At 29.9% G+C, this 144,179-nt stretch overlaps 4 protein-coding genes, 1 long non-coding RNA gene and 1 other non-coding gene across 11 annotated transcripts; 4 read left to right on the top strand and 2 right to left on the bottom strand.

Moving 5' to 3' along the window:
- The first annotated feature begins 13,191 nt into the window (after positions 1 to 13,191).
- On the top strand, positions 13,192 to 13,764 carry LOC139426535 (uncharacterized). The gene has a single exon (XM_071185776.2). The coding sequence runs from the start codon at positions 13,192 to 13,194 to the stop codon at positions 13,762 to 13,764; it is 573 nt and encodes a 190-aa protein (XP_071041877.2).
- A 3,759-nt stretch (positions 13,765 to 17,523) lies between these two features.
- LOC122271811 (U4 spliceosomal RNA) lies at positions 17,524 to 17,668 on the bottom strand. The gene has a single exon (XR_006226611.2). It is a non-coding gene; the product is annotated as a U4 spliceosomal RNA (small nuclear RNA).
- Positions 17,669 to 17,968: 300 nt separating this feature from the next.
- On the top strand, positions 17,969 to 21,983 carry LOC147808925 (uncharacterized). The gene is made up of 3 exons (XR_015433684.1): positions 17,969 to 18,421; positions 19,774 to 19,833; positions 21,712 to 21,983. It is a non-coding gene; the product is annotated as an uncharacterized LOC147808925 (long non-coding RNA).
- Positions 21,984 to 46,525: 24,542 nt separating this feature from the next.
- LOC107444676 (protein turtle) lies at positions 46,526 to 85,491 on the bottom strand. Of its 2 annotated transcripts, none has more exons than XM_016058891.4 (18): positions 84,954 to 85,491; positions 82,565 to 82,645; positions 75,952 to 76,136; positions 74,685 to 75,020; positions 73,869 to 73,984; positions 72,520 to 72,673; positions 69,984 to 70,271; positions 68,337 to 68,621; positions 67,176 to 67,291; positions 66,470 to 66,623; positions 63,991 to 64,102; positions 63,446 to 63,624; positions 62,187 to 62,264; positions 61,030 to 61,209; positions 58,305 to 58,406; positions 56,987 to 57,127; positions 55,541 to 55,622; positions 46,526 to 49,900 (listed from the first exon to the last, which is right to left on the bottom strand). In XM_016058891.4, the coding sequence occupies exons 3-18, from the start codon at positions 76,028 to 76,030 to the stop codon at positions 48,376 to 48,378; spliced, it is 3,927 nt and encodes a 1,308-aa protein (XP_015914377.1). In that variant the 5' UTR covers positions 76,031 to 76,136; positions 82,565 to 82,645; positions 84,954 to 85,491; the 3' UTR covers positions 46,526 to 48,375. The 2 variants fall into 2 exon arrangements, with proteins under 2 accessions (XP_015914377.1, XP_042906616.1); XM_043050682.3 differs by lacking the exon at positions 84,954 to 85,491 and adding an exon at positions 84,496 to 84,549.
- Positions 85,492 to 86,562: 1,071 nt separating this feature from the next.
- Positions 86,563 to 107,748, top strand: LOC107444675 (uncharacterized). Of its 2 annotated transcripts, XM_016058888.4 has the most exons (6): positions 86,563 to 86,698; positions 87,369 to 87,458; positions 88,183 to 88,257; positions 97,519 to 97,651; positions 98,325 to 98,421; positions 100,393 to 107,748. In XM_016058888.4, exons 3-6 carry the CDS (start codon positions 88,217 to 88,219, stop codon positions 106,611 to 106,613), a joined length of 6,492 nt encoding a protein of 2,163 aa, XP_015914374.3. In that variant the 5' UTR covers positions 86,563 to 86,698; positions 87,369 to 87,458; positions 88,183 to 88,216; the 3' UTR covers positions 106,614 to 107,748. The 2 variants fall into 2 exon arrangements, with proteins under 2 accessions (XP_015914374.3, XP_015914376.3); XM_016058890.4 differs by lacking the exon at positions 87,369 to 87,458 and having other exon boundaries at positions 86,566 to 86,698.
- A 20,090-nt stretch (positions 107,749 to 127,838) lies between these two features.
- On the top strand, positions 127,839 to 141,173 carry LOC107444677 (selenoprotein S). Of its 4 annotated transcripts, none has more exons than XM_043050676.3 (6): positions 127,839 to 127,994; positions 131,785 to 131,857; positions 135,133 to 135,276; positions 135,619 to 135,725; positions 138,711 to 138,937; positions 140,794 to 141,173. In XM_043050676.3, the coding sequence occupies exons 2-5, from the start codon at positions 131,803 to 131,805 to the stop codon at positions 138,897 to 138,899; spliced, it is 495 nt and encodes a 164-aa protein (XP_042906610.2). In that variant the 5' UTR covers positions 127,839 to 127,994; positions 131,785 to 131,802; the 3' UTR covers positions 138,900 to 138,937; positions 140,794 to 141,173. The 4 variants fall into 4 exon arrangements, with proteins under 4 accessions (XP_042906610.2, XP_071041322.2, XP_087019823.1 ...); XM_071185221.2 differs by having other exon boundaries at positions 138,711 to 138,941; XM_087163696.1 differs by lacking the exon at positions 127,839 to 127,994 and adding an exon at positions 128,847 to 128,866.
- The last annotated feature ends 3,006 nt before the right edge of the window (positions 141,174 to 144,179 follow it).

Genomic DNA, 144,179 nt, shown 5'->3' with positions numbered 1-144,179 from the left:
TGATGCTCTTTTTCTCTAACACGAATTTGAAGCCATACCCATTCTCTTAAACTCGCATTTGTAGTGATGCCCATTTTTTCAAACACGAATTTGGAACTAAGCCCATTCTCTTAAAAACGCCCTTAGGGCTATATTCCTTTTTTTAAAAATTCGCATTTCAGGCTATCTCTGCTGTCTTAAACGCGTATTTGTGTAAAAATAAAAAAATTCGGTGACAAATTACTTTTTTGGTACTTTCCTTGCTTCCCCGAAATACTATGATAGAAGATGGAACATTTGATAATGAATAATTTTACCACTTCTTTTTTAAAGTCTGTGAGATTTAATAAACTTGGGTCTTAGTGAGACAGATCAAGACAGGTGTGCCGCAAAGCAGTATATTAGGTCCAGTTTTGTATCTAATATATACATACCTGCTATCTTTTACGCATTTGGCGTAAAACTTTATTTTTATATTTAAAGTGGTTGTAAATATATACTATTTTTTTCTTTTATAAAACGAAATTTTTAAATGATTTTCTGCACCACTATTCTTAAAAAAATTAAGCAGACATATTAATATGAGTTACTATCATGACAGGCAGCTTAAGCTTTTACTGATACAACGTATTTTTTTGCTTAAAATTGAAATTTTTATTCCATTTTAATACCACTGGGAAAAATCATAATGGAAGGGATTAAAAGTTGGCAGGTATGTAGTAATTTTCCAGTAAACCCCAAGAATAATAACTACCTAATTGCATTCTATGTGGACGACACGACAATAGCCATGCGTTCTATGAACCCAAACCAGTCTGTCGTTAATCTCAATAAACTTACGCCACCTATAGAAAATTAGTGCATTGAAAATAAAGTAGCTATAAACACCGATAAATCCAATCTAATGGTCATCAGAAGAAAAAAGAGATTTAAAAACATTAATAGCAATGTCACTCTATTCAATAACCAATTACAAATAAGGCTAATTACCTAGGCCTGTGCATAAATGATAAACTCACTTGGAACCTCCATATAGATAAAACAGTAAATAAAGTCTATGCTGCCTATAGCTGCATTAGACCACTACTGAACTCTAACTCAGCACTTCCACTTAACCTAAAGAGGCTACTGTATTTACAATGCATTAGACCGATACTGACATACGCCAGCCCTGCTTGGACGACCGGGTCACTGTTGTAGCAGGGCCTTACACCAACTTTAACCATCCGTTAATGTTATGTAAACATGTTAATAATTTATTAAATATGCGTATAGATTAAATGCAGATTTAAACTGACCATCGCCTCTGCAATTCACCGCCATTATCCACTTACAACGCCATTATTCCAGGTGCCGACGGGCATAATCACCGATAAAAATGTGAAGTGTCCGCTTCGCGGACAGGTGCACTGAAATAGAACTCAGTTCAAGTTCAAATGAGTCTTAGTATACAACGCCATCACTCCAGGTGCCCACGGGCACAACTACAGATGAAAGTGTGAAGTGTCCGCTTCACGGACAGGTTCTCTGTATACGAATTCAGTTCATAAGTCTTAGCACATCAGAATTAAATAAGAATCGAAGGCGTTACAAAATTGTTAAACTATTGGATTACTTTTAAAGTGATGTAAGTTTTGTGTAATGTAATTTTGGTGTTATTAATAGAGTTACTAATATTAAATAATTCAATAAGAATTGTAAATTTAATGATTTTGCATGAATACAAAGCGATTTCATCACATGAAGCATTAATCTAGTGTTACATTTTCAAACAGTTTTGATAAGAATATTTAAATTTGAAATGGCTGTAAAATATCTTTTAATAACGAGCAAAGTTTTTCTGTAAATTTAGCCACATTACCAGATTGAAGAGATTTGTAAATCATTGAATAAATTTCAAAAAAATCAATTTGCACATTCGCTTTAATAACACCCAACGCATTCACGAATTGCTCCAGATCTTCGGTGATGTTTAGAGCCTTAGCTTGTATTTCCAAATCAGAAACGGTTTTGTAGTACATAAAGTCATGCTTTTTCGCTGTTAGCTTTCGAATAAAAGTATCTAACAGAAGTAAGATACCATTAGTATCCAAGTTAGCAGTTGAATTAACTTTGAAGAAGTTGAAAGTCTTCTCAGTAGATTGAAAAGCTTGTATATTATTATTTCGATATTCTGAGAGATTTTGAGTAATGTTTTTCATCAGATTGAAGGTTTTCACATTATCTGTGGGTTGAATGTTTCGTTTATTATTTAGATATTCTGAGTGATTTTGAGTAATGCTTTTCATCCAAGTGAAAGCCTTTCTGCTATCAGTGGATTGGACGGCTTGTTTATTATTATTTCGATATTCAGAGAGAGTTTGAGTAATGTTTTTCATCTGATATGAGGTTTTCACGCTATCAGGAGATTGGATGATTCGTACATTCTTATTTCGATATTCTAATTTATTTTGATGGGCTCCATTCATCCGATTGAAGCTTGCATCAGATAACACAGAATTATAAACACTCGATTTTAATAATTTTTTAACACTATTTTTTAAATCTGATAGAATGTGACGTCTGACATGTCTTGATGAAACGCACGGATCTACTGTATCTTTTGAATCATCTTGATTGGTGGTTTTAGTTACGCAGTGTTTCGCTATGTTATCAATACCATTAACAATGATAGGAAGTATCTTTACTTCTTCTGAGCCCTCCATAAGAACTTTTAACATTTCTATTTTTCCTTGCTTCTCAAATATTTGATAGGGAGTCATGTCCCTAAATTCCTGATATTCTGGAGAATCCTTATTCAAGTAATAGTGGTACAAGTATCTAACAAGAGTGCTAAATGTGAATGAAAGAATTTTATTGTTATGAATTAAGAATTCTTCAGTTTTTGGGTTAACAATAATACGATCATGATTCATAAACTTCCTAATGATATCTGTATTGTAATTCTGTATCGCTATTTGTATCGGTAGCAGATTGTTGTGATCCACTGATCTGGAATCAGCTCCTTTGTTTAATAAATTAGTCAGTGTTTCGATTCTCTCTGCTTTTGTGGCAAGATGCAAAGGTGTTGATCCATCGTTTGATTTCGAATTTATATTAGCACCATTTCTAAGCAACAAAGAGGAGATAGTAGGTTCAGGTCTGAGGGCTGCAAGATGTAGAGGGGTAAAACCTTCAATAGTCTTAGCTTCAATGTTTGCTCTCCGATCAAGTAGTCCAGTGATAATGCTCAACTGTCCGGTTGCAACTGATATATGTAATGGCGTGATGTTTTCACTCGCAAAAATGTTGACATCTGTCCTTGCATCTTTCATTATTTCTGAAGCAGAAGTCTCTTTTCTAAAATATATAGATAAGTGCAAGGGAGACCATTTTTTATCCTGTGTCACAGCATTGACGTCAATTCCCTTTCTAGACATAAGGAACTCAATCATTTTCGTATTTTCAGCCATACAAGCAAAGTGAAGGGCAGTCAAACCGTTGTTATCTCCAGCATTTACATCCAGAGCTTGACTATCTTCCAGAACTTCAGCAACTTCTTGATCACTGTTCATAATAGCCAAATGAAAAGGAGTCAGGCCACTCTCAGATTTTGTATTAACATCAGTTTCCTTGCTTGACAACAGAGCTTCTAGAACTTTAGCACCACCTTGGATTACATAGTGCAAGGGAGTAAAACCTGACTTATCTTTAGCGTTGATCTGTAGATTTTCATTTGCCATTAATATCAAAACAGTTTTATCAAACCCATTTCGTGTTGCTATGTGTAATGGTGTCAAGTGATCTGTTTTAGTTTTTGCATTAATATCACCTCCATGTTGTACGAGCATTTGTATAAACTCCTTTTGACCTGCATCAGCAGCTAAATGCATCGGGGTAAAACCCTTTTTGTCCTTTACATTTAAGTTTATTGAACTATTATTCGACAAAATCCTCAAAGCTGCTTTATCATTACCACTTTTCGCTGCAGCATGCATTACACTTCTATCCGAATCGAACACTGCGTTGATATCAGCACCGTTTTCTATCAGTAAATTTATTTCTTTTAATGCTAATTTCTTATCAACCCTTCCAGCTGCGTTGTAAAGATCTCTATTTATATCCTTGAATAGTATCTGTAATTTACTCAAGACTCCTACTAGCTGAGGTTTATTGTCATTAAACTTTCTGAAGACAAGTCTCTTTCTTCTTTTAAGATCAATTGGAAATTTAAGCGTGGGATTTGCTTTACCTTGCACAAATACTGGCTCCGTCCATTCACTTAATTTTGAAAAAAGACCATTCTTTTCCAGTTGCACAGCGTACCTTACTTTGGCTCTGTCTTCCCAATCCCCGTGAGGTGTAGAAAGTGCGGAATCTTCAAACGATATTTGAGCAGCAGTTTTCGGCACGTCGCTGATGATAGGTAGCTTTATGCTTTTAATTTCTCTTTTAAGTTTACGTAAATTTCCCTCTCTATGTGATAATTCTTGATATAATTTACTTTCCAGATCTTTAACAAAGGCTTTGTCTTTAGCCTTGTTTAATGTTTCGATAGCTTTATCCAGAAAAGAATTATTAGAAGTTCCACCAGTTAGTGAAGTTTGGAAATCTTCAAATATGGATTTCAAAGTATCAAACTGCTTATTAAATTCTTCCATATCACCCTTTTGATAATTGTAATCAGCTAAATAAGAATGCTCTTTCAATAAGAAAAACATAATCGATACATATGTCTGTGCACCGTGAAATAAAGCATGCAATGCTGAGAATGCTTTAGAGTCATTAGCATTTTTGGGAATAGCATAGTCACTATCGATGATTTTATGTAAAGCAGAATGCAGGCTGTCTTCATTTGGAAGCCTAGTGTTTCTTAAATATGTGAGTACACTGTTTGGTTCTTGCAGTTTAAAAATGTATTGATCTTCAGGAAGACTACGCATTGCTCTCTTTTCATTCTCAAAATACTTTACGAAATTTTTGATTTTATTGATACTGTCTTTTAGTTCCTTATTTTCTATTGCATCCAATATTTTATCAAATCCCTCCCTCATCATGACTCTAGTTTGATCAACAATCAACATGGTTTTACTCACCAATCTGGAAACTTCTTCTAGCGCTTCCATGCTTTTGTCCAATTTTCTGTCAACTTCATTAAATCTTTCATCCATGATTTCTTTGATTTCGTCGAAATTTACGTCATCGCAGTCTAATGCTTGCGATGCAATGTCCATGCCAGCTTTGGCAACGTGGCTCACCATGGATATTCCCGCGGTGTAAACACCTGCAACTTCTCCGACTACTGGTATGTCGCTGACATCTGAAGCTAGATTTCCAACTAATTCTGTAGCTATGGAAGCGTATTCTAAAATTTGGCATTGCTGTTTTCTTTCTGCTATTTCGTTCAAATCTCGTTTCAGACGTGAATTTATTTCTGATTGATTAGTAATATTAGCTGTTGCTACGGCTGAGAGAAATTCGTTAACATGCATGGTAGATTGTCTCCTATGTAAAAACATTTTGTTAAGACTACGCTTAAAGACGATCTAAAAAGTAGAAAAAAATTCCTTTGAATTTATATATACATGCTCACAATAGTTGCAGAAGTTGAGTTGCAGCTGTTTCTAAAGAGGAATCTCAAAGAAGAATTGTATATTCTTCTTAAGATATAATATAATGAAAATTGTTTCTATGAGTTCCACCTGCCAATTAATGACACATGACAGAACAAAAGAAATGGGAATAGAATACTTTTTATCAAGCTCACATTTTACAGCAGACTTCTGTCATTTTTTTTAAGCTTGTGGAGGTTTGTTATTAGCTTTAGAGCAAAAATTATTGAGGATTGCAACATTAAAAAAATATGAAAAGTTTTAAGTCCGAAAAAAATATTTTAATCCAGTGTTATGAAATGGTGTCAAATTTTGTAGATTTATTTCACTATGTTTTATTTCTCCCAAGAAGAAAATATCATAGAAACCATGTGTAAATATTCATATTACATATGTTAAGATTTTTTAATCTAAATACAAACTTGCCAATAATAAAATTTATAAAGTTAATTAAACGCAATGATATTTGCCGAACATATTCGCGTTTATAAGCAATTAACCCAACGCATAACAGTTTCATACATAAACCAATTGGACGCTAGAGGACGTCCAAAACTTCCTCAGCTGGTCTCCATTTATTCAAATTTCAAAACCATTAGGGTATTGAACTGGCAACAAGATCTGGTGACGTACAAAAATGCATGGAGAAATATTTTGGAGTAGGCCAAGGCCCACCCCCGGCTTTTATGCTAACGATGATGATAACACTAGTCATTTTTTAAAACTTTTAGCGATGAAATTTTTTCAGCAACAGGAAGTAGTAGGACAAATTATACTTTAGATTTTTATTATTAATTTCTTAAATTCGATTCACACTGATTTTAATCACCACTATAAATAAAAAATTTAAACAATTATGTAAAACTCGGGAAACTTGCCACCGGATACCATTATCCAATAAAGTAACAAGTTTCGCAAGGCAGATACCATATAAAATACGCTTTACGCTTACATTAAAGCATTCTGAATACGATAATTCGCTGACGCAGAGTTGCCAATTGCAACACATTTGCAAAATATGTAACACAAGACTGTAGGCATTTAAAAACTGAAGCTCTCAGAATTTTTGCAATATTTTTTAAAGTCTCACCGTAAGAGAGTAGCAATAAAGTGGTGTTTCTCATGAAGATTTTAATCGTTTACATTTAGTGGTGTAGGAAATAACTTTAAATCAAATTTACAAAACAACAAATTATAACTTAAACTTAGATACTTCTAGTACATTCAAATTTTTCAAAAGTCAGCATCCTTGCTATCATTTGATATATTATGGCATGCATGAAAATAAGAACAATATGCTAACAGAATCATGTGAGATTAACCAAAATGCATTGTAAAAGAAATCACGTGAAATAATAATAAATAAAAAAAATTCTAGTCATCGACTGCTATTTCAAAAGTTATACGTTTTTAATTTATTTTTTATTTATTTGTAATTCGCTTTTGCATATTTCGCCATATCTCAGGAACTCATTTAATCCAATCGAATTTATTTTTCATCTTTGCCCTCATTTAAAAAATTATGATGTCCAAAAATAATTTAACACAAAAAATATTTGTTAATAATTATTCATTTATTTAAATTTTGTTATTTAACAGTCTAAAAACTTATAATCGCGTGCAAATTCTTACAAATTTTTAAAGAACGTACGTTTAAATAGTAAAATAGGAAATCTGAGAGCAATCTGTCGAATAGTTTCTGAGTTATAAATTTTTAAAAATGTAGTATATTAAAATTTTGATTAAATTAAAATAAAATAATGAATATTATTAGATCTTTTTTTTGGCGTGGGATTATTTTCCGATAAGCAAATTTTATAATAATGAGCAAAATATTTTTCAATTCCCTTTAAAAATTCTCGACTTACGGCGAACTACCCTAAGAGTAACTTCTGACAATTAACTGAGAGTGATCAGTGCTCTTGCGGAAATAAGTAACACGTTGAATGCCACGCTAATTTTACATGACTTGCTCGTCTGGCCACAAGGTAAATAAGTACGAACTAAATTTGCAAATATAGAATGATTTTGCTAGTTTTCAAAACATTTAGCATGATATATCTAGAAAAATTAGTGAATTATATATGCCTACAAATTGTTTAAAAATAGTGGTGGATTAAAATCTACTAAATTGAATTTATTAAACCAAGAATCACAATAATTAAGTAAATTTTCTGCAATTCCATAAAAGAGTGTAAATTTTTGTATATGTTATACGCTGTCAGCCAGCTGTTTTTCGCGGCCTATGTAAAAGGTCAGTGTCAGCAAGCAGTGGCAGACGCAGCCTAAATGTAATTTCAGTGTCAGCCACCGGTGGTTGACGCGGCCTAAATGGAAAGTCCAGTGTCAGCCACCGATGGCTGACGCGACGCTCAACGTGTTAAGTGATCTGTTTTTGAAGATGCTTAGAAAGCTAGGAGTACAAGTATCATTACGGATATTTTTCTTCCTGTAATACCAGAGTGAATTAGTAATGTTACGGAGTATTTAGTGATAGGCTCCTTGTAAGAGTTTAAGGTAGGGCTTTGCAGCCCCCCCCCCCTCGTAGGCTGGTGCTGCATAAGTAATTAGGGGGTGAGTAGCATCTTTTAAATAAGTATTCTGTTATTGATACCAAGTGGAGAGTTCTTTTTTAGTGTGGGATAGAATGCACATTTTCAGGCAATAAATTTGTTTTTGATGTTCTTAAAATGACACTTGAAAAGAAGGGCTTTATCCATAATGATACCTAGCACCATCTGAAAGAGATATCGTTGTCAATGATAACATCCATCTTGTAGCTCCTTTTTCTTGTGAATAGCACAGTCTAAGTTTTTTCGATATTGAGGGCAAGTTTCCAATTTTGGAAGTAGTCAATGATAATGAGGAGATGATAAATAATATTCCTGTTAATATCGCTGATATACTTGCTTTGAGTGGCAATGGCTGTATCGCCAGCGTAAAGTGCAGTCAGAATATGATATTCTTTTTTCTGGTGGAAAGCACCGTCTGTCCCGTTTAGGAATCGTTACCTTACCCCAGTGTTTCCCAAACTTATGACTTTTGTGTACCCCTTCTAAATTTTTCGTAACGATGTGTACCAGTAATAAAAAAAGGAATGTATTTTTTACTTTAAAAAAACTGCACAAAAGATGAAAATCACAACTGGTTGTTGACACGACCACTAATTTTTAAATGTTAACTCTTCAAAAAATAGCCAATAGAAAAATACTTAATCGTAAATTTTCCTGACTAGCTTTGTTTTTAAGTAAAATTGTTTGACATTTTCTCTTGTTGCAAGATATTTCGCATAAGAACGCATACCCCAGCTAAACTATTCCCGTACCCCTGGGGTCACGCGTACCACACTTTGGGAAACACTGCTTTACCCTATAATTAAACTAAAATAATTTTTAAAAAATACTGTTAATTAAATTTACATGTGAAGTAAGTCAATAGCCAAAGAATAAATATTTAGAAACACAACGTAATTCTACAGTTTGAGATAATAGTTGGGACAAATGCACAATACTGGTCATCTGGAAATAATAAACCGACAATTAACTGGCACCAGGCATGCTGGTCAAAAAAAATACATCATCTCTACTGTTGTGATGTCAGTCGACGTCATCTTCTGTCATCACTACGAGTCAACGACGACAGCCCGTAGTTTCTGAACAGCGGCGCTGCCTTACCTTTCCAGAGAGTATATAAACACGTTATTAATAGATGTTCATCGGCAAATCTTTGATACTTGCTGCTAGCATGTAGTTATGTTTTATTGTTAATTAAATATGTATTTTAAGTTATAATGTTTCTTACTTGGAATACAACACCAAGGATACGTACAATTCAACACGTGGCGACGAGAATGTGATTTATTCCACTGATCTTACTCCACTGAAAATGGAATCTTACTGCACGGCATGAAAAAGTTCAACTTTAATTGGATTTCTGTGAAGATGCAATTTCTTGAAGACTGCTGTCCATGAGTTGTTGATGTGATCCAATACCGGTATTATTTTATGCTTCCAGTAGGTGTTTTAAATGTTTAAATACGCTTTTTCTATTTGCGATATTTTCGTCTGGCTTCAGTTAAATTTTGCACTAAGATGGCGACGGTAGGCTCTATTCAGGAATTTGACACTTCAAATCCAAATTCATTCGAGTTATATGCGGATCAAATTACTTACTTTTTGGAGGCTAGTTCTATTGTAGATGATAATAAAAGGCGTGTGACTCTTTTAGCTGTTTATGGAATTAAAACTGTCTATAATTCGAACTTTAGTTTCGCCAAAGGAAGTTACAGAATTTAAATTTCAAGATTTAATTAGACTTCTAAAAGAACATTTTTGTCCTTAATCTTCAGAAATAATTCGACGTTTCAAGTTTCATAAAAGATTTCAATCAAAGTTAGAATCTGTGAATGCTTACATTGCAGATTCAGAAAGCTTGCCGAAGATTGTGGGAAACTTTGTCAGAACGATTACGAGATCAATTAGTCTGCGGTATTCGTGATGAAGAGGTTCAAAGAAGATTGTTGGCTGAATCCAAATTAACACTTGAAAATGCAATTTTTATTGCCGTAGCATCTGAGGTTGCCACTCTCAATCAAAGCATATTCATAAGCAAAATTCTTCTTATTCTGCGAATTCGGATGAGATTGATTTAATACGTGGTGGGAACAAAGGAAATAATTCGCGATTTAGTAAACAAAATTCTAATGCTTCAGGTAGTAGCAAATCGCAAATTCAAAATTCTAAAGTGAAGTGTGTTTCGGTTGCGGTGGTAAACATGAACGTTTAACGTGTAAATCAAAAATTCAATATGCCATTCGTGTGGTCTTAAAGGTCACATTGTAAAAGTTCGTCGGGGAAAAAATAAGTTTGAAAAACTGTGTGCAAATGAAATTGAAGTTCAACCCGAATATTTGAATCTTTTAAGTTCTCAATCTCCGTTTAAGAAAAACGTTATCGTTGAGGTTGATAAGGAAAAATTAGAAATAGAAATTGATTCATGTTCCTATTATTCGATTATTTCTTTGCAAACGTTGAATAAAGTTTTCCGCTCTAAGATACCCGTGATCGAAAAACTTTAATTAAACTGCGCGACTTTTCTAAAAATGGGATTTCACTAGCTGGCGTATATAAAGTTGAAGTAGTGCGTAACCTTTTCAAATCTAAGTTAGAATTGTTAATTTCAAATAATCACTGTACGAATATTTTGGGGTACTCTTGGTTTGAGCCTTTAGGTATTTCAATAACAGGAGTAAACGAAATTAGAACGGGAATTATCGAAAAAGTTCTTAAAAATTACGATGATATTTTTGATTACAAATTGGGTTCGTATACGGGTAATCCAGGATAGCTTCCTCTAAATTTGAGTATGGCGCCTGTTAGATGTAAAGCAAGAATGAGGCCCAATATTGAAGCTTCCCCAGCACAACTCCAAAGTGAAGGAGTTATTGAAGAAATTTCAAATACAAAATGGTCAACACCGGTTGTTCCAGTGATTAAACAGTCAGGTGAAGTACGTTTGTGCGGAGATTATAAAATCACGTTAAACAACGCAATGAGCGCACATCCTTATCCAATTCCCGCTGTAAATCATCTTCTGTCGAATCTTAAGGGAGGAGGTTATTATGCTAAGATAGATTTGGCTCAGGTATATTTACATACCTGCCAACTTTTACGCATTTGGCGAAAAATTTTATTTCTATATTTAAAGTGATAGTAAAATGTATGGTTTCTATATATTCCTTGCATTTATAAACTTAATTTATAATCTTTTTGATCCACCACTATTTTTTAAAAAATTAATCATAAAAAGAATAAGTAATACTGGTTTGGCAGTCCGCACAAGTTCGTTCAAAATACAGCGAATGTTTCGGCCTGAAATTGTAAATTAAATTCCATATTACTACCACTGGGGAAAATCATCCTACAAAGAAATAAAAGTTGGCAGGTATGTATTTACAATTACCGGTTGATGATGCTTCCGCTGAAGCTCAGACAATCATCACGCATAAAGGTGCGTATAAGGTAAAAAGGCTTCAATTCGGAATTAACGTAGCCCCAGGAATATTTCAAAATTTAATCGAAGATTTGTTTCGAAATTTAGAAGGGGTTGTTCCTTATTTTGATGATGTACTTGTCAGAGGAAGCTCGGAAGAAGAGTTAGTCGCTCACTTGGAACAAGTACTAGATCGTTTGAGAAAAGCGGGACTTAAGGCAAATGGAAACAAATGCCTATTTGGGGTACCGCAAGTAGATTTTTTGGGCTACCGTATCGATGCGAAGGGCCTCCACCCCTCCCAAGTAAAGTAGAAGCGATTTATGCTTTTCCGGTACCTAAAAATAAGGTCCAGTTAAAGGCGTTTCTGGGTTTAATAAACTTTTATAATAGTTTTCTAAAGCGCAAAGCTACTAAAGCTGAAGTTTTACACAGGCTTCTAGATAGGGATTCCGTGTGGAAATGGTCTGAAGTCCAGGATGAAGCTTTTAGATATTTAAAAGAATTGTTAAGCTCCAAAGCGGTTTTGGTTCCGTTCGATGAACAATTACCGATAGTTTGCGATGCATCTCCGTTTGGCGTAGGAGCTGTCTTAAGTCATGTTCTTGTCAATGGTTGTGAAGCACCAATAGCTTTCGAATCACGTACGCTCACGTCGACAGAAAGAAACTATGCGCAAATCGAGAAAGATGCGTTGGCAATTGTTTTATGTATAAAAAAATTTCATCATTTTGTTTATGGACATAAGTTCACTATCATAACTGATCATCAGCCTCTGCTAGAAATTTCTTCAAAAAATGAGCCTACTAAAGAAATTTTGTCTCCGCGTATGCTGAGATGGTCTCTAATACTTAATGTATATGATTATACTCTAATTCATAGACCAGGAAAAAATTCAAAATGCAGATTCTTTAAGTAGACTTCCAAAAGAGACTGATAAAAGTGAGGTTCCTGCTCCTTTAGAGGAGTTGTTTACCCAGGATTTACAAGATCCTCTACTTCAGGCAGCAGAGATTGCAAAATTAACATTGCGTGATCCAATTTTGTCATGAGTACTAAATTGGGTTTTGAGAGGATGGCCAAATGAAAAACCGGATAAAAAATTTCAGACTTTTTTCTCGAAACGTAACGAACTTTCTACCCATCGATATTGCTTATTATGGGGAAATAGAGTAACTATTGCAGTGTTTGGAAAATCACGTGTTCTCCAGGCTCTACATCTGGGGCATCCAGGGATGAAATCTCTCGCACGTTCATAAGTGTGGTGCCCAGGCATGGACTATGACATAGAAGTGCATGTTCAAAGATGTCAGGAATGTCAACAGACGCGTCATGCCCCTCCTAAAGCTCCAGTGCATCCTTGGGAGATTCCAGAGAAACCTTGGTCCCGTCTTCATATGGATTTTGCAGGTCCGTTCCAGGGACAAGAATTTCTCATCTTAGTAGATGCCATGTCAAAGTGGATAGAAGTACGTCATATGACTTCTCCGTCTGCTTCTGCTACAGTCGACGTCCTGCGAGAAATCATTGCTACCCATGGGATACCTGAAGTCATCGTTTCCGATAACGGAGGCAGTTTCGAGCATCGAAATACCAGACTTTCTAAGAGAGGAATCTCGTCAGAAGGGTTATGATCGCACCAAGACGTCCGTCCGGAAATGGTCAGGCTGAAAGAACAGCTGAGACCGTGAAAGATGCCCTAAGACGTATTGTGAGGGGAAATTGGAGGAAGCGTTTAGCCAAATTACTTCTTCAACAACATTGCACTCCTACCACAACAATAAGTGCTCGTCCTGCGGAACTGTTGATGAGGAGGAAGCTAAGGACCGTCTTAGATAGACTCCATCCAGATCTGACGACCGAGAGGAAGTTGAGACAGGAGCAAGATGCGTATAGAAAAAATGCCGATTCTCTTCCAAGATCGTTCAGTGCCGACGATCCAGTCTTTGTGAGAAACTATGGACAGGGTCCAAAGGGGTTTTCAGCAACGGTAATTAAACCCACTGGTCCAGTTTCCTACCAAGCTGTGACAACAGTAGGCGAGATAGTTAAACGTCATGTGGATCAAATGCGGAGGCGTATTCCTGATCCGTTGACTGTTCCGTCTGATCCTAGTGTAGCATCTCCACCAGCACCGAGTTATGCAACTGAAGTACCATCTTCCATTCCTTCTAGTGCGGATTCTCAGAGTGTAGTGGTTTAACCTACAATACCAAAACAAGAGTCTTCTATTCCAGTTCCATCACAGACTTCGAGAACTTTGAGGCCCAGACATACCATCGTTAGGCCAAGCAGGTTCAAAGACTTTGTTCTATCCTAGGGCAAAGGGGTGTTGTGATGTTAGCCAGCGTCACCTTCCGTCATCACTATGAGTCAACGACGACATCCTGTAGCTTCTGAACAGCGGCGCTGCCTTACCTTTCCAGAGAGTATATAAACACGTTATTAATAGATGTTCATCGGCTAATCTTTGTTGCTTGCTACTAGCATGTAGTTGTTATGTTTTATTGTTTATTAAATATATATTTTAAGTTATAATGTTTCTTACTTGGAATACAACACGAAGGATACGCACAAACGTACTTCACCTGACGGTTTAATCACTGGAACAACCGGTGTGACCATTTTGGGTTAGAAGTTTCCTCTGACAAGTACATCATCAAAATAAGGAACAACCCCTTCTAAATTTCGAAACAAATCTTCGATAAAATTTTGAAATATTCCTGGGGCTACGTGAATTCCAAATTGAAGCCTTTTTACCTTATAAGCACCTTTATGCGTGATGATTGTCTGAGCTTCAGCGGAAGCATCATCAACCGGTAATTGTAAATATGTCTGAGCCAAATCTATCTTAGCATAATAACCTCCTCCCTTAAGATTCGACAGAAGATGATTTACAGAAGGGAATTGGATAAGGATGTGCGCTCATTGCGTTGTTTAAAGTGATTTTATAATCTCCGCGCAAACATACTTCACCTGACGGTTTAATCACTGGAACAACCGATGTTGACCATTTTGGATTTGACATTTCTTCAGTAACTCCTTCACTTTGAAGTTTTGCTAGGGCAGCTTCAATTTTGGGCCTCATTGCCAAAGGCACGCCTCTTGCTTTACATTTAACAGGCGCCATATCCGAATTTATAGGAAGCGATACTGGATTACCCATATACGAACCCAATTTATTATCAAAAATATCATCGCATTTTTAAGAATTTTTTCGATAATTCTCGTTCTAATTTCGTTTACTCCTGTTATTGAAATACCTAAAGGTTCAAACCAAGAATACCCTAAAATATTCGTACAGTGATTATTTGAAATTAACAATTCTAACTTAGATTTGAAAAGGTTATGCACAACTTCAACTTTACTAACGCCAGCTAGCGAAATCCCATTTTTAGAAAAGTCGCGCAGTTTAATTAAAGTTTTTTCGATCACGGGGTTCTTAGAACGGAAAACTTTATTCAATGATTGCAAAGAAATAATCGAATAATAGGAGCCCGAATCAGTTTCCATCTCTAATTTTTCCTTATCAACCTCAATAATAACGCTTTTCTTAAACAGAGATTGAAAATCTAGAACATTCAAATATTCGGGTTGAACTTCAATTTCATTTGCATACTGTTTTTCAAATTTTTTTTTCCGACAAACTTTTACAATGTGACCCTTAAGATCACACGAATGGCATATTGCATTTCTGAATTTACAGGTTGAACGTTCATGTTTAAGACCGCAACCGAAACTCACTTTCTAACTACCAAGATCCACAATACGCAGCAATAAAGAATTTTGCTTTAGTATAAAAATTAAATAGTAGTATTTTTCTAATTAATAATAAAAATATTTAGATTAAATCTATAAAATAGTTTCAAAATTACGCGTGACACTATCAACGAAATGTTCATATCGACAAAATAACCCTGTCGATTAAATGACCCTGTCGAAGCAATAACATTGCCAACGATATGACACTGTCGGTGAAATGACCCTGTTGACGAAATGGCCTGTCGGTGAAAATACCTGTCGATGAGATGAACCAGACCCATATAGTAGGCTTTCTCTAATACCCTATCTAATCTAATATAATCTTCTGTAAGTGTCTTCTCTGTAATTGCTAGCTAAAATTTTTCGAAAAGCACCATAAATATGAAGTTCATTGGTTTTACCCTACCACTAGGAAAACACCTATTTGAAAAGTGTAAAACTAGGCAGGTACGCATACGATTTAAGAAACTGCGGAAACTAATAATTGGTGCACCGGAGTACCTGGCCAAAAAGGCCACCTCCGTAAATTATATGATTACAAACTGAATCAAAGGCCATTGATATTAAAATTATTTGGGTTAGTAAACTTAATGTTAGTAGTTAAATAATATTGTGGAAAAGAAGATAGAACAGGGATAACAGAGACAGGTAATAACATAAACAATGAAAAAAATTTTTTAATTATTTATTATAAATCATTATTTATTTTTTATTTAAAATTATTGACAAATAAGCAGTTAGTGATTAGCATTGTTAGTAGTTGAATTTGTAAATTGAATCAAAATGAGCCGCAATAATTCCGCGAAGGATTGGGCCAACCCAAGAAGGTGGAAAAGGGTAATGATGATAGAGGAGATGAGGAGCCAGTCAGGGGGATAGAAAAATCAGCAATACGACTCAAACGATGTCTTGGAGATTATTATAGTAATGGAGAATTGCCTTAGGCCGTCTCCTGCACTTAGAGTCATCTGGGTCGTAGTTAGAGGAAGGAAGACCAAATAAGTGGGTTGAAGTGTCCAGTGCTCTTAAGAAAATACTTAAGAGAACTATTTTTGTATAAGTCAAGAAGGCTAGGCGTACAGGTGTCATTACGGATATTTTTATTCCTGAAATACCAGGGTGAATTTGTGATATTGCGGAGGGTTTTGTTATAAGCACTCTGTAAGAGTTTAAGATTTGTCTTTGCACCCCCCCCCCCGATGGCGGGTGCTGCATGTGTTAATAGGGGGGTGAGCAGCATTTTAAAAATTAGAATCCTGTTATTAGTGCTGAGGGGAGAGTTCTTTTTTAGAATAGGATAAAGTGCACATTTTGCAGCTATTAATTTACTCTTAATGTTTTTAAAATGATATTTGAATGTCAGGGTTTTATCCGTAACGACACCTAAGTACGTGGCCTTCGTTTCCCATTTGAAAGAGAAGTTGTTATCAATGATAACATCCTTCTTGTAGGTCCTTTTTCTGGTGAATAGCACTAGACGCAACTTAATTAATTAGAAAATCTAGATCTGATTGTTTTGTCTATATACGGAAATTACGCGTACTTAACAATTGACGGTCTTACTACGATGCCACTGTGTTTGCCAAAGTTATTAAAAAATTTTCCTTTTTGAAGGAAGGCAATAGAAATCTACTATTCTTTCCAAATGATCATTGGAAAGCTTTAAGGAAAATTAAATTTCTTTACCTAATGAATAATATTACCTAGGAAGATTATCCTAATTCCGAGAAGGGCGAGAGTAACAGTAAGCGTTACTCTTATGGCTGTTTATGTATATATTATTCAGCGTAACGCCTACTTTTTACTCATAACTACATAGTGGCCTTCAACTTGTTCGCGTGCTACTTATGGCAAGCCGAATTATTTCATTCCGTAAGACAATAAAAAAACAGTAACTTCATCTCTGAAAGCAGGAAATGCAAAATTCGTGTTTTATACTTATGAAATAGACGGATACGTATTCAAATAAGACCGAGAGATCAATAAAGTATGACAACATACAATTTACGACCATTCTAAGTATTCAAATAAATCGGAAAAAGTTGGCAAATATGCTACTGGTTTTAAGTTAAAAAAATGAAACTGCAAAGCAATCGCTCGATCAAAAATATAATTATCCATAAGTGAATATAATATATATACACCGTATAATAGAGTAGAGTGAGACTTTTACATAATATGATTACTCTTCAAATAATAAACCTCCGATGAGGTTCCCCAAAAATTTGCCTATGCCGTCGGTTTTTCACATCGACATGCGGGGTATTGGGAAAAGTTTTCAACTAGCCATAGTCACGTCTCGGTAAAACCTCAGTAAGCTATGACACTGCCTTTGCTTGCAAGACGGACAACCATCACCTCCTACACCAGAAAGTCTCCACACGGTTTTTTTTAAATAGTCTGCGCAAGTTACAATAGTACAATGACATCAAGCAACCAGACTTCAAACGTTTCAAATAAAATAAAGATATACATATTTTTTACCTACCACCAATGAAAATGGTTAGTTAGCAAATACTTCAAAAAAAAGCCTAATTAAATTAGAATACTCGTTTCATTAATTAGAAAAATAAATATAATACATATATTTTTCAATTTAAGGTGGTAGATACTTAATCACATAAATATATCTATTACGTATCCCAGGTAGCAAAAAGATATGATCTAATATTAGAAAGATGCAATATAATACTGCCCTGCTAGAAAACGCAACGCTCTTGAATCCTATCTTCTAATTTTAGAACTAATATTATATAAAATTAAATAATATTCGATCTAACATTCGAACTTTTAAAATAATCATCTATTTCATTACTTTTGGTACAGCGTCACATTTTTGCGAAAGGTTATCCCATATTATTAATAAATAAACATTTATTTATGAAAGAAAACAATAAATTAAATATTACTTAAAATGTCATTTTTAGCCAATGCAAAGAAAGCGAAAAATAATATTAGTAGTAGTTTGCGAACGATTGAACTCAAAAAACTTTTTCAACTGTTGAATCTTGTCCCCCTTCTTCCTCGTTGGCTTCTTCTGTTCGTTTGTTTACGGCGCCATTGTTAAAACTTAGCTGCTTTCTTTTCAATTACATAAGGTATTTATAATTTAGTAATTATTTGAAAACTTTATACATTTCAATGATAGTTACATGAAACGTTAAAGAAGTATTGTAAGTAATGTTTTTACTTTAGTTAAAAATCATGTATCAAATAAAGTCAGTTTATATTATGAATTGTGATCATTATTGTTCGCACATAGTAGTTGACTTCTGTGTTAAGTTATTGTTTAGCTATAAATAATAAGTAATGTAATTAGTTCAAAATATGCTTGTAAAAGAACGTTTGCTAAGTAATTCGACTGTAACAAAGTTTTTCTGCAACAGTGGAAAAGATAAAAATAATTGTCTGTAAACAAATTAGCCTTAAAACAATTAGAAAATTAATGATCTGCTACTTTTAGCTCAGTTTAAACCATTACATTCTAGAATGTTTAACGTTCAATACAAACAATATTGCTACCGTATTAAAATTTCATGTCTAAAATATTGTAAAACAAAGAATTAAACATTTTTATTTAAATTTCTTGGGGATATTTCAGTATCGTGATCTGTCCCGCCAAGTGCAATCACCAAATAGATTTTAAACTTGTAACTTTTTTAAACAAAAATATGTATATGTTTGCCTGGGGTTGTACCTTTCGAGTTTGTCCTATTCTGTAATGTTTCTTTTAGTTTAATAAATATTTATTAAATAATTATTATGATAATTAGTGTAATAAATAATTATTGTTTAATAAAGTTTTTAAATAAATTTCTATTACATATAATCTGAGACTAAAAATTTAATTAAGCAATAAAAAAATAAATGTTATGCATACTGACTTTTAAATGTAATGTAAATATATTTGGGGGGAGGGACAATATTACAACTTTGAAATATGTGAATTGTTAAAGAATTCTCCGAAATGGTTTTTTCAACCATAAATTGATGAATTTGAATTCTTATTGTATCTTTTTATATTGATGTACTTATACGAATTTTAAAATAAACATTTGTTTATTTAATATTTTTCCACACTCTTTTTGTTGATTTGCCACATAGCGAGTAGTTATTTTCTGGTATAATAAAAGAAGTTAAAAGGTTTTGCAATTTGATTTTATTTTTAAATATCTGAGAGTTTACTTGGGAGTGCTTATGAGCTAAATTCTTTTAGTTGATCTTCTTCCCTCTGTGTTATTTTTTGTGTGACACTAACGAAATTTTTTTTACGCTGGTATCGATACCGAAATTTATCATTTAATTTCATTGTAAAGGATATTTCAATTTCTTAAAATCATTTTCAAATTAAATAATTAAAGTTTCAAATAAATATTCAATGTTAAATAGTTTTAAATGTGTTTTTTTTTTTTCATTTCAAAATCTAATTTCTTTTCTTTTTCAATTTCAGTATATATAGCTTTTCATCTTCAAGAAAATCTACTATTTTTAAAATAAGCAATGGACGAAAGTAAGCAATTGTTTATTTCACACTTTTTTTGTTGATAGCTTGCCACATATTGAGTATTTATTTTCAGGTCTAATAAAAGGGGTTAAAGAGTTTTGTAGTTTGAATTTTTTTTTTTTTTTTAAACATATGATAGTTTGCTTGAGAGTGTTTATGAGCTAAACTCTTTTGTTAATCTCCTTCCCACTATGTTACTTTCGGCTTTTCGTGTGGCTCTACCAAGATTTTTTGATGCAAGTATTGATACTGCAATTTACTCATTGAATTTCATTGTAAAAGATATTAAAAATTTTTAAAAACATTTTCAAATTGCATAATTTAAGTTTAAAATAAATATTCATTGTTTAAGAATTTTAAATTTGGTTTTTCCATTGTAAATTTAATTTTCCTTTACAATTTCAGATATAGCTCTTCATCTTCAAGAAATTTTAATTAAAATTTCATGTTTGAAATATTGTACAACAATGAATTAAACATTTTTATTTAAATATAGACTGATTTTTATTTGAATGTTTTTGATGCATCATTATTTATATTAATTTGTAAATGATTAAAAAATAAACAATAATATGGTCTATTCAAAATGGTGATTATGGTGAATGTAGAGCTTTGATTAAATTGTATTTTTTAAATAAATTCCTATTAGAAGTAATCTAATGCTGTAAAAATTTGTTAAACTATAAGAAAAAAGATATTTGACAAATGTTGGGTATGCATACTGACTTTTAAAGAATGCTATGTCAAAATATTTGGGGGAAGGGGTGAACTATATTTAATATATATTTACAACTTTGAAATATGTGAATTGTTAGAGAATTCTCCTTCTATATGATTTTTTCATCCATGAATTGATGATTTTAAATTTTCATAGTATCTTTTTACATTGATGTTCTTTTACATTAATCAAATTTTAAAATAAGCAATGGAAAAAATTAGCAATTGTTTATTTAACACTTTTCGCTACTTTTTTTGTTGGCTTGTCACAAAAGAGTTTTGCAGTTTGAATTTTTTTTCATTGCAACGATAAAGATAAATTTTTTGTAAACAAGTTTGCCATGTTTAAATAATTATTAATTAATCAATTACTTTTTAGTTTAAACCATTGCATTTTAGAATGTTTGAAATTTTATTCACAAGTTGAACACTGTTGTTACATTTTTTGAATTTCCTGTTTAATATATTGTAAAATGGTGAGTTAAATATCTTTATTTTCATTTCATGAATTAGACAGATGTTTTTGATATATGATTAATTATATTAATTTATATATGATAGCAAATAGTTAAAAAATAAGCAACAATATGGTCTTTTCAAAGTATGTTAACGTTAAATGAAGAACAGTGCTTAAAAGGTGTTAAAATTTTTATTTATGAAGTTCTTAAAAAAAATGTGAATATTTCCTATTGACTCTATGAGCTTATACAATGTACAAAAATATTTTAACAGTTAAGTGTCATTGTACTTAATCTTTAAAAAAAATTAAAAAGTATTGAATTTGATATATTTTTGTATCTGTATATATACTTGAATATTCACTTCAATTGAAAAGAGCTTAAGCGTTTTGACCTATAATTTCTTCTTTTTTGAAAAAATAATAATTAAGAAAAAATAAAATTATTATTTGAAGGCCGTTATAAGTGAAATAATTTTCTATTCTTGCTTGGTGATACTGAGATTTTTTGGTGCAGGTATTGTTACGGAAATCTACCCATTAAATTGTAAACATTTTCAAATAAAATGATTTAAGTTTTAAAGAAATATTCAATGCTTAATAGTTTTAAATTTACTTTAACTAATTTAATGTTTTCAATATAAAGTAATATAGAGGTTTAAGTTTAGTGTTTTCAATGTAAAGTTAACTTTTTTCTCTTATAATTTTAGCTTCGTCTGCTGGATAAACAAGCTTATCTACCAGGAAGGAGCCATTCATTTTTGAGCTTGGGTGCTGTACAATGCAAATGGAAATTAATTTCTGGTAGAAAACTAGGAGCAATATGTTCGATCCTGACAGAAAACAAAACGACTGGAGGCTCTCTTTAAATCTGCCGGAGCTGAAAGTTTGAAGAAAGGTGCATCCCTGTGCGATTCGTTTGTGTGATATGCAAAGATGCTGCTGACCAATTTATAAAATCTTTCAGTAAAGCAAAGATTTTCAGTTTATTGGTCTGAAATATAGTTCAGTAGCACAAAATCAAAAAATTTAATTGAAGAAAAACTTTAAACTGTATGAAATGACTGTAAAGTTTTGAAATTTTTTTTAATTTAAAAATAATAATAATTAAAATGATAACACATGGTCCTACTGTTGCTTTTAGAAAAAAAAATTATTTTATTTAATTACGAATACGTGTTCTTAACTTATATTTTAACAAAAGAATATTGATAAGCTTATATTAAACAATGATGGTAAGAATGTATTGCTTTTATAGTTTAGTGAAGTTATATTTATATTGTGTTTTGTTTTAAAATAAAATAATTAAGTAGTGAAATGTTTGTCATGATTTGATTTGATTTGATTTATTTTTTTATTCTTAACTACTGCATTGTGTAATTTATTCTAGTCCTTATAGTTATGTTTAAGTATTATGAAAATTCGAGAAATTTTGAAGATATCAGAAGAAATTTTATTTTAACATCATTGTTAAACATTAACTCTAACTTATGAGCAATTATACTACTAGCATTGTATTTATTAACTTCAATTTTGCAGTTCAAATTTGAGATAAGAAGTGTATATAGATTTTTATGATTTTATAGATTTTTGCAAAGATTTAAATTAATGTAATTGTAAAATAATGATAATAGTAAAAATTTCTTAGGCTTAATATTTAAAATTTAGCAGAACATTTATTTACATTATTGTAAAAACAGAAAATTTAAATCAACTTAAAGAAGAATCTTGTTTAAATTTTTATACATAAAATTCTTTGCAAAAGCAACTTTTTTAAATGCATAATATATGTTTTTTTAAGGCTAATTCTTCATAACGCATACTATAATAATCAGAGAAAAACGATTTTGATCACTAATACTAAAGGCAACTTTTAAAAGATAATGTAAAAAAATTTATTATTTTTTCGTCTCATTCTTGTATGCAATTATATGTTTGTGCAAATTTAATTTAGATAACATGATATTTACTGACAGTTTTGAAATTAAAATGTTATGTTAATTTTTTGCAAAGATTGTTAGTTTAATAGAACATAACACCTTTAAATAATTATCGAATTGATGAAAATTCCTGAAGTTATTCTAACATTATTAAAAAAAAATATTAGCAATTTTCGTGATATTAGTTGCTTTCCTGGTTTCATTCCCTGGAAAAATTTCTACCTTGCGTTTGAGTTTTGTTTTTAGGTGTTTTGCTAAATAAAATTTCAAATACTAGAAGAATAAAGTTACGTAAGTATTTCTCCATTTAGCAATTCCAGTGAAAAAAGAAGGGGAAAAAATAAGTGTAAATTTGTTGAAGTAAGTAATTTGAATATTTTTAAATTTTTTTCTTTATTGTGCCAATTATTACAAGAAATGTCCACTTAAAAATTGAACAATTGTAAGGGGAAAAAATTTTAAGTTTAAATTTCCACTCAGTTCAAATGTAAATATATAACTTTATAATTATATAGTGTGGTTTTTATTATATAATTTCAGAATATAAATGATGAATGGTAATTGTGAAACCGTTTAAAAAAAATATATATTACAAACTAACAAATTAAACTAAGATTTTAATAAAATAAACCCAGTTTTTTTAAAAAGAAAATTAAGAGTACATTTTAAAATTAAAGACTTGAAAATTATTAATGATATAAAATTTGTCAGAAAACCCATTGTATGAATAAAAGAAAAAAATATCAATAAAAGTTGCAATAAAATATTTCCCAATTTAAATATTCGAAAAAATCAGCTGAACATAAGATATACTTTGGAGTAAGGAGGAGAAAAATGGAAGGTAGCAGAATTCGCTAATATAATTTTATTTAGTATTTCTGTATTGCTAAGTAAATAATGCATGGAATGACATAAAACTACTGTTCTATGTTTTACTGCTTCACAACAATACAGAAAATTAAGTTAAATTGTATCGTCGAATTATTCTACTACCATCCATATTTTCCTCTTGCTTACTCCAAAAAAATAAAAAGCAGAATAATATCAGAAAATACAAAATCTAATATTATATAGCATCAAAACTAACGCAAAAGAATATTATGGCGAACGCTAGATAATATTAGTTTGCATTTAATCTAATATTATAAAAGGCTGAGCAAACAGCGACCTTTTATATCTTTCTAATATTACAAGTTGTGTAATATAACGTTAGATTTTGCCGCTTTTCTGATATTATCTAATGTTATGTGCTACTTGGGATACCATGAGAGGATACGTTTAAATTAGATAGTTATAAAGAAATGCCGTATGAATTGATATATTTATAAATGCTACCTTTGTGAAATTAAATTAATTTCTTTATAGTTTCAGGACTAAATTGCATTGTATAGAATTTATGAGGGAAAACATTAAGTGATTTATTTAAACAGAAATTTACAATATAAAATAAAATTTTAGATTCACGTAAAGATAATAATTTATTGTAACATTATTGTTAAATAATTCTTTTCATGTATTTAAATACTGCTTCAAATAGAAGTAATAAAAAAGAAGTATTTTTCAATAAATAATTTTTGCCGACATTCAGCTATAAACTGAAATATTTATGTTCTTTATGAGTTAAATAGTATTTATTTGTATTAGCTTTTTTCCAAAGCAGTAAAAATTGCACTGTACATTTTACACAGAATTTAATTTCTAACAGAAGTAAAATAATTTAACTACCATGTTAAATTTAAATTTTCTGATCTTTTGATATATTTTTTCTTCCCTTACAATTTGATATGACTGAAAAAAATGAATATCAAATAGCATCGATGAATATCAAGAAAGCGTGTATTCGTAAATGTTAGTATAAGTAATGCAGTAATTGAATTTAAACAGTGGCTAAGTAATGGGCGACGATACTTTTACATATCTGTAGTTATATACTGATAGTTTTCGTGCGTGTAAAACCATCCTCAACTCCATAACATACAGGAAAAGGCTGAGGGGTTTGGAACTGAGACAGAAAAATAGGTTATGTCTGTCTCTCAGAACAGTCACAGTCATGATGGTTGGCGACTGCTTTAACAGAACTAGTGTATTTTAAGTAGGATTGAGCAATGGCCAAAAATAAGAGCAAAACGGAAGAATTTCTAATGTTAAGGCCTGTTTAGACGATCCAATTTCTTGGACAGAGATTGATTGATATTGATGAAAACTTGTTTTGCTTTGAGCTTGGATCGTGTAAACAAACATCCAAGAACTTGGTCCAACTTCTTGGACGATAGTAGAGCATGTTCTACTTTCCATCCAAGTTTTTTCTCCCTTAACCAATCAGCGTCTTAGGTTTCGTGACGTCAACAAGCTGGCAGCAAATTATGTCATTTTGTTGTGGGTTTTCATAGATTTTAGTCCAAATAAATTGATCTGTTGAGGTTTATTTGTGTTATTATGATTTTATTTGAATTTATTTAGTAATTTTAAACTTATGTAAGTATTATTTTATAATGTTGAATATGAACAATGCGCATGCGCAAGTTTTTCTTTCAACGAATCAGCGACATTCAAGAACTTGGATAGTGTCAACGAATCATCCAATTTCTTGGACAGAGAAATCCGTCCAATTTCTCGGATTCAAGAAATTGGACCGTGTAAACAGGCCTTTAGACGTTTGGAAACTGGAAAGTGCTCTAGAATAGCAATATAATTTTCACAGTATAAAAGACTGCTAGATCTGAAGCATTGCGAAATTCTATTACGTGTTATTCTCGATTTCTTTTTATCGATGAAAGTTGAAATTGGTGATAACTATCCCGACACTTAGAATAAAAAGGACTACTAAGTTCATTTGTTTTACTCGATTACATAAAATATTGATGATATCGATTTACTTTACTGAAAACTACTGTTTGTCTACGATAGGTACTCTGCGGCGGTGACTATGAACGAGGTATGATTATTTCAAGTAGGGATGCGGGATCCCTCTTTAGGACTGGTTTCGGCGAAAGAAAAGGAGACCTCTTCATCGAAGCCACCCTCCCTAAAATGCCCTCTTCTTGTTTCCATAGCACCAGACTGCCGCAGACTTAGTGGCGGTCAAAGTACCTATCTTAGACAAACAGTAATTATATCTATTATTTATTAAAAATATTTAATCGATTTATTTATACCAAATTAAAAAAATTATAACGATTAATTGAATTGATTGATAGAAAATATCGATTAATTTTATATCGGTACAATCATAGTCACTGCTATTTGTTACTGTTACTTTTGAATCACAGTAGCAGAAGTAACAGTGACAGAGAAGTAGCAGTTTTTCCCACTTAAAGTGCAGTCAGAATATAATATTCTTTTTTTCTGGTGGAAAGCACCACCTGTCCCGTTTAGGAATAGTTTACCTTACCCTATAATTAAACTAAAATAATTTTTAAAAAATACTGTTGATTAAATTTACATGTGAAGCAAGTTAATAGCTAAAGAGTAAATATTTAGAAACACAATGTAATTCTGCAGTTTGAGATAATAGTTGGGCCAAATGCACAATCCTGGGCACCTGGAAATAAAAGACCGACAATTTACTGGCACCAGGCATAGAGTTATATATAATTTATTACTCTATGGCACCAGGCATGCTGGTCAAAAATGATACATCATCTCTATCTTCGATAAGAAACCCTTATTAGAAACTGATGGTTGACATTGCATTGAAATTAATAGGAGCTGGAGCGAAATAAAAAGTAACGCCTACTTTCTACTCAAACCGAACATCTATGATCACAACGCTTATTTCATAGTATTAAAGTTAAAAGAATTTATTAATCCCATAGAAAATAGTTAAAACTATAACATTTATACTCCCAACAACGCACAAAATGGATAGTCAAATTTTTCAGTAAATCTCTTCCGCCCCCAAAAAAATTTTGCAAAATGCATGTAAACTCTAGGGTGGCCATAGTCTAAAAAATTTGAAAAATGGTGACAACTGTTTTATGAAGTTATTGAAAATTTCACAGACTTTAATTTTATGACTTAAGTTGTTAGTTGTAATGCAGGTATTTAATTTTCAATATTTTTGGACGAAAGTTGTTAGTTTTTCACATGATTAAATGAGCTAAGCAAACATTACCGAGGGTAGAGCTGGGCTCTCCCCCCCCCCCTTTAGTTAGATAAGCTCCTGAAATCATTATAGTATAAAACGAAACTGGGAAAAGAGTAAAGGAAGCGAGCTAAAATGAACTGTTCAAATATTTCTTGGGATCGGTAAGTGATAAAAAGCAGAATTCTTAGCATTTTAAAATAATTATAATTTTTACGTTTTTTTTTTTTCCAGAATAAATTGTAAAATATACACTTAGCTTCTAAAAATATGAAACCTTACTTTTTCTCTGTGTTAAATTTTTATGGCCTTGCTCCGTGCAAAATTCCATATTTGTCCTCCAATCATTTTTACGTTATGAGAGTGAAAAAGGAGCAGAGCAGTAACTTTTTTTTTTTTAATGTAGAACCTTTTCTAAATTTACCTGTCTCAGCATTAAACTTTTTTTTTTCTTTTTTGAAAATGAATTAAAAAGATTCCTTTTTCCAATATATGAACTGACGCTCTTGAGCACCACCTATTCTCGTTCTCAGACTAACAACGGAGGTTCGTACGTAACGCTATGGTTCGATCAGGTTTGCGGTTCGAGAAATGAGGGGTGTGCCGTTCGATCACATCTCCAGTGCATCTGAATCGATCACATAATCTAGTGCATGCACTAGATTATGTGATCTAACCAGATACGCACACAACTTTCAGGGATGAGAGTAGTCAGAAAGTAAAAAAGAGGAAATTCAGGAATATATATTTGTGTGTGATTTTTAATTTTTAAACTTGTAAACCATGTGATTATAAATCCCGATGATTAATTTTAAAATTATATGAATATGAATCACATGCATGATTTTAAACTGAGAGAATATGAATCCCGATATGAGGCTTTCAAATCACATGAATATGAAACTCTATATCCAATTTAAAAAATGCAAAAATAAAAATCATGATGCGTAATTTTTATATCACGTAAATACGAATCGCGATGCATAATTTTTAAATCGCACAGAATCCAAATCTAATCCCAATGTCTAATTTTTAAAGCACGTATAAATACAAAATCGATGTTTGATATTACAACCGCAAAAACGAATCACGATATTGGATTTTAAGCTCGCGTGAATACGAATAGCTAATTAAAAGCGTGTAAATACAAATCGTGATATTGGATTTTTACATCTCGTAAATAAGAATTGCAATGTGCGATATTTAAATCGCTTGCATAAAAATCGCATTAGTCAATTTTTAAATCAGGTAAATACAAAAATCGATGTTTGATAATAAAATAGCGATTTTAAAAATGCATAAATACAGAACGCGATAATGGATTTTTAAATCTCGTAAATAAGAATCGTAATATTGGTGGTTGGAGCTGTAACTGCGTCTGAGTTCTACTTGAGGATATTTGGGGCATTGTTTGTAGTTTGAAGGGTGGGGACCACAACAATTGGCACACTTGGCCGGAGTGTCCTTGGTTTTCTGACAGGTATATGTAAAGTGCCCTTCACCACACTTTAAGCATTTAGGAGCATGTCTACATGAGTGTTGGACGTGGTTAAAGTTCTGGCATCTATGGCACTGCGTGACACCGCTACGCCCTTTGTAGTTGTCTACTGTAACTATTAAGTTCATGAGTCTCGTGAGTTCGTAGATCTCTTTGTTGTGATCATTTTTCGGCAGTGTCACTATAAACAAGGGCAAGTTGATTTTACCCTTCTCTGTGAATTTTGTCATCTGTTTAATTTTAGTTGGGACGAATCCCACTTTGATAAGTTCGTTTTCTACTTCTTCAGAAGTGTACTCGGCAGGTATGCTTTTGAGCACAACTTTGAGTGGTTTGTCCTTTTGAAGCAGAAAAGTATGGTACTCAACCTTGTTGTCATCTAGGATTTTTGTAATCTTTCTGTGCTCGTCATCATCTGCTACTTTTAGGTTTATTTGGTCACCAAATACTTTAACTGTATAATCTGAGCAGTTGTTATTTTGGAGCAATTCCTTGATTTGTTTCCAGTTGAAATTAGAGTCTTTGATAAGGATTGGTGGTATGCGTTGCTTTTTAAACTTGGGAGTTTGAAAGAAGTCATTTTCATCTTCTCTTTGGTTTTTGTCGTCTGATTCAAATCGAGGTTTTTTGTTTTTGTTGAATTCTTCTTCGCCGCTTTCTGCTGATGGAAGCGTATCAATAACTTTTTCAAGTTCCATAACGTTTTCTTCATCGGTTTCCAATGAATCTCTTAGTTTACATGATTTAAAATTACATGGGTGAAAGCCTTATATAGCAAGACGGAAAAGAGAAAAACCTGGTACGTAAAACATTTTATTCCAGCATTTTTTTCGAAAAAAATGAAATATCTGTAACTATCAAGATTTCTTTTATAATTCCGGCATATATATAAAACTGCTTCTTTTCCAAGATAAAGGACCCAAGGTCGATCCTGGAAGCGATTAGTACGGAAGCGGTCATGTTGTTCTTGATGCTCTGATGTGATGTGGAAAAACAATTTATGCTTTTAGGAGGTCGTAGAACTTTCGGATTTTCATTGGTGTCTTTTGAGTGAGTAATACCTATTTCATACTCTTGCAATCATGTATGTTTTCTAATTCTGAATTGACTTAAGAGTATAAGTAGATGCAAGTTAAATTAAACGATTCTGCCAGATATAGTAGCTTTCAATTTACGTTAACATCACTGCTGAAATTAATATTTGCAATCACGCAACAATGGCTACGTATCACCACCACGGACGTGGCGGAAAGCGGCTGACCAAAAGACCTGCACGTGGCTCAACGTCGGATGAGGAATGCTCGGATTTTGAAACCAAAATGGCTAAAGAGTTAGCAGACTTGGAAAGAAGAATTAAAGAAGATGAAAGGAAAAATAAAGAACTACTTGAGAAACTAAATCATTTGGAGCAGTTTCTCATGCCTGTGCCAAATAGGCCCGAAATACCGACAACACCAATTGATGTCATTGATATGAAAACTTATGAAGGCGGCCAACTTTTGAAACAGACGGGGAATGAGTCAACCATAGATTCAGAAAGCTCAACCAAAAATATTGCAGAACCCCCTTTAAAGAAGAAGAAAAAGAAAAATAATGTCAAAAAAGCTGAAGCAAATCTAATCATGACCACGAATAGTAAACTTTTTTCACCGATAGATACCGCCACCTCCTTACAACCATCTGAATCTATATCTGATACTGACGTAGCCCCACCCAAGGAGGATTCCAGTTCAACTGTAGATCCACCCACAACTCCAGCAAAAGTTCAACCAATTAAGCATATAAAAGTTCTTATTCGTGGTCTTCCAGTTGGATTCTGTACTGATCATATCTCCCAGCAACTGGCGAAGTCAGACATCATAACGCAAAAGATAATTCAGTTTAAGAGAAAAGTGTGCGGGACCTACAGGCACCTCCCACTTTTTCTTACAATTCTCACAGAAACAGATGTTAATCGACAAATTTTCTCTATAACCAATATACAAAGTATCCCGGTCAGTAATGAAAGGTTCCGAGGCGGGCAAAATCCAATCCAGTGTTACAACTGCCAAGAATTTGGCCACAGTCAAAGATCATGTAATTCACCATCAAGATGTGTAAAGTGCGCCGCCAAACACCCATCATACGAGTGATAAAAAGATTAAAATACACAACCTAAGTGCAGCAACTGCGGAGACTCTCATACAGCCAACTACACGGGGTGCAGAGCCCGTCCCCGCAGGAGGGGAACACGTGCCATACCACCAACAATAACAGGACTTGCTCAAAGGCTGGTTACAATAATTAAAGAATTGCAAGAACTTTTAAAAAATCAAGAAGTGCTTTAACTGTTTCAAAGGATTATGGGGGAAGCCACTCTTGCACAGTAACATCTTTTTTTTTACTTGATTTGAACTTTTATTTGAACTCTTATTATTATTCAGAACTCTAATTTTCCATACAGATTATAAATAAATACTGCATACTGCCCTTTCAAATTAAAGTTGATCATACTAGATGGCGCCACTAAGGCTTGTCGAAAATTTATGTTAAATCTTCACGTTCTTGAATCACGACTTTTGTATATACATAATCATCATTTATTAATGCTCATATTCAATTTTCTGTACATATTTATGGCAATTAATGTAAATATCTTTGTTCAAGTTGTAATTTTTTCAAATCAACGTTATATTTTCTGTACATATTTTCATGGCAATTACTGTAAATATCTCTGTTCAAGTTTGTATTTTCTCTAATCATGGTAATATTATTGTAAAGCTACCACAACGACTGCTTATATTCAAGATGTTTTTAACTCATTGTTGTAATTTCATGATGAATGGGATAGGGGCCGCTGCGCGGCCCAGGTGCCCAGTTGTTTTTAAATAAAGTAAGTAAGTCCAAGATAAAGTAGATATTGCTGAAAAATTTAAAAAAAGAATAAGTTAACTCCTCCCGAAAACTAGCTATAACTGAAATGGTTTTACTACCAGCCTTTCCTCTTTTCCGTCTCGCTTTCACCCCTGCGTGACATTAGATTTGGAACAGCAACAGTAGTTGGGAAATTAGTCACAGCTGAGGCAATGATTTTATTCAGTGTCCCAACTATTTCGTTTCGTATAAGCAATATGAATATTGTTGTTCTTCCTTCAAACGTTTCAGATAAAATAAAGATATACTCATTTTTAATGTTCATTGTACCTACCTACCACCAATGAAAATGGTTAGTTAGCAAATACTTCAAAAAAAAAAGCTTAATGAAGTCAGAAATAGTGATGTGCGAAAAACGAACGAATCGATATTTCAATCAACTCTTTTTTGTGAATCGATTCATCAAGTTCGTTTTTGAAAAAGAATCGATTCTTTTTTTTTTTTTTTTTTTTTTTTTTACAATATTTTGTACTCTACACTTTATAAGCTTATTCAGAGTTAGTACTTATACTTACTAAACATCCGCATATGCATTTGATACAGCATTTCGTTTATACAATTGGAGTTTGATAAAATCCTATCTCAGTCGAATAGACACAGGTCCATTCTCACTCGAGTATCATGCGAATGACAATCTGATTGGTTGAAAATATTTACATGCGAACAACTAGCCAATAAGGTACTCGTATGTGTGAGAGTTTTCGCAAGCGGAAAAATCGCATCCGATGAGAATGACCCCGATGTCAACGTTAGCGCACAACCGGTTTCCGGAGGAACTTGAAGGATGAAGGGAATTGAAAATGCTATTAATGCAATACGTACTGTATGCATCACTCTCTCTTTTTTTCTTTTCATCTACGAAATTAATAAATTCTATTGATAAACAACAATTTAAAAATGGCAACAACAACTGAAAAGCTGTCTTCTCCAGTTTCGGTTCTTCCTTTCAAATAAAAAAGATATTAATGCTGTAAAGCTCAGATATTACTTTTCAGTCCTTTAATATTAAAGAGCGAATTTTTTCATTTATACGTTTAATTTTCGATTTATAAATTTCAGTAAATATGAAGTAAAGCAGAGTTTTATGTTATCGTTTATTCTATGCCAAGGAGCGAGAGCCATAGAAAATGAAACCGTTGCGCTGATTGGGTAATGAACTTACGTATGAATGCAAATCTCTGATTGGTTGAAAATGAGTTGAATGAGACAAAAAGAGTCGAGAATCGAATGAACGATCCTCTGATTGGTTAAAAATGAGCCGAATGCGAGAAAAAGAATCAAGAGTCGAATAAACGACTCAATGAACTGTTTGCCTATCTCTTAGCATTAAAAGAATCATAAAGCCAAATGAATCGATTCTTTTGAACTGTTTCCTATCCCTTAACATTGAAATCGGCTCAAAGAGTTGAATTGAACTTCTAAACGATTCATTTGAGTCGTTTCGTATCTCTTAACATTGATATCGGCTCAAAGAGTTGATTTGGATTTCCAATCAGTTCTTTTGAGCCGTTTTCCTATACTTTAACATTGCATTCGATTCACTGAACTGTTTAAATGATTCATTTGAGCGGTTTTATATCTTTTAACATTAAAAGAACTGTTTTGAGAAACGAATCGATTCTTTTCGCTATTATCTTTTTTTCTAAAATTAAAAGATGCCTTCAGAGGGATGGGGGTTATGAAAAGGGGCAAGTAACTAAAAATTTTCAGAAAAAAAGACAGGTTTTTTTTATTTATTTTTTTATTTATTTATTTTATTTTTTTTTTTTTTTTAAGAAAAGATAAAAAAAATATTTATTTTTTTAATGATTGAAAAACTGTTTATTGCGAAAAATGTGAGTATTTAGAGTAAATATTCTTTTACTGCAGGGGGGAGGAATATTTTTAATTATTTTATTTATTTTCTTTTTTTTCCCCTTTTCTATTTTTTTTTTTTTTGTTAGGAATACTTTTAGACAAACTTATTGAATATCAATGCATATCCTCTCACTTTTTCAAGTTTTAATTTTTTAAGTTTTAAAACGCAATTGAACTATTTTTTTATTTTGTTTCACGTTATACAATTTGAATTTTTTTCATTATTATAAGTGAATTTAACGTTTTATTTTTTTACGAATATCTTTATTATTCATTATTGGTCTTTATATTAACAATTTTTTTTAAAAAAATTATTATTTTTTAATAAAATTGATGAATCAAACAAATATTTAAAAAAAAATAAAAATATTAAAATTCTAAAAAAATTATTAGCATTGCCTAGATTAGCAGTTCCTAAATGGTGTTTCGCGGAACCCTTGGGTTCCGTTTAAAATTACAGGGGATCCACTAGTTAGTACTTTTTATAGCCACATTCAACTGGACCACCCAAGTGGAACATTCTGCTTTTGAACCCTAGAGCCCAAGATCTAGATTAATGGTTCCCAATTGGTGTTCCGGGTAGCCCTATGGTTCCGTGGAAAAGTTACAGCGGTTACACGAGATAGTACTTTTATAGCCACCCAAGTAGAACATTCAACTTCTGACCCCTAGAGTATAGGATCTAAAAGAGTGGTTCCCAAATGGTGTTCCATGGAACCCTAGAGTTCCGCCAAGAATTGCAAGGTTTTCGCTAATTGGTACTTTTTTTAGCAACATTCGGCTGACCACTTAACTGGAATATTCTGCTTCTGCACTCTAGAGCCCAAGATCTAAATTGATGGTCCCCAATTAGTGTTCCGGAAAGCTCAATGGTTCCGTGGAAAAGTTACAACGGTTACACGAGATAGTACTTTTATAGCCACCCAAGTAGAACATTCAACTTCTGACCCCTAGAGTATAGGATCTAAAAGAGTGGTTCCCAAATGGTGTTCCATGGAACCCTAGAGTTCCGCCAAGAATTGCAAGGGTTTCTCTAATTGGTACTTTTTTTAGCCACATTCGGCTGACCGCTTAACTGGAATATTCTGCTTCTGCACCCTAGAGACTAAGATCTAAATTAATAGTCCCCAATTGGTGTTCCGGAAAGCTCAATGGTTCCGTGGAAAAGTTACAACGGTTACACGAGATAGTACTTTTATAGCCACCCAAGTAGAACATTCAACTTCTGACCCCTAGAGTATAGGATCTAAAAGAGTGGTTCCCAAATGGTGTTCCATGGAACCCTAGAGTTCCGCCAAGAATTGCAAGGGTTTCTCTAATTGGTATTTTTTAGCAACATTCGGCTGACCGCTTAACTGGAATATTCTGCTTCTGCACCCTAGAGCGTAAGATCTAAATTAATAGTCCCCAATTGGTGTTCCGAAAAGCCCTATGGTTCCGTGGAAAGGTTACAGCGGCAACACGAGATAGTACTTTTATCAGGAGTTCCGCCGAAAGAACGTTAATTATTTAGAGTTCCATGGCAGAAAAATATTGAGAGCCCCTGACTTAGATCAACTAATTCAAATACTAAAATAGTCTAAACTAATTTGTACGACCACCTTTTATAAAGACTCTTCCATTATAACGACCATTAAAAAAAGAATCAAAGAATCGATTCATATAACCGTTCATTTTAGTGAATTGATTCTAAAGAATCGATTCATATAACCGTTCATTTTAGTGAATTGATTCTAAAGAATCGATTCATTTAAATGAATCGATTGGCACATCACTAGTCAGAAATCTTTCATTGCAATTATTCATAAAAATAAATTTAATACATATACTTTTCAATTTAAGGTGGTAGACACTTAATCACATAAATATATCTATTACGTATACCATGAGAGGATACGTTTAAATTAGATAGTGATAAAGAAATGCCGTATGAATTGATATATTTATAAATGTTACCTTTGTGAAATTAAATTAATTTCTTTATAGTTTCAGGATTAAATTGCATTGTATAGAATTTATGAGGGAAAACATTAAGTGATTTATTTAAACAGAAATTTACAATATAAAATAAAATTTTAGATTCACGTAAAGATAATAATTTATTGTAACATTATTGTTAAATAATTCTTTTCATGTATTTAAATACTGCTTCAAATAGAAGTAATAAAAAAGAAGTATTTTTCAATAAATAATTTTTGCCGACATTCAGCTATAAACTGAAATATTTATGTTCTTTATGAGTTAAATAGTATTTATTTGTATTAGCTTTTTTCCAAAGCAGTAAAAATTGCACTGTACATTTTACACAGAATTTAATTTCTAACAGAAGTAAAATAATCTAACTACCACGTTAAATTTAAATTTTCTGATCTTTTGATATATTTTTTCTTCCCTTACAATTTTATATGACTGAAAAAAATGAATATCTAATAGCATCGATGAATATGAAGAAAGCGTGTATTCGTAAATGTTAGTACAAGTAATGCAGTAATTGAATTGAAACAGTGGCTAAGTAATGGGCGACGATACTTTAACATATCTTTAGTTATATACTGATAGTTTTCGTGCGTGTAAAACCATCCTCAACTCCATAACATACAGGAAAAGGCTGAGGGGTTTGGAACTGAGACAGAAAAATAGGTAATGTCTGTCTCTCAGAACAGTCACAGTCATGATGGTTGGCGACTGCTTTAACAGAACTAGTGTATTTTAAGTAGGATTGAGCAATGGCCAAAAATAAGAACAAAACGGAAGAAGAATTTCTAATGTTAGACGTTTGGAAACTGGAAAGTGCTCTAGAATAGCAATATAATTTTCACAGTATAAAAGACTGCTAGATCTGAAGCATTGCGAAATTCTATTACGTGTTAATCTCGACTTCTTTTTATCGATGAAGGTTGAAATTGGTGATAACTATCCCGACACTTAGAATAAAAAGGACTACTAAGTTCATTTGTTTTACTCGATTACATAAAATATTGATGATATCGATTTACTTTACTGAAAACTATTGTTTGTCTACGATAGGTACTCTGCCAGACATTCGTCTGGCTGCGGCGGTGACTATGGTAACGAGGTATGATTATTTCAAGTAGGGATGCGGGATCCCTCTTTAGGACTGGTTTCGGCGAAAGAAAAGGAGACCTCTTCATCGAAGCCACCCTCCGTAAAATGCCCTCTTCTTGTTTCCATAGCACCAGACTGCCGCAGACTTAGTGGCGGTCAGAGTACCTATCTTAGACAAACAGTAATTATATCTATTATTTATTAAAAATATTTAATCGATTTATTTATACCAAATTAAAAAAATTATAACGATTAATTGAATTGATTGATAGAAAATATCGATTAGTTTTATATCGATACAATCACAGTCACTGCTATTTGTTACTGTTACTTTTGAATCACAGTAGCAGAAGTAACAGTGACAGAGAAGTAGCAGTTTTTCCCACTTAAAGTGCAGTCAGAATATAATATTCTTTTTTTCTGGTGGAAAGCACCACCTGTCCCGTTTAGGAATAGTTTACCTTACCCTATAATTAAACTAAAATAATTTTTAAAAAATACTGTTGATTAAATTTACATGTGAAGCAAGTTAATAGCTAAAGAGTAAATATTTAGAAACACAATGTAATTCTGCAGTTTGAGATAATAGTTGGGCCAAATGCACAATCCTGGGCACCTGGAAATAATAAACCGACAATTAACTGACACCAGGCATGCTGGTCAAAAATGATACATCATCTCTATCTTCGATAAGAAACCCTTATTTAAAACTGATGGTTGACATTGCATTGAAATTAATAGGAGCTGGAGCGAAATAAAAAGTAACGCCTACTTTCTACTCAAACCGAACATCTATGATCACAACGCTTATTTCATAGTATTAAAGTTAAAAGAATTTATTAATCCCATAGAAAATAATTAAAACTATAACATTTATACTCCCAACAACGCACAAAATGGATAGTCAAATTTTTCAGTAAATCTCTTCCCCCCCCCCAAAAAAAAATTTTGCAAAATGCATGTAAACTCTAGGGTGGCCATAGTCTAAAAAATTTGAAAAATGGTGACAACTGTTTTATGAAGTTATTGAAAATTTCACAGACTTTAATTTTAGGACTTAAGTTGTTAGTTGTAATGCAGGTATTTAATTTTCAATATTTTTGGACGAAAGTTGTTAGTTTTTTACATGATTAAATGAGCTAAGCAAACATTACCGATGGTAGAGCTGGGCTCTCCCCCCCCCCCCTTTAGTTAGATAAGCTCCTAAAATCATTATAGTATAAAACGAAACTGGGAAAAGAGTAAAGGAAGCGAGCTAAAATGAACTGTTCAAATATTTCTTGGGATCGGTAAGTGATAAAAAGCAGAATTCTTAGCACTTTAAAACAATTATAATTTGTACGTTTTTTTTTTTCAGTAGTTTTTTTTTTTTTTTTAAGTGTTTCAGAATAAATTGTAAAATATACACTTTACTTCTAAAAATATGAAACCTTACTTTTTCTCTGTGTTAAATTTTTATGGCCTTGCTCCGTGCAAAATTCCATATTTGTCCTCCAATCATTTTTACGTTATGAGAGTGAAAAAGGAGCAGAGCAGTAACTTTTTTTTTTTAATGTAGAACCTTTTCTAAATTTACCTGTCTCAGCATTAAACTTTTTTTTTTCTTTTTTGAAAATGAATTAAAAAGATTCCTTTTTCCAATATATGAACTGACGCTCTTGAGCACCACCTATTCTCGTTCTCAGACTAACAACGGAGGTTCGTACGTAACGCTATGGTTCGATCAGGTTTGCGGTTCGAGAAATGAGGGGTGTGCCGTTCGATCACATCTCCAGTGCATCTGAATCGATCACATAATCTAGTGCATGCACTAGATTATGTGATCTAACTAGATACGCACACAACGTTCAGGGATGAGAGTAGTCAGAAAGTAAAAAAGAGGAAATCCAGGAATATATATTTGTGTGTGATTTTTAATTTTTAAACTTGTAAACCATGTGATTATAAATCCCGATGATTAATTTTAAAATTATATGAATATGAATCACATGCATGATTTTAAACTGAGAGAATATGAATCCCGATATGAGGCTTTCAAATCACATGAATATGAAACTCTATATCCAATTTAAAAAATGCAAAAATAAAAATCATGATGCGTAATTTTTAGATCACGCAAATACGAATCACGATGCATAACTTTTAAATCGCGCAGAATCCGAATCCCAATTTTTAAAGCACGTATAAGTACAAAATCGATGTTTGATATTAGAACCGCAAAAACGAATCACGACATTGGATTTTAAGCTCGCGTGAATACGAATAGCTACATAGGGTTTTAAAAGCGCGTAAATACAAATCGTGATATTGGATTCTTACATCTCGCAAATAAGAATCACAATGTATATTTAAATCGCTTGCATAAAAATCGCATTAGTCAATTTTTAAATCAGGTAAATACAAAAATCGATGTTTGATAATAAAATAGCAATTTTAAAAATGCATAAATACAGAACGCGATAATGGATTTTTAAATCTCGTAAATAAGAATCGTAATGTACGATATTTAAATAGCGCAAATAAGAATCGCAATGCGCAACTTTTAAATCAGGTAAATACGAAAATCGATGATTGATATTAAAATCGCGTGAGTGAGAATCGAGATATTTGCAGCGTCTGGACTTGGGATTTCTAAAAGGCTTATTTGTATTGTTTTTGTTTAGACATAATAAATAAAAATTTACAAGATTAATTGAATGAGCAAAAAAATATTTTCACTGCAAATCCTCCTCTATTTTTTTTTTTTTTTTTTTGTTTCGTTTGCTTTCACGCCAGAAAACAGGAAGCAGTGACGTCTGAATTACGAAAATACGAGCTATCCGGCGGACGGGCAAAAATACGGAAAATCTTATTTTCCGTGCGTAAAAAATAGATAAAATAAAAATGAGGAAGGGTTAGCAGATAGGACGTAGTTTGAATTTTCTGCTTATCTTTGAAAATCGCAAGTAAATATAATTATTTCATTTCAACGACTGAATTCTTTTTAAAAAAGCGGGATATTTATTTTAAAAAAAACCGAAACTTTTAAAGAATCGGAGTTTTTGATAAAAATAAAAAAAAGGCTGAAATTCGAGACAAAAGCGAAAATCCGCTAAAAAATCTCATCCCTGTATAAAGGTTAACCAGTTTTATCCTAAGGAAATGATTTTTGGAGAAACTTCAGAGGGAGGAATGAGGACTTCCAATATTTTCGCTCCGCGGAAAATTAAATTCCTTTAATTACTGAAAATTAAAATATTTTAACTTGTGCAACAAAAAAAATTTCCGCGGAAATTAGCGGGAAAAATGGAAAAATCTGAAAAAAAGGGGAATTCGCGAATCCGCGGAAGAATCACATTTTTTAAATAGATATACGTTATATCTATTTAAAAAAAGTAGTCATATTTGTATATTCAATATGTACAAATTTCAATGTTATGTATTAATTTGTGCAAAAGTGTTTAATGTATATAGCTGAGACTGGCATACAGTGTTAGTAGGGAAGTAGCAATGATTTGGAATTTGAGCTTCAGGCATATTTCCATTTTTCCAAAATTAATTTTCATTAAATATAAAAAAAAGACCACAATAAAATATTCAAATAAACAACACCAAAATAGACACAATAGTTTTTTTTTATTGTTTTCTTATCAAATAACTTAATCTAAGATTTCCAATATTTTTAAATGACCAAACAACATGCAATAAAAGGAAATAACTAATCAACTATGTATATAAAAATTGAACTTGTAAAAAGTGTCAACAAACAAATAAAAACAGAAAAAAAAGGACTAAAAGAAAAAAAAAAAAAAACCGACGCCGTTCGGAGCGACCACCGAGAAGGGACGAAAATTTGTACCGGAAACATAAATAACACAATTGATTGGCAGCCATAATTTTTTTTTTTTTCAATGAGTAAAACATGGAATGTATATATGGGAATGTGTGCAATAGAAATTCAGCAAATAGTTGGTGATATGAAACAGTACAATGATGGAACTGACTATAACACAGGGCTGCACAGAGAAGATTATCTTCTCCCTTCAAACGATCACCCCTCCTCTATGAATTACATCTGTCACTTATTGCTGTATAGGATTGCATAGCAAAACACTAATATATATATTTTTTACTGCTATATCATCCCAACATATTATTCAAGGACAAAGCAAAAGCTATATATATATAAAATTATGAAAAATAAGAGCCCTGCTTTAAATAGTATGTCAACTAACAGCTTATTCTTATATCCCAAAATTTTACTCAATAGTATTTTATTTACTTCATTAACCCTTTGACTACGAATTTTAAAAAATGATTTTTTTTTATAATTCAAAAGGACAAAATAGATCACAAATAAGGCAATTCAGTATTTGGGATTTTTCTGACAAGTGGTTATCAATTTAGAAGCTGGGACATATATGTCCAGACCGTACTTAATGGTGGGATACATATGTCCATTACTAATTTTTAAACATTTGTTGGGACAAATGAGTCCCGTTAGAAGTCAAAGGGATAAAGTGCATAGAATTTAACATAAAATGTAGATGGTAGAGAACATTAAATTTAAAATAACTTATGTTCGGAAAACTGCTTCAAAAATAACACAATAAAGAAAATTTAAAAAGCAAGTCGGAATAAAAAAAATTGATGCGTTAACGAAGTGGTTATTTTTCGTTTTTTATATTAATAAAACTGTTCCAAAAAAAAAAAAAAAATATGAAGAGAGTTAAAGAAATTGGAAGCATTAAGAAAGTAGACATTATTTTATGTAGCTTATATTTATGAAACTGATTCAAAATATAGCAAATTACAAATAAAGTTAAAAAAAGTTAATCTAAGTAAAAACTTTAACGCAACAACAAAATGAATGCATTTTTATATAATTTATATTTATGACTGTTCCAAAAATATCACAAAAAAGTTACATCAACAAAATGGCTTCTATTTAATGCGGCATCGATCAATAAAACTATTCCACCAATAACATATTACAAAAAGAATTAAAAAATAGACAAGAGAGCATAAAAAAATCTTTTGCTTACTTAGTTAAAAAATATTTGTATTTAAACAGAAACTTTCTTGTTTTTGGCGATTTTATGCCAAAACTTTTTTCTTTCTTTTTTGATTCCTACAAATTCATTTTGCAAATCTAGAATACACAAAAATTTGGCATTTTATTCAAGATCTAAACTGAAGTTTAGAAATTTCTGAATGCACAACGCATAAATACTGAAAATATTTGTTATGTTTCAGCAAAATATATTGTGTTTTCTTTAAAACAAGCTTAAAAAACTTCTTAGTAAAAACTTTCATATACTCGTGTTTAAACAGCGAAAAAAAAAGGACCTTGGAAAAATAAGAAAAAGAAAATACACACAACAAACAATGAAATAATTAACAAAAATTAAATTTTAGCTAGATATAGTAGGGACAAAATGATCCTTATCATGATTCTATAGTTCGAAAAGAATTAATGATTATTACAATTGTACTAATATTTAATGAAAGTTCAATCTAGTCCTACTTAATATCTTTTCTAACAAAGAATAATGATTCAAGTAAAATATTATATTTTTATTAAACTATGAAAAATGAAAAGAATTAAATATTAAAAAAAACTAAAAAAAATATTTTAAATTTTTTTTTAGAGAGATAGCTTTTGCTCGTTCCTTGGCTTGAACTAACAATGAATACAATAAAATCTAATTGTGCGATACATATTTTTAGTAAGTACACTAAAAAAGTTAATACTGATGAGTTGTGATATATACAATGTTGTTGATATTGCAAAATTATTAAATGATTGAAAATAATGCAAAATGCATTATTAAAATGCTAAAAGTAATAATGGATATTTAATAGAAAAGCAAGTAAAAGTAAAACATGCAAAAAGAAAATGTCATTTAAAATAAGCATAAAAAATAAACTTTCATTCAAAATTATTTTGAAGTTGTTAAGTAAATTACATAAAAATGATAATTCATTATAAACTATAATAATAAATATAGATCAAAATTTTAAATGAACAACAAAGAATAAATAAAGGAATTGATTGTTCTTTTAGTTAGCATATTATTTGTGCATTTGTAGGTTTTCAACAACTTTCAATGGCCTATGTTTCGTTATGCTGAATTTTCGATATCAATAAAAGTGATTTGTAAATGTCCCAAACCCCAACTAATTTCATTTATTAAGTTTAGCAGTAAATAATTATGTTACACATAGCTGCCAACATTAAAATGAAAAAATTTAACAGATTTATGAAATATAAATTTGTTTATTTTATAACATCTAACCTATTTCAGATAGACTGAGGATAGGTTTAAGCCACTTGATTTTTTTTCAAAAAAAAAAATCTTTGACTTAAATTGTTAGATTATTATTTTTTTTTAAAAAAAAAATAATTCTTTGATGTAGAATTTTTATTAAACATATTTTTCATTATTTTGTATTCATTTAGAACAAAATAAGTGAAAAAATATTATATTTAACATTTTAAAGCTATGAAATATAGCATGAAACAGTGGTGTCTTTTTCTGTGTTAAAGGTAAAATTTTCCAGACACTTCCAAACATTAATTTTTCAAATTTGTACTTATTTAATAATGAAAAACATTTTTTTAATAAAAAAAAGCTTTAAATTGATTTTTGTATATAAGGTTTAGTTAAAAAAAATTTAATAAATATTAAAGTCGTCAACTATGTGTTAACTTAAAAATTTTCAGCTCTAGCAATTTATCACATGACAACTTAATAGCATTGAGAATAGACATAAGTTATAAGATTGGAGGTGATACAGTTAAGAATTTGTTAGACAATGTTTTGCTATGCTAAATATCTTCAGTAAATTGCTGAACATCTGGAACTTCATCAGGACTGTCATTCTATACTGTTTGAATGGAATCCTCAATTATAAAGATTATTTTCAATCCAAAAGACAAGTGGATTTTTAGGTAAGTTCGATTGAAAAGAACATTTACAATTATACATTGAGTAAATATCAACCACATTGAATGAATATCCTAATTACAATAGTTATTTTGTATTGCAACGATACGGACATTACTTCAATGTTTTAAGATTGTGTTTTGCAAAAAACTAAAAGTATTTTTAAATAGGAAAGAAAATTCTCAACAGCAAAAATTCTCTAACTGAAGATGCTACTCTAATTTTGCAAAAAAGTTGATTTTAAGATGCATAAAATTTTAACCCGACAAGAATATCATTAGAAAAATAATAAAAAACATGTACAGAGTGTGAAAAAAATAAAAATGGAATAGCTAAATAACTTTTGATCTAATGATAAGGTTTTCTTCTACTAACATGCAATGTTAATGGTTTATAGAATAGACCCAAAATACGCTAATTAATTAGAGCAGGTAATATTTTCTATTACGAAATTAGACACAAAGAGTACTTTCCTAAATAAACAAATCTTACATTGCTGAGTTTACATTATTGACCTTTAAACTATGGAGGTATCCACAATAAGAAAAATATGGTCGGAAAAGATGATTAAATTTATCATTTTATGTATTTTGTCAAATCGCCAGATCTAGTGGAGGAAACATTTTTTACACTTAATTAGAAAACTTTTTTATACAAGCAAAAAAAAAATTTTTTTTTCATTTTTATTTTTATAATTACTTATTTTTTATTATTTATTCTACTAATGATCAAAAACTTTTCAAACTTGAACAGGATCAGTCAAACTATTTTCAAAAATTGAGAAATATGAATTTTAAAACTTCATTACTCAAAATCTATTTACCATTCAAATTTTGCATAAAAACTATGCACAATTACCTCATAATTAAACCAAATTAATTTTAGCAAGGAATTATCTTCAAATATAAGAGTCTATAAAAAAAAATCTTTTAATCTGTTTGAAAAGTTTCAAAGACAGGGCAAAATATAAGATTAATATTAAGATGAAGGGGGTTAAAATTTATGTTCATTCTATATTATATTTTCTAGAATGCGGCTACTAAATTCATCCATTAGATCTTAAGTTATTTATCAATTCCTTTTTCAAGAATGCTAGACATGTAAGATATTAACTTTTTTAAAAACATTAAAAAAAAATTGGAGGTATTTTGAAGAACTAACATTGATGATAACACCCTCTTGATACTATATGTCATTTAAACATAATTTTTTTTATAACAATTAAACCATTACACAGTATTAAAAATGAGAGAAAAAGAAATATTTCTATATATTTTTTCCTAAGTACTCGAAAACAGGTATTAAAATCTTGTTTACTTTATAGAAATTCAGTGAATAGATATTACACTAATATCCAAATATTTTTAATGAACCTTAACGCACTGACGGTTCTGCACGAAAAAAGTTTTTTTTAACATGCAGTTTTTTCTGTACAGCAAAACCAGTTTTCTTATGTTATTAGATAGGGAAATAGTATGAAGGCGTAAAACATTCTCCCAGTTTTGCCCATTGCTAAACCACCAATGGGTTAAAATACTTCTTTTATGTTTAGAATTTTTAATTAAACTATTTGATGAGTATAATATAATTCTGAAGTATTTCAAAAAGTGAATAGTTTTTCAAATCAGCCAAAGCTAAAAACAATAAATCAGTGATTCCACAGAACTTTGGAAACTACGGATACTTTTGGCCTAAGACATTCAAGTAAATCCTTTTTTACTATAAGTAAAGGTCCTTATTTAGAATAATATAAATGAGCCAATCAATGAATGGGAACCACATTACTTTTTAACTATTGACCAAGAACACAGTTTAGAATAGGACTTGATAGCTGTTCTGCACAACAAACCAGTTATCTATATAGCATTCAAAAAAAATAAAAAGTGCTTCACAGTTAAAAATATAATGCATTCATTTCAAATGACATTTTCAGAAAAAGTAAGAAAATCAAATACATTAAAAAACCTGAAATGAGAATGTAAATAAACAATCATAAGGAATGCTGTACATATGTTGCTTTATAAAAACCTTGACTTGTGAAATATTATTTTACAGGAATATATACATACCAGCTTTACAGAAACATTTAATATTTTATCGTACGAGCACAACAAAAATATTACCAAAGATAAAACTGCATGTTTCATCTGAGGAAATTAAAATAAAAAAAATCCTTGACTTTAAAATAAAGATTAAGAAAGAGATTACATTTTTTTTCTTCTTTTTGCACTTATAACTTTGATATGACGACATAAGACATAAAGATTGTCATTTCTAATATTTCACACAGTATTACCTGTTTTTTTTTCACACAATATTTTTTGCTATGTAGTATTAAAATAAACAATTTAACAGGCATATTATTCTCTAACACATCACAAATAGCAGTTTGCTATGATAATTTTTTGATTTGTACATTAGTTTTATATACCTTCTAAGGATAATATTTTTAATACTTTATGGAAGCTCCACAGTTAACCAGTTTTGATGAATATTTACAACAATTGAATGCTTGAAAAATAATCTCATTTTGGCCTTTTTTTTTATAGTTTTTATTAAAAATACCCATATAAATATTAAATAAATAAAACTAAATATAATTTAAAATATTTAATTAAAAAATACATTTGTTATCAAAAAAATATATTAGTAACAAAAAATATAAACCAAATAAAGAAAATAAAACTTTGAAGGAGTATGCTTTTTAATTAGACTAAAAAGGAAGAAATAAATTTATTTTTATAGAACCTACAGAAAAAAGTGGTCTATAGTGAAATAGCGGATAACAGGACCTGGAGGATTCCACCTGCTCAGGACTGGTACCAACAAAAACAACTTGAAACTGCCCCAGAACTAAAGGGTGATAGAAAATTACAGACCACCATCACCAGATTTATCAGTAGACATACTTGTACACTTTTATACATGTAAAGACAAAAGGAGCTTCCTGTGTTCACACCAAGACACTCCAGATCATTCGCTCTCCTGTTTAGAGCTGGAAAAAGAGTGATTTCTTCGAAAATCCTGTGCTGGTTCATGACTTTCTGTGGTTGAACGGTCTTCTGGACTTGATCTAGCTAAGGACTGGATCAAGTGGAATAAAAAACACAGCACAAAAACAACAAAGTATATGTTTTATCTTAATTGGTCTCACAAAAACAGTCTATTCCTTTTTAGTCTACTTGAAAAACAACTTTTTATTTTAGTTTTTTAAAAATATCTGTTATATTTTAATTATTTTTCTCTTTTCAGCTTTGTGGCTGTTTATAAAAAAAAAAAAAAGTCGAAATTTTAAGTGGCAATAAAATTTGCTGGTACCATTTAAGAAACAATTGCAATTTGTATTGGCATATAGCACAAAGATCTAGTTGAATTTAGAGCTTTCAAACTAGCAGAAAAAAAGTCAAATTTTTCTATTGGCAATTTTCCGACGCAAGTTCTGCAAGTGGTGCTCAGGCAAGCTTTTACTATCATCTACCACAGAGACCCAACTGAACTTATAAATGCTACATTTTTCAAATGCAAATTAATTTAAGTTGCAGAGATAAATTATAATACTGGTGGTCAGGAAATGATAGAAGTTTTTATTATTATTTAGCACAAAGCAGGAATTAATATTTAAGCACTCTAGGCATTTGAAGAGAGGTTTTGATTGACATCCATTTGGAAATATAATTGCAATAAATTCTGCTTCTAGCAGCAAGGAAACACATTGTTATCAGGTACAGAGTTCTAGTAGAGATCTGAGTGCTCTAGCCAGTCCAAATTTTAATTGCAAGATTCTATCTTCACAGACACAAAAGTTAGTTAAAAATAAATTACTGGTTTCCTGAGTAAATCATTTTATAAACAGAGACAAAAAATTTATTGGGAAACAATTAAGTTTGGAACTCTTTGTTAACAGTTCATAAACCTTTAAAGCCTATCAACAGATATGACATGTTTGTTTGAACTCTTAACAACTGTTAGGTTTTACACAACGGAGTTGTAGAAAATGTTTAAGGCAATTACGATATTAAAAAAAAAAATTTATAACCAGAATTAACTTAATAAATATTAACTATCAATTAATGGAAAAAAGATATGATAAAAGTAAATTAGCTATTGATTAAATAACGCTTTTATAAAATCAAGTTAGCACACACAAATGCAAGCGGCAAGTAAAAGTTACAATGTTTACTTACAATAACAAATTTTATAGCAACAAATAAATTAAATATCGTTAACATAAAATCAAGAAATAATTAAAATACCATTTATTAAATTAAATTTTTTTTTAAAAAAATCATAATTGTTAACATATTTGTAGGGTAATATTAGTCATTTCATACTTTTCTAATAGTTCACTGGGCAACAGATTTAATAGAATAAAGAAAGTTTGCATAAAAATCAGTTCATGATTAAATTGTAAAGATATGTATACACAAATTAATGTATAATGCTCTATAAAATGTGTCTAAATATAAAATTATTTAAATTTAACAAAAATATTAAAAACAAAGAAATTCACCATAAATTCACATTGAATGTATAAGATTGGTTCATAGTTAACAAAAATAAATAATGAAATGAAAAAAATAAATAATTAATGAATTTATTTAGTCGTTTAACAATAACACTGGAAAAAAAACATATAATAGTCATTAAATAGAGAATTTTTTTTTTACCACAAAATACTACTTTATGTTTCAGTAAATAGGAGGGATAACTTTCGACAATATATTTTAAAATACACATTAACATCAATAAAGTTTTCTTTTTAAGGCTCTAAAACATTTTCATGTGTTTAATATACAAATGTGCAAAACTACACATATATGTACATGAAATAAATCAATCACAAATTCAAAGTGATGGGATGATATAACACTGGACAAATTTTGATTAACAAACATGGGACACAGAGACATTTTTCTTTTTAAATTTGAAATAAATTAAGAAAAAAACAGATTTCAAGCATACATATTCATACTGCGTCAAAAAAGCAAGTTCATATGAACTTATTGCACTATAGGAAGCTCCTGCAATCTCTGTGCAGCCCAGGCAAACAAACAGCATCAATTTTAAATTTGGCAGTAGTTGCAGTATCAGCAGGTGCTTTCGAGTTCTACTGATCGTTGTCGTTCACGCTGTCTTTGTCGAAAACGAAGAAACTCCTCTTTTAATGCTGCACACCTGGCCTCGGTATTTTCATATTTTCGAGGTCCAGTGGGATACATACCACTACATAATTCACTGTCACTGAGACCACGATCATTCCACGCGTCTCGATTGTGATGAGCAGTACCAGCTGCTCTGTGGCGAGACCTGCTGAATCCATCCATAATTGGTAGGGCTGGCTCAGAATGTGGTGAATCTGCTTCAAAAAGTGAAGATCCACCAATATGATGAGGAATGGTATGTACACCATTCGGTGTCAGTGATGTTGAAGCAAAAGCAGCAGAATGGTTTCTACTGGCAAAACCACTACTGCTTCCACTACGATTGTTAATATCAAGTTCCCCTTGCAGACTTGAATGAGCGAGAGATGCTGCTTTACTTCCATGGCCAGAACTGCCACTTGTGACGCTAGTGCGACTGGGAGTAGTTAATCGTCGATTAGTAGCTAATGAACCATCAACTTCTGAAAGAAGTTCAGGAAGATATTGTTGTCGCTGATAAGCAGCATTCCTTACACGTTCCACAGCACCCAAAAGACGATCTCTTGTATAAGTAACTTGATGTACATCACTTCCACCACTCTCACTTGAATCAGGACCACATGGAACTTGAGAAACACGATTTATTAAATGAGAATCTAAATGAGGTGGACTACTAGTTGCCAATGGTCGTTGGTGACCAGGTGAGACCTGTTGCCTAGGATGAACAGATCCATTAAAACTGCGAGGTCCACTGGGACGAACTGGATAAAAGCGAGGACCAGTTCCATTTGAGGGATAAGCTTGCAGAGGTAACCAATGACGAGCACCGGGCCAACCTTGGTTAAAAGATGTTTGAAGGGGAGAACCTAAAACTTGCTGATGTAACATCCAATTTGGCGGTGGAGCATCTTGAGCTCGTTGAATAGGTCGAAAATGCATTGGAAATGGTGGTGTCAAGTGACTCGATACAGTACTAGGAAAAGAACGCTCAACAGAGGAAGGCTGACGAATAGAACTCAAATCTTCAGCGAAAAAAGAACCTCCTAAGCCAGGACTACTAGTATGGAAACGAGATGGAGTAGTAAAAGGACCATATGAAGGAGTTGAAGGACTCAAGTGCAAATGGTGGCTGCTCTGTCCACTGCCATCACTACGAATACTGCCTCTGGCTCCAGCATGGTTGGACGGAATGAGGGAGTGAGTATTAGATGGAACTGTTTTAACAAAACCTCCCTCTTCATCGTCAGCACTACCACGAAGCACAAACTTACCATCAGCTGAACGACTTATCCAGCCTAATGGTTGAGAATATTCCATTTGAATGTTATAGCGAGCAACTCTAGGATGGCGCAAGTGTACCGGCCATCCATGAAAAGTTCTGGTTCGCTCCTTGGGATGTGATGCTAAGCCTATTCTACCTAAGCTGGCCAGAGAGGGAAATTTTAAACTTGGTACTCTGCCTTCTTCATCTCTGTTAGAAAAAGAAAAATTTTTATTAACTAAGAAGTATTAAGTAAACATTTTAAGTTATACAAATAAACATGACACATAATCACAGATTTAAATAAAAAATTCTACACTGTGTCATCAGAAAAATAAATGTTAAAAAAAGTAATCTTTTAATAACATGCATCTAAAGAAAATAACTTCCATGCTTATCAAAAATAAGAACATAATGAATTTCCAACAATTCCAATTTTTTTTCCCTTCCTCCATGCATCAGTTTGAATAAAAAAACTAGCATATGTCTATAATTGCAATGCTTTTATTTCTCAAATTTAATGACTAGAAGCATGATGAAAATTATTAGTTCATAAGAAAGAATATTAGTAGAAGTGAAATAACAGAAAAATCTTTAACAAACAGTAGTGCTCATAACTACTATATAATTTTAATAGAGTATAAACATTAGATTTCAAAATCACTATAAAAAATTTAAAGAAAAAAAGAAGAAGAAAAAGATGCTCTCAACCTTAACTATAACTAAACGTTACAATCCCTAGGTTTTTTGTTTTGTTTTTTTGGTAACTCTTAAATTATAAAGTATAAGAATATTAATTTTATTTATAATATTTTGCCTTGAAAATCAAATATTTGTATTCAAGAACAAAGTAAATGTTTCTATTTCCAATAAGCGCAGAATGAAATAATGGCAACAAAATATTTGATAGACATTTATAATTTTTAAAAGGAACATAGAAATATTTTCTTCGAATTGATGTTAAAGTAAAGAGCTGCCAGAAGATAAAGACGTTTTAATTTAATTTTGACATTAGTGCAGATTTTATTAACAGAAGAAAATAATTATTTGTTGTTGCCATTTAACTTGTTCTCAGAAGTATCATAAAGCTTCATCAGAGAAGGTCTTGAAAATAGCTATTGGTAATGAATTTTTTAATTCAGAAATCTAAAGGATTTTAGAACACAATATAATCAAAAGTGCAAAAATTTTTAAAAACAATGAAGCAAGCCCGCCACTAGACGGGGAAAAGGAAGGCCAAAACTATGGTGGTTCTGAGAAATTTTAGAGTGATTGGGATGAGAAACTGCCAGACAAGGTCTTAAAATTGGCTGTCCTGGAAGAGTTTCCAACAGAAGAAGTTAGTCCACCATGAGTTGATATGATAATAAGTTTTTACATCTCTCCAATTGCTTAAATAAATAAGGTTGTTATGTAAATTGTTACAATTAAAAATTAGAACTCAAGCTTTTGTAAACCAAAATGAACTGAATTCAATATTCTTTAAGAAAAAACTTCTTTAGTTAAATTTCTGCTGTTGTCACTGAAATGCCCAAGACAATGTTTTACTTCAATTTTCCAAGAAATTGTCTGATCAATTAAGAATAGAATTTTTTTTTATAACTTAACAATTGACAACAATAAGGAATATGAGATTTTTAAAGATATTTTATGCATGTACTACACTGCCATAATTTGGATCAGAAGGCAGATAATAACATAGGCAATCATTGGTCTCTACATTAAGCGCCCAAAGTTTGTAATGGGCTCTAATGACAACAGGAGATGATTTCTAAAATTCAATCTATTAGATATCTAGTCTAGTTGGCAAGCATAATTGAATCTTGCATCATGATACAGTTGATGGAGATTCCATGCTCAATCCTAACTGGCCAACCTTAGTTTTTAAGAAGCAAATTGTTTAATATTACAGTAGAGTCCCGATTATCCAAGTTTCTGCTTTAATCGAGCTATAAAATATTTCAAGGATTTTTGTTCTAGTTTATTTTTTAAATTACCGCCGAAAAAAAAATCTGAATTTTATCTTCCTAACACACAGGAAAATGAAATATAACAACTTGATTCGACGAATTAATCATCAATATCGTCAATAATGAAAATGAATCTAGTGAGGATGATGAAAATAGTGACGACGAAAATCAAAATACAAAAATCTTATATTCAGATGGACTGAAAGCTATCGAAAGTGCTATTGAATATACAGAAAAACAAGGAGACACCAGCCTTCCTGTAATCCCTAAAAAAAAGCAAAACATGACTGCAAAAAAGCGCCTCAGTAATGCAAAACAAGAAACGATTAAGGACTTTTTCAAGTAAGCTGTTTAATTATAATATGAATTGTATGTAGCGCACTCGTATAAATTTTGTATTTGTTAAATATATTACATTTATACCTACTCTTTTTCTTTCCTTTTTTATAATTTTAGCTTTAAACGAGTTTTTCGGTTATGCGAGTTAGGTGTGGTACACACTAACTCTAATAATCGGGACTCTACTGTTTTTGATGTTATTTATATTTACCTTAATTACTTGCATAATTTTTTCACGAAGTTATGAATAAAATAAAATAAAAAAAAAACCTTTGACAGATGCAAACACTAAAGAATGCACGAAAAAAATAATTCAAGACATCAAATGCATGCATGGATAGATTTAATATCTAGATAAATGCAAACAAAACACAACCGTTTTCAACATTCCGTTTCAATTCCATTAGAACACATCAATGTGAAGACAGTTGCCGTACCTTTTTTTCTTCTGTTATAGACGGCAGCAACAGTAAAAAAGATTTATGCATAAGTATAAAATGTAAACCCAAATCTCAAAAATATATAATTTAAATCACATTGACAATATTAATTTATACTTTTAACAAATTATGTTTTGAATAAAACAATTAACACAATTTTAGTCTTTAAAGAAATTTCTTTTATCTGTTTTTTTTCTTCTTCCTTTTAAAACATTTTACAAACTAAATGAAACTACTATAGAAAAGAAAGAAACTTTAATAGATTATAGTTTATTTTTTTATATTAAAAAGTTTCAGAAACTATTAAAGAGTTAAAACTAACATATTTATAACGTTATAAAAAATTCTTGCTTAGAGAAATAGAACACAAAAACAGCTATACATTATCTTCAATTTTAAACACAAAAATTCCAAAGACTGTTTTATATACTTTTTTATAAATTGCAAAACTTAAATCAATCAAAATATGATAACTTCTGAGCTTTACTTGTCTAGTGTTACTGTTTTGAAATGCATCAAAATAGAAAAATTATAGCTGGCTAAATATATTCTATTACTTGCAACATATTTTTCAAGTGCATCAAAATCTTTTAAGCGTCCTTATGTATTATACAAAGTAATTTTTAGATCATAATATTTTCACCAGGAAATATATTTCACTATGATTTAGTTCACTTATTTTTTTTCTTTCTATTTTGGAAGTTGCATATTTATGAAAAATCATAACTTTGACAAATGCAAAATCCTAAAATTGTATGAATGAAAAAAAATCAATATATCAAAATCTACAAGGTTTGAATTTTACCTAGATTATATTGTATTCTTTTTAGGGTTATCTATTGATAAACATACATAAAGATAAACACCTTTCTTATAAACATACTTATGTTAAATAGAAATTATTCAATTCAAGTAAATAATATTGAATGTAATTTACATTTGTGAGAATGGTAAAATATATAAAAAAAATGCAGAAATTTTTCACTGGACTATTAACCAGATATACTGAGTGAAATGTTGATGATATGCTTTTCTCAAAGTATTTACATTATTGAATTAGACATAAGAATAATTCTATGTTAAAAAAAATTTCAAGTTAGGTACTGTTATTTTTCTGTGCACTTTGACTATCAGCACAGAGCAATTTGAGATAAAAATGGATTTAGAATATTATCTTGCAGTTTTAAATAATCATCCCTATTTTAGTTTTTCTTATAATAAAAAGTTATCATGAGAAGACATTTAAAAAATTTATGCTTCACAAGCCTTTCAATTCTGCTTAAGAGCCAAATAGAGAATAAATTAAGTAATTAATTAAAAAGGTCTATTTCAACCTATTTTTCAAGAAAATCCAAAAGGTATTTTGATTGTTATTTTTAGCTATTTATTACTAATTATAATGTTTTCAATATAGTGTTAGGGCACATCAATGTCAAGTTTGAGTTATCACTTTTTGATGCAATCAATTTGCGACGCATTCATCATTTCCAATCTCAAACTATTTGTGATAACTTTTTCGTTGGTTATTTATCGTTTTTTCTCAGTCATTTCCAAATTTTTTCCAAATTTAACGATTTTTATATATATTAAAATATTTATTATACAACTTTAAAATATATTAAACTATTATTATAAAAAGCAAATTAGAGTAATCTTTTTTTGATGCCATTTATTTGTGAAGATTCCATCATAAACTTCATTGTTTTTTTTACCCTGGCAACTATCAATTTTTTTTATTTTTTTTTTGACCTTTCATACATACTTCCTCAAATTTTGATATTTTAAATACATTATTAAGAATGAAAAATTTTGAATTTGAGTTTTTACTTTTCGATATTCATTTTCTGACCATTTTTTAGCCCTTCCCATGAGTTTTTTTTCTTCTTCCGATTTTGATAATTTTACAATGTTACGCATATTTCACTTATAACTTTTTTAAGTGCTTGATTTACAACAGTGATTTCATCAAACATTCACATGGATTTTCAATCATTCTTCAGCAGCTATTCTTTTTTTTTCTAACTTCAATGTTTTTTATACAATATTATTTACGACAATAAATTTAATATTTAATTATCCAATAAATTTTTAATTTTCTTTACATTTTTACGTGCTTCGTTCACAAAGATTCCAGTAAATCCATATCATTTTCCAATCATTTCCACATGATTTTTCAAATTTCAATGTTATTACAAAATGCAAATTTTGAATTTGTTTACAGCTTTTTTGCTGAATATTTCAGCCTATTGGTTTTTTCTTTTCCAAAATTTTTATATGACGTTAATGCAATATGAAAATTTCAGATTTGTGTGATCACTTTTTGATGAGCTCTGCTTAAAATAATTCCATCATGTAGTCATGCCATTTTCTGACTGTTTTCCCTAAATCTATTATATATATGTAGAAATAAATATAGTTTTGTGGCCATTTCCATACAATTTTTTGAAACATTGACATCCTTAAAGCAATGTTATTCTTACATGTGAATTACGAATATGAGGTATAACAATTAACTATTTGGTTTTTAACAATTCTGTAAAAGATCCACATCCTTTCCTGATTGTTTCTGAGCAGTTATATATAATTTTTGGCCTATTTTCATGCGATTCTTATAATTTTGATATTATAAATATGACGTCATTATGATAGGCAAATTTGATTTTGAGTTATCACTTCTGGAAGCTTTTGAAATTAAAAATTTCGTGACTTCATTTAAAGAAATCTTGACTTTTTAGGGACTTTTGTAACCCTTTTTCAAATTTGTAAATTTTCGTGATCAGTAGACACCTTGAGCATTTAACAAACACAAACTAGCCTTCATTTAGCAAATTTAAAATAAGAATTTGGTAAATGTGGAATTTCATTCAGTTAATTAAGAATCCTCTAATTCCAACAATTAAGGCTTCTAGCGCTTTATTGGGGGGGGGGGGAATCATAAGCACCTTAACCATTAAGTAAAGTGAAAATATAGGAGTCATTTTAAAAGCAAAGTAATCAGAGAAAAAGTGTTTTGATAAGAAAATCACAACTATGTAGAATAAAATAAAAAAGAATGTTTTGAAAGTTTATTTTAAAACAAGTCACATTGAGTATATACTTACTTTTTGACAGGAAGAGGAGAGCCTGCATGTGAATGTCCTCCATTTCTTTGTTCAGGCACAGAACAGGTAACCATCATGTAAGCTACAAAACATAAAATAAACAAAATTGAATTTAAATAAAAAAATACATATATGCACTTGATTTTTTTACAAAATTAACGTAGGAACCAAACAATTTACTGGTTTTAAACAGGTGCTCATTAAACCTGAGTGGACCAAAAGTATCAAAAAAGCTATATACTTATATGCATTAAAAATGTTTAAAAATGGCTTCCTATTTTTTATGAGAAAGGAACTAAGGTTTGAATTATTTTGCTATTGAGACTTGTGCTAATCATCTGCAATGCTTAACAGATGACACATAAGGTGCAAAATACATAATCATTACAACACCAATAAATACCAAAATACAGTAGGGAACCGATTATCCGGAACGATCGGGACCATCGCTATTCCGGATAACTGATTTTTCCGGTTTTCTGAATCGCTACAAAACGGCGTTTTTTTTATTGTTAAACCAAACTAAAAAAAAAAATTTTTAAATAATCTTAAAAAGAAGAAAAAGCGATGAAGTAATACACTAATGAATATTTCCAAAATGATGGTAAGGTAAACATCTTTCAAAAAAGAAAGAAAAATCCTAAAATCTTCTGAGGAAAAAAAAATTTTTTTTTTTTAAAATGGGGGGAAATTTTATCGAATTTCGCTCCGGTTTTTTGGTTTTCCAGTTTTCTGAATTCCGGATAACGGGTTCTGTACTGTAAAATTTTAGTAAATTCTAAGTCTTTGAATGCAGGCATCATTCACTACGTACAGCATTCTCACTACACTACAAACTTGATTCAAAAATAGTAATCATTTTTTTAATGAGACGATTGAGAAATAAATCTTTAAAAAAAAAATTGTTTACATTATTTGATTAATATTCAGCAAATCCATTATAAATATTCGCTGAATAATTGCAGACACATGTCATTGCCTATAGTTGATTCTGCTTTAATAATTTAATTAGCCGAATAGAAAAATAGAAGACGTAGTCTTGTTGCTATCTGTGAATAACGCAAGATACATAGTTTTCTTTGGGTGTTACACAGGTTTTAAAAGCTAATATATATATATATATTTTTTTAAATTTCAAAATTTATTCTAGGTTGCCTTACATTTTAATAATTCTATTATTTTATGGGTAAAAATTTAACTTTAATCATATTAAAAGTAAAGACTTTTACTTTCTTCGGTTAATTAAAAACAAAATGCAACATTATTAGAATTTATTACACTTGATGGATAAAATTAAAAACAAATAAGTTAATAGTTTTTTCTTCAATATTAAATTTTGAGTAAGTATAAAATGAGAATAGTTTAAAAAGATTAGAAAATACAATTTGTAAAAATACAAGCATGTCCACATTTTTCGGAAAACAGATAATAAATAAATCAAATCACCTTTTTCTGCCTTTCTTCTCTTACGTTTGTTACATATCTTAACGGCACATATGGACAGTATAATTGCAGCAACAAAAAATAAAACACCGCCAACAACACCAGCAGTAATAGCCCTGTTTCTGCCATAACTATCATCATCTCCTAAAAGGTTGAAAGTTAAGTGATTAATCATATTTATAGATCTAAAAATATTTTTTAACGATACTATCAGAGAATTCCCTGGCTTTGTGAGAGAAAAAATTTTCGAGTGGTAACAAAATTTATATTCAAACATATGATTCTTGACATAAAAAATTTAATTTTTAAGTGCTATGCTGGCCACTACAGATAAATAATACCATAGTTCATATGAAATGCCACTTTTTTTTCAAAAATCTCATGGAAAACTCGCAAAAGGGTTCTAATTCTGTAAGTTTTAATTTTTAATTCTATACTATTTAACAGAATCTTTTGGTAAAAACAATGTTAATAAAGTTATTATAATATAAATTTCAAAAAATTCAGATTTAATTCCATGTCACAATTCTTCTGAGAAATACATTTAAGTAATAACTATTTATACAGTTCAATTTCAAGATCTTTAATAGATTTTAAAAGTATCCATAAGCCTTTTCTCTTGCTTTCAACTTTTTTTATTTTAAATCAGTGCAAAAAATTATGCAATGTACAAAGATCTCAAGAAAGTAATATAGATATTTGGTTGTATTTATATCTTGTGATTTACTTTTTATTTTTTCCCCAAAAATATATTTCTCAAATACTTAACTTGGAATTAAATCAATCAAAAAGACATAAGGAATATTATTAGGCAAATTAAAAGCAAAACAAATAAATAAAATTTAAAATGCATTCTTTTATTATTATTTCAATAAAAAAAATTAATAAAAATCTCAGGGTAAAAATAGAAATCGTAAAAAGAAGGTAGAGGGAAAAGTAAAATGTGTGGACACTTGTAATCAGATGCAAAATACCTTTATAAGATAAATAAATAAAAAAAACTTACTGCACGATTCCAATTAAAACAATTTTAAAATGGAGACAAGAACTATTAAAAATAATTGAGATATAATAAAGATGAAAGGATTGGGAGAATACAATGAATGACCACAATTTCAAAATTTTCAGAAGAGAGATTTTTAAGAGCCTATTCGGTGCAAAACACCATGATTTCTAAGTAAGCAATACAATGCTACTCTACTTTGTACAGTTTTAGAGGATAAATTCAGTTATAGAGTGTAAGTATCTATCAGGAAAGAATATTTTGAAACAGTTTGGTGCAAAACGAAGAAATATAGTTTATCATCATTTTAGAACTTACCAGGAGCATGATAAACAACCTCAGAACTGGCAGATCCGACAGACAAAATTGAATAGGCATAGACACGAAAATGATATGTTTGGCCCCCAGCAAGAGTTGGAACTGCATAACAAAACACAATTTTAACATTAAAAAAATACAATTTATACAAAATTAAAAAATATTACGTCGAAACAAGACTTAATTTTTTTCTAATAACTTAATATTCTATTGCAGGGTTTCCAGTAAATGTATGGAAAAAATTTCCCGAACATTTCCAGGTATTATCAGGAAAATTTAAATGAAAATCCAAACCATATTTTATCTATACCATGCAATATTTCATCAGATAACTTTGATTTTTTTTATTTGTGTCAAATATTAGATTTTGTTACTAAAGAAATATCATTGAATAAGGATAGAAGCATGGAAGTTTCAGTAAAATGTGGAAAAAAATTTTTAATAAATAATTGTAATGGATGTTGGAATTATTTAACTTGAATCTTAATTACTGATTACTCCTTACTGACACTTCTGAGACTGGTTAGTTTCCAGGTATAATGTAACAGTTTTCCAGTTTTTTATTTATTTATTATTTTCTTTTTAAATTGCAATTTTCCCTGACTATTTGTTGCTTTTAAGAGGCAAAATAAAATTCCCTGACAGTTCCAGGTTTTCCCTGTTCTCCTTGACCCATGGGAGCTCTGTGCTTGCATTTGCCTTTTATCAGAGCCTCATACAGGTGAATTTTACAACCATTTATCAGTACTTTCACACAAAAAAGATCTGGCAAAAAAAGTACTCTCACAAAAATCATAATTAATCTAGCAAAATTGACACCTTCCCAGAAAAAATAAAAAATCAGCCGCTGTAAGCTTTCATTAAAAACAAGTCTATTTTGTTTACAAAAAAAGATTCAATACAAGTGCATATTTTGTTAAACCCGTGAACACATGCAAGTTTAATGGCACCTACCCCATCCGATTCTTATTCCTATTCACGTGATTTAAAAATGTAACATATTCATTCACATTTACGAGATTTTTAAAAAAAAAATTGTAATTCGTATTCACTGGTTCTAAAAATCACAATTTGTGATTCTTCTCCCTACAATTTAAAAATCACATTGTGTTTCTTATTAATGAGAATTACAAAATCATTCCTTGATTTGTATTAACGAGACTTTAAAACCACACATTGCGATTCATTTTGGTGAGATTTAAAAATCACACATTGATTAATGCTTGAAAATTATAATATATGTACTATAATGCTATTTTAATTCCTTCCGAAGAAGTCTGTAATTAAAACAGCTTTGACTCGAAATTAACAGAGCATTTCTCTAATCTTTACCTTCCCAAGTTCTACATGATATGTAAGTGAAGTCTATCAAAGAGTCATAAACCTTCTCCCTCATTTACAATAAAAATGCTAACAAGATTTGATTGATTTCTGAACTACCTCCTTACACTTGTTCAGAGTTGAAACTGGTTAGAAGTCCCAATTGAAGTGAACATATATTTTAGTCTCCTCTTCTTAATCAGGGTGCGTAGCCAAATTACTCAACAAAAAATAAGCACCTTTTCAAGCACTCAAAAGTTATTTTTAAGCATTTTTAAAAAATATCATAATTAGGCAGCATTGGAAAGTTTTTGACAATCGACGGTGTTATCTTGTTTTTGACATTTGGCATTTTTGACGTTTTTGGCATTTTTATTGACAATTGTAAAAGCATGAAATTTTGAATCATGTAAAACGAATGGCGTTTTCAGACGCTACGGACTGACAATAAGCTGAAATAGATTGGGGTTGAATTAATTGTGAAAACGTTGAATAGAACAATGTGAACTGTGTCTTTTTGCACAATTCCTAGCAAAAATCAACATGGCAAAGGAAAAATATCATTTTGAAAAAGGGAAAATTAAGTACTTTTTTAAAAACACCCAATGAAAAAAGCACCTTTAAGGGCATTTAAAAAACAAAAATCGAAAATAAGCACCTTTAAGGACTTTTTAAAAATGCTACACACCCTGTAAATGAAAATAGGAAATTTACTTCTAACAGGTTAAATATTTTTTGAAATATTTTTCTTTTTTATGCCATACGCGAGGACTGACAACTACCTCTACACACCCTGTTAATAGAAAATAGAAAATTTTCTTCTAACTGGTTAAGTGGACTGATCGTTAAGACACAGTTCCCAGCAGATCACCGAAGTCAAGCATCACTGGCTGCGGTCAGTGTGCGGGTGGGTGAGTACTTGGATCAGTCTGTGTAGGGACCGAGAGTGTGCGGTATTGGTCCTCGTTAAACTGCTCTACCGTAAAGTGCTCGACTTCGCGTGCAGATCGTCGGGCTACCGAAGCGGGGGTGCCATCCCCTCTGCAGAGGATCAAAATTGTGATGGCATGTCTTCGGATCATCCTCCGGGATGTTTCCCAGACCGTCGCCAATAGCTCTAGTGCGACGTAAATTAACAACATCTAACTGGTTAAATATTTTTTTAAATATTTTTCTTCTTCATTTTTATGCCATAAGTGAGGACTGACAACTTAAAAAAATCACTAAAATGGGAACATTTGTTTTGATTTTATCTAAAATAATTTAGTCCTATTAAATGTTGCTTGTATAAGAGGGTTATTCGATTATACGATAGGCAATTAAGAGGAAAAGACTGCATTAATTTAAATAATTTATCATTAAACAAAGACTAAACAATTTATTTATATAAAAGAAAATTATGTACCTATGTAGTTGTATTCATCTCTAATTGGACCCCATCTCTGCCACTGCCCATCATCTGTACGATGTTCTACGAAATAAAATGCTATGGGTATTGTTAGGTTTTTAGGCGGTTGCCATGATATTACTACACCCATCTGTCCTCTCTCCACAGTCACATTTCTAGGAGGCCACGGCTTTGGACCTTAAACAGATGAAATAATAAAAATGAAAACAAATTTTAATTCTCGCATCAACCTGGCACTTTTAAGCACCTGCGCACAAAGAGATTCGTTGAGAAATCAGATTTATAATGTATATAAACAAACACACAGAATGCTTTATGTTCATAGTCACTATTACACATTTTTAGAATGTTGATGTGAAATGTATGATGTCAAATTTAAGAAAGGGGACACAAATTAATACTGAGATAAAGAAAAATTTTTGTTTTCAAAACAAGGAAACATTAAGGAATAATGGAGGACTGAAAAATTCAAACTCGGTTTGCAGGAAAAATCGTAAGTTATAAAGCAATTATTAGAAAACACAAGTTTAAACCAGCAAACAAACTGCTTTTAATGTCTTTAATCCTTCTTTATCTTAATAGTGACTTATTGTATTTTACTCTTTCTCTCTTAAATATTAATATGCCATCTCTGATGTGCATTTAACTATGTATATTATGGGCGACTGTTACAAAACACCTAGTAAATGTCTTTGTAGCTAAATGAAAAAAATTATTGTACCATACAAAAATCAATATAACATAGATGTAGAATCCTCCAACCTAAGTCAATTTTAAAATGTCTTACGTTGCAGGGCTCAAAAAACAGTTAGCACTTAGGCAGATTCATCTTTGATAATATAAGGAAGTAACAACATGCAATAAGATTTTATATAATTTAAATGTTCTGTCTTAATTGAGTATTTTCAATTTGAGAAAAAGCAAGGTAAAATATAAAAAAATAATAGCTTAAAAATATATTACTGAGAAAAAATAAAGTTCAGCAATTCACAAAAAGTTCTTTTTTATTAAAGAAAGCGGGGATAGATTATATAACTTTAAAATACATAAATATGGATGATGAATAACAATGCTCTACAATATTATAATCCTTTTAATGGTATAAACAATATACTGAAGTAAGATAGACATGAAAAAAAAAAAACATTTAATACCTGATGGTTTTTGCACAGTAGGAATATATGTAGCTCCATAAGCATCAGTAGGATAAACACCACCAAGATAATCCCAGGCTAAAATGAACGAAAAACTATAACTAAAAAAAGCACAACAAAATATAGAAATTGCAAATTCATATTACAAACATAAATTAGTGAATGTCCCCTAATAAATTTTTATTAAAAATATTTTTTGATTCAGCATTTCTTTAATGAAATGATTAAAAAACTTTTAATAATTTTAAAATGTAAATAGAAGGACTATTTAAGCTAAACATTTTTGTCAGAAGTAAATTATAAGGTCCCATTACTCATAATATTTAACAAATCTGAGATACTTGAATTTTATGATTTCAATTGTTTTTAAATCAAATTATTAAGAAATGAATTCAAGTTTTTTGGAATGAAAAATCTGAATAACATAGGATTTCTTTATGCTTTTAAAATAGTGTAAGCCCCCCACTTCACACCTTTTAAAATCTTGACTATTAATATTATTGAGTTTTTTTTCATAAAACAAATTAAGAGCACTGTAAATTTCAAGAGTAATACAATAATAAAAAATCAAAGAACAATAAAACTTAAATATTATGCAATTAGTGGTTGGTCCCTCAGACAAAAATCTAACAACTAAATATCTTAATCAATTCTTATCTTCATTAAATTCAGTGAATAAAAAAAAAGAAATGAAAATTTTGAGGTGATGAAGCTTTGTAATTCTTGACAGCTCTGGAAACCCATCTGAAAATTCATAATTAGTGAGTGATCTCAAATGAAGCTCAAGGATTAAAGTGTTAATCTATAAATAGAAGAGGGCGAGAAGGCCATTAGCTTGACGGTGTCGAAGACGAGGATGCTTGACCAATGATGAAATTTAAAAAAAATAAAGTTTTCTTTTCCTATTAGAGAAAAAAATTTTGTAATGTATAGTTGGTCCACGTTATCAGCAAAAATGCAAGAGATTTTTCAGTGTGATTTCAAAGGTTGAAAAATGAAATCGGAAAATGCGAATAAAACTTTTACAAAGTAAAATACTTGATTAAATTTTCTTCTATAAATGAACAATTTCTAAAAAGTCTGAAACCGCAAATTCTGTGGGTAAGGCTATTTGCTTGAACACTGCATATAATTAGTGGACGGTTTATTCTTGAATTATCAATTTTACATGATTAAAATGAAAAGAAATGAGGAATAAGTCCTAAAAACTATTTTAACTTATAAGTGAGCATATGCTAGATAAAATATAAAACGCTTACGTTTAGTCCTTGTTTTCACAATAGGGCTAAACAAGCCATCTCCCAAAATGTTTCTGGATAAAACTTGGAACTCATATTCTGTGTCAGGCTGTAAATTGTACAAAGTAACAGTTGTTGCACCCTCTGGCACCACCCTGACTGTACGCCATTCACTAATTCCTTGATCAGCAAGCCGATACCTATAAAGGAAACAATGAAAAAAAATTTGCACAATATGAATCTGGTTGCTGTTGTTAGAAATTAAATTTATTTCGGAAAAAGGATTGTTTAGAAAGACACTAGTTCACATACATGTAAGATAGAGCAAACACAACAAAAAGTTTCTGAGAATAGAATATTAAGGTTGGGAAACTTGTTTCTGGTAATGATTTGTATGATTTTAAAGATAAACCTTAATTAAGTTTTCATCACATTAACGAGTACAACTTTATAATCTGTGCATAAATAAAATATAAGTTTAAAAATAATTTTAACATTAAAAAAATAATTTTTTAAAGTTAGATGCAATAAAATTTATTATTATGCTAGACTCAAACACATCTTACCATATAACATAAGTTTGTTCATAGTTTCCATCATAAGCGGGATACCATGTGAGAGTTGCATCAAAAGAGCTTGTATTTACAGTGACATTTGTTGGTGCATGAGGTGTAGTTCCTGCAGAATCAAAAATAAATGTATATCTAAACAAAAGCATAAAAATTAAGTGAGTTTACAACATTTTGACTTATTTTTATCGGACAACCGAAGAAACAATATGGAAGCAAGAAATACAGAAACATTAAGAGTAAACAATGAGAGATATAAGATTAAATGAAAACTACGGTTTAAATCACAAATAGTAAAACTTATAAAAATCTTAAATGCATTTCGGTATCACATGGTACACCTTCATCTGTAGGATAAAAAGGCACAAACAGAGATGGTACTATTCAACTAAGTTTATGCCAACTTATGAGATAAACAGACAGTTAAAGGAGAGGAAAACATTTAAAAAATGATAGTTAAGAAGCTAAAAAATTAATGATTACCAAATATTTGATAGATGTGGTGCCGCTATGAGACAATTATTGAGTTTTTATTTTTAATTATGGAAAAGATTTCCCAGAAATCCAGGAAAACAAAATGCTTTGACAATGAATGTTTTGAAAAAATATTAATTTCTGGATATTTTTCTATAAAGTCTTTGATTAGGATACCTTGTATATTACTTTGTATTTAGCTTATAATCAATTTCTTTAAAATCTAATTTTTTCAGAATTAACGGAACTCTATATTATTATTTAAAGATCATCTTAAAAATATAACATAACACCCACATTCCTATCATAAATTTTGAAGCTGAGAAGGAAAAAAAGAGAAAAAACACAGAAATCGAACTATAAATCCAGGGTTCCTTAGCCAGATAAATGTCTGCTAGGTGCAACAGTATAAATCCAATTTTAAAATGCAATTGGTTAAGTAAAATGAGAAAGATAAAGCAACTTCTGTTTTAAGAATTCTTTTTAGCTATTAAAATTAATAATTTGCTAGTCATTACTTGAACAGTTTCAAGCATTTTATATTATCAGACTTTTACAAAATTCAATTTTAGATTGTAGCCCAATAATATATATATATATATATATATATATATATATATATATATATATATATATATATATATATATATATATACAGTGAAACCTCCTGTTATGGACACTCCTGCAAAACGGACGCCTCTCAATACGGACATATTTTTAATTCCCCGGGAATCTTCTATGAATAAACCATTACGTACATTCTCCGCAAAGCGGACACTCCCGTAACCGGGCGCGGACAGTCATTTTGATCCTGAAACGTTGTTTTTTATCTCTACAAACCAGACACTTTTTCTAAATAAATTGTAAGCTAAATAAATGCAACTTTTCACCATTTTTAAAGCATGTAAATAAAACTTTTTGCCTTATCCATAACTAAAAATATTGTTAAGCTATTTCACCACCGAAAAATCAATCTGTCTCCTGTCACCTTGCCTTATCTTTGTAAAGAAAGGAGAGAAAATGGTACTGCACTCCTGAAATAATTCTGACATCGGCATCTTTTGATCTTTTCATCTGGACCGCACAGGTTATGAGACCCCTCAAGTTGAAATGACTTCTCTCAATGCTTCTTCCCCATTGAAAATTTCTTTAATTTTCTTATCAATTTTAAGACTGTATTTAACACAACTGGGGTAAAGAAAAGAGAACAGAAGTATAACCTTTGAGGCTTTTATGTAAATGAAACATTTATTCAGGCACTTGATAGCTGATCAATTGTGCATAATCATCTCCATAGGTCGTCATGACTTACAGGTACGCATTACTTTTTTTTCTGTGAATCATGGAAGGTTTATTTTCCAAGAAGGTATTAACCATTTTCCCTATCAAATGATAAGTAGGTGTAAGGGGATGTGAACCTAATAATTGAAACGGACTGAGGACAGTACGCTCCTATTTGGTATCGTATGTCTAACTTGAGTATCTATGCTAATAGGAAAATTATATTTATTTATCTGTAGCTACATCCAGAATTATGTATTTATATCAAACTTCTTTATTCTTTTTTATATTTCTTACATAAAAAAGAATATATAAAGAATCTTCTTTTTTCAAGATAAAAAAAGAAGATTCTTTATATCTTAAAAAAAGGATTATATAAAGAATCTTCTTTTTTCATCCTTTTTATATCTCTTTTTCTCTTTTATATATTTCTTATTGTTTAAATAAATATTCTTGTAGATATTTACGGTATCCTTGTAGATATTATTTAATTATTTCTACATCTTTGAGAATATTCTAAAAACAATTTGCGGTGTTAAATTTCGTTATTAGGGTACCCTTCCCGTAAACGGACAACTCTCATAAACGGACAAATTTTTTGGTCCCATGAATGTCCGCTTAACGGAGGTTTCACTGTATATATATAAAACATGTAACCTAGTTGTTATTTTATTGAAAAATTGAAAGTATAAATGAAAATATTATAACTTATTTAACTCACCTTCAACAAGAAGGAGAGTGCTAGTAACTAATGTAGCAATTTCATTCTCTAGAACACATTCGAATCGGCCATGATCTTCTTTGCGTAGTCCTTTTATTGTTAAGTTACCACCTCTTATGTTAGCTCTTTCTCTTGGTAACTTTTCCCCATCAGCCTATACCATTAAAAAAATAGTTAATTGTGTGACTTCTAAAATAAATTGAAATTCTAAAAACATAACAATTTTTTCATCTATTTTTTAGTGTTTAATTCTTATGCAAGACTTTATAGGGCTTTCTCTAGACTTCATACACCACCTATTTTTAATTGAATTAAAAGAAATATGCTTTAAAGCAAAGTAGCCACATGTAAATAGTCATATATACTCAGAGATCAACCATTTATATGTTTTTGCAGAAAATATTAAAGTATTTTCCAAAAAATGCTAAAATAGAAGGATAAAAAAATTGCTTTGAAGTACCTATTTTATAGATATAAAACATTTTATTTAGTATACTTTTTATTAAATATGCCTTATTGCAACATCAAGGGGAAAAAATTAATTTTTTCCTTCACTAGTTAAAAGTGGTAGCCTCAAAATTGTGCTAAATTAACATAACTGTTTCAGGTAGAAAGATAGCATAGAAAAATCATCAAATATTACACAAAGTGTTAGAAATGTATAGAAAAATAAGAAGAAAAATAAAATTAACAAATGGAATCTTACTCTTCTCCAGACAACAGTAGGTTTAGGTTGTCCAGACCCTTCACAGGGCATTTTCACTTCACTGTTAACAGCTTTTTGATAGGTATCTTTAGGTTTAACAGTAAACATTGGAGGATCTGTAACAAAAAGAGAGGCAAAATATGTAGCAGTTTCATTAGTACAAATAGTTACATAATAAATACTTTTATAGAACAGAAAATATAGAATTAGATAATTCTAAAAAGAACATTAACCTAGAAAATATACAGTTCAAGCAAACTTCACAATGGTACATTTTTCGATTTTACAAAAAATTCCATTTTCTATTAAGATAATAGATGGCATTGCAATTCAGATAATCAAAGAAAGTATATTAAGATAATAAGCATCTGTTATTAAGATAATAGAAGAAAAAAAACACTTTTAGACAAATTCATTTCTTGCTTTTACAAAATATTTTCCCAGAGAAAATTTTTAAAAAAAAGTTTTAGTGCTTTGGAAATATTTAGACAAGTAAACAGCTCATCAGGGTAATTTCGTACACTAGCAAATAAAACTAAATTTTATAAACTAGCAAAATGTGAACTCGATATCACTAAATAATGTATTCGTATAAATAGTTTCAGAACAATAAGTCATAATAATTTTTCATAAATAATTTAATGTCACTGTTATTCAGTTTAGAAATTAAATATGCATTATAAAACTTTTTAAATGGAAACACAATTATTACTTAACCAATAGAATTAAAAATTTTACCAATTTATAGGTTCTAAATCTTTGATATCACAATTTTTTTAAGAATCTCACTTCAACTTTGATATATTGAAGATTGTCAAGATTTGAAATACTTGATAAATAATAAATTTTAAGTACCTAAGGTAGCAATATCATAAACAGAATTATTTAAAAATAGAGCTGAATTTCAAATGAATTTTGATTATTAATAGTGAAAAAAATATTTACGTGAAATTAGATGAAAAATTACAAACAATATATAATTTTTAAAATTATGAAGAAACAGAGATAAAAAAACTAATCGATCAGCAACGATTGGTCGCTGCTACGAGATACAACTCATTATAATTTCTCGATGTTCCAAGTCAGATTTTAATGGTTATGGACCATATTAATTTTCAGTTCAGATAAATGTTAATGAAAAGATAAGAAAAAAAATCTCACCTCTGACTAATACCTCCATAATATTAGATGTACCAGCTGTACCGTGAATGTTATAAGGAGTACAACGGTATCGTCCTTGATGCTCATGGCTCACTCTTTGAAACAGCAAAGAACCATTATTAAGAGTTATTACTCCAGGATTAGCATTAGGGTCAAAGGGTCTACGATCTTTAGTCCAGTTGATGAACTGAAATGGAGGATTCGCTTGGACATAACAACGGAGAATTCCTGAGAGTCCTGATGGAAGGTACTGTATAGTTGGTGAATATGTAACTCTGGCTGGATCTGCAAATTAAAAATCAGAAACAGAGAGTAAGCACAACAGAAACTAGTTAGAAAAACAGATACATTGAATTATATCAAGTGATTCTCAGTGATAATTCCGTAGCATCTTAATCATATCAAAAAGTTAAACAAATACAGATCTTCAAGAACACAAATAATTATTTTTAAATACAAAATAAATGAAGAAATATTTAAAAAAAAAACATATACCAAAGGGGTAAAATAGATAAGCAAACTAATAAACTTTTTTACTTAAATCATGCTACAATTGCACCACAGGCGACTATTGATAGACAGCTTTCATTAAAAAAAAGTATTAGGTAACCTGTAGCTCTTAAACTTTACTTTTAAATACAAATATAAAAATTGAATTTATATCTAAATAAAAAAATTTAATTAAATTTCAAATGAATTTATGAGCTTTGTTCATTGATAAGCATAAAAGTCGGCATTTTTACAAAATTTTTCATTACGTAAACAAGCATGATTAGTTGCCTTAAAAAAATTTTAAAAATATCAATAGATTGAGGAAATAAAATATTGAACTGGATGAAAAGTGTGTTGATCTTATTTTGGACAATGACTCTGATATTTCTTTCGGATTCTGATTAATGTATATAAATATATTATCTTTCTTTTTATCAAATAGGTTGTCGTCCATATTTATTATTTTTTCACCTATTTGCAAGTACCGCAATCGTACCAAGATTTAAAAATAAAGGATTGCTGTAGAAGGTAAGTTAGATTTACTAATTTATGCTTATATTTACTTTCCTTTGCTATAATTATTTTTACTTTTTTGTTTATTTTTTGCGATTCATATTTAATTGAACTATATCAAATATAGTTGATTTATTTAAAACAACAAAATGCATTTTCTTCAGTATCACTTATTTGCCCCCCCCCCCTTAACATTTCAGAAATTTTCGTCAAAATTAGGGGGTACTTTATCTGTATTTTATTTATTTATTTATTTTATTCTAGAGGCTTATTATCTCATATTTTTAACTATTTAGAGACCTAAAACATTGATTGAAATTGGGATGAAACACAGTGAAAATTAATGCCATTGTATTAGCAAGGCATGGAAACCCATCCTCACTCAAAGACACACAGACATAAGTAGTTCTCGGATGATAAAAAATTTCAGTTATTTTTCAAAATGCTGATTTGAGGTTCAGTGCAAAAGGGCGGAGAATAGGGCGTACATGTAGAAAACGTTTTCAAAATGCCGGAGAGTTAGCAGCTATAGACCATGCAAGCCAATATTATTTTCAAACTGCACAGTACATCAGAAAATTTGGGGTTAGAAACATTTATATGCACCAACTGGAATGAAACTGACACACTAATTGAACTTACATTCAACACTTAGAAACGCAGATGCAGAATCTGGATTTCCTATTCCATTTGATACTTCACAAGTATAAAGACCAGAGTCCTCAGCTGTTAATGGATTAATAAAAAGGAGGCCATCTTTTCGTATGAGAGAGCGACTTTCTAACCATGAAAGCTGGCTAATATCATTGCCGTTATGATACCATTTGTGTGTTATGTTTGCAGGTAAAGCTTTAGCTTCACAAATAAATTCAACTTTTCCACCTTCCAGTTTGCTTGTATTGCGAGGAGGTCCAGTAATTACAGCAGGGCCTATGAAATAGTATTTCAAAATCAGGTTACATTTTAACACCATTGAGACAAAATAATAAATGATTTATAATATCAATTAACTGTAAGACATTTTATGCTTTTAGTAAAAAAAAAAAAAAAGAATTTAATTAATATTAAACAGTTTATTTTATCTTTTCAGTGTTTATTATGACTGTTATATTCACTAAACAGAGATTTTATTACTACAAAGGTTAGAAAAAATAATTAATGATTTTATTTTTTTTTTTGTAAAACTAGGTTTTTTACTAGGCTTATACTAGGTTTTTTTTTTCTTTTTCAGAAAAAAAAATATATACAAAGTTAAAATAACACTTTTGACATAGACCAAAAAATCATGAGCATTTTTGGCCTCATTTATAAATACATCGAAGAATCCTATTATCCTCATTATTTGAATAATTACATCAAATATTGAGATTTTAAAAATTGAAAAACTGCCAGTATTTTATATTACGGAAGCAAATCAATCATTTAGTAGAAAATTGTGCTTGTATAATATAACAAGATGTAGTTCTGAGAAAAAATTCATTTCAGAAAATCATGTCACAAATCAAAGTATCAATACAAAGTTCATAAAATTATGTATTTGGCTAGACTAAATTATTTTTTTATGTGACATATACCTCAATTAAACATTTTTCTAAAGAATTTTTCAACCTACTTAACCCACTTCAATCTTTTTATGGTGTATTTATCCTTTTTTTAAAGATAGAAGACACTTTATTTACTATAATTTTTTTTAAACTTGTTTTCAGTACATAAAATATGATTTCAAACCTTTCTTTTCACGGAAAACATCACATAATACAGGATAGGTTGGATAAAATTATATTCATGCATGCTTGCCAAGTATATCATAATTTCAGGGGAGTATTTTTCTATAAAAATAAATTGTAATGAAATAAAAATAAATATTAGTTAAGTTTTATTTGTTTACTTTTTCAATTCTAACACTGAACACAATAAAAAGTAAATATCAAGTATTCTAATATTTTTTTAAAATTAATTAAACATTATATTATGACAGTCAAAAAATTCTTACAACACATTCATTAAATAGAAAAATAAAAATTAAATTACAAATTTTGCTCACACAAGGAAAAATCTTCAGGCTAAAACAGAAAAGTTGGCAGATGTAGATTAAGGATAGTGGATTTATGGATTAAATATAGATCGAAAAAAGAAGACCATCCTAAATAGCTTTTGATCTAATGATCAGATCTTTATGATCGAGGGGATGACATCAAATATGCTAATCAGGGGTAATTGGGACACAAAGTGAAAAACCCTAAAAATTTTATGTGAATAAATTGTTATCAATTTATATACCATGCCTGTTTCATATTTACTATCATTTTCTGAACTAATATTCAAAACTAAATTTTCTAATGCAGAATATCACACCTTTACAGTAACTAATTCAAGAAAAAACTTACTTCTTACAAGAATCACGATAACGGATTTTTGAATCGCACAAATATGAATAGCGATATTGGATTCTAAAAACACAAATATACATATTGCAACATTTCATTTTTAAATGATGTAAATATGAATAACTGTGGAAAAGTTTTAGATTGCATGAATACAGATCACAATGTGTAGTCTATAAATCACATATAAATGTGAAAATTAATGTTTGATATTACAAACGCATAAATACGAATCACATATTTATTATAAAAACCTGTGACTATGAATTTATCCGTGACTATTTTTGGATAGACAAATTTTATAATTATGTGCAAAAATTTTTCTTAACTTAAAAAGTTCTCCAGATATGGCAAAATACGTAAAAAATAAAATTCACATTAACGGGTTCAAACTTTGGACTACTCTCCAGACTAAACTGTAGGGGCCAAGCTTCCGAAATTGCATCTACTCTATATATTTCAGGGGTTTAGAAATCTGAATCCATTAAGAAAAAGGTATGTTTATTCAGAGAAAGTACGTTTTTGTGTCTGATTTTATAACTTAAAATATAGTCTGCAGTTAATTAGCATATTTAAGGTCAGCCCCTCGAACCATTAAGATTGAGTCTTAGAACCAGACAATACGATCATTAGATCAGAGAAAAAATTATTCAGAGTGGTCCGTTTATTTACACAAAATAACCAAAAACTGTGTTAGAAAGCATGCTATACATTAATTTAAAATTCCTCATTTTAACTCTTAAATATGATTTCAAATTGTTTAATCACAAAGAATGAAAACTATATGCACATGCCTGCAACTATAACTTTGGTTAAAGCATTAACACTTCCTTCTTTGTTGCGAGCAACACATAAGTAGTCCCCAATGTCCGTCTGCTGAATATTACTTATACGTAGCTCAGATGCTGTAATTTGTAAAGATGCAGATGTTTGAACAGGTAGATTGTCCTAAATTAAATAAATTGATTTTAAAGAGAAGAATTTAAGAACACACACTAAAGTTTGAATTAAGAAAAGAAAAATTATTAATAATTAGGCTAAAATTTAAAAACAGGTTTTTTATACTCATGCTGTTTTTATCTTTTGTAAAGACTATAAACTGGCACTTTCTGCTCAACTTGAGAGAGTTTCTTATAATGTCATCTCTATAATTAAATCATAGCATAACAATCTCTATAATTAAATCATAGCATAACAATCTCTATAATTAAATCAAATGATTAATTTTTAAATCTAAATTAAATCCATTACATTTTAATAAATTTAGGCAAATTAGTTTCAACATTGAATGTTTAAGATGATCATTGCTCTTTTGTTAGTGTAAAGAAATAAAAGACTATCCTTGCTTTTATTTCTTGTATGCAAACTTTTAACTAGCTTAACTTATTTGAACTGTTCATGTCTTTAGCAATTATATTATTGGTATTATAACATACAGCCAAAGAAATGCTTTCTAAGTTTAATGTTAACAGTTGTTACCAATCTTTTCCTATTTTTAAACCACTCAAAGACAGTTAATACTTCAACCTATTGAGAGTTCTCAAATTTAATAACTTTGCAAAAAAAAGTCAAAATAGATGCTTAAATAAAATAATTTACATTTTAATATGACTAAATTAAGATAAAGATACTGAAGAAATATTTAAAAAAAAATTTCAAAAATGTTTAGCTTCTTCCAGCAAGCTCTTCCATTCTGAACTCAATAAAAAAAAAAAAAAAAAAAGAATTAGCTGCTTTCTCACAGAACAAACAAGATTTGTGTCATTGCACCAAAACCACAAAATGCACTAATTACATAGACATAGGATCATCAATGTTGATAATTTAAAAAGAAAAAAAAAGGGAAAAGAAAACAGGAGAATTTTTTTTTTTTTTTTTTTTTTGAAAATAAAAACAATCTAAAACGTATGTCCTGGAAAGTAAAAGAAATTTCTTTTTAACTAAGAAATGCAATATTTAAATAACAAGCTTTAATAAAGTAAAGCAGCAAAAAAGCATAGCAAAAAATTAAACTTGAAAGTATACTGTACTTTCAAAGTGTGCAATAACGGACAATTGAAAACAAATCTTACGCATTCATTAAAACAAATTAAGAATTTTAAAAAAAATCTTGCTATTTTATCAAATACTTGAGCAAACAAACCTTAAACCATGAGACAACAGGAAGAGGTGTTCCGATTGCTTCGCAGCTGAGAGTGACAGATTCACCCACTTTTACATAAACAGTGTCAGCAGGTTTTAATTTAAAATGGGGAGGTGCTAGAAAAATAAAAGTGGATTAGTTAGGTGCTAGGTATTTAAGAAATATAAATTATTTAGACACACACTATTCTTTTTTTATTTAAAAAAAAAATTCTTTTAATAATAACAAGTATTGTTTTTAATAAAAAAGCTGTTAAAATGTTAACAGAAATACTTTTATAGCTAGAAAAAAGTGCAGAGTAAATAAAATAAAATAAGTAAGTTAAAAAAATCAAGACATTTTAAATTTCTTTCCATATCTCTTTTCAAATGTCTATTTATCAAATATTTCACAACTTGTGAATTTTAAGTCTTCAAATTACTCTGCACAATAAAATACTTTTCAAATATTATTTTCTTGCGCCAATTACTACGAAAATTTTTATTGCATAGAAATTTAAATTTGGAATAAATAATAAAATTTTAAAACATAAGTTCACCAGGGGATCTCAGTAAAAAAAAAAAAAAGAGTCAAACAATCAGACCAAATTATATTGCTTGATGGATAGCTATTATTTTTGCTATTTTATAAAATCCCTATTCAGCACTTATTTTCTATATATATTGAATTTGTTGATTTCTCCCAGTAGGACAATATCAACTAATAGATAAAATTTTAATTTTTCTTTTATGGTCATATTGTCTTAAAATTCAATAATTTTTTTAAAAGCATAGTTTTGAATGATTTGCATGTAAGTGTTCAGTAATTATAACATACCTAGAACATCAAGATGAACCCAGGAACCATTCTTAGGAGAATCGGGAGGTCGATTTAAAAAATATACTTTGCACTCATACCAGCCCTGATCAGCCTCTCTGACCGCAGTTAAGTTCAAGGAAGCTAGCCCAGCCAATGAGGCTCTGCCCTCATATCCTTCACCAGCATGAGGTGGATATCCATCATACCAAATATAGATGGGTATTTTCACGTCTTGTTTTTGCCATTGCACAACGTAAGGTACAGGTGCACCTTCAGGAAAGGAGAATGTACAGGGGAGTATAACATCTTCACCAAGAAGCGATGTAGTGTACTCTGGTTCCAACTGAATTATGCCTGTAGGTGTAAAAATAATTAATATTTATTTAAACATAGATTACGGATCATAAAATAATTAAGAAATAACAAGTGTGAAAACAACAACAAAAATAAGCAATATGCTTTAAAAATTTAAAAGCTGGCATCAAATGTCAAAAAGAGAGAGAGAAAGAAAAAGATGAAAATCGATAAATTAGAAAATTCATTGATGATTAAAAAACAGTTAATAAGACTATTGTGCATTTGCTTCATTTATTAACTAATGATATTTTTGCTATCTTAAAATAAACGCTAAGTCACATTCTTTCAACCAGGGTCCTGCTTTTGTGAATTTGGGCAAATAGGGTCCTGTTATTGCAAATAACTTTTTCAAGGAGTTTCTAAATAGGGGTTGTAAAGAGATACAAGATTATGCTCAACACTGTAAAATTTTAATTTTAAAAAAAAATTACATTTTAAAAAAATAAACAGCAACTGGTGCTACTGAATTAGAGATGCAACATACAAATATTTGGTATATAATCTGAAAGCAGAATATTAATTTCGGACGAATAAAGGAAGAAGCGCCAGCCAAAAACAAAACTTAGTTCGTTTACATTTGCCTTTCTTTTCCTCCACCCTGTGGGAAGGGTTTATTCGATTAACAAAGCAATAATGAAGATAAACAAATTTGTGAAGGGTCCGATTAAAAGATAAATTATTTTTTGAAGGGTCCGTTAACGGACCCAAATTTCTTCTAAACAGACCCCTGACTTAATATCTTTTAACCACTTTAAGAACATCATACATGGTTCTCGAAAGTGTGAATTTTATAAATGTAATACATTATGTGTTATTTGATTAAAAAAAATGGTGCGCCGCTTAATAAACCTTAAAACTAAGTCAGTAAATATTGAATTTTGTATTGAATATTGAACATACAAACATTATATTGAAGATAGTAACATACCCGAATAAACAGCCAATGACCAAACAGATATAAAAATAATAAAGTGGCATGTTTTCTTCATAACCATCTCACCACTCATCTGTAAAATTACTCATCTTTGAAGTTAAGAACAGTATCTGGGTTCCTCACTTTACACTGGTGACAGGAACTCAAGATTGATTTGATTGGAAATCGCTAATTTTTTCCTGAAAAAAAAATAGAAATTCATTTTTTGATTTCCAATAAAAGAAAAAAAGTCCTGTAATCCAAAGAATCTAATAACTTAATAATCAAAAACAGAAGGTAAACTAATATTGTTTTCTTTAATGCATAACATTAAATTGGATATAGATAAATTAATATTGCCTTCGAGTTTTAGCATCAAAATACTATCTATTAATTGATATCATTTTCTGGCAAAGAAGAAGCAATCAATTTTAACTTATTCTCCTCGTGAATCTTCCCGTTTATAAAAGTTCAAATGTAAGTAGCAGAATAATATGTTAAAGACATTAAATGCCACAAGAATACTTGACTTTCATGGCCTTTCAGTGGCAAATGGATTCGTTCTTCGGCTGTTTGCCTCAGGACATTGCTCTCCTATTTTTGCACACTAGGGATGGAACAGCAGCATAAAATGGAACAGCATTTTAGAGCAGAAAAAATGTGTTTTCGAGCAAATAAATTTGGTTTTTGGTACAGTTTGGAACAAATTGTCTTTATAGTCAGAGAAGCAAATTGCTTGTAAAATTAGATTTTTGGGCAATTGTGAGCACATAAATTACCATTTTATACCATATTTAACAAAGCTTAGAAAATAATGCATTAAATAAAAAAATTTGATAGAAACACAAAGAATTACTTAATAAACAAATAATTTTTTAGAATTTTTTTCTGCAGACTCAGTGCAGAGTTAATTTTAAAAGAGGATTGTGGGATGCATAGCCATGTTTGTTGTCTTTTGCTCATTTCTACAGGGTTTCTCAAATTATGATATCTTTAATACAATGTTATGACAATATGCAAACTTTGAATTTCAATTATTTATCACTTTTTGAGCTGCTGGATTCGTGATGGTTCCATAAAAAATCCACATCATTTTCCGAACATTTTCTACAAATTTTATGTTGTTCCTAGTTTTTTTAATAGTCTCTATAATATATGTCACAGAATTATATTTAGACACTCTAACTTTGTATTTGAGTAGCGACTATTTGTCAATGATTAATTCAAGAATAACTTTTTTGACATGTCTGATTCCCCAGTAATTTTACATTTTAGGGTCACTTCCGTTTTTTTCTTTTTTTTCTTCTTCCTAATTTGGATTTTAAAACACGATATTATCACAACACGTGATGTGTCGCATTTTTAAGTATTACTCTTGGACTTGCTCTATTTGCATCGATTTTAAGAGTCAATCCTCATCATTTATAGATTTTTTTCAATTCCAATATTTTTAATACATTATATCAAGACAACAGTGATTCTGCTAGACTTTGAAAACTACATGTTTCAGTCCACAAGACTTCCATATTTCTCGGCACCTCTTTTATGAAAAGTGAATTTCTATTTAAACTATTCTTTACCCCTTAATCTATCATCCAATAGGCACATTCATAATTCTTCTCTCTATTGGTAGAAAAGCAAAGAATTTTAATACATGAAGAGTTTTGGACAACTAAGGATTGATTAATTAGGATTACAATTCATTGAGATTGATCAAACACCTGCATAAAGTAAAAGCAACAATGCAATTTGATACTATAGAAAGCAATTAAAAAAGTTAGAAAAGAAATTGATTAAAAAAATGATTATTGTTCATATGTATTTAAAGTTTGCTTACGATTTTGCTAACATACATCTACTGGTGTGCTATTTTTTCCCTGATCGAGAGTTACTTGCCCCAAGGGACGTGTCATAATTTATTTTTTGCATCCCCTCTACAATTTCTGGCTTATCTGACGGTATTATAATCAGGGTGTAAATGATTTTAATCAAATGATTAAAATCATGATTTAAATCAAATGATTTTTTTAAAAAAATCACTGATTTTAATCACAAAAAAAACAATTTTGTGTATAGTCTTGAACATTTTTTGTATATTTTTCTAAGTTTCAAACATAAACAAGTAAGTAGACTGTTCTATATATTTCTAAGATCTCACTCATATAATTCAACATTTCTACTTTCAATGTGACTCATTTGCTTTTAAAAACAGTTTACATATTATATTTATATGATATCGACACCAATATCAGGTCAAAAGTCATGAATATGGCAATTAAAAGAAATGCAGAAGATATGCTTTTAATGTTAAAACCCATTTCTGTAGCATTAGATAAAATGCAAAAAGATAATTGTAGTTTATCAAATGTTGTCAACATCTGGAAAAATTTAAAGGAAACTCTGAAAGATTCTAATAATAATTGCTGCAAAAATTTTTTTACTAAACGATATGAACAAGCGTTAACACCAGCTCATTTCCTAGCTTACCTCTTGGATCCTAATTCTGAAGTACAATGTTTAACACTAAATGAAAAAGATCAAGCTGTAAACTTTATTAAAGAAAAGTATGGAGAAACCTCCTTATTAAGTATTTTGCTAAAATTCATTGTACGCTCTCCTCCGTTTAATGGAACTTTGTTTGATAAAGAATCTCTAGAATCTTTAAACATCTTGGAATGGTGGAAATCAATTGCGCTTCTAAAGAACTGTGTAGGTCAAAAAGAGTTTGACGCAATACAGTTGTTATGTACTGCAAAAGGAACAACTGCAGGGATAGAGAGGATGTTTTCCACTTTTGGACTTGTACATACTAAACTACGGAATCAATTGGGTGTAGAAAAGGCAGCTAAATTAGTCCTTATGTTTAAATCTTTAAATAAAACTAATTAAATGATTGTTTAAATAATTTGATATTGTAGATGTAGAATTAATAATTATCACACATTGTTTGATAAACAATTTCTTTCTTGATTTGTAGTTTGAAATCACTTTGTCATTGTTTATTTCTTATTTCACCTTTTGCTTTTAAATTATTAAGAAATATTTTGTTGATAATGGTTAGTAATGTTTATTTCCAATGTATACCATAAGTATCAATAGTAATACAATACAACTTTAAATCTATGGTACACAAAATTGATTATATTCCATAGAATTGAAATTATAAAAAAATCATGATTAAAATCAAAAAAATCCGATTAAAATCAAAAAAATCCGATTTTTTTGATTTTTTAAAAAAAATCATGATTTTTATACACCCTGATTATAATGCTTAAGCAGAATCACTGGACAAGTAAATTTTGTTGTCTTAGTAATAACTTCCTGATGTGCTTGATTTGATAGAGAAAAACGTACCTAACTACGTAAGTTAATAGACATTGCTTGTAGTGAAAATGAATGATGCTTATTGTTTTGAAGCAACAAAACTGATTTTTGCACATGGTGGTGCCGAATTTTTGCGCCGAATCGGGCCAAAGCCCTGCTTTTTGTTTAATGAATATTATTAGAGTCTTGGAGATGATTGAACCAAACTTGGAGAAAAGTGGAATTTTGGAAAAAGCTGAAGAAGAAATTTTTTGTTGGAGAAGTTAGAAGCAATTTGAGCAGCTGTTACAACCCTGAATCACTGTTAGAAAAGCAGTATCGAGAAGGATCCTATAGGAATCAGTGAGTAGGAAATAAATATCCATAACGTAAAATTGATGAAATTTCTGAAGAAGTTTTCCTCATTACAATAAGAATATAATTACATAAAAATTTTATACACCGTAAAAAAATCAGATTCTTTTGACTTAAATCAAGATTAAATAATGATCTTTATGAAGAAAAAAAATCTATCAAAATCGATGATTTAAAAAAAAATCAAGTGATTTAAATCATGTAGACCCTGATTAAATTACTCTTACAGACAGTATTATCCAATTTTTGACAATTGAGGCTTCTGACAATTGAAGGCACCTCACATAACAAAACTAAAAAATTTCTAAACTTAAACAGCATTAGGAAATTTATAATAACCATACTAAATATTGATAATAACTTAAACACTTGAATTTATTTATTGAAAAAAAAAATTAATAATAGATTTCAGCCATAATTACATTTTTTTTGTAAATTATAATCAATTTACTAATTAGGAGGTGTATTATTATCATGATTTATAGATAATGTTCATGTACAGTAAGCCAAAAAAAAAAAGAGAGAGATCACCATGAATAACCTAATGATTGGATTTTTACATACTAAGTACCAATCTTTAAGGTTTACGGATTGAATTCAAATATGACAATTAGTGCTAACTATTAAATAAATTGTGAAATCAGGCACAAAAACAAACTTTCTCTGAATAAACATATATATATATATTTTTTTTTTACATATTTGGATTACTGACAATCAATATTTTGAATAAATTAAATAAAAATTTAGGATGCCAGGAAGTTTTATACATTTGGCGCCGTCCAAAAAGAGGCCAAGAATTATCACCTTAGCAGGATTAGAAATTTCATCTTCTCCATTTTTTGCATGAATAGTACATTTAGTGAATTGTTCGAATTGAAAATTTTTTATCAGCAGAATATTCTTAATTTCTTAACAAGATTTAATTTTCAGCTAGCTACCAATGATTCTCAGTTTTCTTTTAATAAAAATGTGTCCTTAAAGGAAAACTTAAATTAATAGTACTAAAACAATTGATTAGTATATTAATGGGAAAATAATACACGTAGAAGCGCAAAAAATGAGATTTTGACAAATGTTAATATTTAATTACGTAGTTGGTAAAATAATTCTACGAAACACGAGTGGATAGATAAATAAAAAATTTATTTTAAAATGATATATAAGATGTTGAGAAATTTTAAGACGCTTAAAAATGTTGACTATGTATTCGCATAAATAATTATAAAACATATATATTTAAGAGTGGATAGATAATTAAAAAATTTATTTTAAAATGATATATAAGATGTTGAGAAATTTAAAGACGCTTAAAAATGTTGACTATGTATTCGTATAAATAATTATAAAACATATATATTTAAGAAATTGATAAATATATTATTCCAAATCTATGCAAACGTTTGTATATTATTGAAATTGTATCAATTATTGAAAGAACAATCAAAAAAATAAAATTAAAAAAAGCTGATGTATTATCACATTCTGTCAGAAACAAGCTTTTATAAAGCTCGACATTCTTTGAATAAAATGCATTTTAGTCAATAAAATGTTTTATTCAAATCTCTTTATTAAATTAGGAATAAATTTTTAGACAAATAAAAAAAAAAAAAAACATTTTATTTTATAATTAAAAAAAAAGGATTAGCAATTGTTTATTAGTGAAAAAAATATGAATTAAATTTTACACTTTGCGAGCGTAAGTCAGGTTTCTCATAAGTTATGTACAATTAAATATTTATCACCTCACTTAAATATTTCTTCACTGTCACCAAATTATTATTTTTTAAACAATTAATTAAAATTTTTCGCGGCTTCTACTAAATAAAAACAGTTGAAACTTTAGATTTTGCAATGAAAAAATACGTAGATTAATCTGGCACAAAAAAATTACATCTTATAATTCAAAATCGTTTCATTCACAATTAAATTAAATAATAAAAAAGAATAACAAATAATTATTAACAATTATTTTTTGCAATTATAAGGTCATCCTCAGGAACCATTAGTACATGAAAACCGGATCATTAGAACGAAACGAAAGTTATAGGTTGATATATTTTTCCTTTTTCTTCTGCTCACTGTAAATATAAGCTACAAATATTGAAAATCAAAAAGATTTTCACAAGTTAAGAGCAGACAATTATTGACAAATTAATATTTAGATAGATAACAATCAATAACTCATGGTCATTAATTTTGCAATATTAACTTAATAGTTATAACATATCAAATAATAATGACCTATAACTATAACAATAGTTACCAACTGGCAGCCCTGCCTGACGAGCCTTTTTTTTTGTGGCTCGCAAACTAAAATATATTAGTTCTCTATTTATTTTGCGGATAATTGTCGTAAAAAATCTGTATGGGTTTAAAATACTTTTCTTTCGCTTAAAAAAAACCTAATTTCTTAGTTTCTGTGAAATTTAACATACCAACGGCACAATCTACTTATTTTAATTTGTAATTCAATACTTTTTTTTTGTACAACTTGATAAAAATCTGACAGTATTTTATGTCCCTTCAAATATAACAGAGTCCTATATAAAATTTTAATGAAGTTGCGGTCCGCCATTTGACTGGTGTTTTTAGTTGCGGCCCCTGGCTTCCTGCAAGTTGGAAATCCCTGATCTTTAAGTATAAATAGTATGTTTTCTGAAAAAGCAGTAATAGTTTCTTGGCTATATTTTTTGCACAATATTGTGGATAATTTAAACAATTAAGCAGCTTAACTTCTAATAAAATTTCTCTAATGAGAGAATAGCAACTTGCCTCATATTTTTGTGAGATTTCGACATCAAGTCAGAAACTTACAAAAGTTATGTCAAAACCAGTTTTTGACATCAAGATAGCTCATAACATATTATTACAATGATACTTTTTTTACGAAAGAAATAATAATTGAACATAATAATTCAATTATACAATTAATTTTGAGTTCACTTACCCAATCCAGTAAAGTAATGGATAAAGCATAACCTTCATCTTTAATCCTTGTGCAGCTTCAGCTCACGTTTCACAAGCAATTCTAAAAATATATCAAAATATGTTATTTTTTCCCTATTAATTTACAATATTATATTATGAATTTCTGGGAGAAAAAAAAACAACAGAGCTTTACATTTTTACTGTTTCAAGCGTTACTAATTTACCCATTCATCAATCAAACAGCAAACTAATTTTTTATTACACCAACAATAACATTAAAACGCAAGATGGTAAATCAAAAAACATTTCACTTATAAATAGTATTTCACTGCCAAAACTTACTTTTGCTTTATTTTTTAAATATCATATTGCTTTATTTTTCAATATTGCTTCATTTTTTTAAATTAAAAAATATTTTTTTTGATAAATTAAAAATATAGGGAAAATCTCAGTGTAGTTATCTACGCCAAAATAATCATCAAGTCATTGTGTCCTCTGGGCAGCAGTCCTTAAGAAACAAAAATAATAAAACACAGAGCTCTATGGGTCCAACTCGTAATCATCCCCAAGAAATCTCATAATTTTTTAAAAAATTTTACAGTTCCGGAACTTGATGATTGTAGATGGTGCAACAGTTCAGTGAAAAGAACATCTAATTTTTTATGTCACAATCTAAATTTGTCTACCTTTGCAACCTAAAATCTCTTTCAGACAAATAATTTTGACGTTCTTTTTCCGAAAAAAAAATATTTTAATTGCTAAAAAGAATGTCTCCTTCCCTTCAAATTAAAAATGTTTTCATAAATTCCAATTTGTAAAAAATTTATTTGAATGATTTAGTGATTTATTTCTTAAAACTTTGATAAGGAAAACTTTCATGATATATATTATTAAAAAGTTCAATTTGGTGTCTAAAATATTGATACACAGCATTTTATTGATAACTAAAATTGATTAGAAATAATTTAAATAATAACAAACACATTTTTGAAATTTCAAAACATCTATATCTATCCATATCTATATGATAGAACTTTTTTCCTTATTTTAAGCTATTCTTTGAGAAAGTATCTATGGACTATCTTAGCCTTGATTTTTTTTAATAACTTAATGTAACCTATTTGCATTTTAATTTCTTGCATAATTTAAAATATAGGTACAAATACAGTTTTAATCTTTGAAGCATCTATCAAACATACTGAAATATTTCAATTGCTTTCTTCTTTTCTTATATCATTTAGATCTTAAAAACTCGAATAATGCTTCGGTCATATTTCAACATAATTATTTAGGAAAACTTTATTAATCATTCAACACCAACCAAAATAATGGCAGTAATTTAAAACTTATAATTGGTAACTAGAAATAGAAATCTGGATCTTGCAAATTATTTCCATACTGGTATTATAAAGGTGACAAGTACATTTCCAAAGGAAGCAAGATGATATGAATCAAAACAGTACAATATCAGTAAAAAAAAACTTTCTTCAAAATAAAACATTTTAAAATTTGAAAAATAAACTACATCTAATATCTCTTATGATATAAACATTGTATTATAAATGATGAATTTGAATTATTTATAATATACCTAAAAATTATCATTCAATATAATCTCACTGGGAAAATTTAAAAAATCATAGGACAATAAAAAAACTTTCAACCATATAATACATACTTTTTTAACATAGCAATAATAGCACTTATTTAACATAAAAAAAATAAGAAAGATCTCGCAAGTAACACAGTGAACAATTTATTTTAATATTGAACCCCAAGTTCACTACCAAAAATAAAATAAATAAATAAATAAAAAGAACTATTAAAAGTATACACACGTGATGAATCAAAGTAAAATGAAACATCTTTTAAATATGACATTTTTAAATTTCATAGAATAAACTATATCGATAATACTTGAGATTTAAAAACTGCTTAAATCATCATTACCTTGAAGTAGTTAGGATAATCGCCCCCAAGAAAAGTATAACTATAAAATATAATGATCTTTTTAAAAATTAATTTACTCAAAAGAACTTAATCCTAATTATGCTTTTCAAGCATTCTACTACCTAAGAGCACTACTAAATAATTTTGTATCATTCGAAACTTAATCATTTCATTATAATAACTTATGCATTTAATACAAAAACTATTTTTTAAAATATCTTTCGCTAAATATTAAAGAAAAAATCAATAATGGAAAAATAATATCAGCATATTTTTAGATATCCTCAGGCGAATCTTCAAATACCAAGATACGCTAGAGTAATTCAGGCTTAAAATAATGTTAAAAAGAAAAATAAATTGCTGAAGCATAAATCCTGAGCATCATTAGCAACTTTGAATTGCTTCTTTAGTTAAACGTAGCAATTTTTTTAATATACTAAACAAAATCATTTGTTTACCTGCAATAATGAGATGGAGGTAAATTCCGATAGACCTGTCAGGTAAATTTAGCATTTACCAGCCGGACTCCATCAGGTTTAGGAATAACAAGTTGCAGCAGAAACGATCTACGAAATCAAACATCCATAAATACTTGAAGTTCTTCATTTTCACATCAATAAATTTCACTCTATAATGATATAAAAGCTTTTAATTCTTGTTGAATCACAAATAATTAGCCGTTATCAAGAGCAATAACACTCGAGTTCATAGCCAGCGAGGAAAGCGCCCTCTGAATATTTGATTTTTGGTTTGTTTTTATTTTCGTTTTATGTTGACAGGTAAGTTCAAGTCACGGTTCAACAATCTTTCGATAACAGCCTTGGATGCTAATGATGAATTTATTCATCCTCAGTGTCACTGAAGAGCCTGAAGCGTAACGCATTAATGAAGAGCAAAAGTTCTTCATTTAATTATTGGAGAAAGCATCATCAAGCTCTTTCAAACCATCGGCAGACTAAGCGAAAGTTGGATTGAAAGAAAATCTCGTTATTCTTAAATATTGATAATTTTTTCGAAATAATAGAACATACATTAGTTCCTTAAAAAAGAAAGAACTGTACCCCTGCAGTTTTTATTGCATGTTTTTGAAAGGAAAATGAAATGTGCATTTTACACTCTAAATTATTGATCGTAGCCAGAAGGGGAAGGGAAAAAAAAAATTCCCTGCCTCTATTTCGATCTTCTTTTCTTTTCTTTCTTTTCTTTTTTTTTAACAAAATTGTACCCATATATAGAGTAATTTTTTTCTCTTAATATCTCAATTTAATACATTTATTCAGACATTTAGGATAAAAAATAAGAAATATTACTGAAATAATAAGAAAACGTAGGACCGTTAGTAGAAGTTTTATTTTCTGCTGTCGAGAAAAATAATGCTTGACTTCAAATAAGCTGAAACGAATGCAGATATTATTTCAAAATATTTAGAAAAGAAGTGTTACCAAAAGTTATAGATCGAATCTGTAGTAAAGTGTTATCAATTTTAGTCGCCGGAGCATGATTCCAAGACAACTATGGTCCTGCAGTGAAATGATTGTAAAGACATGATTCCCAGTAGGACATCGATGTCAAACATTACTGGCTGCAGTCAGTAAGCGGGAGGGTGACCACTTTGATCAGCCAACGTAGGGGCCGAAGGTGCGCAGTTTCGGTCATTATTAAACTGTTCTAGAGTAAAGTGCTCGACTTCACATCATTGGGCTACCAAGGTGGAGGAGCCATCCCCTCTTTGGAGGATCAAAATTGTGTTGGCATGTCTTTGGATCATCCTCAGGAATGTTTCCCAGACCGTCACCGTCAGTCCATTGTGCAGCTCTGGGGCGGCGTAAATAAAATGACTACCTTCCAAGACAACTATGAAACGTCAATTGAAAATCAAAGCTTTTGGTGACGTAGTTTTTAATTTGCGTTAAAATTTCAAATTTAACCAGTAATTATTTAATATGACAATTTTTTTAAAAGGGCTTTCATTGAAATGTATTTGCGCTAACGCACAAGCTTCACCTTTAAAATTGTGAATTGCTACCTGCCAGACCAGATTATAAGGGAAATGTAACTGTGACCAGTATTGCATATCGTCTGCAATTAATAATTTGGATACAAATATTTTTGATGTGCATTCAACTAATTTAGAAATTATATGTTTATAAACATCATTAAAAAACTATTTTCAATGCACCTATATTATCTTTTTTTTCTCATGGTGCGTTTTTGATTTCATTATCGATGTATTTTTTGTTAATTTTTAATCGACCTTGATATTTAACGTGTTTACTTTTAACTAATTAAAGGATTTTTAAATTTGCACTCTTTATATTAAATAGCGTATAACGTTTCCATTTTACAAAAGTTTTTAGTGGTTGTGTTCATTGATAAATTTTGTGTGATCGTTGGAAAATAATTTGACGATTTTATTTATTTTAGTTTGCTTCCATTAGTTTACTATTTTTATTTATCTTAAAATACAAGTAATAAACAAAAGTTTTTGTTGATCATTCTTAAACCTGGATTTTCTCATGAAAAATGATCTCTAATTATTTTTATGTAGTGCCTGAAGTACCACAAAGATTGCCTAATAATTTTATATAAGTGAGAAGATTGTTTCTAATTTATAAACTATTGTCGGAAAAAAGTAGTTTAACTGTCAGTGAAAAATCTCTACATTTTAATATGAAGTTCAATATTTTTAGTTACATTTGATGTTGTGATTTGTATTTATTTATTTTTGATGTTCAGCTATATAAAATTAACTTTTAACTAATTGCTTTTATTTCTTTACTAATTAATTTTAAAACAAGTTATATTTTTGTATACTCTGTCTCAAGCTAAAGCTCTTTTTTTTTTTTTTTTTTTTTTTTAAATTACTTTTGCAGCTCTTGCATTATTGTTTTTGGTTGCAGCCTTCCTAACAGAAATGCCAATAATTTGGACTTTTGGATAAATAAAAAAGAGAGGAAAAAAAAGTAAGGTGTATTATAATTATGCTCCATTTTGAAAGAAAAATGAAGTTTTCCTTTTTATCTTTCTGGCTTAGGGTATTCCCTCAATTCTTATTAGCATGTAAATAACTTGTTTTATTTGCCTAGCTTAATTGTTTCATAATATGCTCTGCACAGTAATGTGAAGTTGTTATTAAATAATTACAACCTTTCCTTAACTGAATTCTTTTACATTATCTTAAAAATTAAGGCCAACATGTTTTTGAACCTAATGAAGTGTATTACTTCCATTTTGTGCATAATTTACAACAGTAGTCTTTAAATTGTACAAAATTTAAAAGATAAAGTTGGTTATATTTATAGAAAATGTGAATGTAGTGTAAACTCTCCTTATGTTGGAACTCCTAGAAATTACTAACTTCATCTTCTGGAAAATTATTGGAAAGACTTTGAGTACGTCAAGTTTATCAGAGTTGTTGCCTATGTATAAATCATAACCCAAATTGTATATGTATAAAAGTAGTTTCATTTCAGTTTATTTTCAACTAATTTCTTGTTGGAATTTTTAAAGTTGTTAAAATAATTAAAGTCTGTAAAATCTCAAAAAAAGTGAAATTCTGTTTCAAGAAGCAAATTCAATAGTTTTATGTTGTGTGAAAGGCTAATTGATAATTGATAGATAATTGAAAAGTTGATCATTTCAACTATTAGTCTTTTTAATTAACGTTCTTCTTTTTAATGATTACAGTTTTATTACAAAGAAGAAAAATAATGATTAGTCTATGAAAATGTCAGAGTCCAATACTATAGGGACCAATGATGGGTAAGTCGATTTAATCATTTCTATTTAAATTGTTCTAAAGCCGATAACTAAATACAGCCGAGCCCAAAGAATTTTAATCAGAACCCACACAAGCGCAGGATTCATGGGATAACTTAGAGCTTGAGATATACGGGAGATAAAAGGTTAAATTTGCTGTCTCACCACTCAGCATTTGATATCTAAAAAAAGGAAATTAATCATTCAAACCTTTTTTATGACTAGCTTGTAAAATAAAATATGAATAAAAAAATTTAACTGACTGAAACTCCTAGAGGATTAAAACAAAAATTAGAAAAGAAAATCAAAATTTTAAGCTAATTAAAAGTCATTTGAAAAGTAGTGTTAGCCTCTCAAAGCAAAAGAACCAAAGAGAAGTTATAGATTTCTGTTATTTTTTATACCTTATAAATTTTAAATTCACTACATAACTAAATCAAAAAATTTTATACCAGTTAAGAAGTTTATAAATATTTTATGGTTAGCCCGAGCCCATTTAAAAAAAATTTTCTGTAAGCAAACACCAGCCCGCGTCGGGCTTGGGCTGAGCTTCTTTTATCTCTCGTATATGAATTTAACTGATAGAATTACAAGCTCTTTTGATTAAAGCAGTTTTTTATGGTAGCACTTACTTTCAATTCTTTACTGATGTTTAGTAAATACAGTAGGAAATTTAATTATCAATATTATAATATGATATTTATATATGTATACAGTGTGTTGGCGCGCATGTGCGTCAGCGCCCCAACCGGCAGAAGATTTTGTAACTTCCACAATGACAGACGGCTCTCATGTAGCTCCGTCTAATTAAAAATAATTCTCTGAAATCGCTTTTAGCGATTATTAAAAGAAATAAAATAAAATCATCTCTTTTTAAGAAAGAGTGGTCCGTCTTATAAAATTTTTCTATTCATCTGGCTCCGTCGAACTTCGGAGTTTGAACCAGAACAATGGCTAAGCCTATGGATGTCATAAATAGATCACGAACTTCATTTAAAGGTAAAATTACCCGCCTAGAAAACTTTCTACAAATTGATGACCTGCATGACATCACGGAGTTAAATGTCAAACTTAGAAGTGTAGAAGTCTTAAAAAATAGAAGTGAGTCATTGCGACAAGAATACTACAACTTGGACATTCAACCTGGTGATATTGACACCATCGATACTGATTTGAATCAATGTGATGAACGGTTGGATAATTTAGAGGTAGGAATTTTAAAATTAATAAATTCTAATAAACTATTGAACTCTGATTCTAATAATAAGACAGAGAATAATCATAAACTAAATGATAACTTAGAAACTGTATTAAAAATTCCTCCAATTAATCTTCCTATATTTACTGGAAAATATGAACATTTTTCTAGTTTTAAAAATCAATTTGATGATTTAATTTCTTCTAACTGTCAACTCAGTGAAACACAGAAACTATATTATTTAAATTCTTGTCTTGCTAATGAAGTGAAAGAATTTGCTTCTACCTTCGATACATTTACTTCTTTATATGAAGCATTAATTTCAAGATATGACAATAAAAGATTAGTCGTAGATATACACATTCAATCTATTTTGAATTTTAAGAAAATAGAAAAAGAAAATGCTGAAGAAATTCGCGCCATGATTGAGTGTTTGAATAAAAATTTAAGAGCTCTAAAGGTTTTAAAATATAATCAAGATCCTCTATTTGATATATTTTTACAAACTATAATGTTGAAAAAACTCGATAAAGAATCTCGTAAAAACTTTGAATTGTTACAAAAAACAAAAGAAATTCCCTCTTTCAATGAATTTATAACCTTTTTAGAGCAACGGGAAGCTGTACTTTTATCCGTAGATAGAAACTGTTCATACTAAACTAAAATAAAAAAGCACGCAACGTTTCCCTCTAAACCAAAAACTCTTTTAGTGTCTGAAAACGATAATAAAAATAAAAATTGCTTTCTTTGTAAACAAGGTATGCACCCCATTTTTCGCTGCACATTATTTTTAAATCTTGACATTGATGAAAGAATAAAGATAATTCGTGCTAATAAATTGTGCGAAATATGTCTGAAAAAAAATCATACAAAAGCCCAATGTATTTCCCCATATCGGTGTCCTTGCTCTTCAAAACATTCTAAGCTAATTTGTACAAAATTAAATTTGAAAAAAACTGAATCAAATATTTCTTCTTCGAATTCTATGAATATGAATCATTTGCGATCTCAAAGTGAAGTTGATCACGTGCCACTTCCTTCTTCTTCTACTAGTAATCCATCAAATCCCAGTGCTTCGGTATTAAGTGTAGCCACTAATAAACAAAACAAAAAATACGTTTTGCTCTCAACTGCTGAAATATTTATTACATGTGCAGATGGTAGGAGAATAAAAATGAAAGCGATCCTTGACTCAGCTTCTAATGTATGCGTTTTAAAGAAAAATATGAGCGATTTATTAGGGATTAAAAAAGAGAAAATAAAAACACCGATTTCGGGATTAAACGGATCGATCCAAAACATTAATTGGAAATTAACTACATCCATTTCGAAAGAAGATTTTAGTTTTAATGAATTAATTGAATTTTATGTGGTTGATAATATTACGGGGCTCACACCGCCCACTACTTTAGACATTTCGCAAATAGAGATTCCTCATTTTTTGAAATTAGCCGATGAGTCATTTTATGAAGCTACTGAAGTGCACGCATTAATAAGTTCTGATATTTTTTTCAAGGTTTTGAAACAAAATACGTATAAAATAAATGATGATTTGTTTTTTAAAGAGTCGTCTTTGGGGTGGATAGCTTGCGGTAAACTTAAAGAAAGCGAAATTACTCAGGAAAGATATTGTTTTCTAACTAAAAATGATTCGTTACAAGATACACTAAAACTGTTTTTTGATTTGGAGGGGCTTGGGATTAAAGACGATCCAGTTTTACAAGAGAATGATCAGGCCATGAAAATATTTAATGAAACTGTTGAATTCAAAGACGGTCGTTACATAGTACAACTTCCATTTAGAAAAGACTATAATGAACTTGCTGATAATTGTTCTTTAGCGAAACAACGTTTCCGAAGCTTATGTAAAAGATTTACGCATGACCCGGATCTCTATGATAGATACCGTGAAATTATACAGGATTATACAAGTCAAGGCATTATAGAAATAGTTGAACCTGATAGTATACAGGATGAATGTGAAAGATCTATATTTTATTTACCCCATATGGCTGTCAAAAAAGAAAGTTTAACAACATCGTTAAGAATTGTGTTTGACGCTGTGGCGCACGAGGTCAATGAACTCTCTCTCAATGACTGTTTGTGGCCTGGGCCCAATTTAAACCCCAATCTTTTGGATGTACTTATTGAATTTAGACTCAACCGAACAGCTTTCTGTTCTGATGTGAAGCAGGCTTTCCTTCAAATAGGTCTTGCTGAGGTACACAAAGACGCAGTAAGATTCTTTTGGAGCAATGATGAACCAAGTGTTTCAAAAGATCCCAAATTAATTATCTTCCATTTTAATAGAGTGAACTTTGGAGTTAACTCAAGTCCATTTCTACTCGCTGCTACTATCAGGCACCATATCAAAAAATATGAAAATGATCTTCCTGTTATCGTTCAACTTCTAGATAGAAATCTTTATGTGGATGATTTTATTTCCGGTAGCAATGATTTTGATGAAGCATTAGAAATATCTAGAGATGCAAATAAAATAATAGAGGCTGCTGGAATGACTCTAAGGAAGTGGCTGGAATGACTCTAAGGAAGTGGATAACTAATGATGCTGATTTGATGGAGCAGTGGAAGAATGAGGGACTAGATACTCATCCTGCAAACGCTAGTGTTAGTCTGGGCTCCAATCAGACTAAAGTGTTGGGACTTTTATGGAACACCAGTGAAGATTATTTTTCTGTAGATACCAGAAGTCTCCTAAAATTCGTCTCTTCAAGCAAAAGTACAAAACGTTCGATACTCCAGGCTATAGGAAAGATATTTGACCCTTTAGGGTTAATTTCATGCTTCACCATACGAATGAAATGTCTGATTCAAGAACTGTGGAGTGAAAAAATTCCATGGGATGAATCCTTGCCACCGAAAATAGAGAAAGAATGGATAAAATGGTGTGAAGAGATTCCTTTTTTGGAAAATCTTAAGATACCTAGACTGGTTCTTAATTCTATATCCAAAGAGGATATCGTTGAGATTCATAGTTTTTGTGACGCCAGTAAGAACGCATACGGTGCTACAGTATATTTGAAAGTTTACACACCAAATGGACCGATTGTTAGACTTTTGACTTCTAAAAGCCGAGTAGCTCCTTTGAATAGTGTGACTCTGCCTAGACTGGAATTGCTGGGAGCTCTAGTTGCAGCTCGCCTGACATCTAAAGTTGAAAAGATTGTGAATCTGAAAAGGTCTTCAATTGCATATCATTGGACTGACTCTAAAATTGCGCTCTACTGGATAAAGGGAAAGACAACTCGTTGGAAACAATTCGTTGCTAATCGAGTTAAAGAAATAGCCACTTTGACAGATCCAAACTCCTGGCACCATTGTGCAGGTACAGATAATCCTGCAGATATTCTCTCTCGTGGAATTAGTGCTGAATGTTTGGTTGATAGTTCCAGGTGGTGGACAGGTGCTGAATTTTTGATGGAATCTGATTTTCAAGAAACTTTAGAACAATCATTTCCTGATATAGAATCCCTTGCAGAAGGCGAAAAAGAAACAATTCTCCGAGAAGCAAAAACTGTTTCCTCAACCGAGAGTGCGGAAGAGACTGTTTTGCTAACTGATGATTCACAGACCCTGATTGATAAACTTTTAGAATTCTCAAATAATTATTATAAAATTAATCATATTTTGTGTTATATTTGTAGATTTCTTCATAATTGTAAGCATAAGGATAAGAAAATGGGACCCTTGACAGTTGACGAGGTAAAGTATTCTGAAAGTATCCTGATTAGGCATTCTCAGAAGACACTGGTAAATAAGAACAATTTTTCTCGCAATATTTCTAGCTTAAATCCCTTTGTAGATGGGGACGGTTTAATACGAGTTGGTGGAAGGCTCGATAATGCTTCAGTACCCTTTGATCAAAAGCATCAGATAATCTTACCGAAAAAGTCCAAATTAAGTAAAATTTACTTCGATAGTTTACACAGGAAATTACTTCATATTGGCCCTCAAGGTTTGTTAAGTGCAGTTAGGCTAAAATTTTGACCTTTAGGAGGTCGTAATCTTGCACGTCAAACTGTACATCAATGTGTAACGTGTTTCAAATCTAAGCCCTTCCTTTCCACTCAAATTATGGGTAATTTACCAAGTGAAAGAGTCAACATGTCACCCCCATTTTCCGTCACAGGTATAGACCTGTGTGGCCCTTTTGCTGTTAAATATAAACATCAATGCAAGGGTACTCTCAACAAAGTATATATTTGTATTTTCATTTGTTTTTCCACAAAAGCCATCCATCTTGAACAGCTGACTGATTTGACTTCCGATTCGATGATTGCCACATTGAAACGATTTACGAGTAGACGCGGAAAATGCTCCAAAATCTATACCGATAATGCCACTAATTTTGTTGGGGCTAATTCTCAATTAAAAAAGTTTTATGGATTAATTAATTTTCCAGATCAGATTTTGGCTAATTATTTTACCTCTGAAGGCATAGAATGGAATTTTATTCCACCAAAATCACCCCATTTTGGTGGTCTTTGGGAGGCGGGTGTAAAATCAGTAAAACATCATCTTAAAAGAGCAGTTGGAAAATTTCATTTCACTTACGAAGAGATGGAAACAATAGTTATTCAAATCGAAGGAATTCTGAATAGTCGCCCCCTTTGCCCCTTAAGCGGTGATAATGACAGTTTTGATGTTTTAACACCAGGCCATTTCCTAATAGGGAGGCCTATAACATCAATTGTCGAACCAAATTTAACTGATCTCAATGATAATCGTCTAAGTCGGTGGCAGAAAACTACAAAAGTTGTACAACTTATATGGGAAAAATGGAAGTCGGATTACTTAAATACATTACAAGCTAGATCAAAATGGATGGTAACAAAAAAGGATTTAAAGATAGGACAGATGGTACTTGTAAAAGAAGATTTCTTGCCTTTAAATACCTGGATTTTAGGCCGAATAATTTATGTTTATCATGGTTCGGATAATAAAGTGCGTGTAGTAAAAATTCGCACAAAATCTGGGGTATTTAAAAGAGCTGTTTCTAAAATAGCTGTCTTGCCTATCGATACATAAAATAAATAAAAAATACTGTATTTTTCATTATGTTATATATTCTGTTTCCTACATTTTATAATGTTTATGTTTTATATTGTCAAGTTATGTAATATTTGTGTTTATTTTTAAAAATTTTATTTGTTAAGTTCTTGCATGAACATTGCAAGGCCGGGCGGGATGTTGGCGCGCATGCGCGTCAGCGCCCCAACCGGCAGAAGATTTTGTAACTTCCACAATGACAGACGGCTCTCATGTAGCTCCGTCTAATTAAAAATAATTCTCTGAAATCGCTTTTAACGATTATTAAAAGAAATAAAATAAAATCATCTCTTTTTAAGAAAGAGTGGTCCGTCTTATAAATTTTTTCTATACACAGTGCCTGTGCTAAGTATTCGCCACCTCAGTTACAGTTTTATCCCAAATAGGATAAAACTGTAAATTTGGCTAATAAAATTGTGTTATGGTGAAAGTATTGGCGAAAGATTTTTTTCCACTGGAAAGAAATATATATATTTAACTCAATAAGCAAAATTGCGCCAGAATGAATTTTTCTAAACCAGTATTTTTTTTATTCGATTACAGTAATATTTAGTGGATGCCCCACATAACCTATTAGAATTGGGTCCAAATAATATAAACGTGAAACAAACTGCGGTAAAATAGTTTTCTATAGGAAGAAACTTAATAATGAAAAATTGTTAAGATTTGCATTTGGCGAAGACTTTCGAAAATTGGCAAAAACTTTTAATATTTGGCTAATAATTTGAAATCCTTAGTGCGGACCCTGAATGTGTATGCAGGGGTAGAAATTTAAAAAAAAAAATTACTGGTCCATAGGACCAGTAACTAAAACATTTTACTAGTCCGCACAAAACTTTACTGGTTCGTCTACGCGTTCCTATTAGCTGCAAATAAAATTAAAAAAATTAAAATTTTTGATTGAAAAAATCATGATTTTTTTTTTTAAAAATCATAAATTTTTGATTTAAATCGCATTTTTTTGATTAATATTAATTTTGTATAAAAATTTTTTAAAAAAAAAATTTTTGAATAAGCTCTAAAATAGTTTTAAGTAACTCAAATACACAAGTTGCATAAATATACTTAGAATTTAAGAAGGAAATAAGATTAATTATACTACTTACTAAGATTAATTAGAAAAGAATATTTTAGCAATCAAGAACTATGATTTTTACTCAATTTTGAAGTAATCACAAAATTATTAAACTATACATAATCATAATGTAACAAAAATAAACAATATGATTGTTTTAGGACATAAAATATAAAAATAAGAAATAAAGGAGAAAAACATCTGAAATTAGCACGAATTATCAAGATGATTTAAACAAAGCATTTAGTAATATTAAAAAAAAATTGGTAATTTGTTTAAATCTTTAGTTATTTATAATTAGTCTTACAACCATAGCATTTATTATTCCTTTTGGCTTTTATTTTATAAAATATATTCTCAATTATAATTTTATATAAAAATTGTTCAGAGCTTGTTTGGTTTATAAAAACAAGTTTAAAAATAAGTAAACAAATAAGCGGAAACAAAATAATTATTTCAATTTTGAATGATCTTTCATTCTCTAAAATTAAAAGCTTAATCCTAAAATCCCCTTGACAAATTCAGCCTCTCTTGTCTCAGAAGTCTGCAGTTTGTATAGACTTACCTTTTTGTATGTAAATGCAAAGAAGATAATAGAATAAGATATGAATTTTAGAATATTATAATTAAGTTATTAAATTCCATTAATGTTAGCATTAATATAATTCAATCAGTATTTCTATTGCTTTTTTTTTTTAAAGAATAGCAAGTGAATATAAGTTTGAAAATAGAAACAATTTTCAATTTATGGTATTTTTTTTATCCAAATAAATTTACTTGAACCAAATTATAAACATGTAATAATCAATTTTAAAAATGTCTATATCACTTGAATTAAATAATATACACTCTAAAACAAGATTACTTTTACTTAAAACATAATATAATTTGATGTGGTGTTCTACTTTGAGTAAAATTTCGAAATTTAATTTTTTTGATTTAAATCAATGATTTTTTTTTTTTTTTAAATCAAGCTGATTTAAATCAGGAAACCCTGAATTAAATACCTAGATTTTTTCAAATCTTGATGAAAAATATCAATAAAATTTATCTAGATTAACAATTTATTTGCATCATGTAAAAAATAAGTAAGTAAAATATAGTCTGCTATTTTCTGAAACAAGCTTTTTTCCTTTCACCACTTTCTAACCATAAGGCAACTGCTGGTGTAGGATCAAATAATTCAATGTTAGGACTGTCAAGATTTATTCTCATCAAATCATTCAATGATTCTGTGGACAAGCAGCTATGCCAATCAGACTTGGTTTCATTCATTATACTAAAACCTCTTTCACATTCTGATGATGTGCTTGGCAAACTTAATAACACGTCAATTACTGCCAAGATTTGGGAATGTCCAATATGATGTTGAACATTAATGTCTTTTCAGGTTAAACTGTTTGGCTCATCCCTTCTTGAATAAAGTGCCTTTTTTAGTGTTTTCCACTCAAATAAGACATCAGATGTTTCAATGCCAAATTTTTTGAGGATACTGGCGTAATTATCAAGCATAGCATTTATTTCAGATTCTCCAAAATCTTTTGGGCAAGGTTTCAAGGGCCATTCCTTTAAAGATAGGAGTTTACTTACAGAAAGTAAGCTTTGATCAATATCAACAAACCGTTCTTGCAGCTGTTGAATTATGGTATTGATGAATTGGTGAAAATGTCTTTCTTTTCCTTTTATACAAGCATTGAGGTTCAATAACCTTTGGGAAAAAATGTTAAATAATTTTTTGAATATTGCAGAATTTTTAAAGTAATTTTTCTAAATGTTGTGCATTTAATATTTCTACCATCTCTAAAGTGAATTATTAAATTTTCTTTTTGGGGAAAAATAGTATTTTTTTTCTTCTAATTTATTGTGTATTAATTAATGAATTTACTTTTATACTTATAAAAATTGCGAAAATTTAATCCAGGAAAAGAAAAAAGCCTGCAGTTCCCCGACGGAGACAAACTCACAATGCTGTGGAACGTAGACGTAAAGATAAAATCAATGGCTGGATTTCAAAAATTGCTGAACTCCTTCCTTGTAAAGAGGTCCATAAACAGGTATATATAGAATTTATAAATTTCAAAATATTGTTTTTATTATATAATCTGATTTTTATGTTTGTTTTAAATTACAATATGTTAAAATTATAAATCTATATGCTAGTATATATAAATTCTATTAACCCTCAATATATTAATAAATGTAGTTTAGTAATAGCAGATGTTCTACATTGGATTTTCATTTAGTGAAGAAAATAGATATGATATCAGAGTTCTCCTTAAGCCTTTTTAGAAGAGTGGCCCTTGTCCCACCTGTCCTTTCATACCTTTAAATGCTCTTTTTGTAAAACTAAGCCATGTTTTAATAATTGAATTACTATTAATTCTTACTCATTCATTGAATGTTCATGAATATTCATACTAATAATAAATAGTTTTGGGATTTTTACTTTGCGTGTAATTCTTTCTCTTTAAAAAAAATTCGGAAGTCAGAAAAAATTTGAAATCTCTCAAATCAGTATTTTACTCAGGGTCTCAACCTAACTTAATTTTGAAATATATCTTAGTTTGAAGATATTAAGAAAATATATGAAAATTTCAAAAAAGGCTGAAAATTTTTTATTATTTATGAACCCTCTCTTATCTATTGGGTAATAAATAATAAGTAGACTTTATTTTTGTCTTTAATTTTTTTCCTGTGCATAATAAACTACCTTGAATTTACTTACAGAGCAAAATAAGCACTTTGGAGCAAACTGTTGATTACATAAAGCGTTTAGTTTCTGAGAAAGAAAAGCTCATGTCAGATCGCTGTTCTGAAGTTCAAGGTTTGTTATTTATTTCTCTTTTATAACATAACTTAATAAAATGTCACAGCAAAACAATATAATAATTTATTGATGATTTTATATTATTTTAATATATTTACATCTTTTTTTAAAAAAAATTCCTAAATTTATATTTTTTCAGTGAAAGTAAAGAAAAGAAAACCCTTCATTTCATTTAAACATATCTTTACAATTTCATTCATTCATAACAACAATTAAGTAAGAAACGCTGTATAATGAAAGCTATACAATAAACTGAACTTCTTAAAATGAAAAGGATGGAAATTTATATTATGCTGTAACAATGTATGATAATGTAAAAGACCTTTAAGAAATGTATAAATAGTGTTTTTATATATTAATAATAAGAATTTGATATCCACTAGTATTTTCTAACCAGGCTGATACTATTTAGGTATATTGCACAGCCCACATACCTTTAGGCTATTTCGAAAATATATCATTCTTTGCTCAATGAGCGTGATATCACATTTTCATGCAGTTTATCATAAATCCAAAGTAGGGAAGGCTTACTGTAAATGGCCTTAATAATGGTTCATTCACAGTAAGTGTAAAGAAACTTAGTCTCATTGAGTAATTCTTTGCACATTTCTTAATTATCAAAAGAAAAAAGGCTGATTATAATTAGCCTAAATGTTAAAGGGAACGCTCATCATGTGACCAATTTTTTATCTTAATGCTACTTCTATAAGAAAAATGCAAATTTCTGGCATAAATATCTCAGAAAGATGTGAAAAGACTTTTATGCTGTTTTTTCTTCCATAGTAATTATTATTTTTCTTAACATACTTTTCTTCTAGAAAACATTTGATTTATTTATTTTATTTTATTTTGATTTGACAAAAAAATTAAGTGCCCTTGATCAGGAGCTATCAATATTTTTTTTAATTTTTTTTCTTTCATTAAATAGCACTTTTAGTTTTTATTTTTTTTTTTCATAAAATCTAGTTTTTATCACGTATGGTCGTTTTTTCCTAAAATTATGTTTGCTATTTTCTGAGATGTTTGTGTACAATATTTTTATTTCCACATAAAGTGGAATGGAAGTTTGTAGCCTGCTTGATAAATTTACCAGAAATATATCACTATGTTTCCTGTATTAAAATTTTGGCGTTCGGTGTGCCATAATTGCTTGGGCTTTATGAACATCTTTTAGAATTATTTTTAAAATGCGTGAATAGAATTTCACGAATTTCTGTGTTATTATTGAAGTATTTATAAGTAGGGATACAGAATTCATACCAAATAAACTTTTCATGAAAGAAAAAAATCTGCCTTTTAAGCTTTGTATATGCAGGGTGCGTAGTGTTTTTAAAAAGTGCTTAAAGGGTGGTTTTTTTCGTTTTTTAAAAGCCCTTAAAGGTGCTTTTTTGATTGGGTGTTTTTAAAAAGTGCTTAATTTTCCCTTTTTCAAAATAAGATTCTTCCTTTACTATGTTGATTTTCGCTTCGAATTATGCAAAAAGACACAGTTCGCATTGTTCTATTCAACATTTTCATAATTAATTCAACCCCAATCTATTTCGCCGTTTAATCTGTCTGTAGCGTATGAAAACGCCATTCGTTTTACATGATTCAAAATTTCATGATTTTTTAAAATTGTTAAAAACAATTCCAAAAGTTTTTGTTCTTTTCTTTTTTGACATGACGGTTAAAACAAGATAAAACCGTCGATTGTCAAAAACTTTTCAATCCTGCTTAATTATGATATTTTTTTAAAGTGCTTAAAAATATTTTTTGAGTACTTGAAAAGTGCTTAAAAGGTGCTTATTTTTTGTTGAATAATTTGGCTATGCACCCTGATATGGCATTGTGGAAAAGCGTAAGATAATTTTTGTCCCTACAAACTCATGTTTTCTTGCTTTAGAAATTTCAGTCTTATTAAAATCTGATAAAGTTATAATGAAGTTATCTTTAATGACTGTTATTCTTCCTAACCATTTTTTATAGCTGAAGAAGTAAAACAGTTGAAGAAGAAATTAACCTTTGTTACTGAACAGAACGCTGTGTATGAAAAATTATTGCTTGAAGCTAACATTAGTTTGAACTCCTTATCTGAGAAAGTATTGAAATATAGCAACAAACTTGAGAATAAAAATGGTTCTTTTGTCGTCAAAAACTCTGATTCTAATCAATGTGATAAATCAATTCAAGTTAATATTATTTCCTCTCCTAGCTTTTCCGAAGTTGCATCCTCTGGTAAAAACAATGCTAGCCAAATGTGCAAAAAGGGTAAAGTATTGAAGCATAAAAGTACCTTAAAAAGTGTATTGAAACCTAAAATTACAAGAGCATCAACCAGTTCTTCTTCATCTTTAGCTAATGTTCCTATTAATACTGTTAATAATCAAGTTTGTCTGCCAACTTCTTCTTCTGCTTTAATTGTTAGCCATAACGGACATACCGAAAATCAGATAGTTCAAGATATTATTTTGCCTAACGTAGTGCCTGGAGATAGTGTCAAGAATGCTTCCATTCATACAGGTGGAGTGACAACAGCACTTTCACAGTTCCCAGTGATGTCTACAACCCAAGGATCATCTCTAGTCAATGTTTGCAACAAGAACATGTCAACAATAATTATTCCAGCAAGTGGAAATATTTTGCAACAATATCAACCTCAAGACAAATCATCAAATACAATATCAATTATTTGTCCAAGTACCTTACCAATTTTGTGGCCTCAATTAATTAATGTAGCACCTGTTACAAGAAATGTGGGTTTGCCATCACTGATATGTCCCACACAAATTGATAATTCATGCCTGCAAGGAGAAAAATCTTCTTTAAATAACACATTGATTACTATTAATCCAAGTACAGTTGTTCCTATTTCATCAAACATTTCTGCAAATACAAGAATTGTGCTGCCAGCACAGCCAACTATTTTAGGAAATGCTTGTGCAACTAGCAATTTTTCGCAAAGTATAATTCCAACTTTTACAAATCCCTTAACACCCAGTGACCCACTTATAGTGCCTTTGCAACAAGCATCTTCTTCTGATTCAGCTAATAAACGCTTCCATGCTCATTGCCTGAACTCAGATGAAAACAAGGCTGAAAATTCTACTCAGCCATCTGTCAGTAACTGTGTAACTGTCAGTTCAAATTTGTGTTCAAAAGCAGCTATAAATTCTGCTCTACCATTGAATACATCTCAAACTATAGTCGAAAGAGTTTCAAATAGTCAAGGACTAAAAATAGAAAGAGCTAAAAATAAAGCCGTGAGAAATATGCCTGGAAATTCTCTGCCTTCGTTGCAAGTACTCTCTGCTAATAAGATAATTTCTCTTGCTAATCAATCACAAAAAATACAGGCAAGCTTATCAGTTTCTTTAAATCAAAAACTATCTCCTAGTTCTCCCCCTGTGTCTTCGAACTCACATAATAATACCATTCAACAATTATCCAATACAGTATGCTTACAAATCAATGCAACCGAATCTGATCACTTAGAAACAAACAAATCTTCAGACATTTCAGCTCAAAATGTTCCTGTAACAACCTGTTGCACTAGTATCTCCTTGCCTGATTCTTCCTCAAAATCAAATTTCTCTCTCTCTGCTTTGATGGGTAATTCTATTTCTAACAAAGATATCTGCAGCACTACTAAAGAATTGGAACAAAACAAACCAACTGATAATTCTATATCCAGTCACTCAGCTATAAGTAGTGCATGGCCTGTCATAAAGTCTGGAAATCAGTCTAGTATAAATAGAACAACATCTCAATGTGAGGAAACTTTGCCAGGCATTGGGAATCAAAAAGGTATTAAAAAGCATATCATAAGTAGTGACCATGTATCCTCATCAATTGTGACTTCATCGAGTGTATCAAAGTCTTTTGCTTCTTTTGGCTCTTTACAAAATAATAGTGGCTCTTTGGTTTCTTCGTCAAGTTCAGACTTGCAAGCATCTCCGAATAAAAACTTGATTTTAAGTTCAAACAGTAGTATTATAAATCCTTGCAAGCCAATAAGTTCTGTGGATAAAATTATGATGAAAAATCCCCAAGTTCAAAGTAGTACTAATACAAAAATTAACATTTCACCAATAAAAGAAATTCAAATATCTCAAATGAATGCTAACACTAAAGGTAGTTCTAATAATGAAAATTCTTCAGTAACAATACAAGTACCTAATAATGTATTTTCTGACACTGTATCATTTGTTGTAAATGATTGTGCCATAAATCAAAATATTTTGCCTTCAATGTTTTCAATGAACCAAATAGTTTCTTTGAATTCGACAGTGTTCACAAACTCTTCATTGCCAGGAAACATTCCATCATCCCAAGTAGTTACAACTTCTCGTCATTTATCATCAAATGTAACTTCTGTATTGCCATCATCGTCTAATGTTTGTTCTTCTTTGCCTAACTTGTATCCGATAGGCAAACAGCCAATTACTTCAACTTTGCCTTTATTATCTACATGCCTTGATCGATCTGTTGTTCTTTCAGAAAATGATTCAGCTCATTTAGCAAATAATGAATTATCATCTTCAAAATCAGAAAGCATATCAACACCAAATAAAAATTGTCTTTCTAATTCCAAAAATGAAAAGTCTAAACAAGTTTCGAATTTCAAAAAGAAAAAGACTCCCCCTAAGGTTAATCGCCCAGATATGTCATCTAATATTTGCAATCAAAATGATATTTCTCAAATTGGAAGTAATCTAGATTCTGACAAAATTCAAATTAATGAAAAATCAAACTCTCAATCTAAAGAAGAGGATCATGTTAATGTAAGATCGGAAGCTAGCAGTTATTTTACCCATTGTGACATATTAGCCAGAGCAACAGAATCTATATTTGGTACTGAGGTACTAGAAGCAAATTATTTGTCAAAAAGAGGAATTGTTTATTTAACTTCTGATCCAGCAGACACAAATTCTTCAACATCAGCCTGTTCTAAAGAAAACAGCATTATTCAGTGTTCTACTTCTAATTCAGATCCTATAATTTCTAATTCAAAGGCACTTGAAGAAAATTCTGAAGTTAGAGTTGATAATTCAAGCAATACCTTGAATTCTATTTCTGATAACTCAGAACATCAAACTGTGTGTGATGAAAGCGTTAAACAAAACAAACAAGGTAAAATCAGAAAGAATAAACTGTCCTTAGATGATGAACCTCCCTTAAAAAGAACTAAAGAAAATTCTACTAATTCAGACAAAGCACCTGAAGTTGATTCTTTTTCTGAGTGCCATCAGCTTCTTGATTCCGCATTGAAGCCCACTTCAACTGAATCAAATGTTGCTGATATTACTCACTCTGTTATTGATTCCATTGGAAATTTTAATAACCAAATTCAGATTCCTGAAAATAATTGCAAAACTCCTACCACTGTGGATACAGTGTTCTCCATAAATCCTATCTTAGGGGATATTCTAAAAGATGTATCTCCTTCTATAGTCATGGAGTCTCGGAACACCTTTTTAACATGCAATGAAAATCAATCAATGTTTAATAATGATAAAAACTATCAATCAGTAAATTTTTCTAACCCTGCCGAAGAATATCTTAACTTACCAAGAATGAACTTTACTTCTTCATCTGAAAATTCTACTCAACCCACTGTGCAATCTACAAACGTTTCATTTTCCCATACCACTTCTCTCTGTGCAACAATGAGCGATAACTCAAAGAATTTCACAACTGTTTCGTTATCAGAGTCACAAGTCAAACCTGACTCGAAGAAAAAAAATTTATTTTGTGGTAGTGATCAAAGTCAAAACCTTTCTGCTCTCTCGGGTACAAAAACTTCAGATTGCGGTATAAAGTTAAATCACTCTGAGTCTCATTTCAGTGTTTCATCTAAAACATCTACTTCTCACATACATAGTCAAACAACCATTAATCATGTTCCAAGTGTTAATTCAACAGTCACATCTGATCCCATAGGGACTGAAGCCGATTCCCCATTTACTCTGCGAGCTGATGGCTACGGCACTGTTCCCAACAATTCCACCTTTTACACTCCCATGTCAAACGTGTCAAGTGTTCAAAATTTCCCATCTAGTTCTTCAATGCTATACAATTCAACATTTAACTGTATTAATACAAATGGAATTGGGAGTTTACCTTTCACAAAACAAAATACAAATCTGTGTAATTCAAATACGTTCAGCTCTCAAACTCGAGTAGATGCTTTAAATCATTCACTGAGCTCACTTTTGAAAGAAAATAGTAACACTAATATCTTAAGTGAAAATCGAAATGGGGCACACTGTCAGACATCGCAAAGTTCATCGTCCGTTACATCAAACATATCACAATCAAAATACTCTGCTCTTTCCCTTATCTCTGACCAGCCTTCATATTCTGAATCTATTGCTTCATCTACAAATCATTCGGATTACATACAAAGCTCTATAGTATGCACACCTATATCGAGTACACAGTTTACATCTACTTCAACTACTTGCTCTAGAATCCAGAGGGCATCTCTGTCTTACTCTGCAGAGAGTCTTTTGCAGACTTCTTGTGCAAGTTCTGATAAAAGTAAACAAAAGAACGATATAATTAATAGGTATCCACAAAGGTTTACAGATAAGAAAAATGAACGTACAAATGTTACAAACATGCATAACATTAGTGATACCCCTATCTTTTTACCTGTATCGAGCTGCGACATTAGTATTCAAAATGCCCCTTTGGTGCCTTTACCACCAGTTACATCTTTTCATAACTTTTCATCAAACTATAATCCTTGTGAAACTGTTTCAACATCTATTTTTAATGGTATGACAAGGACTCACGATGTTCCTTTAACTCTGTCTAATGATAATTTCTTGAATATGAATTTAAGTGCTGAATCCCAGATAGTTGGAAATAGGCATGAAACATCAACTATTTCTAAGCATCATTCTAATATTTCTTTGCCGTTTGAAAACCACAGTTCCCTTTACAATAATTGCAATTTTTTACCACATGTGAAGCCAACTCTAGAGAATTCTAGAGCTTCAGAATCTGGTCCATGCTTTCAACCGAACTCATTTGGAAATAATTACCCTCAGCCTTCTCAGAAAACTAATTGTTGCAATTTTTCTCATCGTTCTGTTTCATCAAATCCGGATATGTCATCAGATTTAAGTATGCCTGTTGGCCCTCCAGTTCCAACGTTTCATTCTGAAAAGAACAATTTTAACTCTCACCGACCTACTATACAACCCCCATTTTCTCAAAACAATGCAAATTTTGTAGGTAATATCTTTTATAATTCTGCTTCTAACAATACTCGTGAAGTCAATGATATGACTGCTAAACCGTCCAACACCAGACCATCTCAGGAAGTATTTGTGCCTGAAAGTAGACAGAATGTCCACAACTCAAGCATATTTTCTAACCGCAAAGCAGTGGTATCTAATCGATCCAAAACTAAAAAGAACAAAACTACTAATATCAATGATTCTAGTATTAATATCACTTCAAATATTGCTACATTTGGCAGCATTCAGGAAAATGGTTGTAACAAACCAAATTCATCCTGTGTACCAAATGGCTATTTCAAAACAAATCCTGGACCTCCCATCGTACCTCCTAATCAAATTCAATGTTCTCAGCAAAAGATGTCAGAAAGTTCTGCCAATTCTGTGATACCATCTAATCCAACTTTTAATCCTGTGTTACATCAACAGAGTGACAACTTTTTCAATTTAAATTTTCAACACCCAAATTTCGCCATGAGTCAGTTGCCACGACCACCCACTCAACCACTATCTTGTTCCTGCCTAACAACTCCGATTATTAGTCACACATATTCACCTTCAACACATCCAGTTCCCAATTTCAACTTAAGTAATATATTACCTGATATGGGTTGTTCTAATAACCAAGTTTCTATATCGCCTGTAAAATTTCCATCCATGAATCATAATGTGCAGTCATCGTCATCACCATGTCAAACAAACTCTACTATAACTAATTCAGCACACATAATATCTCACCAGGCTTGTGCACCGACTCTTTATCCTTCCCACGCTCCTATGGTTCGTAGCACATTGAATCCTATTTTAGGTCATAATCCTCAAAGTTTTGGTGAAAGTCAAGTACCTTTGGTTGGTGGTGGCCCTACTACGGTTATGTCTCAAAATACTTTTTCTGCCACTCAGAACCCACCTTTTAGAAATGTTATCCATTCTTTGCCATTTGCACGCAGTGATCGGTAAGCATATTCTGTTAAAGCTTACTTCTTCTAGGTTGGTGTTCAATGTAAAAAATGTTGGATTAAGTTAAATTCTTTTTAAAAAAAACTGAGTTTTTTAATTGGCTTTGAATATTTTTATAACTTTGTTTTAAAATACAGAAATCTAATTTGGACTTCTAGGTTAATCTATGAAAAGTAGTAGAACAATATTTTTAATTGCACTAAAAAATTTAAAATATACTGTATCAATGTATGAAAAAAAGCTTTAAAATCTAGTCATGTAAAAATTGTTATTGTTTTATTTTTTTACTTACATTCTTACATTTTTTATATCTTAGCAAGTAACAACATTGTTCAATTGGCATTGACAATTGCCCTTTATTTATTGCCTTATTGAATTGTAAGTGCCATTTATACTACTTTACTAAGAAATGCATAGACAACTAGGAATTGTAAAAATAAATTTTAAGCCTAAAAGTTTTTTAATATGTTTATAAATTATTATAAATATACTTAAATAAACTGTTATACTAGCTTCATTTTCAAAAATTTCAAATCTGTTTTATCAATAACACTTTATGAGTCAGTGTATAAACACAAAAAATATTATTTTATTGTGATTTATTAATATTTTATGACTGGAGTTTTAAAAGATATTACTATGGTTCATTTAAAATTATTGTTAGTTTTATTAACTTTTGTTTTACTTTTTTATGTTTGTTGCTGAATTATAATATTTTGTTACATATTTCAGTTAATTATTTTTTTAATAAGTTTTCTTGCTATTTTTCATCAAATACTGTATTATTTTCCTCTAAACTTCTAATAATTTACGAAGTTTATTTGTTTATTATTGGTTATTCTACACTTTTTATATCAGCTAGCCTGAAATTGATCATCTAATGCAGCAGTTACAAAAAGTTATTTTATGTGTTACGCCTTTTTTTAATCAGGCAGAAATATATTTGTATCTAATTCATAATTGCTTTAATATTCTGAAATTATCTTAGTAAATTGCTATTGGAAAAAAAAATTATATGAGAAATTTTTTTTCCCCAGCAACAATAGCACATTGAATAACATACAATAAAGGAATTTATGTATGAGTACAATTGCATTAGTGCTCATCAAGCTTTTCAATTCAAAATAAAATAAAATAATTCAAGAATAAAAAGATTTGTTTCCCTTAAAAGTCATTCGCAACACTTACATCAGTTCTTTTTTGAAAACCATAATTTAGCAGATTTTATTCTTTTCCGGCATTAATATTATCAAAATAATTAATAGTCCTTTTTTTATTAGTATATTCATAATTGCTAATGCTTTATTTATAAAGTCTGGATACTACCAATAGAAGCTCGATTTCTGAATACTCCACTGCCAAAAAAGATTGCGAACTGTGAACATTGAGTTACTCATAAACATTCAGTTTTCTGGATTGTTAGTTGTTCGTTTTTGACAAGATATCCTATTTTTACAACAAAATGAAAGAAGTTATTCAAAACAAAAAGGTAAAATTTTTATAAATAAAAAAGATTAAATAATAATTTCAAAAATCCATTTCTAATTTTCGTTTAAATCTGACAATGTGTTGATTTTTGATATAAATCCTGCTTATTGGAAAAAGTAAATATTAACTTTGGAGCTTATTAAAATTTTTTAACTTTCTGATTTCCCTCTTATATATTAAATGTATTATGCAATACATTGCTTTGTGAACTAGACCAAAATTTATCTAGATTTAATTGCATTAAATATTTTTATTTTCAGTATTTGTAATTTAATGAAGAAATCAGTTAAACAGTCATTCCCCTAATATGAAATCGCTTAGAACTCTGCTTAAAAATGAGGTAAAAGAGTATGTACTTTTTAAAAAATTTATTTAAGCTAGAGAGTTACAATAACATTATCGAAACCTGCCGAATCACTAGTGAGGAAGACGTAATGAAAAAAATATTAAGAGTAGTTAATTTTTTATATTCTCTATTTCCTCCAGCAATCAAACAGGGTTTGACATTTTCAGTAGCACATTCCTCAGTAGTTATTCGTTAGAGTTAGATCACGTTTTTGTCGCTTTGCTAAAATATTAATTTGTAACCCCTTATGTTTTTTTTTACTTCATTTTTTGCAAGACGTCTAAAAATATAGGTCAAAGAAAGTCAATATCAAACACGCTACATTGCTTTCAAATAGTTTTCGAATCCTGACTTGATTACAGCATTATATTATTGATGTAGGTTCCAAGTATCCTTAATGTAATTCAACTAAAAACGACATCTTAATGATATGGATTTTGTTTCTAATGAACTGGGATCCTAACTTCTTAAGACTACAAATCACTAAAATTGTATTTCATTAAAAATGATATAGATCGGATTTTTTTTCTGCATGCTTCTTAAATAAATAATATTTTCAAATTGAAATGAGTGCGAGTGCATTTTTCCTTTTGAATATTGTTTTTTTATGTTCGTAATGATTGATCAATTAAGTCAATCAATGCTTTTTATCCTTTTTTACCTTTTATTTATGTACAATGTGCGACTTAACAATTGAAGTCCTTGTCATCAAATATTTAGATCATTCTGCTCTTAATATTTGCTCATTTTGTAAAAAAATAAATCTATAAAAAATTAAAACAATACTAAAATAACAACAAAAATGTGTATTTTGAATGTGAAGTGTAAATTTTGGTTTGTAAAATTGTATATAAAGCTGTAAATAGATTTGTGATTAATAGTATATATATATTCAGAGTTACTATAATGCAAAAATAAAGTCTTAATATTTAAATTTCTATTTTTTGAAATTATTGTTTGTTTTTCTTTTGTGTTTGTGTATTCCTTGACAAAGTAGTAGCATAGTTAAAAAAAAAATTGACAACATTATAAAAAAAAAAAACTTTCTTTTACTACATGAAATTTTTTTTTCCTCAGTAATAGTTTTATTTTTTTCGAACTAGCGAAACAAATTAAACAGTTTTTGCATACAATTCAAATCGAATTATAATCGAAGTTAAAAAATTCAGATATTTTGATTTCTCAGGAACTAACTATTCGACAGATTTTACTAATAATGTGTATTTTTCCATGTTAAATTACTTCCTTTAAAATGATGTAAAAAATTGTATACTTTACAATTCAGAATGTTTTCAACTATTATTAAATAAAATAATAAATCTTTACTAAAAGTTATTTTTTGCATCGAATTATCGTTGGATAAATGAATTTTATAATTGTGAGCAAAAATTTTTCAATTCGCTTAAAAAGGTCTCGAGATGTTTTGAGCTACCATTTTAAATTTGGTGAAATAAGCGAAAAGTAAAATTAGCATTAAGGAGCTTTGTATTGCCCTCCTGACCCAACTATTGGGACCATCTTTCCCAAAATGTGGCTACTTGCTTTACATTGGGCGTCAAAAATCCGCATCTGTTGAAAACAATGTTTTTTTTTTCCACAGAAAGTACGTTTTTATGTCTGATTTCGTAACTTGAATTGTCGTCCTGCATTAATTAATTAGCATAATTACGGTCACCCCCTCGAACCATTAAGACTGAGTCCTAGAATGTGGAGATCCGATCATTCGGTCAAAAGTTATTAGTGGCTCAAGCTCTTCGGCGTATATTCTTGGGCAAATTCTAAATTCCACCCCAAACTATTCGTTTTATTTAGTGTAAAAATTCCCCCCCCCCCCAAGCTTTAAGTGGGCGTGTCGTGCGCCCATCTCCCCCCCCCCTGGTGGGGGCCCCTGAAATTTATTCAGGGTAGTACATTTATTTATTATTATATATTTATTTTGCACACTGTACTTGTACATCATTGCTTTGTATGTAAAATTAATTATCTTTTATTGGTTATTTATCCTTGGTCGAACGATAATTTAATAAAAATATTTCGTTGACTCTTAAAATTCAACATTTCCCAACCAGTCCGTTAAGTGTTACATTGATTTTTCGAAATTTGACCTTTTGGTCAAAATACTGAGACCGACAAAGAGTAAAATACACTTAACATCCACAAATATATATCTTCAATTACTTTTTCTGGGCAATTTTGTTTTTCAACCTTGTTTCTTCTATTTTTTCATATATGATTTCATCAGCGTGTATTTTGAGATATCTTAAAATTTTTATTTGTGCAAAATGTTGAAAGAAATTATCTGACCATGTAGGCATGTTTTAATTCTCAACAGAAAAAAAAATTGTTTTGAGCTACAAGTTCTTTTTTTTCTTCAGAAAACGTGATCATGTGCTACTTTAGACGTCATTTAAATTTTCATGACTATGACTACTTTTAGCATTTTTGCTGTCCATCCTTGAACCATGAAGGTCGTCTCTATTCACGAGGGCGGTAAAATTTTCATCTAATTTTTAAATGTGTATTGGTATACGATGAAATGCAATTCCTACTCTCTCTCTACGCAAAGCTATACTCGGTAATGCAAATAGAGTATGGAATCGATAGTATTACTGAAAACGCTGGGCGAAATTAATAAATTTTCACTTTTCTATAATGTAATAAAACGTGTTCGAAGTATATCGTTAAAAATTTAAAATAATTTATTAATTAAATATATTGATTTAGGGGCTGGGATAGCCTGGTTGGTAGTCCACTGGGCCCATGTCCAAGAGTTCGATCCCCGCCGGTCGAAAACTCCCCGTGTAGTAAATGGTGACTGATGCACGTTAAATCTGTCGGGTCGCAAAGACCTTTATGTTCCCATAATAAATCAATACCTCTGGTATTGATCCAGGAGTATCCTTGTCTTCTGGATTGGTTCAAAATTACAAGACTACGGAGTTGAACATTAGTAGTCGTAAACCCTAAAATTAGGTCGGCTATATCAAATTAAAAAAAAAGTAATTTGAGAATTATGTTGGATTTAAAAAAATTTTCGTCAAGAAAATTATGATTAAATTATAACGATTATAAAGAATTTGCAAACAGCTTTTTTTTATTGGTGAGCTTCTCTGATAACCTACTCCAAATAAATTTTTATACGTTTAATGTTATTAAGCCATACGAACGCTGGTCATCTAGAGTTCCTCACAGTCGTTACAGATCAAACCTCATGGCACATGACATCGACCGTTTAATTCACAGCTTCAAGAGGGAAAAAAAACGCCATGTTAAACTTAACAGTTCGTATCGTACACTCATTTACCTTGCCTTTACCTCAACGTTTTCACGGAGGTATGGCATCAATTTACACAATTGAACCAATCAGGTCGAATGAACAAGATTGCTGAAATTTTAAAATATAAAAAAAAAGAATTTAAAAAAAGTGGTATTTAAAATTTATATAATTATTTTATTTATTGTTATAGAAATACAAGCTTGCATGTTTATTACAAAGACTCTAGTCAAAATTAACAAATAGCAAAAATACGAAATCGAAACTTAATGTATTTTAGCAAACTTTAATATATTTAATGTTTCCCTAACGTAAGCATTGTATTTTAAAATTAAACCTAAACACACGTCACTACAGTTTTAAGAGAAAAAAACACCCACCTCCACTATTACTATGAACATTTAATTCACGCCACGTTGGAATAGAATCATAAATTTTTTTCATCTCACGATTGATTGTTCCTCTAGTGTCATAACTAGCAAACTTATATTTTAAAATTAAACGAAAAACATACGTCACTACAGTTTCAACTGAAAAAAAAAAAAAAAGAAACGCCCACCCTCCACTATTACTATGAACATTTAATTCACGCCACGGTAGAGTAGAATCATGAATTTTTTGCAGCTTACTATTGATTGTTCCTCTAATGTCATAACTATTAACTAGCGAAAATATTTGAAAAATTTATGTTTAAAAATACTGTAGTTTTATTTTTTTGCGATATTTCAAAAGGCGAAGTAAGAGTAATTCAGCTTGCCATGCATTTTCAGTTCGCGAATTTTTCAAGAAAAATTTTTGAAATTCAGAAACAAAATTTTAAAAAAAGGAAAGAAAACTTATGGTAACGTTTTTAAAAAAGTTTTCGTTCTTACAATAATTAGGTGTAAATAAATAATTTCAAGCTAATTGAACGAACAAAAAATATCCGGCAGAAAAGTTAGGTCAAATTCCCCCCCCCCCCCCCATAGCGTTTATCATCAAATAAGATCACTTCACAATCGTGACCTACGAGAGATTTATGGTGATTTCGGGTGATAATATTCTTTGATAGTACTACGGAAAACTAAAACGCTCAGATGCCAGTTAAATTTTCACGACTATGACTACTTTTAGCATGTTTAATGTTCGCCTTGAACGATGTAAGTCATCTATATTCACAATGGGAAAAGTTTTCCCATTTCATTTTTAAATATGTTTTGGATATGCTACGGAAAGCACCTATGTCTACTTAAAGCCAGTAGTGTAGTTTTGGGGTACAAAATCCCCATCGAAATTATGCATTACTTGATTAATGAACTATTGTACGGAAAGTAGGGTGTAATTTTAAAAAAACATTTCATTATTGATTTTTGCAATTTACACATTTGGAGAAAAAAAAATTATGTATATATATATAATTATTTTTAGGACAATTTTTTAGGATTTATATATTTTATTTTAGGAATTTTTTAGGATGATTATTCTATATTTTGAAATGTATTTATCGCTGCATAAAGGAATGCATCCTGAAGAGAACCTTTACGTTTTCTAATTATATTATGCTTTTTTGACAACAATCAAGGAACAAAATAGGTGAGATATTGAAAAAAGTGTTTCTTGACGCTAGCTTAAAATTTACTAAGATCTTGGTAATTGTCTAATTATCTTAAAAATTAACCTTTTGTTCTTGTTTCTAAATAATCCAGTTTCTTAAAAAAAAATCCGCCGAGATTTGGATTAAAAACTTACATTTAAATTACATTTTGAGACGAAGCAGAAGTATTTTCCACATGAAATATTTAGATTTGTTTCAGCAAATTCACATCATGTTATTAATAGTAGGAATACGTTTGACACACGGGAGTAATTAGTACAAAATTGGAGCTCATGGTCATTCATCTCCCTATTTATCTCTCACATTCACTTTTTGCGAATATTGGCTTGTTTGTTGCATTGTTTCCTGAATCATAAATCTCTACAGAAAAGAACCTCCCTGGGAAACCTCACGTTAACAACACCACTTCACTATATTACCAAAAGCTGTTGAATAAATTTGAGAAATTTCTAAAATTCGAAACTATTATAATCCGCCTACCTTACCTTAAATATGAAACAGTAACGCCTACTTTTCATGGAATACACTTTTATTTTAATATACTTGAGAAAATTACATACTAATCGTTTTCGTTGCGAATATTTACAACTGCGGAGCTTCTATAATCATTAGGGTTAAGAGAAATGTTTACGTAACAGTTTCATTAATGACTCATTCTTATTAACAGAATGAAATCCAATCGTTTCTGTTTTATTAACGAAATTTCTCGTTACCGGTTACTAAATAGTACTTAGAAATGAAATACTGATGGATTAAGGACGACATATTTCTGCAGATTGCTTGCTATTATTTAAAATCTAACTTTGGCGTTATATTGTTGTCATTCTTTTATTGTCTCGATTGCTTTAGCAATGAAAAATATACATTTATAGATAAAACAGGCAAAATATATAATTATTTAATTTTTACGACCACTTTTTTAAAAATTTAAATTCAGTTGAGAAATTTTATTTTTACAATGTATTTAATTAAATACTTTGTAAAAATAAAATTTCTCAGCTATACTATAATGAATGGTTATCATATAATATAACGAATATTGCTAATACGTGCGGCAGGTCTTATAAAGGATCGGCAACAGGGTTTCCGCTACGGTAGCTTTTTTCGCAAAATGCGAAAAGACCCCTCAAAAATGCTAAAATTCAACAAAGCATTTTCGCATTTTTGCTAAAGGATTTTACTAAATTCCATTAAAAAAAAAGCTTCTGCGAAAAACCATGACGCTAACATCCATGAAAAGAACTTGATCAAACAAGAAGGAGAAAAAATCTAAATATCCTCAAATTTCAAAAATCTAATTTAAATTTTGAATATGTTCAATCAAGTGTGAAGACTTGTATTTCAAGTTTAGAAGAAATAAAAAATGGCACCGGCACTCATTATATGAGTTTTTTAGATGATGTGCCTAAGAAGGAAAGTGAAAAATTTGAGTTTCAGGGCCATATAATTTTAGATGGACTGAAACAGAGGAAAGATTCCGTAATTTGATGCACAATTTTTTAAACTGTATCATTGAAAATATTACTGATAGATTGGGAGATTTGGATAAAATTGAAATGTTCAATATATTTTATACCTAGCAGGATGGCCCATAGTTCGGAAGAATTACAGCATTATGGTGTAAAGGAAATCCGTTGCATTTTCAATTTGTTTTCGGAATCTCCCAGAAAAGATTTTCAGTTTACAGAAACTGAATTACTTTGTGAATGGGGATTATTTGAATGCATTACATCTTAATGCAACGATGTAAAAACATGTCATTTAATGAATTACTTTTATTTTTATATACCAATGATGTGTCTGAACAGTACCCATTAATAACTTCTGTTATAGAGTAGTGCAGCGCCGTAACTTCACCCCTTCGGGGCCCTGGGGCTCAAATTTTTGCCGGGGCCCTTTCTAAAACTTTGTGTACTCCATATCTAATCGTCCATTTTAGCTATTTATGTATCATGTTGATTAATATATTTATGAAAATAAGCCACTTGTTCACGTAGAAATGGGATTACAAAATATTGTAAGTTGTAAATTTAACACTAGAATGTAAAACGTTATATTTAAAAAATTAATTTTTAATTACAAAACACAAATAAGTGTTTAAGACTTCAAGACACCAAAAAATAATTACAAAACACATACTAAATACAGATTTTAAATGCATTTAATGGTTCTAGTTTGGTAGATAGATTTATACACTTAAGTTTGTTGAGAAAGATTATAAATGCATTAGTTTGCATTAAAATAAATGTCTAGAAAAAAGATTTCATATTTAAAACTTTAGATTAGTTTCAGTTTTTGAAAAATATTTAAAGTAAATTGTGAAATAGATTTCATAGTAATGAAATTTTTAAAAAAGGTGAAAAGAAAAAAAATTAATATAAAATAAAAAAAAGTCATAAAATTAATATTTATAATTATTAGTACAAAATATAAATCTATTCATAATTTGAAACACAGTTCACTAAATTTGCTAATCTATTTTTAATTAATAAAAATTAAATAATAAATTATAACAATTTTAAAATTGCTGAACATAAATCTCACTAAAAATCAGAAATAAAAAATTTAAAAACTTAAAATTAATTTCTCCTGGCCTCTGTTGCCGCAAATTCATCAATTATATCGCTGAAATCAATATTTCGTGCTCCTTCGTCGTTTTCAATAGACAGTAGAGCAAGTCCATTCAATCGATCCTGTCTCATCGAACTTCTCAAATAATTTTTTATAAGTTTCAATTTTGAGAAAGTATAACAACAAGTATAATCTCTACACACTGTCACACATACATCCTTAATCCATTATAGTGATTTTTTTTAGTAACTGACAATTTTTAATGTTTTTTCTTTTCTTATTTCAAATTTTATTGTCGTTATCTAAATGTAAATACTCGAAGTCATTAACTTCTCTGTTAATTTTTTAATTCAGTGAAATTTTCATACAAAAATTTCTTTCAATTTTAGTTCAAATGGGCGAACAATTAGTTATCTCATACACATTTTACAGCTAAGCAATTGCATTTGAAAGATATGTTTAACAACTACTATTTATATTTTAGACTTTCCTTTCCTCCTAAACCAGTCGTTTATCATCATATAGGTCAGTCATTTTAGATATAAAATAAAGTTTCAGAACTTCCAAGTGTAAAAGTCATTTTTTTCAAGGGTTACATTAGAATACTAGGAATAAGCATAACAAGAAATTTTTATGATATAGCATAGTATAGTTACGTTAGAATTTTCTTTCAAATATTAAAGGGCAGGATATATTAATTTTAAGACATTATTGAAATGAGGAAAAGAAAGAAGAAACAAAATATCTCGATTTGACTAAGATTTCTTACATTTTGAGAAACGAACAAACAGTGCTTTTAGAAAAAGATTCTAAGTTAGAATTTTAACGTTTTGTCTGCATATTAAGACATTTTTACGTATTTTCGCTTTTTACATATTCTTGTCATCTAATTTATTGTAACCAAGATTTTAAAAATCTGATTACTAGGAAATAAAATTTTTATAATTTATTTTTGGTTATTTCAATAATGTATTATGACTTTCTATCATCTTTAATTAATAAGTTAAAATATTTTTTCATTGCATAATTTAAGTTCACATGCATTCCTTCATACATAACAAGCTAGATAGTTTTAAATGGCTTTTAAATCACTTTTCATTTTGACGATTATTTATTGATATATGTATGCAAAATTGCTTGATAACATTTGGTTTATCGAATTAAAAAATAAACTTTTGTGATGCAATGCAAATTAATTTACATTTCAAATGTTTCAAGAAAAGCTTGTAGATATTTCTAGAATTAAGTAGTAGATCACGTAAGGAAAGATTTTCGATCAAAGTTTTAATACATAATTAAATGAGATGTAATTCAAGCTGATGGGATAAATAGTTTTGAAGTTATGATGGTCTTCTTCATAATGAGTGCATTTCAAAGACAGTACTTTTTGTACACACACATGAAAAAAAAGAAACATTTCAAATATAAGCACTGTTGTTTCGTATTTTGTCTTATTTGGTTCAGTGATTTAAAATACAGACGAAATACTACCTCATTTGTCTGTATAGCATAGCAATGTAAGATAAATAAGTTCTAGTACAAAATGGTATTTGTTGTACAGGGTCCTAAAAATATAGTAATATTTTGAGAAGAATTCATTCATGAATATTTTGCCTATCGAAACTTCTGAACAGACAAAATAACATATAAATATATGTATTTATGATGTCATGTAATTATATATGATAAAAAATTATGACAAGAAACTAATATTTTTTAATATTCCAAAAAGGTTTTTTCTTATTTTTCCAAAATGAAAAATAAGAAGAAAACCTTTTTAATGGTTTGTCATGGCAATGAATTTTATCTGATTTGGATTTCTATATTGAAAAATACAACAGCTTTGAACAAAATATTTCAATGAATATCTTAAATATTGGTTGCAGAGAAAATCATATACACAATGGAAAAAAAAATAAGTCTCAAAACTAGAAAGAAAAAAAAGTAGAAACTTGATTTAATTTAATCTTAAGTGTAATGTTTTACACATCTTGTTCCAATATTGAAAACGGAAAATAAAGTAATTCAATTGATAAACAGAAATGTTCACACATTTTAAAGAAATGATTAAATGTAATTCTGATGGTCGGATAAATTCCTTTCCTACATCAGCAATATTTATAGTTTCAGTATTAAAATTTTCAAAAATGTATACTTTAAACTGAGAAAAATAATGCACGAAAAAGGTTCTCAGGAAGTTATTATCACAAGATAATTACTTTGATGATCCTATAACAGTTTTATTAAAAAAAAAATTTAAAAAAACACTATATTAAGTGCGCTCAACACTACCTCCTTCCTCAAATGTTATGGAAACAAATTGTGCCATTTTTGAAAATATATTTTTTTCTAATTAAAGCTGTTTTTAATAATAATATTTTAGTTAAACGTTTGTATCAAATATATTTCTTCGTTATTTTAATATTTGAAGTATAAGTTAAGGTTCATTTCTTGTATTAGAATAAAAATTACTTTTGTTTATATAAATTAGTGCTGCAAAAACAACAGAGATAGTCAAATAAATAAGACAGAATAAATGTGCAACGGGTTTGATGTCTAGCTCCGCTCAATATAATGTGGTTATCATATAGGATAAGAATGAAATAGTAAATTTAAAAGAAGATTAATTGCATTCTCAACCCAATCGTGATATTTCCTTGCTTTTTGAATTAACATATTTTCTTTTTTTTCTCTCTTAAGTATATAAAACTACAACGTGTACCATTTTTGTCAGTGAAACCAAGGAATTTGAAATTAGTTTAATTTTAATGCAATGTAGATAATGCTGATCTTAAAGAATCTACTAAAGTCTCTCATAAAAGTAGAAAGACTTATCAAAACAACCTAATAAAATATTTTCTTCGAAGAATTTTTTTTTATTGGTTGAAAAACAATGGTTTATTTAAACCAAAATACTTTAAATGATGACATATTTTCAGTTTTTTTCAACGAAACAATGTTTATAGTGTTTTATTAAATTAAATGCAATTTTTTAATTAAATTAAATATGATTTTTTTAAACAAAATCAAAGTTTGCTTTTCAATTTTGAATGAAAGCAAATTTGTTAAAAAGCATAAAAAATCGAATTTCCAATTTTAAAAATTTAATGGTCTTAATTTTAAAAATATAAAATAAGAACAAAATTTATTACATAAAAGCAATTTGATATAGGAATATAAAAAAAGTAATTCCAACAGTATATTAATACGCAGTTTTGAATGTATTAAATAATTTAATGTAAACAATTGCTTACCTCCTTAGAAATCAATTTCCTTTTCGTTTTGTTGTAATCCAAAGTAATGACATTTATATTTTTAAAAAAAGTTGCAAATAATTTTAATTAATATCAATTAAAGTTAAATTTTAATTTGAAAGATTGAACAAAATAAATTTAACAAAAAATCTATATTTGAATTAAAAATAGTTCATTTAAATTAAGCAGTTAAAGGAGCTAAAACATGAAGTTTAACAGAGAGTGATTCCCGCGTTTCTTTCAGAAAAAATAAGTCAACAAAAGTAATCCCCTTCGATCCCTTAAAAGCTTGCTTCTGTTTTCCTAGAACATCTAGATAATTGCTTGTTTAAGACAACTGTGACTAACCGACAAATGCATGGTTCTGGAAATATATGATATTTTATAAAGGACAAAAAGCCTAGGGTCGTAACGCACAGGGCAATTTAAAGAAGTCAAAGGAAGGACATTTTCCCATGGTGTAAAAAGAGATGCCTATATTTTGAGGGGTCAGATAACTGTCTCGGTTGGTGATCTGCAGGTGTCAAGGAATGCTCTTTAAAATATATGTCAGTGAAGGATGCATTTTATTACACCAGGGAAGGGTAAAAGAGAGGCAACTATTTTAGTTTCCTAAACGCTTGTTTTATTTTTTTATGCTGAGCCCTTCTTTTGGTTAAATTTTAATTTTAAAATTTTTTCTTAATAAATTAGAAATTGTCATATGTGGAAGAAAATTCAAACAAAACAGACGTATTTGTCTCGGTTGGGGGGGGGGGAGTTTTATTTTATTTTTTTATCTGAAAAATAGCTTCAAAAGGTGAAAAAAATAGTAGTTTCTTTTTCTGAAATTTCTAATTCTATTTTATAAACAAAAATTACTTTATTGTAGTGAATGTCAATGTTTCAGAAGGAATGACGCTCATCAATTAAATTTACGAGGAAAATAAAGTTTGCTACTTGAAAAATAGCTTTAAAGTAGAAAAAAATGAGTTAAATAGTAATTAATCTTTATTTTCGTGAATGTCTGAATTACAGAAGAAGCAAAGTACTTTCTTAGCTCCCTCGTTTTTATTTAAGAGGAAAATAAAATTTTCTACTTGGAAAATATCTTTAAATTTGCTTTTCCTTAAAAAAAAAAATTTAAGCAGATTTCTTTTTTTTATTTGGAGGAAAAGTTTTCTATTTGAAAAATAACTTAAACGTTGAAAAAAATAGCTTTTTTTTCTTTCTGAATGTACTAATTCTACTAAAACTTACTTTTGAGAATGTCTAAATTTCAGAAGGGGTTAAGCACTTCTTTACAATTTTGAAACAAAATAACGTTTTCTACCCTCAAAAAATAGAGTGAAAATAAAGATATTTTTTCACTTTACTTCCCCAAATTTCAAAAGGCACCTTATTTGCCCATTCAAGTTAATTGCAGAACAACATAAAGTTTCTTATTAAGGGTATAGCTTCAAAAATGCTTTTCTGTGAAGCGTTTTTGCTCTTTTGAGGAAGGGAAATAATTCTCGGTAAGAGTCTTTCACCCCATGTTAAAGTCGATTGTAACTACGAAAAAGAAGATTTTAGCAAATCTTCACACAATCTCTTTCATATATATATAAACTATTTTGAAAACATGTCGCGTGGTCCCTTCATATGGGGCCCCCTAGACCGTCGGGGCCCCGGGGCGGTGCCCCGACTGTCCCGGCGTAGTTACGGCCCTGGAGTAGTGTGCAACAATACCAATGCACACTGTTGACTGTGAAAGGGGCTTTAGCTGCCTTAATTTGATTAAAACTAATATTCGAAACAGGTTGTTAATCAACCATGTAAACAATTTGTTAATGATTAATATTGAGGGCCCTGAAAGTGCATTTAACTTTCAAGAAGCATTTGTAAAATGGGCAAACATGAAAGAAAGGAAGATTGTTACTTATAAACCAAAATGTTTTGATAAATAATAAATGTGTTTTTTTGTTTTGTTATAGGTATTCTTTTTGATATTCTTGTACATTTTAAGCTATTCTTTGTCAGATAACTTACAGTACTTGTTTGATATAAAGTAATTTTATAAGCCTAATGGCATTTTAGCATTTTGCTAAAACTTTTTTTCAGATTTTAGCCTTTTTGCTAATGAATTTTTAGACTCAGCTTAAACCCTGATCGGCAAGCACAGATTCGGTCAAGTTCATTTTTATGGATGGGTGATCGTGTAAAGCTAAGGGTGGTGGCGCTAGTGGTAAAATTGCTCTTTCAAGACTTCCGGGTTACTGCTTCCGATATATTTTTACGCCGCAGATTGAAAAAACGCGCCATCATATTATTGCATCATATCTTTTGCAGTATTTCACATGTACCGAGTTCTTTCTCTCAGCCTTTAAACTTCAGCATTATCATATTAATATTATAATCATTAGAATATTTTCTAATTAGGCTGTCTTAAAAAGATATTTTTAAAGATATTTTTGGCGACATTTTATTCAAATGTAGCCAAATAAGGGATAAAATACAAAACATGGCAAACCTTAAGAATTATTCACAATGAGATATTAACTTTCCAAAATTTTTTTTGGCCTTACGACCTCTGAGAATCAATGCATTTCTGAAAGCTCTTATGAATGGTACAATTATGTTTAGATTTGAACCCAAATTACAATAACAAAACTGCATAGTATATTAGGCTTGTTCACACATCGCCTCGTAGTCATAACATAAGCGGAGGGATACACCGGAAATTTTCTAAATTTCTTCCGGTTTAAGGACGCTTGTTATTGTTTACATTAGATCACCCATCCATAACATCGACAGCAAAAGCCGAATTAATTCTGCTTAAATTGGGTAAGAAATGGAAAGGATTGGTGAACCTTATACTACGTCTCCTGACGAAATCACCTTTCTATATTGTATTTTGTCCATCGCAAAAAAATCAAATTTGTCTAGAATTGTAGTTAAATAGTATTCTAGACACGTTATAAATTAACTGAGATTATAAAAAAAAACTGGCTTTTTTTATTGCGACGATATTTTTTATATATCTTAATATTTAGATAAGAAAAAGATCAATCTGGAAATTGAGCTTAAAGTGCATTTTTTTTTTTTTTTTTTTTTTGCCAGCGTCTTTATTGGAGATTACTTTCCTATTTTTTCCTTATCTTCGTCTTCACGTGAATTCCTCAAATTTCTGATTATGCGTTTTGTTACAATGATAAATTAGGAATTTAAAAATCATGTGGAATTCTGTGGAACTAAATGCCAAATATCGATGGAAATATCACGTAGATTTAGAATATTACATGCATATAATATCGCATGCAGATTCTTAGGTCGTAAAACTATCGGAAATTTAATAGTTATTCTGAAATACATGGGTATCACAGTCAAAAAAGCGGTTTAAAAAAAAAAAAAAAACAACTTGGAACTCGGCCGCTTTTGTATTGTTGTGAAAAATGCCTTTTCGAAAGAAGAGTTTTATTACTCGCGTTTAAATGGAATGCATGATTTTGATTGTTAGCTTTTGCTTCAATTTTTAAAAATTTGAAAAATTCCTCTTCTTTGGCAGCGCAACAGCCCCTTGCAGGCCTCGGCTGCCACAACAGCTGACAAACACCAGCACACCTCCTATCCATAGCAACTCCCTTCCAATTTCTAATCTTTAGGGTTTTCAGGTTATTTTCGATGTCGTTGAGGCATTTACTAGGGGATCTACCCCTGAGAAGTTACCCTTCGGAGTTTTTAAAAGTGGCGACTCTCATGGCGCTATTTTCAGGACTTATCCATTGAGTACCCCGCCATCTCAGCCTATTACTGCGGATTATTTGTGTAATTTGGAGCTGCTAATGGAGTCGGTAGAGCTCGAAGTTAGTATCTGGTTTGCCAGCACCCACCTTCCTGAATTGCGCCAAATTTGTAAAATTATAATTTAAAATTTATCAAAACTCAAATCAAATCCCATTTTTGTATACAATTTTTTGAAAACAAAATTAAAACATTAAAACATTTTCGTATAATTAAAATTCGATTACAAGAACTTTTCTAACGATTTCGTTGTCGTTCACATTCACTTTGCTGTAAAAATTAAATTCTTTAAAATGATGTAAAAATTCCTACACCTAATTCAAGTTTTTTCTCTAGTATTAAAATTTATTTTTACATTGAATTTTCTTTGGATAAACGAATTTTATAATTATGTGCAAATGAATTTTACAATTATGCAAATTTAATAGTTGATGAGCTTAAAAAAGCTCTCGAGATCAGACGAAATGTTTAAAAAGTAAAACTAACATTAAGGGATCCTGACTTTCAACACTTCTGAGGAAACCATTAGGATCATACTTCCCAGATTGAGACTAATAAATACTAAAATATAGAATCCATCGTAAAAAAAAGTTACGCATTGAGAAATTTCATTATTGCGCGAGATTTCGTAACTTAAATATATCGTCTGTACTAATTGACAAGCATATTTAAGGTTAGGCCTTCGAACCATGAAGATAGAACCGAGAAAATCTGATCAGTAAATCAAAGGTTATTGAAAGTGATTTTTATTTTCTTTTGCGCACTTTTGCTTTATTAGAAAAGGGAAAAATACTTCAGAGGATTTTCTACAATCGCATTAAATCCTCTTCCAGTTGATTTTTTTGGATTTTAGTCCAATTTAGACACTTCGAATCAACTGATTGGATTATTGACTTCATCGGAAGAGGACAGGGGAGTCGCGAACTTGCATTTTTGGAGGGGGAAATTCCCATTTTGCTAAGTGAGATTTCCAACTTGATGAATTTTAAATAAACATCTGCAATTATTCTGACTTATAATAATGAAGCGTCAAGAGCAGCTGTAAAGACACATATGTTTTAAGTAACTTAATGGCCACCTAATATGAGTATATAAGTTCATATCAGAAATATTTGGCCCTGTGGGCTATCGGTTCCTTTATCTGAGTTGCTCAGATGAGGGATGGACATTTACAGGACATTTACAGCGACGCTGTAAATGTCCTGGTGGTGTTGGTGTAGATCTTAATAGAAGAGTCTAAGTCTTGATAACTGAGGGAAGAAATTGGAGCAGACTTACCAGCGCCTCCTGTATAAATTTCTGCATTTCCTTGAAGATGAGCTGTTGTCGAGTTACTGTGTCGGCAACAGTCTTTAGCTGCCCTCCCCCCCTAGGGTTTTTATTGCATCCAGTTAAGCAAGTTGGGTGGTCACCTTTGCAGTCTACGCAGGTAGGAGTTGTTTAAGTGTACGTGTAATTTACCCCTGTTCATTTCATACAAGCATGTTCTGATGTTAAGCAGGCTCGTTGAGTATGCCGAAACATTTAGGACTTATAGAACTGGATGGCAATGAACTCTACGGAATAATTTTGTTGTTGATGATGCCTCTCTTAGAGTTCACATATGATTGAATGATGAGAAAAGTAGTTTAGGGTAGTCTAGATGAGAAAATTAAGTTCGGGAGCGGGAGGCATCCGTCACCACTGGGACTGGGGTTTCGGAAAAGTTGCGAGGTCTGGTTTCTTTTTCGGGTCGTTGGTTTCACCGTCTGATTCTAAGTTCACTTGTGCTGCCCTGTTGCCACAAGCCTTGTTTTTCTTTCTCCGCTGCAATTCAGAAGATGTGCAAGCATCGGGGATCTCTAAAATATCAGACAGCTTTAAGGATGTTCAGTTTTCTCGAAAATAAGTAATGAAGGCAGTCTCAACTGATTGTGAAGTTTTTGGTGCATCTGAAGAAGTTGAAGTCGGAGCTGTTTGCAGGATCCCTGCAATCACAATGGCTTCATCTTTCTTTGATGTTCCAGAAGACAATATTGATTCAAAGTCCGTGGCAGCAGTAATCTTTTATGAGGAAGATATTGATCTTTAGATTGGTTACAAGCTTGCGCTTCAAAATATTCAGCATTTTCAATACTTGTCACAATTTTCTTATCAATGTTGTTTAAAGTTGCTTTTATTTTGGAGATGTACATTTCGATTCTAAGAGCAGCGTAATCGACGATGGGTTGCTGACGAAACCCATGGTGATCCGACTCCCCACGTGAATGTTTGCAGCTTCTGGTAAGTTGGTTTCCGGTTACACCAGACTGATTATATATGAATGGTAATAAAATGGAAGAAGGCTATGTACAATATTTAAATTATTTGAAATACTTTTTGGATATTATACCATCGGATGAGAGAAAGGCTGCCCATAGGCTGTGTGTAATATTTTCATTCAAGAATTTTTGCTGAAAATATCAGCGCTCCCAGGTTTTTGATGTAATATTTTTCATATGGTTCCATTAAGTTTATTATTTAATGCCAGGCCAAGATATTTAATTTTCTGCACAGCTGGAACTGTTTGGTTGAAGATTTGTGTTCTTTTAGTGAATTTTGCACTAATTCATTAATAATAAATTGCTTTTATTGCATTTATGGCTATAAGCCAATTTATGCACCACTCTTCAATTTCGTAGACAAAGTCTTGTAGTTTTGAAAAGGCAAAATCAGGGTTTGAAGATTTTTGGACCACTGCCGTGTCACAGGCGTAGAAAACTGTAAGATGATTGGAATCTTCATTCTTCTATGGAAAGTCTGATGTAAACAAAATATACCAGTAGGTTCCAAGGACACTTCTTTGGGGCATCCCGGTCCATATGTTTTCTGACAGCAGAGCCTCCTTTATTTAGCTTGATATGTTAAATTCTACTTATTACGTAAGTGTCTAGTAGTTGAAGAAAGTCTAAAGGCAAATTGAATCGATGCAATTTTACGATAAGGCCTTGATGCCAAAGACAATCAAAGGCCTAAGAAATATCTAGTCTGACATCTGTTTTAAGTAAAAGCTTTTTGAAATAATTTCAGAAAATCTGATGAGCTGTTTAACAGTTGAGAGTTCTTTTCTAAACCTGTACTACTCATCGGGAAGTAGCTCCAGGACGGATTTTAATCTATTAAAGATTATTCTTTTAAATGCTTTTACTATAGTTGGCAGTAGACTGTTGAGTCTAAAAATTAGAAGTTTTTTTATTTTATTTATTTATTTAAAAAAAAAAGCAAAAACAAATTTAGGCATTAAAATCACAGCAGCGTGCTACTATTCTTGGGAGAAATAATTGTAATAAAGACATCTGTTGAACAAATTTGTCAGCTGATTTATGTAATATTGAGAAAGGTTCTTGATTATTTTATTATCTACCTGAGGTGCTTCTTTATTTTTTAGTTCTTTGATAGTAGCTCTTATTTCATCATCATAAGTAGGTGGAGTGATATATGATTCATTATTAAGCTTCCTTTAACTAGCGTTTTACTTGGATTCAATTCCAAAGCGTTGATCCGAAATACAATTGTAAATAGACTAATTTTTAAATTATTCACTATTTATTTATAAAGTAATGTGGTAGATATTTATTAAAGACAAATGCATTACTTATTAGTATATATTTCTTGCACAGGATTTGCTGAAGTGCCATATTTGGGTTTATACTTATTTTATATTTTAAACTATTTTTCTATCGGATTAGGTAACCAACTAATACAATAATGTAAGCGATGTGATAATTAATTTTAAGATTTCGGTTTTAATGGAAAATAAGTGTTACTCTTTAGTTTATTCAGATGATCTATCATCAAAACAATCAACAGATTTCACCTACCTAGCCATTCGACATATTTACGAAATTTCCTCTTCCTTTTTTCAATTTTAGAAAACACAAATAAAATTAGTTAATATTACATCTTTATTTATCCTTTTTATTTAACAATGATAAAAATACGTAAAATTATCATTTCATATATCCATTCCACAATTCTTATAGTTTCCCTAATAAATCTAATTCCCTTCTCGTCATTGAAAACCCCCATCATTTCTGGGTCTAATTTAGACATGCAAGAGCCTTGGTTACAAAACTGTCCGGGGCCCCCTTGTTACTACATTAAACTAAATTTACATGTTGTTTAGTTATGAGGTGTTTTTAAATTATTCACAATACTAGTAAATTACGATATATTAGTAAATTTGAGTTTATATTTGTTTAAATTTCTGTTAACTCATAACTCTAATAGACAAAGGGAAAACACAAAAATAAATCATTTGTAACATTTAAAGGACTTCCAGAAAGGTGGGGACCATAGGCCTGGGTCTCTCAGGCCAAATATTCTTCAATCATTTGTCATGGAGCTTCAATTTCCAATACAAACGAGACAATTTCATCAGAAATTGAGGGACAAGACATTAATTAGCCCTACTTTGAAAACACTTCTCACATTTCTTCGCTGTTTTTTTAAGCGCCAATCTTAATGAATGCAGTTCACTCACTTTCGATCATCTCAGAGAAAAATAGTGAATCTGATAAGAAATCAAAGTCACACACAGTGAAAACGATCCATCCCGCAGTGAACTGATCGTTAAGACACGGTTCCCAGCAGATAACCAAAGTCAAGCATCCCTGACTGCGATCAGTGCGCGGGTGGGTGACCACTTGGATCAGTCTGCGTAGGGACCGAGTGTGTGCGGTATTGGTCCTCGTCAAACTGTTCTACCTTAAAGTGCTCCACATCACGTGCAGGTCGTAAGGCTATTAAAACGGGGGGTGCCATCCCCTCAGCAGAGGATAAAAATTGTGATGGCATGTCTTCGAGTCATTCTCAGGGCTGTTTCCCTGACTGTCGCCAATAGCTCATTGTTCAGCTCTAGTGCGACGTAAATAAACTACAATAAAAATAATGATCCCTAAAAAAAGAACAATTATGGCTTATCAGCCGAATCGAAGACTAATTGAGGCAGATATAAGCAGTCGGAAAATTTAAACCTTTTTAGTCTATATCAAAATAGATGATTCAGCTTAATTTCTTAACTCCAGGGCTTAATTTAATTAGGCCATAAACATTTTTATGATTTATAGATTTGGTAAGATCTGTTATTGAAATAATTTTACAACTTTTCCGATTTGTTTTTAATAGAGGAGATATTGGTTAACAGTGGGGTGCCTTTCTTATTTTGGAAATGTTATATGTTTTTTTAGGAAATAGGAAAAGTTACTTAATGAGATTTTCTAATGAGAATTCACGATAAAATTTGTTTAGAAAGGTGGGATATTTTATAAACAGTAAGGGTTCCAAATTACATTGTCCAAATGCAAGGGGCACCCTATGCTACACGTAATTTGAGATATGATTGATGTGTGAGGAATAATTGTTCACTGTGAAGATTCTCTTTCATGATCAACGCCAAAAAGAGTTATTTCCGTGTTGGGATACGTCGTGTTATCACAATACATAGTTTTCAAGGTGCCAAAAGGATTTTAAACCTGCAAATTATTTTAAAAAAGATGTTTTTTGCAGAAGTGGCTTTAAGTTCTATCCTTTGAGTTGCTCCCCTTCTGTGATTTTTCATTTCAGTTACTCGCTGACTGCTGCCCGGAAGTTGCCATAACTTGATGATTATTCTCTGGCAGATCTAGAACCGAAGATCTTCACTGTCAAAATAATTGTCAAGTCTTAATGATTTCCTGGCATTGTCTTGCTAGAAACATTCCTAAAGGGGATCAACTAGTAGAGTATAACTCATAACCTTTCCTAAGCAAACATCTTTTTTCTAAATTTACAAGTTTAAGATGCGCACCAGATCATGATACAGAAATATCTTTAATTATTAAATTGTGCGAAAGAAAATCTTGTGTTTAATTCTTTTTTTCATTTGATAGATTTTTAAACCTCCTATTGTATTGTATGTGCCTGTCTGACTCTGAACCTACAAAGACCTTTTTTTACAAAATAATGGTTTGTTAATTGACCATGCCTCAATTTATTTTGTTTATTTTCTCATTCTTTTTAAAATTGTTTTATTTATTTATTTTTTATTTCATTTTATTTTTTATTTTATTTTTTTAATTAAATTTGTTATGCATAGTATAACGAACAGTTTCTTCAGTAGTTGGAAAAATTAAATTTTCTATAGTTGGCCGTCAGTACTTTAATGGGTAATATTCTGCAAACAGGCAAAAATGATGTAAATGAAAAAGTTTTCAGTTTTTCTACCAAAAAAATTATTGTTATTTTTTTGAATACATAGTTGAGCAATGTTTAAAATGAATAATTTTTTCATTTTAATTTTTAAATCTATGAAACCTTATATTCTCACTCATAAGTTACCTCCTTTAAATACAATTATTTCTCTCTGAAATGACAATACTTTTCTTGTTTGACTTTTATCTTTTAAAATTAACACTTGTAATGTTTATATGTAAGTTAATTTTGTTTTGGTCAGGGTTGGCAGGTTTTTGACATGTGACAGTTTTTGACAGTTTAAACCATGGTTTAAACCGTCACGTCAAAAACCTCACTGTCAAAAATGTCGAAAATGTCAAAAACCTATATTCATATGTGAAATTTAATTAATACATAAAATTTATATATTTTTTAAAGGATAGTGTTTCTAAATATGTTCTAGAAAAAATAAATTTAAAATTTGGAAGAAACACTTATATTTTGAATAGTAACCAAAATCTTGTACTTTTGAAAACTCACATCTTTTGTAATATTATGTATTCATTTTCATGTGTTATTGAAAATCTGCAGTGATATTATTAAGAAATTTATTTATAACCAAATTTAGTGTATAGTATAGATTATACTAAAAATTAGACATTTTTAAAGATAAACATTAGCAGTTTTGTACATTATAGACATCTTCTTTTAAAGAAAAATCTTTTTAATATTCTTTTAAATCTTCTTAATAATCTTTTTAACATAAGACAATACAAATTTAAGTGCTTTCTGTTAAATACACAGAGTAGTTAGTGTCGATTTACAGTATATTCAGCCTATTCACTTACTATGCTGAAAATTTAGTTTATCCAAATACTTGTGGATTTCATTTTGCTGAATACGATATAGTTTTGTTGAATATCTAAATATTCAGCTGTTGAATAATTACTTCTTGCTTTCAAGATATGCATTATTTGTATTCTTAATACAAGTTGCGAAAAAAAAATTAAGAGCTAAAAATTGTTTTAAAATGATAAGTGTAATAATTATAAATAAATATAATAAGCAATATGAATTATATTTATCATTATTCATAAATATAACTACTTTTAAATTCAAATTAACATATTGGATAATAAAGATATTCGGTATAACATTAAAAAAAATTTTTATACACTTATATCTTGTATCAAGTTTGTATTTATACAACATAACTTGTAAGTTCCTTATAAATATTAGTTATATGTTCCTTATATGTCAAAAATGCATAGTAATAAACTTTTAATTTTCTTAAGTATCAAAAAGAAAAAATTTAAATATAAATATTTAAAAAAATTTTGTGCAAAATTTTGTTGCACATGCATTTGAATATAAATTTCTGAGATTTTAAATCTGTTATTTTACCTTAATTTTAATTAAAAAATATTTTAAAACCTGCTGATTACCTATAGTATAATTAAATTTCAATATAATGCATGTCAACTGTTGGTAGTTTTGAAGTTTATATATTTTCTTGGCAAACTTCAGTTTTTGACATTTTTGACGGGTTTTTAACGGTTTAAACCAGTATTATACCCTTGTCATGTCAAAAACCACTTTTTGACGTCAAAAACCCAACCCTGGTTTTGGTCTTTAAATGGATTCCATATAAAAGTTTCTGTACTACCTTTTACCGAGTGATAGAACGCATTTACACAATATTCTTCATAAAATGTATGTCATAACATAAGCAGGGAGAAGTTAAAAGGGTGTTTTCTGCTGCCACATTTAAATAAATAGAATGGAAAAAGATGCTTCTGAAAACTTTATTCTTCGGAATATGATTGATGTACAAAGAATTGCTCAAGAGATCCTGAAAGAATTTGCTCAAAAGATCTTTCACCAGATGCAATGCGGACTTTACACCTCTGGGATAGGGAGTGATATATATTAATGAAAACATCAGGCATTTGCCTAACATTGCTCGCATCAATGGCAATCTTGGCTACTAGATCTATATCACTCTCAATGGGGAGTATCTCTCTATTGTAGATTAGTATTCTGACATAGATTATCAATAGTGTAACAGATAGTTAATTCGTAGCAACAGATGGCGCTACCTCTCTATACACAAAAACAACAACAATAGTCTTTATTCTGACTCTTACCACCAAGTGAAATCACGCAAGAAGAGACACCCGAACTTTCCCTGCTTCCTGTTTTACTCCAATCAGTTTGGGTAAAACACTACTATCTATTAAAAACTTACTTTCTATTTTAGTCAATGTTATGTTGTTACTCATTATTGTAAAATGGATGTGCGAAAGTGTTATTAAAATGCTGAGCTCTTCTTGATGGTGTTTCCTTTTGTCCTCTTGTGTCCTAACAATAGTAAAAAGTATCTTTTATCATTCTTGTGTTAATTTATAAAAAGTATCAGTAAAAAACTACCTTTTAACTTCTCACCGCATCTGATGTATATAACTGTCAAAATTTCTCAAGTGTAACATGAAAAATCAAAAATTAATAATATTGTTCTTTTTAATTTACTTATTATGTAAAGGAGAATTTTTATATTTCTGGCAATGCGTAAAAGATTATTATTTTTTATTTTAAACTGTTATAATTTTGAAATTTTCACTTGCTATTATGTTTTTTTTTTTTTTTTTTTTTTTTAATTCGGTTGATTTATTTTAACTTTTCAGTTTATAACACTCTCTGTAATATTTCAGCTTTGGTAAAACATAAAAATGGATATACCTGTTGATGAAAAACCAGCAATAGAAAGGAACACTTTTGAAATAGGTATTAAATGCATATTTAGTTGTTACTAATATTGTATGAATATGACCTTAATAGTTTACCTTAGTTTTTTGAATGTCATTTAATTTAAATATTTTTCGTTGAATGCCGTTTATAAAGCATTACCAGGGACTGACAAAAGTTGTAAAATATTATTCTTAGGAACCAGCTTTTAGAATTATTGTGACCAGTTCCGTTTCCTGTAAAATAGAAAACTAGCTTCTCATGAATGTACTTGGCTATTTTTTAGTGATTTGGATCATGCATAATTTTTCTTATTCAAGAAGTTAAACATTCTAATTATAATGTCTATAATTTTATAAAACAAACTATGAAATAAACTTAAAATCTATAGGTATATTATTATTGTTACCTTTAATACAAACATTGAATGAATAAAGAAAAAGTGACCAACCCTTTCTACTTATAATAAATAATAGAATATGTTGAAAAAGTTAGCTGCCAAGGAAATTTTTCTATAGTCCGTTCAACGAGAACTGAGAGTGGAAGTAAACAAAAGGGTTGCTGTTTGATCGCCAACGTTTGCCACTTTAACGGTTTCTTCGCTGAATGGGCGATTTCATTTGAATCGACAGAGCTTTCGCTTTTATAGAAAAACGAAAACGATGTTTGATTTTTGATACCTTAAAATTAGATAAGAATGTGCAAAATTAAAATATTTTCATGAAAATACGTTTCTAAGTGTTTCAGTAAACACATAATTTTATTTTAAGAATAGTTTTAATATATATTTATATTTCTTTAAGTTTTGATTAAATTAGTTTTAATATATTTTGCATAACTATCTATGAAAAACATAACTTTTATAATTCCACCGTAAAAGTCGTATAGAATTGAAAGTTATGTTAAAAAAATACTCTTTTATTTTCACAATTACAATTTTTTTTAAAATTTATTAGAAGTTAAATAATATTTAAAATAGTTTTATGTTTCACCGATTGATTTAAAAATATATTAGAAGGAACTGCATTTACTTGTATTTTTAAATTGTTAATTATCTTTATTTTTCTAAGGGAAGTATTACGAAAATAATTACACTAAAAGAAACTTGGAACTTTTTTATATGTCTCACAAAATCTTTTGTTAAGAAAAATATACCCATTTAACGTATAAAAAAAAGCAGTTTGTAAACCTCGAATTCAATAGGTTTTTGAAAAAATAGAATCAAGTGTCAAAATTATTTAATTTTACGTAACATTTGAATTTCTGTATTAATTAACAACTGTACCGAAAACGAAAATAATTATATTAAACTACTCAGAAAAGAACAAAATTTTAAGAATTACTGTATTAATGATCAATTAATCATGGATAATAACGAATAATTATATCATTAAAAAGTAAAAATGAATCCTCGTCGTTTGAATTGATATTTATTTTGAATGCACTTCCGTTTTATAAATGTTCAATATTATTTCTTTCTCAGTTTTACTTATGTAAGATTTCTTCTGTCGTTTTTTAGGAGGACTTAAATCCATCGCTTTATTTTCCATATTACTCATGAAACACTTACAAAAAGACACCACGGCGAAACAAACAAACCTCTGAAAATAAGAGTTTTTGCTTGTCTGATAGGCGATATTTGTCATTATTCCGGCGCCAAGTAGACAGCTGTATTGCGCCAAATAGCACGCCGCTTTGTTTACTTTCGCTATCAGTTCTCGTTGAACAGACTATAGGTGACCTGATCCCGGGGACTTGTCGGTCCTTACTTATTATAATAATTACGAGCAAAATATAGCCAATAATTATTTCAGTTTGATCCTTATTCCTTCTATACTATGTTAATATGTAATAGCGAAGAATTTTTAAATTTTTGTTTACTTATCAAAAAGCAATGAATAATTTCTTAACTTTATTTCTGGAGATGATTGAAATGATGGTTGAAACCTCTATTGAGAGCTCATGTATTCATGTACTAAGTCCTATATTCTGATATCTGTTTACCTGATGTCTATTTTCCAGAGATTTTATAATAATTGAAATCAATTCCTTTTTCCATAAGAAATAAAAGTAAAAGAATTTTTTTTTTTTTTTTTTAAATGTTTTTGATCTGTTCACAAAACATTGGGTATAATCCCCCCCACCCTTTTGCTGCCTTTAAAGAGGGTACTTAAATGAGTTTTGGGTGGGTGACCACTTGGATTAGTCTGTGTAAGGACCGGGGGTGTGGTATTGGTCCTCGTTAAACTGTTTGACTGTAAACTGCTCGACATTGCGTGCAGATCATAGGGCTACCGAATCGGAGGTGCCATCCCCTCTGCAGAGGATCAAAATTGTGATTAATTGTCTTCGGATCATCCTCAGGGATGTTTCTTAGACCATCGTCAATAGCCTAATGCGACGTAAATGAACTACAATTACAATAAATGAGTTGTTGAAAAAACGAGAATAGTGTTGAAAAAACAAATTTCTGTCGGAAACAAACTATGAATAATAATAAAGTTGACTATTAATAACATTAAAAAAAAATATCTACTTAAAAATATTGATGTTTTCTTTAAAAAAAAAAATTTTACACATTTCCATTCTTTGTTTGAAAATATATTTTTTCTTTTTATTATCCTTCCAATTTGTAACTTGCAATAATATGTTATTTTGATCTGAATAATTGATAACTTTTCTTATCATATGAAAAAGAAAAAGACGAGAAAAAAATGTTTTTATTCATGAGAAAGCACCTGCTTACCTTTTTACTTACTTTTTAGTCTTTTTACTTATATACGTACTTACTTATTCTTATTTACTTTTTTATTCCTTTTATTAGATAATTTTTTTATCATACTAAATATTCTTTTATTAAATAAATGTTATTCAACTAATAACAAAACCTATTGCCAACTATTAATAAAACATATTGCCGTCAACATGCCTAAGTACTTCGGCCTGTGGCACTTCATTGCCAGTGGAACTTATGTAAAAATATTTGTGCACCTTTTCTAATAATTATAGCTCTACAAACATGTGTTCATAACTATCTTTTTGCATTGCATATATTATTTTTTAGAATTGTTGCACAATATAATCAGAAAATTCAGTTTTTTTTTTCAGAAATAGTATTCTGGTAAAGGATGTCATCTTTTATCAAAATATTTAGTTTGGTTTTCTTAGAATGCTGTATTTGTTTAACTACCATGATTTATGTGCATATTTTATACAAAAGCATTTATAAATTTCTCTGATTAATTTAAAATATTATCACTTTGTTTTAAATTCATTATTTATATTTATGATTCTAATGAACTCATGTCTTATAGTTACAGAATTTTTATCTACATATGGATGGACATGCCTTTTCATTGTTGTTGTTTTAAATTTAATTTGGAGTCATTTTTATCCTAAATACAAAAAATGGCAGGAAAGACAGGAAGATCAAAGAAAAGAAGCAGAATACAAAAAAGGTATTGTTAAGATAGTTTTTGTAAAGTTACGTCTTTGCAATATATATATTTTTTCATTTCACTAATTTTATTTTGAAATCATATTCATATAAAATTTAATTTCTGATGCATGAATACAATTACATGCATCTAAGTACATAGTTAAATAAGTTTACTAAAGAGGGAGAGAACATTTATCCAGCAAATTTTATGGCACATAAAATTCATATCAGTCGATAAAAAGTTATGGATTCTTGAAAATTAATCCTTTTTTCGTGTACTTTAAAGTACAGATGTTTTTCTATTGTGAAATATTTTCTTAATGGTTTAAAGTTGTTGAAATACATTCAAAATTGTTGTTAGATCCAACCCGGTTGATTGAAAGAGAGGAAGCTATGCAACTTGCTAGACGGAAACTCCAGGAAAAGCATGACCAACTTGCTCAGGAGCATGCAGAAAAAATGCGACTGGTAATACTTACTTAATTTTTTATAGACAAAAAATTTTAAACTCATGAATAGTTGTTTAAATATGTAGATTACTTGTTAAAAAAATTTTCTTTTTCAATGTGTAGAATCAGGGCTAGAAAAACCCCCTATCCGCCCGGCCTCGGCGGCCAAAAATTCCCCACGGACAACGAATTCCTCGAATCCGATGTCCGCGCAGACAGCCATTTTCCTGTTAATGTTCGTGATACATTTTCAGTTTTTGTTATCTTATAAGAGTCTAGCGCCTCACTTCTAAAATGACCTTCTAATCTAGAAATCCCGTTAATTCCTTTGTCAGACCAAATGCTTGTGCTCACGTAATCTGTAAACAAAAGAAAAGTTGCTCTGTGCGTGTGCATTTGGACTTCTAATGAAGGAATTAACAATTCCTCTGATCACGTACTGCCCAGCTCGTGACGTCACTGTTGACTTCTCTTCTCGAAAGTTTTTGAAGTTTTGATTTCAGAAAAAACGAAACAAATGTGGCACGACTCTGCTTGCATTACTGTTTGAGGCATATTTATAGCAAAAAGATGATATGGCAGCAAAGCATTAGCAATTATTTGGTAGCGGAATATGAAAACGATACCAATAAAAGGGTGCAAACTGGAATTTTCTGAAAATACACCTAGAAATTTAATTTTCTTATGTGTAGCAACATGTACTCTGTTTAATATAAAAATTCTTTTATCTCTTGCCGTTTGTTTTGGCTGTTTGTGTAAAAATTAAAATAGATTTTTTTGCTATGTTGGAAAGAGGACAGGGATGAGATTTTTCCGCTTTTTAGCGGATTTCTGCTTTTTTCACTTTTATCTCTTGAATTTCAGCTTTTTTATCAAAAATTCAGATTTTTCTAAAAATTTCAGTTTTTTTATAAGTATTCCGCTTTTTCTGAAAATTCATCGATTTTCAAAAAGAAACAGAAAATTCAAACTACATAGCTACCAATCCTTTCTCATTTTTACTTATTATAGCTATTTTCTCCCCTTTTAATCGCAGCAGATAAGATTTTCCGAATTTTTTACCCGCCCTCCAGATAGATCCGATTTTTGTAGTTCAAACGACGCTGCTTCTAACAAGCCTTTTAGAGGTCCCAAGCCTAGAATCTACTACTATCTCGATTCTTATTCACGCGATTTGAATATTGTAAGCTGCGATTCTTATTTACGAGATTTAAAAATCTGATATTGTGATTCGTAATTACGCCTTTTTAAAAACCTATGTAGCGATTCGTATCCACGCAAGTTTAAAATTAATGTCTTGATTTGCTCATGCGGTTTATAATATCAAACATTGATTTTCGTATTTATACGTAATTTTAAAATAAGGCATTGGGATTCACATTCACGCATTCTAAAAATTATGCATCATATTTCTTATTTATGCAATCTGAAAATTACGCATCATTATTCATATTTACGCGATCTAAAAAATATGAATCGTGATTTGTATTTACGCGTTTTAAAAATTCTATATCCCAGTTTGCATTTCCTCATTTTCAAAATCGTATATCTAGTTTCATATTCATGTGATTTCAAAATCCATAATTGTTATTCATATTCACGCAATTTTAAGATCAACTATCGCGATTCTTGTACGAAGTGAATATTTTTCTTAATTGGTTACTATAAAGGTGACTGTCTTTCTAACGACGATTATTAGTATATGTAAGTGTTACAACATCAGAGAAACTGGAATATATTCAAAACTTACATTCTGTGCTTGCAAAAAAGAAAAAATAGGATTTGTCACAAGATGTTTGAAGATGGACTAACGACTAAATATAGCAAACAAAAGCAATCACTTAAAAAGGGATTTTTTTTTTTTTTTTTTTTTTTTTTGGAAAAAGAGTTAATTAACTCATCATCAAAATTGTATTTATAATTGCTGTTAATTATGCTATAAAAGGCAAAATTCTTATCAAATAAAAAAACAATTATCCAAACAGTTGCTGATTGTCATGTAATTTTTCAAACTAAAATAGCAATTTTTGTATGTTAAGGAGTTACTATATATTTCTACTTCACTGTTATTCATGTGTTTCAAAGGGATTTAGTTAGATTAGACTATAATATGAACATAATTATTCGGTTCATTGTTAAAGTTTTTTTTTTCCAATATAATTTAAAAAGTAATATTACTGATATATTTGCTATAAATCACATAGCAGTATTTATTAAAAGAAATGAAATATTAATGTATATTCTCAGTAGTTTTAATTTGCTAAACCAGGTAGTTTCTCAAGTAATAATTGTCTCTTATGTGCACTGAGGAAAAATATAATTCCCAGCTTTATTTTTTCAATTGGTAATTTTTATTTTCACTAAATGTTAAGTAGCAATGTAATCATTTATATAATAATAGATTAGTACACAATTGTATGTCAACACATTATTTATTACCTTAAACTGTCTGGAATTTATTATTAAAGGGTTGCGCTTGGGTAAAATTTACTATGGTGGAAATTCAGCTTTTTTGCCTTTTGGCTAATCTCATCCCTGAGAGGAGCAAAAAAGAAAGAAAAAATTGAAGCAATGGAGAATCTTATGAAAGGAAAGATTCTCCATTGAGAAAGAGATAAAATTATTTTATCTCTTGCCGTTTGTTTCGGCTGTTCGTGTTAATATTAAAATAATTTTTTTTTTGTTATGCTAGAAAGAGGAGCAAAAAAAGAAAGAAAGAATTGAAGCAATGGAGAATCTTATGAAAGGAAAGATTCTCCATTGAGAAAGAGATGAAATTATTTTATCTCTTGCCGTTTGTTTTGGCTGTTCATGTTAAAATTAAAAAAGATTTTTTTTGTTATGTTAGAAAGAGGAGCAAAAAAAGAATGAAAGAATTGAAGCAATGGAGAATCTTATGAAAGGAAAGATTCTCCATTGAGAAAGAGATGAAATTATTTTATCTCTTGCCGTTTGTTTAGGCTGTTCGTGTTAAAATTAAAAAAGATTTTTTTTGTTATGTTAGAAAGAGGAGCTAAAGAAAAAAGAAAGAATTGAAGCAATGGAGAATCTTATGAAAGGAAAGTCTACAAAACCAAAACCCAAAGATGAATCTCAAAGTTTGAGACCAGAGTACAATCCATTGATGGGAGGAAGTAGTAGTAGCAGTTCTTGCTTCAGACCTACACGTCGAGGTACTAGCGGGGGAGGATGAGGTTAAATTTAACATGTAGACTGATTATCATTCCACCTGTAAGTAAAGTCCAATAATCATATTTTATATTATTTACTTATTATTTGAAACATAGTTTTGAAATAAGCGGGACTAATCTTAAGCAGGGCTATCAAAAATCATGATTTAAAAAAGAAATTTCATATTTTTTAAAAACATTTACCAACCAAAGCTGTAAAACATTTTATTTATTTTTCTTAATATTTATTAAAAGCAATATGTAATGAGAGCTAAACTGAAAAAACTAAACTCAGCGGCGCGGCGGGCCATGGAGGGCCTACTGTGCCCAGCTCAGTTTTTTTGACCTTGGGCTCTGGGGTACAGGAGCAGATGTTCCGGTTAGGTAGTCAGCCGATCGCGAAACCCCCAGTGTTTAGTTCCCAAGCATGATTGGTACTCATTTATCGACACACTGAAGGGATGAAAGGCTGAGTCAACCTTGCCCGGTCCAAGGATCAAACCTAGGACCTGTGGCACAGGAGCGTGAAGTGCTACCACTCAGCCACTGGGCGTCTATGATGAAAACACTTAATATTAATAACTTAAAATAGTTAAAGTTATTATATGATTAGAAACTAGAACTGAATAAATAAAATCATACTTTATATATTCAAGATTTAATAATTTCATGAATGATGTAATGACAAAGACCCTATTAGTCAGTCAAATATCACATGAAGAATAAATTAATTTAGATCAAGAAACATAAAAAGAATCTGCCTAGAATTATTCTACATTACTTGGTAGAATAAGTTTTTCTTCATTATGTATAACTATAAACTACAAATTTAATATGCTTTAAAATAGCTTGTAAATAAATATGAACTAAATGGGTATAAACAAAATAGTATGTTTATTAAATAACAAATTGTTCAACATACATTTGAAGAAAAATAATGATTTAAATGTTTTAAATCACTTTAATCCACAATAAGTCTATTTTGAACATCAAGCAATAATTGTACTCCATCTCATTATTTCTCTCCAAAAAAATGTCCAATCTCAATGAAATTCAACTTTTAAAAAAATTAGTCGTAAGAATCATAAAAATGAAATTTAATAATTTTAAATTTAATAATTTTTTTTTTAAAATCAAGTGATTTAAATCATGCCAATCCTGATCTTAAGTAAAAGAATAATCTAGCAGTAAGAATCGTTCTTAAAAATAAAATCCTCTTTTTGGTACTGAATGGAAGCTCAGCATAGTATGTGTGTTAAATTTGGTGCTTCTTGCTAAGTCAATGTCTTGTGATTGACGAAATCAAAATAAGACATAGTTGCCATCACAAGATTGAAAGGTAAAGTATGGTAAAAGGAGCAAATCAGGGCAATCTACATTTTCATATGCATTGCAAAGTTAATCCATGTGCATTTTATTACTTTTATTAATAAGTATGGTGTTATTGTAAATATTTTATAATCTGTAAGTTACTTAACTTTACACTAAATTTCTAATATTTTTCGTTATTTTAGAAATAAGTTTTGTAATGTTTACCATAGTTTGAGAAAGCTTCCAAAAAAATAATATTAGTATCAACCAGTTTCTTTTTTCGGAACCATTTAAATTTTTTTGGCTATGTGTTTTAAAAAGTGGCCATTGTTAACAATGAAAAAAACAGCTCTGGTCAGTAGTAAAATGTCTTAATTTAGCCCTATATCCCTTAGTTATTATTTGTGGGCAGGTATGCGAGATGTTGAGAGAAATTTAACTGGATATCAGCACAATACACGCAAACATCTTATTGCCGCTGTGGAAATCCTTGTGATTTGCACTAAATGCTCTACTGAATAATTATAATATGCAGCTTATTATTTAATAGCCCTAAGCACTTCAATTATATCCTTCATAATTGTAAATTATGTTTTTCTGCTGTAGGTTAAATGATCAAATATTCCTATCTGAATTGTGTGGAATGAAACCTAGCTACATGTTATTCAACCACTCTGAGCTGCAGAATTTCTTTTGTTACTTATTGTGGTGTTTTGGGGCAATATTATGGTTCATTTGTTTATTTCTCCTACTATTGTAACAAGAAGTATTATGATGCTACTTATCAAAATGGGCGTAACCAAGATTTGTAGTTGATGAATCTGTGGCTTAGATGACATTGTATATTCTTAATATTGTAAAATAACTATTTTTGAGTATGTATGTGTTTTGTTTAGTTAATGGATTTTCAAGCTATTTTGTTACTAACTTTTAAAATTTGTAGAAAAATGTTTTTTTTTGTTTTGTTAATAAATTAAGTGTAAGAACAGGACTTGTAATTTTTTAAATATCTTTATTCTATACATATTTAGTTAAATAAATCTGGTATATTTATTTAATGTCAATGAATATGTGACAAAAATAATTAAAAAACATAGTCTAGATCATTGTTTTTCAACTGCCAGTCCACAAGCACTATTCACAGATTTGCTGCCTTTTTACTTCGAAAGGAGAACTCATGGAACTATTTTTAGATTTAGGATTAAAAACACAATTCAATATAATGAACTTATATCAGTTCTGGATAAGAACTACAAAAATTATCCTCTTCTTCATGCAAAGGCAATTAATTTTGTCTTTTTCTTCTACATTTTTATTCGAAACTACATTTTGGATTGAGTTTTATTTGAATAGAATGTTGAAATCGATTTATCTTTTGTCTGTTTTTATATGAAGCTGTAACTGGTTTGACACATAAAATTGACATGTTAGTCAGCAGTAAACAAGAGCGGCAATTACATTAAATGTGGTTATTTTTTAAATGTGTTAATTATTTCCTTTATATTTATCTCTTATTTACTTGAATTCTTTTTTTATTTTTATTTGTATTATTATAAATTTTATTTATATTTAAATAAGCTTAGGCTCAATATATTTTTTATTGTAGATAGTATGTGAATGATCAGAAACAAAATGGTCAAAAGATTGTTTAAGTACTAATTTATATATAAACTTATAATCCAACGAAATTTCGAAACTTTTGTTAAACCCCGTTAGACATTCCCATGATTTGTTTACTGGAGAAGATATATTTTACGTCAGCACTATGGTCGATGCGAGCCGAATTCAAACCTGGGTCATTTCATCGAGAGGAGAGCGCTCTATTCCCTGAGCCACTACAATGGGTTCATATTAAACTTACTCTTAATATTTGCTTTCAATACCTATGACTGCTGTTGATTGGCAATCGTAGGAATTTTGTTCATTCTTCTAAAGCTCTCTTTATCTTGAGTCTTAGAAATTGGTTTGTTAATCAAACTGCTGCCAAATTGCAATTAAAATGAGCAGTTCTCCAGAAGAAAAAAAATTACAGATTAGAAAAAGAGGCCGACAGATTTTTTTATAAAAACTGCAAAAAATGTTAAAAGAGAAATAAGCTTTATTATTGTTTGTTCTATTTCGAAATACTGTTTTGTATTATTTTAAGTATAGCTACTCTAACATAATCACAACTTTTTAAATTAAAATAAATTTCTAAATGAACAGTGTTAATTTTAGAGTGATCATTTAATTTACATGGATATAAATATAAAAAAGAAAAAAACTTTTATATTAATGTGTGTGATAGTATAGTTTTAAATTTCTCAAATATACCATTTGTACAACATTTAAAATAATTACGGAAGTAATTAAGTTTTAAAACTAAACAGTTTTAAAGTATGAAAAAATCATATTTCTGTGCAATATTTTGAGTGCTAATTTAAGTTTCTTTTGCGCAATTTCAATGTACACAAGCAGAAATTGAATTGATGTATATCTAGATATACAAGCATTATTTACATGCCTAAGTTGTTTAAGCCTATGGGTTCTTCCCAACTTCGTCTGTTTGGTCACGTGGTGTTGTAATGCCCGACCGACTACGTCCATTGCTTACAATGCAGACGCATAATTTAAACTGAATTTTACTTTGTTGTTCCTTTAAAAAAAATTTCTTTTTGCATAAACTTTTCACTTTATTTTGTAAATAGATATTTGCAAAGAAATTTTTTTTCCTATTTCGTAATAACTAAGCTTTTATTTCTTATTATTCTATAACCGTCTTGTATCTTTCACATTTGTGTTTACTTTTATCCTTTATTAAAAACACTTTAATATCTTATTGTTGCTATGCTTTAATCTAAATCTAGTAAATAATTAATCTTCTGTATAAATTTATTTTAACGAAGCTTTTTCTGCGCATTTTACTTTTCTGTTTTTTTATCCTTAATTGTCGGGATTTGCTCTTAACTATAACACATTTTTTCTTTACCAATAACTAAAGGTAGGCAAATTTTTAATTATATTGTTTAATATTAATGATTATATATAGTGATATTGTGCTGTATCAATGACTATAAGGATAGATGCATCGTATAAATTTTTAAATCTGTTAAACTTGTCTTTAGTGTTTGTTGAAAACAACAGTAAACTAACCTTTGTTTTGAATGTTTTCTTAATTTCAAATGCTTAAATTGAATTTTTTAATGCTTATTATCCCCCACAAAGTCAACAAATTCTACGTTATTCACAAAATTTTCTAAAAACTTCTTAAAACCTTTAGTATTTTCATTCATAAACATAGTATCACTGTTGCAATTCTGTCTACTTTCGTTCATTTTCGCTCTATAATTCAAAATTGTCAATGAATTAAAATTTGTAACATATTACGGTGTTTCACTAAGTTTATAAATAGTGTTATTTGTACAATTAAAGAAATTAAAAATAGAGAGAACAGAAGATTATGATTATCACACTGTAGAAACACGTGTTGGTGTTGGAATGTTTATTCCTACACCCCGGGAGTGTGACGTCACATGGGAAGAGCCCATTATTTGCCAAGTTATTTGATCTGGTTGTTGGAGTACCGTCAAAAGCAATCACATCATACAATTTTTTTTAAAGTTATAGTGAAACCTCATTACAGTGAACTGTCTGAACACAATAAGTCTATTGTAAACAATATAATTCACGATATCCAAATTTTTTTTAGTATACAACATTACTATTTATGGAAATATAGATTATGATATAACATTTTTTTTTATCAATTATTAACTGAAAAAATATTAATTGAAACATTAAAAAGAAAAATAATCAATTTGAAAAAAATTCCATGTGAGAAATTAGGAATTTTCTACTGACAACAGTTCAACAATTAGTAAAGATTCCAGTATTTTCTAGCTCAGCTGGCTAAAAAAGAAAAAAAAAATATTTCAGAATATTTTTCAATAAAGGGTAAGAAGAAGATTGTGCCACTTAACAGATCAACCTAGTTTAAAAGCGGAGAGCAAAAC

This window comes from Parasteatoda tepidariorum, chromosome 5, assembly GCF_982258835.1.
Source record: "Parasteatoda tepidariorum strain Cologne lab strain chromosome 5, Ptep-v5.0, whole genome shotgun sequence".
NCBI classification, from domain to species: domain Eukaryota; kingdom Metazoa; phylum Arthropoda; class Arachnida; order Araneae; family Theridiidae; genus Parasteatoda; species Parasteatoda tepidariorum.
Note: the sequence above shows the minus strand (reverse complement) of the source record. Positions and strands in the feature narration are given on the sequence as shown.

Excerpts from the sequence above, each read along its gene's own strand:
- LOC107444675 (XM_016058888.4), top strand. The coding sequence starts at position 88,217 with ATGAAAATGTCAGAGTCCAATACTATAGGGACCAATGATGG. Across the intron at positions 88,258-97,518 it reads ACTATAGGGACCAATGATGG|GAAAAGAAAAAAGCCTGCAG; the intron begins GTAAGTCGATTT and ends AATTTAATCCAG. Across the intron at positions 98,422-100,392 it reads TCGCTGTTCTGAAGTTCAAG|CTGAAGAAGTAAAACAGTTG; the intron begins GTTTGTTATTTA and ends CATTTTTTATAG.
- LOC107444677 (XM_043050676.3), top strand. The coding sequence starts at position 131,803 with ATGGATATACCTGTTGATGAAAAACCAGCAATAGAAAGGAACACTTTT. Across the intron at positions 135,277-135,618 it reads AGAAGCAGAATACAAAAAAG|ATCCAACCCGGTTGATTGAA; the intron begins GTATTGTTAAGA and ends AATTGTTGTTAG. Across the intron at positions 135,726-138,710 it reads ATGCAGAAAAAATGCGACTG|AAAGAGGAGCTAAAGAAAAA; the intron begins GTAATACTTACT and ends TTGTTATGTTAG.
- LOC107444676 (XM_016058891.4), bottom strand. The coding sequence starts at position 76,030 with ATGAGTGGTGAGATGGTTATGAAGAAAACATGCCACTTTATTATTTTT. Across the intron at positions 68,622-69,983 it reads TGCGTTTCTAAGTGTTGAAT|ATCCAGCCAGAGTTACATAT; the intron begins GTAAGTTCAATT and ends TTTAATTTGCAG. Across the intron at positions 49,901-55,540 it reads TCTCCTCTTCCTGTCAAAAA|AGATGAAGAAGGCAGAGTAC; the intron begins GTAAGTATATAC and ends TTTTTCTAACAG.
- LOC139426535 (XM_071185776.2), top strand. The coding sequence starts at position 13,192 with ATGATCGCACCAAGACGTCCGTCCGGAAATGGTCAGGCTGAAAGAACA.